Source organism: Phalacrocorax aristotelis, chromosome 19 (assembly GCF_949628215.1).
Source record: "Phalacrocorax aristotelis chromosome 19, bGulAri2.1, whole genome shotgun sequence".
In the NCBI taxonomy this organism is placed as follows: domain Eukaryota; kingdom Metazoa; phylum Chordata; class Aves; order Suliformes; family Phalacrocoracidae; genus Phalacrocorax; species Phalacrocorax aristotelis.
In genome coordinates this window covers 512,368-638,697 of record NC_134294.1, presented here as the reverse complement: position 1 = coordinate 638,697, position 126,330 = coordinate 512,368, and the positions used below count along the sequence as shown (strand labels likewise).

Genomic DNA, 126,330 nt, shown 5'->3' with positions numbered 1-126,330 from the left:
AGCCCAGATATTACCTCCTTTCCCAGAGAGAAGATTTGCTTTCCACTACTGAAGGTGGGGCCCAGGCAGTTTTCTGCCTGATATCAGCTGGGGTTAGTGATGCCTTTCTGCAGACTGGGCTGTTTGGGGTCTTGCAGAGCTCCTTGCTGGCTGCCTGCAGTGTTTCCCACCAATTCTCATTTTTGGACTCAGGAGTAAGCCTTCAACCAGCCAGCTTAAAAAAGAAAAGCTCTCGAGCTCTGCTACTGCAGGGCATCTTTGCCATTTGTTACCCTGCATCCAGCAGGACCCTCGGGCAGGATGGTGACTCACGTAGCTGGGCAGGTTGGCTGCTGGGGACTGCTCACCCAAACACAAGTCATAAAATACTCCACTGTTCCTTCATAAACACAGTGGCTGGCAGCAGCTTGTTGGCTACCAGGGCTCAGCCCATGTGGCAGGGGCAGACTCACAAAAATAGCTGACGATTCAGGGGCAGGATGCTTTGTCCCTCTGTCCATGATCCCGTGTTCCTGCCTCCATCCCCTAGTCAGGCCAGGAGAAGACAGAGAAGTCATTTCCAAGCAGTTTCTGGTCTCCGTTGTCTCCTGGCCTCTCCAAGAGGAACTCACTAAAGGGAGTCTCTCCTTGTTGGACCTTCCCATGTGGGCTGTTACAGCAGCCATGCCTTTCAGCCCTGGAGCCCTGCATGCCCTACAGGGTACACCCTGAAAAGCAGCATGTCCCTGTAGGGTGGACATCCTATGGGGTGCCTTGGTGGCTTTGTGGTATGCAATATTGTTCCTGGGATTGCAAAGTCACTGCTAACGGCACGTCCTCCTGCAAGAGAGGATCAGACTTGGGGGTCCTCTCCCTCTTCTGCTCCAGTGAGCTCCAGTACCACAGTCTCCTGAGAAAATAAAACCACCACTGATTTTTCCAGCTTTGGTGGCTGGGAGGAAGGAGGGCCTCCTCTGGCTTGGGGAATGCAGGTTTTTATGCCGCTATAGCCTCCAGCTATGGCATGGAGTCCTATGGCTTTTCCTCAGGTGCATGTGATATGTAGCCTATCCGTAAATGTGATGGAGCCCAGGGATCACAGCCCACAGCAATTCTGGCAAGACCCTTTATGTTTTCTCCTAAGTCACCTTCACTTTCAAGGAAATGCCAGGTTTCACTCCTGTTTCTCCATGACTATGCTACGTTCTGCTCTGCTGAAGCCCCTTAGATCTTAGGACTGGTTTGAGGACTCAGCCAGAGGCCAGTCCGCTGGTTTTGTCTGATCCAAGCACTTATCTCAGGAGAAAACGTGTGCCACCATTTTGATGCCTGGGATCACCAGAGACTTGAACCCATTCTTCCTACTGCGGAATTTGCCCTGTGCACTTCCTGCACCTCTTTCCTCCATCCCAGATCCCACCCTTGGATGACAGCAGATGTTTTCTTTTCTCTCTCTTACATTTCCACCTCCCTTTTGCTGACACATTTTGTGCCCCCAGAATGGATCAGTGAGCAAATCCCAATGCATCTGGCACAAGGTGACAGTTGATCTGGAAGCAGGATTTCCAAGCACACTGACCACCTAGCTGGTCCTGGTGTCTCCTCAGAAGGAGCTTCTATGCCATCTTCTGGATGACAGGGGAGGGCTAAGATGATGTGGAGCAGAAAGAAAGGAAACTTCTTCCAAAAGTGAGTTATGGACAAAAACATTCTTTCTTTTTGCCCCTTGCAACCCTTGGGACTGGATTTGCAGAGGCAGCCTGGCCTCTCTGGCAACCTTGTGCTGATCCTGCCAAGATGGACCAGGCACCTTTGAATGGCAAGTAGAGGAGAGAAACTTCTCTCCCAGCTCCAGCAGAACAGTCCAAGGTTGGGATTATAAAGGATACCCCACAATTTCTACTGAAAACTTTGCCACTTGTGGGAAAGAGTTGGGAATTTTGTTTTGCTGCTTCCTGCCTCCTTACTAGTGATGGGCTGTTAGACTGCACCTGCCTCCCTCCTCCATTTGCATTGTGGAAGAAGTGCCAGGAGGGGAAAAAGAGAACAGAGCAACATTTTGGTGGTCAGACCTCCAAATGTGCCTCCAAGGCTTTGCCAACTTTTCGGTACTGGCAGTACTTAGCCATCTCATGGCAGGAGTGCTCTCCCTGAAACCAATTTGAGATCTCAGGAAAATACCTTATTCTGAATTGGACTGACACAAGGACTTCATGAAATCTTTCACAGAAGGAAAGCTACTGAGAGGTTTCGTTCTGGAAACACCTGCAGTCCAAACAGTTTGCTATTTCTGAAAGCAAACTATTCACAACTTCCTTCAAACCTGGAAGCCACTGCTTCCTGCCAGCTGCTCTGGATGTGGCTGAGGAGCGCGCGAGGGCTGGGGCTTGTGTTTGCCTCAGAGCTGGGCGGGCAGACGAGCCAGGAGGGAAGCGGGCAGAGCTCAGAGGTACCAGCTTGGTCTCAGTCAAAAATCCACATATTGCACGTTCAGCAATCCTGGGTTATGCTGAACAATCCGCCACCAAGCTCCCAGCCTGTCGCAGTCCCGCTTCCCAGGATGCGTATCATTCAGCGCACTGCAGCAGAGAGGAAAAACAGCCAGAACGGGTAAGCGATGGGCAGTCAGGTGTGAAGGCTGAGCACATGGCTTCCATGCCACAGGACAAGGAATGCTCTTCTTCCCATGCAAATCTTGAAATAATGCTTTCGGGGCAATGCCACACAACCTGGACAGTACCTGGTACCTTTATATGGGAAGGTGACGGTGACACAGTCTGTGGCAGGGGCTGGTTCTCCTCCCACAGGGACGTTTTCCACTGACTGGCAGATGTGCCCCTTCTCACTATAAATATCATGACACTTCCAGTGGTCTCACACATTCCTGTGCATAGGTTTTCCTGCAGGAACCTGCAAAGGAGTGGCCTTGAAGAAGGCCAAGATAAGGACAAGCTAGGAAGATGCAAGGAAATATTTCAAACTCAGAGGGACAGAAAATGTCTCCTGATAGTGGCTTTCTGTCAAATGCCTCTTGGGTGAGTGTACCCTTTACTGGTAGATGCTTTTGTTTATCAGCACATTTCCTTCTTGGGACTTTTGTGTTTGCTGAATGACTCATACCCCCAGGACATGATCACTGATATGGCCAAGGGTAAGGTCCTTGCTTCCACCAGAACTGCAGGGCCTCAAACCACGGGCCATGTCTATCCGCGTCCTGGTGTTTATGACAGAGTTCAGTTAAACAAACAGCATAACAGTGATGCTGTTGGTCTGCTGGTAGCAAACAATGTGCAGTCACTTCCAAAAAACATCCCTGTTCATACCGTTCATGGCCACAGCATCTCTGCAGGCCTTCCCAAGAGATTGTCTCTCTCTGTGCACAAGTGTGGGGTTGAGATCAGATTTTACTGGTGGCACTAACTCCTAGAGAGGTCATGCTGCATTACAGAGGCCAGTCGGTAATTTAGGGAGGTTAGTGTTAGAGGTCTCATGCTAATGATGCTTAGCCCTTGATGAAAACGAAGTTGCTTCTGTGGAGTTTCCAACAAAAGGAGGTAACGAGAAGGCATGGTTTGGGAAATCCCATAAGGAGTTTGTGGTGTGTGGAGAGCACGTCACCCTCAAACCCGCATGTCTGTGGGGAAGCAGACTATTTTCTGGGGATTTGTAATGAAATTTTCATTCAGCATTGGAATTAAAATTCATTTTATTATGGGACCTTTAAATATTTCCAGAGCCTGACCTTTTCTGGAGGCTGTTGACTAATTAATGTCTGGTCTGGTATTCTTCAAACTTTCCACATAGTTCAACTTGTTGCCAGCTGCTTTCAAACACATTTTTCAATAAATTAGGTTGTAATTAAGTACAGTTATTAATGACTGTTTTTCCTGCCTTTCCCATTGGGTTTGCAACTTACTTTGCTCCATGTGGCAGAAAAGGTGGCCAATATTTCATGGGGTGAGTGAAGGAATGTCTAATATGATCTTTGACATGTTGATTTGACTCAGCTCCAACTCTGCAGTGCAAGGTGGTGACCACCAAACTGCACAGGAGAAACCTGGGTAGAAAAGGACAGCGTCAGGGTCAGGTCCCTGTAGGCAAGCTGACAGATGGGGCAGGGAGCTCCTTCACCCTTGGAGATCCAGTGCATGGCGTGAGCGGTTCATGCAGATGGGCTGATGCCTTGGTTGCTCTTTGTCTTGCCCCCCCAAAGGATGGAGAGGAGAAACTGCAGACCCACCAGAGTGAGGGAAATCACCCTCATGCTTAAAATTCAGGGCATGCTGATCTGGGAGCTCTGCAAATAATGTTAAGCCCATTTGTGTGAACAGTCCTCTCCTGTCTGGTCCTCTCTCCACCCAAGAGGGACTAACAGGGAGACCCGCGTGTGGAGAGAGCAGATGGAGCTGAGAGCAGCCAAGAAGGGAAGCGGCACTCCTACGCAGAGCCCAGAAAGGTTTTACATGCTCTCTGCTCTCCGGTGTCGCTGAGGTCACTCCTCTTTGTCAGGCACATGGCAGCAAATCCGGCTCTAAGCCCCAGATCTCAGAGGCATTATAATAATAAAAGCCTGGGCTGAAGTGTCTGAGCAAACACATCGGCTGAGCAAGTGTTTTTCCCCAGCCCCGGGACCAGGTTATTCTGGGAACTGGCAGCACTGAAACATCAAGGCGGCAACATCATCCGGCGAAATCTGCTGCCAGAGGGTCGGCAGGGTGCGGAGGGCGATGGGCAGGTGAGGGAGCCCACCCACGGGGTGGGGACAAGGGGGGTGCATAGCACCTATTTCATTTCCTGACTGGCCTTCAGCTGAGTCCTGGCAGCTCCGGGCAGCCAAGGCAGCGAGGGTGGAGGCAGACAGATGCTGACAAGTAACGCACATGTGCACAGACACGGGGGCGCAGACATGAGCGCCCCTTGCCAGAGGGCTGGGATTTCTCCAGGCGTTTTACACCCCTCTTTTTTCCAGGGTCTCACCCTTCTCCTTTTGCTTTCTCCCAGTGGTCCAGATGCCACCATTCCCAGTAGGGCAGAGGGCCCCTGCGGACCGGCACCACCTCGGCCATGGCGATGAGCGCGCCTGCAAGCACACACAGGCTCACACTCACACGCACGCTGCTTCTGGCACGTGTCCACACGGGTGTGCATGGCAGGTCCACAGGCACAGCGCGTCCCACAGCCAGGTGCACCCTCACATGCACTGGCTGATGGGCCAACACAGACACCGATGCTAGAGGTATCTTATGGCACAGAAATCCACCTGTGCTCTGCTCCCAGCCACAAAAGCCATACTCACAAGTGAACAAAGAAAACAAGCCCAGCAGCCACCTGCCTGGAGAGGTGCTGAAGGGCAGGTCAGCCCATAAAAACATCCCTTCTCCCCATGCAGCTCCAGCCACAGCTGGGACCTGTCTCCCCTTGTGTTTCATCAGATGTCCACACAACTCAGTCAGGCTGCGTGGCTGTTTATCAGCATCTACTGTCTGCCCTTCAGCACCTGTGACCTGGCTTTGGCTGATCTTTATGGGTGCAGCACTCGATGCCAGCCCAGGAAGCAGCTGGAGGAAGGAGTCAAGAGGGAGATGGGGAGAAGAGCCGCCGATGGAGATAAACCGAGAAAGGTGGGACTTGGCCTTGATCAGGACCCAGGGCAGCCTGTGGCTGTTCCCAGAACTGGAGCAAGGCTGGCTTCTCCGAAGGGATGAACAACAGGCCTGCTTCATCAGCTCAGCCGCTAGGAAGGACGGAGCAGAGCCAAAAATCCAGGAGAAAAATGTTATGCAAAATTGTTCATCTGTTACTGATTGGGAGGCTGAGAGCTCAATTCAAACCACCCAATAAAACCGGCTTGGACGAGAATTTCCTGAATCCCAGATTAAGTGAATAAAGATGTTTCAGGAGTTCAGGGCCGCAGTTGGGTGGTTTGCACACAATTTGCTGTTGGTTTCACCCTTTGTTGCTTAATGAAGAACAGAAGGAGGATCTCCCAACTCATTCGACCAAGGAAAAAAATTATTTCTTCTAAATTTAAATTAATTTCCTGTTGCAGGCACAGCTCTGTTTATCTGACCTACGCAGGGGCTCCATCTTGGATTGCAGCTCATTCTGCTCTGTGCAAGACACTCTTCCCTCGGGGACTGCAGCATCCCCAAGCTGGTGGCACTGAGATGGCATGGCAGGATTTTTGCAAGCTGAAGCTCAAGGACTAAAAGCTAATGGTACAAAGTGCTTTGAAAGCCAGATCTCAGTTATGAGTAAAAACCTGCAATTTTGCACACCCCATGTGTCCCCCCAACTCACTCAGGGAGCAGGTCCTTCCTCTCTATACACCTCACCAATGTCCTCCCAGTCATGCCGTGGAGGAAGGCCCCCCCGAGGGGTGGTGGGTGCTTGGCTCAGCTGTAAGGGCTGAGCAACAGCCAGGTTCAGCAAGGATCACATCCCATACGGCTCTCGCTGGGGACCAAGGGGATTCCCCACCCTTGCAGCATCCAACACTGGAGAGCTGCTCTACCGGGCCGGTTGCAGAACCCCGAAAATCACTTATTTTAATAAGCCTCTTATCCCCAGTGAGAGAAAGAAGCCAGGCTGTATGTGCTGAACTCTTCAGAAAGTTTCCAAGTCATGGCTACATCTCTTACTCCTAAAGGCATCAATCTATATATCCACCTATCTCGCTTTCTCTCCATCTGTCGTTCACCTTGCTAGTAAATGCTCAAGCCTCTTTACAAACTGCAAACCTTTAAGTCACCTGGAGCCTGAATCATTCCCCTAATTGGCTTCATGTGTCTTTCTGGGACTTCAAGCTCTAATTAGATGTGGAAAAGGGATGGAGATCCCTGGAGAAATCAGAGATCAAAATTTAAAGAAGGAAAACTAGATCAGAACAAAAGATAAAGAATCATCATGAGAAACTTCAGAAATATGGAACCAAGCTTTTTACTCAAGGATCCATCTCTCTAAACCCCATGCTTGATTTTACATTAAAACCTCTCCAGAATATTCCCCTTTGCAGAATGTCTGGGGAATCTGACTTCTTAGGAGGAGTCCAAAGGCTCCAAGGACAAAGCAAGCTATTTGCAGCCCTGGGTCTGGAATCATTACCACTGTGCTGTGAAATGTAGCTTGTCTAGATGGCAACCCAGAGAAAATATGACAGTAACTGTCAGCAGGAATGTGATGGGTACGAACACCAAGGAGAGACATGCTTTCAGAGGGTCCCATGGGAGGATCAGCAGGAGTAATGGGATGTATGTGAGCAACAGCATATTTAGGCAGAATATCAGGAAACGTTTCCATCTCAGCTATTAGTTTTATTAGGAAAAGTCTCCCGTGGGAAACTGGAAGCTGCATCACTTGACTCACTCCAAGCTAAGCACTAGATAACACGAAGCAGGGAACAGGCGTGTATTGGCAGGGGCAGATGGCCCAGATGACCTAATGGTCTTTTCCATCACTCCGATTACAATCTATCCCGGGTAGAGGCTCTTCGCTTGTCTCCATCTGACTCAGGGTAACGACAGGCTGGAGAATAACATCTGAACTTGCTCCAGTGTTATTTTCCACTTTCTTCATTTGAGGTCTCTGGGTAAAACATGGGCTGCAGAGTGACCTCAGCAGAAGTGACAATATTTCCCAGTCCTCTTGCCAGGTCCTCCTTCTCACAGGGCTTATGCGTGCTGGCGTGGGGGCTGCAGGGTGGCATGGGCCCTGAGGACCAGGCCCTGGTTCAGAAACTGGAGCTTAGCAAAGGAGTGGAGGAAACACAGATACAAAAGCCATCCTGAAAAGCTAGAAAAGCCTCTCACCAGCTTCTGCCATCTGAGACGCAGCTGCTCCAGAGTCAGTTACTGCCTTTTCTTGGCGGTCGCTGGTTTCCTGCGGAGGGACGGCAGCGGGAGATGCACAATATTTTGGTGCAGCCAAACAAGCAGCAGGGGCTGAGTGCATCTTCCTGGTGCTTGGGGAAAGTACAGCTCTGCTGAAATGGGGACAGGGGACATCCAGGGATTCATCTCATCCCCAAAGGGAACCGTCTGAGGAAGGCTGTTCCTCTGAAAACAAAGGTATTCTCAGCTCCTCAGAACTCTTGCCATGGTCCAGGCTGTCCGGAGGCGTGCAGACTGCCACCTGCTTGGCTGATACCCACGTGGGACCCATGCTGGGGTCCTCCTCTCACCTCTGGGGTGGAGGTCTGGGTCTGCTCTGGAGTGGGGACCTCCAAGCCCGTGCTAGTTCCCCATCCCATTACCCTTAATGTCTGGGAGCAATATTGCTTCTTCTCAGTTGACTTCACTCTCCCCCTCCTTTGAATCCCCTTTTTAAACTATTCCATCAGAAATCCTCTAGCGTCTGCCCTCCCAGCCTGCCCAGGCTGTCCCTCAGAGGACACAGTGCAGCAACACAGGGCACAGCATACCCTACATTGTTCAAAGCTGAGACGAAGCAAGCTGATGACCTACAAAATGGTCTGCACAGCCTCAGCCCACCCCTCTCCCTGCCACCTGCCAAGGGGGATGTGTGGGCAGACAGTGAGTGGCTCTGGGCTCACACTGGTGGCTCTGGAGACCATCCATCTCCCCTGCTGAAACCTCCCGGGTTGCCTTTGCCTTTGGGTTTGACACCGGCCCTTCAGCGACACAGCCCAAACAGGTACGATCAAGCTGACTTTTCCATGCTCCTCCCATTGCAAAGTACTTAACTGAAGTCCACCTTTTAACATCAGAGATATTTCTAAGTGACAAAAAGTGACAAAAGGAGGGCCAGGGAGAACCTCCCTCCTTTATTGGATGCGGAAGGTAAACTTGCCATGAAAGATGAGGAGAAGGCTGAGGTACTTAGTGCTTTCTTTGCCTCAGTCTTTAATAGTCAGACTGGTCATCCTCAGGGCTGTCAGGCCCCTGTGCTGGGAGGTGGAGATAGCATGCAGAATGAAGTCCTGGTTGTTGAAGAGGTGGCAGTCACCGACCTGCTCCTTCACCTCGATGCTCACAAGTCCATGGGGCTGGATGGGATCCACCTGAGGATACTGAGGGAGCTGGCAGAGGAGCTCGCCAAGACACTCTCCATCATTTTTCAGCAGTCCTGGTCAACCAGGGAGGTCCCAGATAACTGGAAACTAGCAAATGTGACGCCTCTCTACAAGAAGGGTCAGAAGGAGGATCCAGGGAACTACAGGCCTGTCAGCCTGACCTCAGTGCCGGGAAAGGTCACGGAGCAGATAATTTTGAATGCCATTATGCAGCACATGTGGGACACCCAGGGGATCGGGCTCAGCCAGCATGGGTTTATGAAAGGGAGGTCCTGCCTCACTAACCTGGTCTCCTTCTATGATAAGGTGACCTGCTTAGTGGATGGGGGGAAGGCTGTGGATGTTGTCTACTTGGACTTTAGTAAGGCCTTTGACACTGTCTCCCACAGCATTCTCCTGGAGAAGCTGGCTGCTCACGGCTTGGACAAGTGCACTCTGCGCTGGGTTAAACACTGGCTGGACGGCCGAGCCCAGAGAGTGGTGGTGAATGGAGTCACATCCAGTTGGCGGCCGGTCACGAGTGGTGGTCCCCAGGGCTCAGTGTTGGGGCCGGTCCTGTTCAATATCTTCACTGATGATCTGGAGGAGGTGATCGAGTGCACCCTCAGTGAGTTTGCAGACACCAAGCTGGGTGGGAGTGTCAATCTGCTGGAGGGCAGGAAGGTGCTGCAGAGGGACCTGGATGGGCTGGATCATTCGGCGAAGGCCAAGTGTATGCGATTCAACAAGGCCCAGTGCCGGGTCCTGCCCTTGGGTCACACCAACCCCAGGCAACGCTCCAGGCCCGGGGCAGAGGGGCTGGAAAGTGCCCGGCGGAGAAGGCCCTGGGGGTGCTGGCTGACAGCCGGCTGGGCATGAGCCAGCAGTGCCCAGGTGGCCAAGGAGGCCACCAGCCCCCGGGCTTGTGTCAGCACTGGTGTGGCCAGCAGGAGCCGGGCAGGGATGGGGCCCCTGTGCTCGGCCCTGGGGAGGCCCCACCTCGAATGCTGGGCTCAGGTTTGGGCCCCTCGGGACAAGAAGGGCCCTGGAGGGGCTGGAGCGTGTCCAGAGAAGGGTGGAGGGGCTGGAGCGTGTCCAGAGAAGGGCAGCGGGGCTGGGGCAGGGTCTGGAGCACAAGTGTGCTGGGGGGCGGCTGGGGGAGCTGGGGGGGTTTAGCCTGGAGAAGGGGAGGCTGAGGGGAGCCCTTCTCGCTCTCTGCAGCTGCCTGAGAGGGGCTGGAGTGAGGGGGGGGGTTGGTCTCTTCTCCCCAGTAACAAGTGACAGGATGAGAGGAAATGGCCTCAAGCTGCATCAGGGGAGGTTTAGGTTGGATATTAGGAAAAACTTCTTCACCGAAAGGGCTGTCAAACATTGGCACAGGCTGCCCAGGGAGGTGGTTGAGTCTTCATCCCTGGAGGTATCTAAAAGAAGGGTAGATGTGGTGCTTGAGGATATGGTTTAGTGGTGGACTTGGCAGTGATAGGTTAGCGGTTGGACTCGATGATCTTGAGGGTCTTTTCTAACCTTAACGATTCTATGATTCTATGATTCTATGATTCTATGATTCTATGATTCTATGATTCTATGATTAAGGGGCACCATAACCTCTTAAATACTTTGTTAACAGAGAGCCTTGACAGCTAGATGGGAAGCATCTCCTTGTGACGTGCAGTGAGTGCATCCAGAGGAGAGTGCGCAAACCCAGCATCTGCTGTGGGGAAAGAAGGGCAGCGCTCACCAGAGGCACCGTTGTGTTGCAGAGTGGGGGATGTACGGGGATGCTGCTGCCCTGGCTCCCATCCGTCCTGGGGGCGGGTGAGGAGGTCCATGAGGCACATGCATGAGTGCTGGAGCAAGGATTTTGGGGGATTTGGATGCTTCATTTCATTGACTTTTCTTGGGTATTTGAAAAATGGGACTTTAACTCTCATTGTCATTTGGCTTCGCCTCACTTTGCCGTCTAGTCAAGGACCTGTCTGGGATTCTCTGCAGCTGGAGAAGAAAGGTGGGTCCCTCCAGATGGCATGTCCTTTCGGTATTTCAGATGCCATTTTAGAGTGGGATGCACTGTCTCTGTCAACCCCATGACACCCTTCCCAGAATGCAAACTTGGGACTGCCTGTTATGCTTCCTGAAAAATGCTCATTTTAGAAATGCCTGACTTAATGCTATATAAATCAGCTGGAATGATCTGTACTGTGCAAAGTGATGGCAAAGATTCTCTTTCCCTGTTGGAAGCAACTGGTATGCTGCAAGCCCAAGAACTTCATGGGAAAAGCTTGTTTATGGGATTAATGACAGCACAGAATGGTTGCCTGGGATGGGATAAAATCTTATCTAAAGAAAAACATGGATACTTGGTGGCACAGGAAGAAATTAAGCTGGAAGGATGAGGGGTTCATAGGCACTAGAATATAGAAAAACAGGGACACTTCAGTCAATATTTAATGGTCGCTCGATATCAGATGTGCTGGCCACTTCTGCGATGATGGACCAGGGGGAGCAGTGACTCTAGAGATGGTTTAGGCTTCAGCTGAAACCCAGAAAACAGAAACTCTCACTGCTGCTGCAAGGCTGGATATGATCTTGATATATGCAAGCAGGGAATATCGTGGAGGTGGCATTGCTCCTGCTTGTGATTTTAGTGACATCATCACCAAAATGGCACATTCAGGTCTAGGGCTTATGCTTGAGAGTGACACTGAAAACTTGGAAAGGACTCAGGAAAGAACTAGAAGATTATCCCAGGGCTAGAAATCATTCTCAGTGAGAGACTAATGGAACACGATCTGTTTAGTTTATCTAGTTTTTAAGAGGTGATTTAATCATGGTCTGTGAGAACTGATGTGGGGGAATACTTGGAGTGCAAAGGGCTCTTTAAGAGGGCAGACAAAGACAGAAAAAGATCCAGGGATTGGAAAGCAAAGCTGGTGGTTGTCGAGCTAAAGATAAGGTAACTATTTCAAACAGTGGGAATAACTGACCATCAGAACAAGGAGTCCAGAGATGTAGTAAACTCTCCATCCCTTCAGGCCTGAAACACAGGCCAGCCACTCTTCTGTGAATATGTGAACTGAAACGCAAATATTGGTCTTGATGAAATTAGAAGTGTGAATTTTCAGCTAAGAAAACCTGAAATGACCCATGGCGGCATGAGAGATATACTCCATCTTCATCATATGCTGACATGGTGGTAGGGCCAGGCTTGGCTCCCACCTGCCTTGTTTGCAAAGGCAGAGGAACACAGCGCCGTGCTTGCTCCGCGTGAAGTCCTACCTGAGACTGCAAGACTTCTGCTCTTTGAACCTCCCTTTCCTGGTACATTCACCCACGTTGATTCTTTCTTTTCTTCTATCAGAGCAATGCTCCTGGGAGCTTGTTCTGTGCCTGGCAAATGTGAATGAATACCTTTTTGCATCTGACTGGTATTTCAAAAATGTAGTTTGAAAATACATTTTCATAACGAGAAAGCTCTTGGGATGTTGCCTAGAGGAAAACTTTCTGAAACAGGAGCGTTGCGGCTGGGTCTGTGGCAGTTCCGTTGCTCCTTCCCGCATTCAGCACAGCTCACAGCTTCTCTGTCACGAAATGGCGGTAGCACTGCTCAGCCCAACCTGACAAGGGCAGTATCTCATGCAGAATTGCATGAACGTGCAGATTGTCACTTTTGGTGAGGATCCCGGCTGGCGACCCTTGGAAGGGGGGTCTCCCTCTTTTCCTTGGCATGCAATAAACCTTGTTTACCCAGGCTACCCCTTGCACGTTGCTGGCAGGCATTTCCCAGGTCTCATTACTCCCAAACTCATTTTGTTGCCCCATTTGGAAGTTTCTGTAATTCCCTGATGAGGCGGATCTAGAACAACAGCAGAAATGGATTTTATTCTAAGAAAGCAAAAGGTTAAGTTTTTCAGGACAAAATTGGAAATAGAATTGCTAAAAGATAACATGAAATGAGGAAAACAAATGCCTGAACTTCTCCTGACAACGTCTGCTGAAGGGTCAGCAGAGGGGGTGTCGGATCCTGTAGATGCAGGTGCCAACGGGCAGCTCAGGTCTGCTTCCCTCCCAAACACACTTTGCTTAGCAACTCCCTCTTCCCAGTTGTATGGAGGGTTAGCAGATACACTCAGACTCATTTTGGGAGATCGCCCTCCTACCTCTAGGAAGGATCAGTATCATATAATATCTTTCATGGCTGTGGTGATGAAAACTATGCTGGGCTGCAGCTGGAGCAGCAGAAGAGTCCTTTATGGCCTGTTTTTGCCCAGGAGGAGTTAGCTGACTCGCCACTTCCCCAGGCATCTTCTGTGGTATCACAACAACACATAGTTTCTGAATTAGGGAGACTGTCACTCCTGGGCCATGTCACAGGGGCTCCCAGAGCACTGCTGGATTATATTACAACAATTATAGCATACAAATAACCCAGCTTTGCCCTGTGGGTAGGAGGCCCTCCTCCACATCTCATGAGTCTAAGGTCACAGCACTGCCAGGGTAACCTGTGTTCTGGTTGGGCAGATGAAGCTTTCTGTGGGTAGGTCTTTGCACCTTAAATGTCCTTTCTCTGATGTGAAAGGGCTCAGACAAGCCTCGTGTCAGGAAGATTGCATCTGATGTTGACGTGACTTAAACCGCAGGCTCCCCACATGGCAGCCAAGCTGGCCACCCCTCTGGTCGACTGCCCAGGAGGAAGGCTGATGCAAATAGCAACTGTGGATGCTGGCACCCGCTGGAGGACAGCACAAACACGCATCTGTCTGTCAGTTGCTATTCGGCACCCATCTTCTTTCTGTTTGTAAAGCTTCGGGTCCACCCAATCCATCAACAGAAGCCGTCGCATGTGGCCAAGAAGCCCAGCCAGGCATCAGGGCAAATGAACAATAAATAAGCAAAAAAATACTCTGAAAATAGTTTGAGGCTAAATATTGTTTGTCCAAGTTACTTGACCGAGGCTCCTGAATGAGGAAGTCACTGGCAGGAACTGAGATCACCCTGGGAAGGATTCGGAAGAGAGTGAAATTCACCCTCTCCTTTGTCTCGCTGGACAGTTGCAGCTTTCATCCTTGACCAGTTGCGTTTCAAAATGTGCCTCATGCTTGAAGCCAGAGTCAATGCTTCGGTCAAACTATTCAGCTTAAACTGTATCGCTCAGCTCATTGCCACAGACAAGGTTTATCCAAGCACGTTACCAAGGCTGGGAGGAGTCCTGGATCCTGACACACATGTGAAGAAACACAGCTGCATCCTTTTGCACCAGTTTATGGGCCCTGGGAAGGATTAAGGTCTTCTAAATTACTTCTCTGTGAAACTGGGAATATGTTGGGAAGTGAGAGATGGAGACAGAGCCACCTTCTTAACGCAGCCCAACCCATTTTACCCATCCCTAGTTGCTTCCTACATATCCTTCATAAGCACTTTGTTGTAATGGGGCAATTGCAGTAAGCTCTGTATTAGCTGCCAGGGAAGATGGTTCATTATTGTGAACCATCACACTGTGCCTCTTGTTCAGGTGGGTTTGATTTGTAAAGGATTCTCAGTAATTTAGGGGAAATATGTTGGAAAAAGCAGATGGGTTATCTACTTCTGCAAAGACCCTGAGGAGAAAGAACTACAGCTGAATGGCTTGCATGGGTCGCTGTACGGTATGTGGCACACAGCCTCTGCTGACGGGCGTACAGGATTTGCGTGACACTGGCAAGTTCCTGTTGGACCCATGCTGGGGCAGGATGTGTCTTCTTGCCCCTGGACCAGGACAGTTCTATCCACTGCCTGCGTTTTCTTTTTGAGGAGGTGCTTGTGGCCCACCCCTGGGCTGCATGTCCAGTGCACAGAGGCACAGCAAGACTGCTGGCTCCAGCATGAGCCACGGGCACACAGGGCCGGGCGGGTAAGAGCTAGCTGCTGAGGGTGTTACATGTAGCTGGATGTGGATGGTCTCAACGCCTGGACAAGGACACAGCACATACTTCCCTGTCTGTTTCCTGCCTATCAATAACAGCTTGCCCTCCCCATGGCAAGAGTTATCCTCATGGACACGTCCCTCAGTCCCATTTCTGAGACGCTCCATTAGCTGAGTGCAAACTGATGCAAAAGTCCTGCAGGAGAAAACTGGAACAGGAGAGGGAACATGAATACAAGAGGTGCCTTACTGGCTCAGAGCTATGGCCTGCCTAGTGTGCATCTAGCAGGGGCAATAGGAGATGCTGCTTCAGGTGAGCCTTCTGCAGCCTAAGCGCCTCATACTTTAGCATCCATAGTCACTGGGCTTGGGACCGCAGAAGGCACGTAACTGCCTGCTCCCTCTGATAACCCCTCATGGACCTGCTGTCCATCAGCTGGTCTAATCCCTTTCTGACCATGCCAACAGCATCTCCCTCCACAGCCTCTTGTGGCAGTAAATTCCTGAGGCTTTACTCACTGCATGAAGAAATCTCTCCTTTTCTCTGTTTCAGAAGGATATCCCACCAGTCCCACTGACTGCCCTAGTTCCTGTCCTTGGGATTTGATTTCATGCTCACCTGATTCACCACCTTGGGGATTTTGTAAACTTCAGTCACATCACTCTCCTCTCCAGAATGATGAATCCCAACCTTTTCAGTGCCTCCTCACAAGACAACTGCTCCAGCTCCTTGCCTGTTTTAATTTTTAATTGAATTGCCCTTCTTACAGTAAAGTTAAAGCCTCCAGGTTTGTATCTCTCCACTGTTCAGTTCTGGAGAAGATCTGGAGGATCTCTGAGGTGATGTGAAGATCACTGAGGTGAGTGAACACTCAGCTGCTTGGAAACATATCCTAAAAATATCAAATGCCTTGTGTGTGATGTTGGCTATAGTCCTTTTGGATTTATACTTGCTTTACAGCATATTGCTCTTGCTCTAGCAACCTGTATTGGTAGTTGAAAACATAAGTGACCTAGAGCTAAAGACAATCTCAGGATTGCTGTCTCAGCTCTGCAAAAAGAGAAGGCTCTTGTGGTTTAACCTCAGGCTGAGGAACAGCAAAATTGTGAAGACAACCTCAGATTGAGGTCAGAAATTTCACAGGCCGATATCCCTGGTGGCTTACCATAAACATGTATTTATTTAACACTGGGCTGCATGTGGTCCTGGAGCAGTCGCAGGAGAACGGTCAATGTGTCTCACCCTGCTTCCAGAGCTGCCTGGAGATCCCAAGTCTTGCTCTGCAGAAGCACAGCCGTACTTAAGAGTTTCTTCTCAAGGCTCACTGCAAAGGTTAAGCTGCGTCAAAGGAAGTTGTTTTTCCAGATTCAGGGTTGAAGGACAGGACTCTGGTACAGCACGCAGTTTGTGTGGTTGTGGTGGTCCATCAGGCTTTGGTCTGTCAGAAGGGCTTTGGGACAGAGAAGATGGACGTTTATTGGTAAAAATTCTGGTCTCCTGAACTGCTTACTGATGAGTGAATGAGTAAAATCTAACTCCCTGCCACGCTTCACCTTCTGCAAAAGCATATACCTCACGCACAGCAGAATGGGGTAAGTTAGCATCAGCCTAAGCATCTCCCCAACTTTATGTTCATCCCACAACTCCTGCTCCTTCCCGGCCCCACCCTTGTTTGTCCCCACCCTTGGAAAGGCCAGGTAGAGCTTGCACTTGGCTCCTGAGCCTGGTGTCCACAGTGGCAGCTTTCCAGTGAGGATCCTGGTGGCGGGACACAGCTGTCCATCAGGCTCCAGTCCGCTGCAAGCAGCACAGTGCGTGCAGGAAGCCATGGGGCAGGATGGGGCAGAAAACCAGGTGGGCAAGCAGCAGAGAGGAACCACTCCAGAAAGCAGGGACCACGGCACAGGGACTGCAGTGAAGGGACTCACCCGCTCAAGTGCTGCTTTCTCCTGCACGCCAAACCATGGCAGGCAAGCAGGCATTTGGGGGCTCTCTCCTCCCAGGGAAGGAGGTGTCCTGCTGACCAGGTTCATGACTCATGCAGAATCCCATTGCCATGGCCACAGATCCCAGGGAGCAGAGGGTGGTAGGCGAGGAGGTACCCTTCTGCCCTGCTCCGCTGCTCTGAGACCTCTGCATCTCCCTTGGGCAGATGCAGGCCTGCGCTCGGCTGTCCCCTCGCAGATCCTGTGCAGAACGAGCAGGACGCTGACCTCTCCCTGCACAAGGCTGGACACTTCGGCTTGTGCTTTGGGACCTGCTGACTCACACGCCTGACTCACCCCAAGGCTGAATTTCCATTGCCCCATGTTACTCCGTTTTGCTAACACTTACGTGCCCCCCAGCCCATGGGGCTCCCTCCCTGCGGCAGTGAGGCTCTCAGCCCTGCGGCAGGAGAGCAGCAGCTTTACTGAGTCAGCAAAGTGGCTGAGAAATGACAAATGGGTTCATGGTTTGGCTGCAGCATGTGCAGAACAGAGCCCTTGCACTTGCTACCTGCTCGCTGGAGCAGGGCAGGAGGGCCCAGGAGGCCGACTCCAGCCTCCAGTGTTAGCCTCCCGGAGGCTGCCTGGGACAAGAGCTGCCTGACTGTACCCATCTGCAGCCGCATGGCTCAGCCCAGGGCTCTAGCCCTGCAGCCACCCAAGGACCTGACCGATGTGAGCTCTGATCCTAGCTGGGCATGGGCATCACCTGTGGACCACCTGGCTACCGCTGCCCAGTGCTGCAGACTGGCCTTTCTGCTTTCCCCTCCAGAATGGGAGCAATTGCACGGAGCCATTTTCCTCCCTCCTTGGGGAGGGATGCAGAGCCTTGCCCAGGTGGTAAAAGGGGCTACGAGACGCAGAGCTCATGAGGAGAGGAGAGACCAGAACGAGTGTGTGCCAGGCCATGGGTTGCTCTGGCTGCCTGTGAGAGTGGCTCATCTTGCCTTATGATTTTCAGTGCAATCTATGCTTCAAAGCCCATCTCACCAGAGATCTCTCACTGCCAAAGACGCACAATCCTCCAGGCAGGTGTCCCTCTGACAGGTCCCTGTGCTGGCTGAGAGATGCAAGAATCAGCTCTTCCCTTTGGATGCAAAAAGAGGATCTGCCCCAGGAATGGGGTCTCCTCAGCCCAGCTTTGCTCCCAGCACGTGCTACAGCACCACTGGAGCAGCACTGAGTTGGGAAGGGAGGGCAGGCTGGCTCATACCTAGCTGCTTTGAGTTAAGTGGTGGGGATGTGTGGGATGCTTGCTGTCCCCAGAGCCTCCTCTGCCTGCCCCGGCACCTGCCTGCCTATGCTCCTTTGCAATTTATTGCTCAAAATCCCCCCGAGATCCCACTAGGATGCAGAAGCTCTGTGCTGTCCCTGGGGGCAGGCTGGGGGCTCTCCTGGGAGGATGACCAAACACTTACTGCCCATCTGCTCTGTTGTCCCACGCCTGTCCTCCCCCATAGGAGGTCAGCCTCAGGAAGAAATGTCCACAGACACCAGGTCAGAACAAACAGCAAAAGGTCTCTGAACTTCTACAGAGAGGAAGACTCCTGGTTCACAGCTCCCTGCCCAAGCGACCCAGATCAAAAAACATGGGTTCAGTTGCTTCTGCTAAACACTATGGTTACCTCTGTCCTATCTGCTCTATGTCCCAGCCAGGGAATCTTATCCACACAAACATTCAAGCAAGTGTTGCTACAGAGATGTCCAGCACTGCCTCCTGAGGGATTACATGACCCTCAGGGCCCAGCACCCTGGCAGGACCATGGTAGGACGTGCCTCTACCTCCAAATTGGAGCACTCATCTTCAGGGATGGGGAGTTTGGGTGGTGTGGTTGAATTGAATTTGAAACCATTTTTCATGATGGAACTACTTTCTTTCTCTGGAGGTTCCCCATCCCAGGAGATCAGGCTAGATTGAGGTCTTTGGTTTCCACCCAGATGTGTCCACCCAGTGACCCTCCACATGCAAGAGCAGCGTCCCAGCCCACCAGAACATGCCATTCTTCATCCTTTGCAGCTGGAGCGGAAGAATTCCTGAGGTTGATTCACAGGCCCGATTAGAAATGCTATCTCAGTCATATAACCCACCAACAAACTTTCTGGAGCTTTGCGAGGCCCTGGAAATGTTTTGCCACCCTACTTCTGAGTCTGCTCTCCATTTCCAGATGGTGCGGGTGCCTGGAGGCACAGAGGAGGTGCCGGTGGTGTTTTTCCCAGAGGGTGACTGTTGCTGGGTACCACACATCAGAACAGAATATACCACACAGCCAGTGCAGTGTTACTGCTGCCCTGGGCCAACTCTGGAGGGGTGGCTTTGCACAACCTGTCCCCAGTGTGTGGGGAGAGGGCTGAAACACTTCCCTTGCAAAGAGCTCTGTGGCAGACAGAACTTTTCTAGGTCTGTCCTGCCCAGAGACACCCCAAAATAAATATCCCCGAGGCACGGAGGCCCAGGAGAGAGGAGCAGGAGCAGGGAGCAGGGCCAGGCTGGTGCGCTCAGCCCCACGCACAGGGCAGCCACACAGATCTGTGCTGTTGACAGAGCCAAAAATAACTCCAGCATCTCTCTTTAACGCTATTTTGAAAAACCTCCCTCTCTGAAATGGTGAGCTTCCCCAAAGACAGGATCAATATTTATAAATGCCACGACTTCCGTGACCCAGTGATTTATACGGGAACCGGGCTGTCGGGCAGGGTTGCTGCAGCCCCAGCCGGGTCCACGTGCATTAATAGTGTCAGTCATTTTTGCTGTTCCCCAGGGGAGCAGGATGGGCTGGGGCAGATGGAGGAGGAGGTCTGGGCTGTGCAGGGAGGCTGCTGGGCAGGGGCAGCTCACACGGAGACTGAATTTTCCTCCCAAGTGAAAACAAAATGATTTTTTGAGGCAATTCGGTGCCAGTGCTGGCCCAGTCAGGTTGAAGTTGCTAAATAACGTTGGTCAGTGGTAAGCTGCTTTCCCACCTCAGAAAGGGCTGGGGGCTCCTCTGTGATGGCAGAGGGAGTGTGGGGCAGCCCCTGGACACAGGAGACTGCCCCATCCTCCCATGCCCAGGATTCAGGTCAGCCTTCCTCTGCCTGGGAGCCTGTCCTGCCCACAGGGAGAAGAGTCTGGAGGTTGGTGCCTCAGCTTTCACGGACATGACCAAAGTTTGAGCCAATAAGGAAAATTGCAAAGAAATAACCATTTTGGGTCAATGTGAACTGTGTTTTCTGGATTGCGATTTTCCAGGCCACAAATCAGCCAGCAAACACAGTACTTGCCCAACTCTGATCAGGATGGCTGTCTCTTCCTAGCAGACTGGCTGGCAGTCCGCTGGTCCCCTCCCACCACAGCCAGAGTAACACAGCAACTTTCTTGAGTGACAAAGATGATTTTAATGATTTCTCTCCTTCCTCTCATGCCTTGCCATCCCCTCCACTGTTCCTATCCAGCTGACTGTGGACTGCTGTAGAAAGCAATGGGGGATATATTTAACCCCCAAGTCATCTCTATGGCTAGAACTTTAGCACAAACAAATGTGTCAGCAGATGGCAGGAACTGTGGCGTCAGGATGGAGAGGTGATTACCAGCAACACCATAAACTGATTTTCCCTGATCAAAAAAAGCCTCCTCTGTAACACTGCTTCCCAAAAGGTCCTGCCTGGCATTTGGACCGGGATGTCCGAGGGATGGCATATGGGCTTCTGGTTGCTCTGCCTGCATCAGCTAAAGATAGGTCCCCCCTTGCTAGATGCCAGTTATCAGGGCCTCTCCTGCTTGGCCTTCACTGATCCCATGGGACAGGACCCTTTTGAAGTGACTGGGGTGTTACTCCTCAGTGCTGGAGGCCTGGGAGCAGGATGCTTCCCAGGCAGGTGCGCAGGGCACAGATCTACCTGCATGGCTGAGTGATGGAGATCAAGCCCTTCTCTGTTCTGCAGCTCAACCCTGCTGCCTGGAAAGGAGCTCGTGATCCAAACCATGGCACTACCTCGGCACCATCAGGGGACTGCAGAAGTCTCCATCCCCTGCTCCTCCAGCAGAGAAAGCAGAGCATGGTGGTGGGAAAGCCAAGCACAGTTTCCACTCCCAGCCAGCAGCAGGCACTGGCGTGCAGCAGCCAGCATCTGCTGAGGGCCAAAAAGGGGACTGGCAGGAGCCTCTGCCCCAGCAGGAACATGGTCTGTGCCCCAAATGGGTTGGGACATGCAGAGGAACATGTGCCACAGGTGGCAGTTCGGAGGAAGAGTGGCTAAGTCAGCAGGCGAGCGCATGGCTGGAGCCCTGCCAGCACCTGCCATCTCTGGAAATAGCTCTTACAGAGAACTGGGTTACAGGCATGGAGTCCCCTTCCTTTCCTTGTGTTGCTACGCAGCACGTGATACATGAAACATGTTGGCAGCGGTCAGTCTAGGGAGAGTTGCAGCAAGGGAGGGAGTGAGATTAATAGGAAGAAAAATCAGCACCTAGAAACGGAGCAAACGGACAACACGGAGGGACCCAGACCACCGGGGATGCTGGATCGCAAAGCTGTGCACATGCGTGGAAGGAAAAACAGGCTGTGTGCAGAGCGGGCCGCCAGGAGTAAAGACAGGAAAATGAAAGGAAAACCCTTTATTATCTAAATGGGGATACAATTTCTGGAAGAACAGACCCTTCAGCCCAGGAATGGTGTTTGAAGCACTACAACAGCTGAGAGAGGTGTTGGTGGGTGCTGTCACCAGAAAAATGAGAGTACAGAGATACTGTTTTTTACCTAAAGCCAAGATATGGTAGAAGAAATATACTGGATTCTGGGGCAGGGAGCCCTGCATCAGCATGGGCCTGCAGAGGTAGCAAAGCGGAACATGTAGGGGAGATGCTGAGAGCGGCAGACCTAACACAGAAGAAATGTCACAAGACTAACAGTTATGAGAAACGATTGATAACGAGTGGCAGCTGCCAGCATTTGAGACATGTTGGCTGACAGCAATGTACAATGGACACAAGGGAATAGAGTGGACAGAAAAATACATGGCTCTGAGCAGCAGTGGAGGAACTGCCCTGTGCTCAGTGCCCAGTGCAGTCTGCAGCTTGCAGGTGTAGGAGCAGGGACCCCACCAAGCCAGAAGCTTGCTGCTTTGCTAACAGAGCATCTACGGACAGGAAGGAGGTTGTGCTCAGACAGAAAAGAAGCTGCTGACTGTGGCCTCTGGAAGGGGATGAACCCACCAGCTCACTGCAGTGCATACACCGAGCAATCCCCAGTCACCATGAGGAAGCCCCTGCTGGGGAGCTTTGGAGATCAGCTCTGAGAAAAAAAAGAGTTCATGTAAGTTGAGCTAGGCTTACCTTGCACCGCACATTCAGATCGATCTGCAGTCTTAGCTTGTTACAGCACTGGCACGGCTGGAAGGAGAGGCTCAAGGGATGTTAACAAAGATGCCAACAGAAGTGGGTACCGAGACAGGACAATATTCGCACAGCAAGGTTGGTGAGATCACGGAAAACCAACATGACAGATACCCGCAGCTCCTACCAGCAGATGAGGGGTGAGTTCTGGGCCACATTGAGGGTGGGATTTTGCTTAAAAGAGGCCAGGCACTAATACCAGGGGACTGAAGAGCTGACATCATGGACAGATGCCTAGGCACGCTGAGTTGAGGATGAAGGCATGCCTGGAGTAGTGCCAGGGCTAGATATTGATACACAGCTGAAGACAAGTGCTGGGCCCCATCCTGAAAGGAATCTCTGCAGCCCCCTGAAACTCCAACCTGTCTGTGAAAAGGCTGGAAGAAACCTGGTCACATTTAGTAATGGATCACAGATACGCAATCGCTGCAACAGCAACCACAGAGCTCAGGAACTGGACTTTGAGGCCACTGAAGTCAGAATCTGATGGAGAAGGTGAAGATGCACTGAAGATGCACTTTGGAAAGCCTGATGGTCTCAACAGGTTCTGCTCAGACATGGGGACACCACACTCAGCAACAGAGCACAGCCCGGCTTCCTGTGGGAACCTGGACACAAGATATCTTTCCCCACATACTACGCAGAAAGGAGCAGGAATGCCAAATGCCAAGGAGATGGTTCCCCTTGGGAATCATTGCAAGAAAAAGCAATGAAGTCAGAAGCCAAGGAAGGTGGTGAACCCGAAACTACAAGAGGGCATTAGGAAGTCGGTCTGCGTGCCAGCAATCCACCTCTTAAGTGAAAATTCAGCTTGGCTGGAGAAACACAGCAGTGAAATACTCCAAACCCATTTACAGCCCCTGCTTCTTAATGTGAATACGCGAATGTCCCCTTCCCTAAAAGACCTCAGCAGACTCAGTTTCAGGGGCAGTTCAGCTGGAATAATGGGGCAATTTACAGCCTCTGAGTACAACCCTGGAATGTGCTGGCAAAGGCAAGAGGATGGGGCAACAGGGGGGACAGAGACTTTTCTGCCACGAAACAGCTGCTCCCCTGGGAGGAGAGGGAAGGACTGGGGTGGGAGGAAATCTGGAGTTTGGTACACGGAGAGTACACTTTGCTTGGTAACTCCCAGTGTTTCCTCTGGGACAGCTTGGAGGGGTTGTGCACGGTGTTCCGCTCCATTAGTAATTACTTTATGCCAGCACATGTAAATAATTATTCTGGCACAGCTTCCCAGCAGAGTGCTGTTTGCAGTCCTTCTGAGCCGTTGTAGCATTGACCCTGGAGCACAGCCTGCACTGCTGGCTCCCTTGGAGGCCAACACCAGGAGAGATGAGATTTGTGTTTGCACATGGACAGGCTGCAAGTCTTTGGACTCTCACTTTGGAAATTCATAGTATCTGTGCAGGTGGAATGTATTTCCATGTGATCCAACTCACTGCTTCCCCTCCAGAAGTGACTGTGCAGCCCACCCCTTTCCCGGAAACCAGACCCTCTAGAGAGAAGCTTTGGGGTTAAAAAGATGGAAGGGAGAAATGCTTACAGAAAAAGGAGGTTAAAAGAAGCCTCCCATCACTCGATAATTTCTGCAAAAGGTTTTGCCTGAGACGGGGCGTTCATGCCAGAGTTGGAGACCCCTGAGAACAGCAACGTTTCCAGTGGAGGCCAGAGTCCTTGCAAACTTGATGTGCCCCTGCATGGTATGACACGAAACAAATCTTTCACCCCAGTAATCTGCCTCTTTCCAAACTCCAACAGTGCCCTCAAGTGCTCAAAGGAGACGCCGCAAGCCAGGGACGGAGCTTGCTGCCACCCAGGCTGCGGTGCAGAGGAGAGATTATTAACGACGAGGGGAAAGATGTGGTTGTACGGCCTTGAGCCTGGCTCAGTGCTGTCCCTGCCTGTGCTAAGCCGCAATGGCTGCATCCGTCTTACTTCTGTTCCCCTGCGTGGGCAGATCTGCGCCACGTGACAGCCCAGCTGTCACCAAGAGATGCTCCAAGTGCATCCAAAGCAGATCGTGGTCTGTGTTGCCTGGAGAAGATGCACACATCAAAAGCTTGTGAAAACAGTGTGGTTCGGTTTGACCACTGGAGTGATCTCGCCCAGCCAGACCTCCTGGACCCATCCCTCCAGATGGGGCCTCCTCTGGACAGGAAAGGACTGAGTCTCAGTGTCCCAGCTTCAGGGGGGAGGTCGTGTTTCACCCCATCTGACTCCCTGCTGTGAGCTGTGCGGAGACAGTCGTCACACGGGAAGGCAGAGCAGTCCTTGCTCCTTCTGCGGGCTGCGTCTCAGCTAGAGGGGCTGTTTCAGGGAACAAGAGTTAAGGCCGGTTTGGATCTGTGGGACCTCTGCCTGCTCCCAGTGAGACAGTGGGAGCTGGAGACACTGTACATGCTCATCTGGGCTCCTTTGTGTGACACACAAGTGATCCCTGGTAGAATGGTGAACTCAAAAACAGCTCACCTCACTCAGCTCTTCCCCTGTGGGTTCCCTGGAGGGTCACCTGGTGGGGGTTTGTCCTACGGTCCTATATGTAGGAGAAAGAAAACACTCAGATGGGACACCTCCACTCACCAGTACTTGCTGTATGAGAATGAAGACATTTCCAAGGAACAGGGTGTTACTGTATGGGAATTGACAAACGTGTATTGGGACACTGTTCTTGTCCTGTTTCCTCACCCTTTTCCTGATTTGGGAAGGCTGCTCTTAGCCTGGATCATGGCATTGGTTTGATTTACACTGTGTGGCCCCAAAACCCATTAAGCAACAGAGGGGACAGAAACAGGCAGACGGGGAAGGGAACCTCTGAATCTGTTTTTGTCCCTGTAGCAGAGTACCGTGGGACTGTCCCCTCTGACCACCTTAACTTCAGCCCCTGAAGGAAAGCCTGCCTGGCTTCTTTGAGGTTAATGTTGGTTGTTCTCTTCCATCACTTCTCATCTTGCTGCTGTGCTGTTGCCTCCATACACCACTGTCCATCATCTCTAAGGCAGGAGATCATCACTGCTCTCTCACTGGCTGCCATCATCCCATCAGTCCACCTTGAATCACAGACACTGCCAAGCACAGTGAATTTGGCTCCAGGAATCACTCTGGAAACAGCTCCAGTTTCAGCAAAGAGCCACCCCTCTGTCACCTTTTGGTGCGCTGCCTTGATCTGGCAGTGATGGGCTTTCAGCTTTCTCTTCTTTCTAATCACAGGTGCCTGCTCCAGGTGCTCACTGGAAGCACCACAACGTAAGGCCAAAGCAGATGCTGCACAGGCAGGCTCACAGATGTGGAGCCAAAACCTCATGCCCCACTAGACCCCTTTTAGTGCCAGAGCTGCAAGTTTCTTCCCCAAAGACCAATTCTCAAGGTACCAGACATTAGGATTCTTCTCTGCCTTCCTAGACTTTGCATGAAAGGTTTTGCTGCTCTGGAGAAGGCACCAACTGTGATGCACAGCTCCTGCTCTTCTGTGGTTCATCACTGCCTCAGACAGCATGAGGCGACCCTGCCAGCAAGTGCAGGTCCGACAGGATGAGCATGGTCTCTCCAGTGCAGCAGGCAGCGCTTGCTGCCCTTCGTCTCACCGATGCTCCTTGGCAAGTGCCAGCCTCTCCCTGCGGCAGACGGGGAGCAGGTTTTTCATCTGACACAGCCTGGTCATCATCTTCCGGTCATCTGCTGTCAGCAGCCACAGAGCAACAGACACTAGCGACTTCTCAAGGCTTCAGCATCAACTGGCTTTGATCATCACTGGCGGGGATAAAAATAACCAGATATGGGTCCAGTGTTTTTTCACAGGGAACTCTTCAGCACATAAATAGGAGCACTTATGAGAAAACTGGCAGAGAGGGAATTAACAGCTATAACGGAGACAACTAGTTGCAGGAGACCAGCAAAGGACCATTGCCTGAGCAGGTCCCCCGGGAACCGCTCTCCACACCTCCGCAAGAAAACGGCCTGTCCTGCTTTTCTTCCATTCACCAAAAGTGACCTCGAAACCTGCTGCTGCGATGCCACTTCTATTCTAACGGCCAGAATAGCTGGCTGTGTCACGCATGGCTGAGGATCCCAGCCAAACGGCATTTCCCTGGCAGAATGCAGAGGCCCCAGGGCAGAGCAGGTCTCATCGTGACGTTGTGGGTTTCTAATTAATACCCATTTGTTTGCAAGCTGATCTCCCTGACCACATGCCAGCCCCAGTCTTTCTTCTGCATCCCCGCAGAGAGGGCTTGATGGTTGCCAGGACCCACAATCCCAGGCCCTGCTGTTGCCCTCTACCAGCTCTCACACAGCTACATAGTTAAGGATATTACTCTTCCCAGCTCCACGCACTTATGCCGAACTTAGCACTCGTTTATGCAAATGAGCCTGCTCATTAGGCCTCCCCCTCAATCCATCAATAGATGGCAGCAGATAGCCCACTTCCAGGCCTGGGAATACAAATGGCAATGCCTGAACCTGCTGCTCCCTCCACCGTCCAGGGACTTTTTCTTCTTTTTCCACGCAAAATGCAGCTAACATCTTTCTGCTTCCACAATGACACGAGCCAGGCAAAACTTTTCCCTGTGGGCAGAGGGAACAGCGGCTCTTAGGTGTGCGCTTTGGCACTGTGTGACTGTTCAGCTAAGAAAGAAGAAGACACCCACTGGATACTAACACATGGAAGAGGGATCACGTCTTCGCTGGCCAAGGTACAATCGCGATTTAGTGAGGCCAGCAGGGACACTTGGTGGCCTAGCTGTTTGATGACCGGGGCAATCCCACTTACTGGGGCCATCTGGAAGCTCTCAGAGCCCACTGAAATAAAACGAACCCAGAGGCCCTCTCTGAGCTACGGGCTGGGTCAGATTACTGACAGAAAGACAGGGAACATAAACACACCGAGGTCTCGGGGAGGAACAAGGATCACCTCTGCTATGCCAGCATGCGTCTGTACAGAGATACAAGTTGGGGTCTCGTAACTCCTGCCCCAAGAGCAGGTCGCCAGTGCGCAGACTCAGTGAGTTCCCAGCCCATGGCATACGCACGCAGGACCTTGAAAAGCACGGTGGCCTTCAGCATCTGGTGGCTCCTTTGCCCCTTGCATTTCCTGGGCCCAGCCGGACACCCTGGCTGTCTCTGCTGGGATTGCCTGTCACGCCCCCAGATCACCTTCCAGGCCTGGTGGCCCAGGTGGCCTTCCCAGCCTGTGGTTCAGGGCCTCCATGAGCTGGGCTGCAGGCTGGCTGGTGAGACCGCCCTTGGAGCTGCCAGGAGAGGTGTGAGGGACCACCACAGCACTGAGATGGCTGCCAGGAGGGAGCAGGCACCCATGCCAGCATTGTGCTCTGGTGCCAAGGGCTAGTGACCGGGTGAGCGGCTGATGGAGCAGAAGGAAGACTGGGACCCACTGCCAGGACTGTCCTTTTGCCCCACTCCCCTCCTGCAGCCAGCACCTCCAAAGTACACACATAAACCTGTCTCCAGGAGGCCCAACATGGCCCAAGCCTTCCCTTCCCTTCGCCCAGGGCAGATGATCCAGCAGAGGATGTTGGTCCTGCCTGGGTTCCCCCCCTCAGCCTGGCAGGCTGCTCACAGCCAGCTGCCCACCACCACCGGGCTGCCGCCACCACTGCCCTCCTCAGGATCGCAGAATCCCAGACTGGTGGGGGCTGGAAGGGACCTCTGGAGATCATCCTGTCCCACCCCCTGCTTGAGCAGGCACACCCAGAGCAGGGGCACAGGGCCGCGTCCAGGCGGGGTGTGAATGTCTCCAGGGAAGGGACCCCACAGCCTCTCTGGGCAGCCTGTGCCCCTGCTCTGGCACCCACACAGGGAAGGGGTTTGTCCTCATGTTCAGGTGGAACTTCCCGTGTTCCACCTTGTGCCCGTTGCCCCTTGGCCTGGCGTTGGGCACCACTGAAAAGAGGCCAGTCCCATCCTCCTGACACCCACCCTTCAGATATTTATAGGTATTGATGAGATCCCCCTCAGCCTTCTCTTCTCCAGGCTGAACAAGCTCAGGTCTCTCAGCCTTTCCTCACAAGGGAGATGCTCCAGGCCCCTGAGCATCTCTGTAGCTCTCCGCTGGACTTGCTCAAGCAGTTCCCTGTCCTTCTTGGACTGGGGGGCCCAGAACTGGACGCAGCACCCCAGATGCGGCCTCCCTAGGGCAGAGCAGAGGGGGGGATAACCTCCCTCGCCCTGCTAGCCACACTCCTTTTCATGCACCCCAGGACACCATTGGCCGCCTTGGCCCCAAGGGCCCGGTGCTGGCTCAGGGTCACCTCGCTGCCCCCCAGCATCGCCAGGGCCTTCTCAGCAGAGCCACCCACCAGACCAACACCCCAGCTATAGGAACAGAACCTCGGGAAGCAAGCCCAGACCCCGGCGCTACCACAGGAGAATGGTGCTTTATGAGCCGAGGGGGCTCCGGTGGCGCCTGAGGCGGCCGGGCACGGGTGAGCCCCGCCGGGACGTGCAGCCCCCACGACCGCCCGCTCCCTCAGCGGGGCTCTGCGTCGCGGAGGGCGTCAGAGCGAACTGCGCATGCCCAGCACCCACCGCCACCGCCTCCCCCCCGTCACGTGCGGCGGGAGCCGGCCCGTCTGCCGCTTCAAGATGGCGGCGCGCGGCACAGCGCCGCCGGGAGGGGAGGAGGGGCGGCCGCGGCTGTTGTTGAAGCTTTATTGTTCCCGCGACGGCGGCCGCTGCTGCCGCGCGCCGTGTCCGCCGCGCCGCTCCCAATAAAGGTAACCATGGCGACACTGGCGCCAGCCGGCCGGCCGGGCTGGGGCCGGGGGCTGCGCCGTGCTGCGGGGGTGGCCGGGCCGCCCCGCCCGGCCCCTCCGCTGCCCCGGGGGCTCGGCGGGCAGCACCCCCCCCCCCCCCCCGCTGCGCTGTGCCCCCCTCCGGCCTCCCCCGCTGGGCCCGGCCTCGCTCCCACCTCCGGGCCAAGCCCGCGGGCGCCCGGCTGGGCCCGCGCTCTGCCGCGCCGGGAAGGGGCCGTTCGCCTCGGCCGCCCTCGCCGGGCGAGAGCGGCCGCCGCGGAGCCTTTGTAGGCAGGCGGGGAGGCTGAAGGGAGCTTGTGGCCGCCGTTGCTTGCCGCCCGGCGGGGGTGGGTCCCCCACGGGAGGGCTGTGGCAGGTCAAGGTGTGCTTGACGGGCGCTCCGCGGGTGGCCCAAGGTTGAAGGCCTGCGGTGCCTCTCCTGTGAAGCGCTGCTCGTGTCCCTTCTGCTGAAGGGAGCTGGCCGATCGCCTCGCTGCGGTGGGAAGGACGGCGGGGGTCTTTCCCTTTGTAACCCTCACTTAAAAGCGAAGATGATTCCGCCAGAATTTTGGTTCTACCTTGAGCCACAGCCTGTCAGCTGGGTACCGCTAACCCCCCAGAGAGGTTTCTCATTAGATGCGCTTTAGGGGCTCTTTGAGCTGTGTCCCCTGCTTGGGCAGCATCTGTGAACCTCCCAGAAAGTATTTTAAAGGTACACAGGGAAGGGAATTACCGTGCTCCTCCATGCCTTTTGCTACAGATTTCTCTCCTTTGCTTTGGGCCACTAATCGTGTCTGTTCCTTGAAGTGATCAGTTAGAAGACTGACCTATCTAGAGACAAATAAATAGGTGTGTTTGGGGTTTTTTGTTTGCTTGTTTTTTTGCATTGAGCAAAGAAATCAGCAGTTTCTTGTGTGATCACCAGCTGGACAGAGCTGCTGCAGAGGAGCGGGGGAAGGGAGGAGCAGGGCTGCCCCTTTCTGTAGCAGCCTGTTCCCAGGTCAGGTCAGATGCGCTACAGAAATGTGCTGTGGTGGGTCCTGGTCAATAAAGCTCACCTCCTCCCCAGAGAGGGACAGGCCTGTAGGTGACTCTCGGGTAATTTCTTCTGTGGTGGAAAGGAAGGCTGGCACACTGGTTTTATTGGCCAAGATACAACATAAGGCAGCATGTTCTTCTTCTGGAGAAGAGAAGGCTGCGGGGAGACATTATTGTGGCCTTCCAGTGCTTAACGGGGGACTACAGGAAAGGTGGGGGTGACCTCTTTAGCAAGGCCTGTTGTGACAGGACAAGGGGTGATGGTTTTAAACTAAAGGAGGGTAGATTTAGACTGGATATAAGGAAAATATTTTTTTGCAATGGGGGTGGTGAAGCTCTGGCCCAGGTTGCCCAGAGAGGTGGTCGATGCCCCATCCCTGGAAACATCCAAGGTCAGGCTGGATGGGGCTCTGAGCAACCCAATCTAGTTGAAGATGTCCCTGCTCAGGGCAGGGGGTTGGACTGGATGGCCTCTAAAGGTCCCTTCCAACCCAACCCATTCTGTGATTCTACGATTCTGCAGGTTTTTGGTTAAGAGATACCAAGTGTCTTGCATTTGAGGAGGAATTTGGGTTTTCAAACCCTGCTCCAAGGACAGGGTGATGCAGGAACAGCCTGTTGGGGTATGGACCAGAATGGGGGTCCTCTCCCAGTTGACCACCCCAGCCTCCGTGCCCTGCTCCTTTGCTTTTGTTTCATCTCTCAAGTATATTTTGAGTTAACTGCCACGACATACTACTTGAAGGTGCTGAAAATTGCCCGTTGTCGCCGAGATGCAGCTCAGCAATTATAGCAATCTTCCAGGTGGTGGAGGAAGCGAGTTGGTGGATGCTGTTAGGCTGTTACATTGCTGCATCCTTCTCTGTCTGTGTTTTAAAGCAGCTGCCCTCACCTTTGCAGAGGTGTTGTCGGTCCTTTTGCCTTAATGGGGTCTTGGGCTGTGGAGGTGCCTCTCTGATGGCCTGAAGCCGGAGGTGACTGTGTTGGAAGTCCAGGTGCCTCCTGGCTTGCTGCCTTGATAGGTTCACCTCAAAGTAACTCCATGCTCTTTGCTAACAAGTCTGAGGGAACTGGTCCCTGTTTTGGGCTGACCATGCTTGAGAAGTGTAATTTTAAAGCTTTTTTTTTTTTGTTTGTTTTCCTATATGGTTAAAGAGGCCTTTGGATCAAGGCGCCTTATGGGTGCATTGTGCCCTGTCTGCTCTTGGGTACAGGGACAAATGTCTTCTGCACTTTTGCTGACAGCAAAGTGGATCGCAAAAGCTGGTCAAAGTACTGTGGTTCTTTTTTTTTTTTTTTTAATAAAAAAGCCACTAATAAATTACAACACGCGTTACAACATCTCCTCTGATGTAAACCCACCTGACAAGCAGGAGTTCAGTTGCCAGCCTTTGTTTTCTGAGGATGTTATGAGAACCTGCAAAATACAATTAGCACTTTCGGTGTTCTTGGGCACAGTGAGACATGGCTGAGCAGTGACTGGTGCAAACTTCTGCTGTTGCTTTGGGTTTCTGCTGGTTTTCCGCTGTGTGATTTCATTCTCCTGTTGGGGCAGCCCTATTCCAGGAGGGACAGGCAGCAGCCCTTGCTTTGAAGAGTAATGGAAAACTTGCTGTTAAGAGCTGGAGCATACCCATTCATTTTTCAATCTGTTATATTTTCACTCAGAGCATCAGTGCAGACAGATAGCCAAAGTGTTGTGTGTTTTTGAGCGGTATATTCCGCTGCCTTTAGAGACTGCAGAGTGTTGAATTTAGTCAAAGTGTTGCTTATTTTCCTGTGTTATCTGTCTGCACTGATGCTCTGAACTGAAATAAAATAGATTGAAAAACAAATTGGTGTGCCCTGGCTCCTCGTACTGGATTTTACATTATCCTCTGGGAGAGCTGCCTGCACTGGCCCTCTGGAGCGCCCCAGAGACAGGTAATGACCCTTCAACACTTCAAAGACTGAATTACTTTTCGTGGGAGAGCTAAGAAAATTGAATTGCAGTACATGATTTTCTGGCTTTCTAATAACCCTCTTTGTAAGGTCATCATCTTAGTAACAATCGAACAGGAAACTGGTAAACACACACAAAAAGTATTCGGAACCTGATTCAAGGCTGACACTGTCCTTAACTTCTCAGGGCTAAAAACAGAACGTGCCCATTGCTTGGAGGCTGCTGTCATACCTGAAGGACTGCAGGGCCAGGGAAAGCGAGAGAGTGCCTCTCCGCTTTCTGTCCTGCTGCATTTACATGAGTCTTGTGAATCTCATGTATCAGAAATCTCATGATTGACATGAGTCTTTTGAAACGAGCCTTCCAGTAAGTGCACAAGGAGTAGTGATGGGGTGAGCTCCTCGCACAGGGCCAGGGAGCCTTCCTGGGCTGAGACAAGGCTTGCTTCAATGATTGCTTCGGATTGGAGCTCCTGTGAGCAGAAAGCCAAGAGTGCGGGGAACGGGAGGCTCGTTGGGCTGCTCCTGTGAGACCCTCCGATCAGCATTAACACAAGTGGCATTGACTTAGGACAGAGAAGTTGCATTCTTCCATTTTGCTTATGTCTTTCTGTCCACTTTAGGTTTTTTCTGCCTGCTTTGTTTCAGCTTTTTAGAGCTTGTGTCAGATTTGGTTTCTTCTACTTTTGCACTTTTGCACTGAGTGTTCAGGTTGGTCTTGGTAAGCTCTGCTATGTCTGTGCATTGCGTTGCACTGCACTGTGCTGGCAGCAGAGGGAACACAAGGCTGTGGGTTTGTGCCTTTAAAAAGCAGTGTGATAGATTGCTTTATTTCTTGACAGTGCAGCAATAGGGTTTGTTGTTGTTGTAATCTTAAAAAAAAAAAAAAAAAAAAAAGCCTGCTCCATGTGTGTCCCAAGGAAGAATTTCAGGCATGGAATGCATCTTCAGGCTGGCCACTGAGATGCTACTAATCAATGCAGGAGGTAGCTTTTGGCATTACTTTATTAATGTCAGCAGCTGTAAAACCCCTTAATTATGGCAGAATCCTTTTGCTAAGGCTGGCTGGCGTATAAAATTATTTCTGTGTGTTGTGATGGACTTTCTGACGATGTGAGGTACTGCAGCAGCCTCATAACTGTGAGGGAGGAATGGTCTCACCGGTGCGTCTTTGGAGCACCTGTCTGTGTAGCATCTAATTGCTGAAGTGCTCAGTCCCAAATTTCAATTATCTTTTGATGAACCTAGTGATGTGGATGGCTTTTGAATCTGTTGAATCTGGATTGAAGTAATTATATGAATAATAAAGAGAAGTAATTTAATTTGGAAGCTCCTTTTCAGTAATGTAGATGGGTGTTCCTCCTTCCTCCTCTGTGAAGAGGCATTGTTGCTCTCAACATATCCTTTTCCTGTTCCAATGTAGCTTAAAGAAAAAGGCGTGATCCCCTTGAACTGTGGAGGTGTGTGAGAACAGAAATACCTGGGAAAAGGAAGAAAGAGCTGGAACTGGAGGGTGGAGGGTAATGTTTGGTGCACACCCGTTCTGGACCTCCTGTACTTGGGAGGTTCAGAAGAAGGGGCATCTTTGCTGAAGTGGGTGTCCTGAGAGCAGTCCCAGATGAAACCTGCTGTTTAAGGATAAACAGGAGGGCATTTATCAACATGTGGTCAAGTAGAGCCTTAAGAATATTAGGCACATTTGAAAATGTGACTCCAATTGATTGACTTTGCAGTCTTGCTGGAAGTCAGTGGAATGAAAACTCCTGAGGCACCTTGGTGTTCTCCCTGGGAAGCTGGCAGGATGAGGTTTAAGATGTCTCTTGATGTTCCTCAAGAGATTCATTGTTCTTTTCCAAACCCCACCTGGAGGGCAGCTAAGATGAGCAAATATCTCTGCCACCTCTGTCCCTGCTTCTGACTCAAATGAGCTGATGTTCTGGAGTCGGGCACTGCTCTTATGGTCTGATGTCAGACACCCCAGAAGCAGCCCATTTACCGTAGGTTTGAAATTCATAAAAAACCCCAGGGAGCCTGGCTCCAAAGAAGATGCAGAGAAGCAGCTTTAAGCTGAAAAAGTAACAGATAGCTTTTTCTTACCAGTGCTGCTGGCACAGGCAGATGGCTTGTGCTCTGTAAGCACTTGTCGCTGCTGAAGTATTAGTTACCTGTTCGCAGAGAGATTCCCAGTTCAGCCCAGTCCCCCAGCCAAATCTCCCAAAAGCCATCTAGAAAATGGCTGGGAAATGAAGCCAGACAAATTTGGGTAAGAAACAAATCACGTAATTTAACAGTTAGAATAACTATAGTAGTGGAGGGTTTTCACCCTAAAAAGCAGTTCTTATCATGACTGGGCACCTTGCTGGAAGATAAGCTTTAGCCAAACCCAGGTTACTGAGCCCAGAAATCTAGGAGGCAGTGACAGATGAGAAATCAGATTGCTGGTGGTGGTCCCTTCTGGCCATAAGCTTTGAATGAAAGCCTGAAGCGTGTTTGAGTAGGGGGCAGTTGCCTTGAGGATGGTCTTGGCCATCACCCCTTGTTAAAAAACGTCTGTTCTCTTTGGCAGTTCTAGGTCTTTGGGTCCCATAATTAAAGAAAATAAAATATATTTAAACAAATATGTCTGATCTAATTGCTCAGGACATATTTTCCAGTGTTCTGGGTTGCTGTAATGAAGAAGGGGAGGTGCTGCTAGGCTGCCTAGAGCTGCACTATTTTGAGCTGTCATGGGCAAATATATCTTCTATATTCTTGCCAGGAATAGAGGGAGCAGACGGTGCTGCTGCTTCTTCCAGCTTGCCACGGTGGAAGCGATAGGTTTTATGCAGAAGGCTATTCATGGCAAAGTGAGCAGACGCCTCTTTCAGGACATCGATGTTTCCTGCTTGTCCTTTTGTAGGAAAAGCCACAGCTATTATTATTTAACCATCAGACCCAATTTCATCTCAGATACTGGAAGTCCTTCAGCTCCAGGGAAGGAGTGGGTGGACTGAAAACTGCTGTTACATTGAGCCTGGCAAAAGAAACGGGTCTCTTTATTCTCCCACGACCAGCAGCAACTCCGCTGATGGCAGCTTGGTTACTGGTGCTTTACAGCAGCGTGGGAGGATGGCAGAGCCTGTGTGTTAGACGGGCTGGAAGTGCAGGTGGCCGGCCCTTTGCACGGGTGAGGGGGTGGATTCGGTACTTGCACAGTAGCAGAGATGAGCTGCAGAGCAGCCAGCCTTTGGTAGCGATGAGCCCCAAGAAGCTCTGGCTCCTGGGAAGCAGGAGGGTGGGGTATCAGCAACTACTTAGGTTTCCCTGTCTTCCAGAGAAGGACTCACCTACCCTGTGCTCACCTCAAAGGAGATGGAGAGCATGACACCTCTGCTTTGAGGTGATGTCAAAATCATCCATGATCTTATCCTGATAACTGAAAAGCAAGTTACATAGTGCTTCATCTTTAAAGCATGGGGGAGTATCTCATGCCTGGGTGGTACCCATCCACCAGTTGCTCAGCCGTCCCTAGCTTTGGTATGAAGGGACGTCTCTGGGGCAGGAGGTCCTGCTTCCCACCAAGTCCGATCTCCAGAGGGGTTGGTGCCTTGCGGGAGCAAGACGCCAGCTCAGCCTGAACACTGTGTCTGCTTGCAACTTGCAATTTGGTGCAAGCTGGGAGTTGCTCTGAGCCCGCTTTGGCATGAGGCAGCGCATCAAGGTGGTGTATGCGTTAAAGCTCATGCCCTGATGATAGACAGTATTACTCCTGTTCTGTACAAGAGAGTAGGAAGCTGGGTGCAAAGGTGTTAAGGAGTTGAAGGTCATGTAAATCGTGTCCATCCAGGTGCTCTTCCTCTAGTGCTCATGCTGTTTTGTTTCAGCATCATTGCCAGCACCAGTGCTAGGCATCCTAGTGCTTAGACAAGGCAGTAATATCTTTATTTTGTCTAGCTTAGATAAAAACTCTGTTGGTAGATGTCCCATCTCTTCTCCCTCCTGCAACGGGGCCAGGGAAAAAGTAAAAGGGAGGCTCTGGTAGATGGAATGAGGGCTGTGGACTTCTGTAAGAAATTACAGCTTGGGGGAAAAGACTGAGTTGATGAGTTATGACCACGATGTGCTGAGAAGGGAGGTGCTGAAGGCCCTGGGCCACAAGCAGACCTCCATCTGCTGTGCTTGTGTGCTCCTGCTGATCTTACAGTGATGTGGGGAGAAAGCTAACTGGTCCCAAAGCACTTAGGGCTTTGCAGATCAACACCAACACCTCAGACACTGTGTTTGGTAGGTGATCTGAACAGGTCTTCCTGCACTGCTTCCTCACCTGCCCTTTCAGAAACCAGCTGCTGAATTCAGCGTTAGTGCATGATCTGAAGAGCATTCACGCCTGCTTGAGCTCTATCGGGGCACATCAGGGAGTTTCTTCTCCCGTTTTATAACCCCGGGGACTCAGGACTCATTTCCAAGCTCTTTCTGAAGTATTTATATTTGAACATTATCTACTCTTCATCTCTAGTGGGGTAAGTTGCTGAATTTGGGGAGTACGAGTTCAGAAGGGGGCTCCTTCTTGCTGTAACCACTGAACTGTGGCACAGAAAGCTACCAGGAGGTGTAAACTGAAAAGTAAATTTTGCTTACTCTGTCTTGCTACTCTCTAAGCAAAGTGCTAACAGGATCCTTTGTGTTTTTCACCAGCTGGGCTTTGTGAAAGCGTCGCGCAGACAACTGTGAGAGGAGGTCAGGAGACACTGGTGCGATGGAGCTTCCCAGCTACAGCAGGCAGCTGCTGCAGCAGCTGTACACTCTCTTCAAAGAGCAGCAGTTCTGTGATTGCACCATCTTCATTGGGAACGTGCATTTTAGAGCACACAAGGTGGTTTTGGCTGCTGCCAGCCTGCTTTTTAAATCGTTATTGGACAGCACAGACACCATCTCTATTGATGCTTCTGTGGTAACCCCTGAGGAGTTTGCGCTCTTGCTGGAGATGATGTACAGTGGCAAACTCCCTCTGGGGAAGCACAATTTCACCAAAGTAATCTCCATGGCAGATAGCCTGCAGATGTTTGATGTGGCTGTTAGTTGCAAAAACCTCCTCAGGGACCTCATCAGCTGTTCGACTCAGGACCAGGTAGTGAGAGAAGTCTCTGGCCAGGCAGCAGACTCATCTGGAAACCACGCTGAAGCTAATAACCTGCCCCAGACTGAAAAACCTACTGAAGGAAAACCAGATATCCTCCTCCCTCAGAGAGTTTCCTCTTCTCCTGGCCCTGTAGTAGCAGAAATGGAAGCAGATGTTTCTCCTCCTGGCCAGGAACTTACCATGAATCACAACTGCGTGCACCAGAATGCAACACCAAGCGACTCCAGATCTCTCCAGGAGGATTCAGGCTCCCGTCCTGACCAGCCTGTCCGTGCCAAGCAGGGTGGCAGTGCAGAAGAGGAGCTTGCTGAGCCTTCACAGGAGAAAGGAGGGAGGGGTTTAGGTGAGACTTTACAGGTCTGGGCACAGCATTGCCTCTTCTTTGCAACTGCATTGACTCAAGTTTTCATCTTATGGGGGATCTTTTCCTGTGTTTCTTCTTTTTAGTTTGCCCTGGGTTGGGATCAGCACCAACATGTGTCCCCTTTGTGCAGGGACTTTCTTCCTTTGGCACTGTGCAATATTCTCCTTTGGCCTTTGCAGTTGCTTCGCTCTCACAGCTTTACTGGAGCCGTAGTGAGCAAAGCTTTTCTTACCCATGCATGTGATTGCATGTGACATACAGGGGGATCTGCGTTAGCACAGGACATGAGGTTGGTAAGGCAATCTGTATAACAGTAAGTGAACAGAGTTGCCTGCTAATGCTACCTTATCTTTTAAACTCCTGTTCAGCATGGGAGGAAAACAGAGGCTGTACTGGGTTTAAAATAAATGTTCCATTTATAACTGGTGTTAAATAAACTGTTGGTTTTCCCTCCAGGCTCCATGATATCTTTAGAAGGGATTTGTGAGTCACAGTTTCCCTATTATAGCGAATGTGCTGGTTACAAACCAATGCCTTTCAATCACATCATGCTTTATGTGAATCCCTTCAATTAGCAAATAACTTATGTTGTTTCTCTCACCCAGCAGCAGAGAGCAAAAGCTGTAAACTGGATTTCTTTCTTCGATATGAAAGTGTTTTCTCTGAGGCCCTTTCTGATGCCCGAGCTGTGCTGAAAAGACTAGAAGAGTGCAGAGAAATCGATGTCTCTCAGAAGGAGGTAGGTGTGTTTACTTGGGTAAATGATACAAGTTTTTTCTTCACCCTGCTGAGGGCTAGAATGGTTTGTGCCCTGCTCAGGAAATTGTTTCATGGGAAACAGGGGCTCTGGCGCCTGGTTGTTTGAGGGGCAACACATGCTCACCTGAGCAACACCCTGGAGAGAAGCGTCTGTAAGAGCGAGCTGCTCGTGCGCATATTTGTTGTGTTATAGGAGAGCTGCAGTGCTGATTTCACTCCTCCTGTTCATGGCATTTGCTTCGGGAACTGTATTGACTTGTGAACAGCTGACATAGGAGAGCCCAAAATAGAGTTCCCGAGCCCTCGGCGAGGGCTTGCTGCAGAGCATCTGCTCTGCCCTGCATACAGAAGGCTGCTCGTGGGGAGTGTTACGGGGCAGTTACAGGTGCCGCCCTGCGGCGCTTTCTCATGGCGATGTGCTGCTTTAAAAGCAGTCGTTGCTGATGAATGATGCTCATTACTGTTGGAGGGGATATTTGAGTCTGGTTCTTGGTTAATGCTGAAGGATACTCTGGGCTCTGAGCAATGGTAGCCAGGTACCAGCTCTTGTACCGGCTCAAAGCTGCCAAACAGCAGGTTATGTCTGTATTGGTGTAGCAGTGGTGCAGGAGGGCACGGAGCTTGGAAATGCTTGTGGCGGGTCCGGGAGGGCAGTTGAGCTGTCCGCACGCTGCTGTGTGATCTCAGGGTCTGCAAAATACGCTGTGGCCACTATGGAGTGTGCGTGGGACTGTACCTGCTCTCCTTACCCCGGCTGTTTCTTATAGAGTGTTTTTCATACCAGGCTGCATGAACTGCCCTGTGTTCCTTTTCTGTATGTGGAAAAATGAGAATGTCTGAAGCTGAGAAATGCTATTCCCTAGGTCAGGGGCTGTGATACGCTCTCGGTTCCTGTGTGCTTGCTGGCTGGGAAGCCGTCTGGATTCAAGTCACTTGGTCCCTCCAGTACCAGTATGACCATGGGACACAGGATACTTTGGCTGTGGCAGTGTCCTGCCTTTAGAAACCCAAGGGGACATATTTATTAGAAAAAGAAAGCAACCCATATGACAGCAGGTAGGAGAATTCCCTTGAGTTGGGGAGTGCAGGTTTCTTTTCTGACAGACCTTTAAATGTTCATGGAAGGAAGCCTGCGTTCCCTTAGCTGCTGACCCTCCTGATGGTGTTGAACTTGACGTCTCTGGGGCTTTAGGAAGGAGGTGTGGGTCCTAATTCGTATTCGTAGCAGTGAGCCTGAGCCTGGCCAGGCTGACAAGCACCTGTGTGTGCATTGCTCTCAGCATGCCTGGACGCCCCGAGAGGATTACATTTTTGTACGTTTGTTTGTCACCCTGGTCAGAAAGATATGTCAGGTTTAAGGTTTTGCCTATTCTGCACCTTGGCATTTGGAGCAGAGCTGGTGAGGGTGCTGTGTGATGTGGGTGGGCACCGCCAGAAGTGATTTGGCAGCTCGGTGCACCCATGCCAGCAGGCATCACCTGTGCTGGCGTGCCTTCCCTTGCCTGCTTGTGCTGCCTCCACGGTCACAGGGCAGAACAGCACTTGCAAAACGCCTAGGCAGGTGTGCTGCCTTGCTTCTGCTCTGCATAACACCCCTGTTTTCTATTCCTGTGCAGTAACTGTTTTATGTTTCTTCAGCACCTCCAAGACCCAGCGGGTGAGGTTCGCAGACCTGTGCTCGGCCCTTTGTGCTCCCAAATGAGCTGTTGCAGTAGGAGTCAAGTGAGAGGTGGTGGAGCTCAGAGACAGTTTGGGTGTCTGACCGCAAAACAGCAGCTGGACAATTTTTCTGCAGCTATAAATAAATGCTGAATAAATGAGAAATGGATTTTCTTTAAGCCTTCCTGAAAAATGACTTCTCAGCTGTGACAAGCATGAAAAGTGTCAGCCCCGGGGGAGGACAGGCTACAGCCTGTTGTAAGCAAGGGCTCAGCCAGATCTGTCCCTCTCTGAGCTCCCCTCTGGGACAAGCAGGACCTGTGGGCACCAGCACCGAGCCTGGGTTCTGTTTCCAACAGAGTGAGTAGCTTCTCCCCACAAGGGCCCGGTGTTTTCTCTGGGGGAAACGCAGTGGTGTGTAGGTTGTGCTTAAAGTGCAAGTTCACCTGCAAAGAGCCCAGCTCGGGATGCATAATTAGGGCTGAGATTGTGCCAGTGGTAGTTGTCAATGAATTTTTTTTTCTGACTCTCCTTTTTGGTTTTTTCCCCTCCCCTTTTTTTTGCATTATTTTGCCAGCCAGTTGCTTGGAGTCTCTTATTGCCTTGGGGCAAGTAAAAGTTGGTCTGGAAGCCAAGGAGATGCTGTTTCTTTGCACTAAGCAGTCTTGCTGGGTGTGCTTACCCTGCCACAGGGGAGATCTCCCATCCCTCGGGCACATCCTTCTGCTCAGGAGCCTTTTGTGGGTGGCTTATCTCTAGGCAAGCAGCAACATGTGTTGGACAGCAAAGCTTGGGCAGTGTGGGGACTTGCAAGTGTTCGCGAGGGTTTTGCAAGCCTGTCTGTTGGCACTGAGCCTGTCCTGGTGTTCAGGCTCCTCTGGTTTCAGTGGCATTTTGCCTTGGGTGTAACTTCTGTATTTCTGTTCCTCTGCTACTGAGCTCATCCCTACATGGGTGCCTTGTTCCCTGTGGTGTCGCTGCCTTCTCCCCTCTGGTGTTGCTGCCTTATTTCCTGCTACCTCCAGTGGAGATTTGTTATGCCATGGGGTTTTTCCCCAAGAAGTGTTGTGGTGCGGGGCTTGCTTTTGTGAGAATTGTTGCTTCTCTCTAAGTTCGATGTTGTGTTCTGCTCCCTGGGCTGAAAAATGAGGGTGCGTTGCTTTTCTGTGTAGGAAGTTGTGATTTTGGGGGTTGTTTTTGTTTTAGAGTCTCCCTGTGTATCTCACATAAACTATTCCTATCTAATTTAGTTCTGGCCTGGATGAAACCTGCTTGGAAATGAGAACAAGACTGAAATTGCAGTAATTTGGGGAAGTGTAGAAAAGCTTTACTGGTGTCAAGTCTTATCTTCCTGTGATCTCTTATAGAAACTCAATTCAAATTATTGCACAGCTCATTTGTTCCCTCTACTACTGGGTTCAGATGAAGTAGGGGAGCGTTGATTCTCCCACGTAGATTAAATGTCGTTGTGCTTGTGGATCATTTCCATTGCTTATGGGCCTGTCCAATTATTGTCATCCTTTGCAGCTGCAGGGATTGCTGGATGCAGCAGAAGAAATAAGTTTCCCATTATCTCTGCATCCTGATTAGGGGTGATAGGTTGTGAGGGTTTTATTTTGTGGTGGCAGAGCTGGAGAACTGCTTTTCCCCCTGTTCTGCTGTACTTGTGTGGAAGTTTGGGCTGAGCTTTTGCTCCTGTTGTGTGGAGCAAGCAGGGGTCAGCATTCTCCGCGGAGCTTTCCTGGTACTGGGGTCTCCCTCATCAGTCACGTACAAATGCAGGCTTGAAAAAAAACCACTTTGGATATCTGAACCAGAAATGGGAATCTAGTTTTTCTCTGATTATTGTATGCACAGTGACAGCTGGTAGACTTCATGGCACAGTCATAGCCTACGAGCTTCTCTGTGGCCCAGATATGTGGAGCCAGTCCCCGTGCTGTCCATGCCACCAGCCCTGTGAGCAGTGGCTGTGCAGGTTTCCAATGGCTTTTTTCGTATTTTCTTCACGTTATGCACATCAAAAATTAACCCGTGAAACAACCCCAAAGCAGCTTGCATTCACAGGGGACTGATGATTCAGTCTCTGGCAGTTCCCCTGCGGCACCCAGCCTCCTGCGGTCAGGGACTTTGCAGCTCTGCGGGGGGATGGAGGTGGCATTGAGGTGCAGGTGCAGGATTTACCACGATCGGCAGTGAGTCTTGTAACTGGATGTGCCTCGGCTTGTGAGGGGTCTGAAGGGAGCTAGCTTCTCCCGTCACCCTAAATCCCAGCTGCCTCTTGCAGACCCCTCTTCCCCACCACCCTGTGGGTGCTTGCATCTGCTCTAAAGCTGGTGATTGAGGAGATCACTCAGTCACTAAAGTGGCTTTTTGGTGTGACGTGCTCTCATGGTGGGAGCAGGCGCGTGGATAAGGCACGAAAAGCCGTAACCCTGCTTGCCCACCGGCAGGGAAGAGGCTAGTGGCCGCACTGATCTGCCCTCCCTCTCTCCCACATCCCTCTTTAGTCTCCGTTATTGGCCATTGCACTCTCAGGTGGGATGAACATTACCGACCTTCTGGCTGAGGCCCCCTCGTGTCCCAGGACACCCCTCAGGATGGCCCACCAGCTGAGTTCAACCAGCCCAGGCTCCGGGTCGCTCCTTGCAGGGCCAGCCACCAGCTGCTCTTCGAGCATCCCTGTCCCCATGCAGAAGAGCTTAATCTCACGATGGTGTTGGAGGGGGAGGGGGAGGTCCCAGAGGCACTGCCTTCCTGGGAGCGTTATGGATTGGTGTGAGGAGGGAGATTAGTGCCTGGCTGGGAGGACACAGCGCTAACTCAGCTCTCGCTAAGTAGGCGTGAACAGCCTCGTGCATCTCCCTTGCCAAAGCAGCAGGGGACAGTGGAAGGAGCAGAAGATAATAAAGAGCAATTGGGCAGAGCAGGAGGTCCTGTGGTGGGACAAAGGAACACAGCAGTGTAGGAGTGGATTGTGTTAGGAAAGAAATCTGGAAAAATATGGAAGTTGTGGAGGTGATATGGAGATAGGAGACCTACCTCCTGCAGTGTTACCTGCAGAGATTCCTGTTCAGAGCTTGCCGTGGGGCTGCCATGGACATGGGGAGGTTTGGGATGAACTGGGAGGGCTGTTCTGCGGTGTTTGACCATAGTGGTACAGAGCTGCTGAGTTAGTAGTGTTGTGGCCACCAGAACTGAGACCTTCAACTGGGACCCAACCTCACAGAGGACATCGAACCGATTTGGTGGCACAGTTTAAGCTTAAGCCAGATCTTGGTGAGCACGATTCCCTGCTCAGGGAGCTCATCTCTTCCTCCAGTCTGGAAGCTGGATGGGCGCTAATTAGCGCCAATTTGGCCATGAAGGGTTTTGCAGGTGTCCCAGGCACTGAAAGCCTAATGGATCAGGCTGTAATGTGTGGGCACATTATGACTAAGTGGAAGTTGGGATTCTGGCTAACATCAGTATTTCTCTGTTTTTTCCAGGATCTTTGGGAATTGTTAGTGCTTCAAAGTAAGTCTAAAATGTGCTGTGTGCTCTTTCAAAACAGTGCTAAAAGGCTGTTGTTCCCACTGAGCAAAGCGTCCAAGGAAAGGTCTACCAGAAAGAGACTAAAAATAGCAGAGTCTTTCAGTTTCTAAAAACTCATTTCCATTAACCAAAACCATGCACTGAGGAAGGGATGTTATCTGGAGCTCTGGGTAGCAATGCTGTGCTGATTTTAATTTAATTTTAAAAAATATTGCAACAATGCAAGTTACTTTTCATCCATATTAGTAAAAACATGTATTTGGCAGGGTGCTGAGTACCTTTATGTCAGTGAGAGCCAAGATATGTTGTGTTTTACAGGATCATTTTGATCTGGAAGGGGCCAGGCATGCAAACCTTGAGAACAAATATGATCTGGTTATCAAGTCTCATTACAAATTAATGTTTGCATTAAAAAAATACCTTTAAGCTTGTTCTTCAGCACGTCTGTGGCATTTCCTTTCTTCCTTTATAACAGAGCCCTTCATGTCCACGTCTCTCTGTTCGGCAGGAAAAATGCCGTTAGCGGGTAAGAGCTGGGACTCCTGCAGCTTCCCCTCTGTGGATACTCTTTGCAATAGGTCATTGCACTGTCACACTGCCCTAATATATGAGCATTTACACCTGCTAGGAAAAGCAGGTCCCCCATCCCCCTGGTGTGGCCCCAAGCAGTTGCATTCAGTCTTTTTATCATAGAAATGAAAATGACAATGACGGCAGAAAATGGCCGCTCTCTCTGGAGCTGGGCTAAGCTCTCCACTTCAAAGGTACTTTTATAGCATCCCTGGAGTCTCTAATAAAGGATGCCTGCTCTGAAAGGCTGGCATCTCTCCTGGAGAGCTGGGGAGCGTGTGTCTTTAGGGGCAATATTTACAGCATTAAAGGGCTCCGGGGAAATGGGAGCAAGAGTTACAGCTTATTTCTTTTGCTTTTATTTCCATAACTGTGGAGGCATGTCTGCCTCTGGTTGCTGTTTCGGGTTGCTGGAGTGGATTTTGGAGCCCTGGATGTGATTGCGAGGTGTGCTGAGAGCCCATGGCACTCAGAGTTTGCATGACTCCTCTCCAAAGCTTTCTCTAGGAGGCGCAACTCCATTGCGACTCGAGGATGGAGATTCCTGAAAGTCCCACTTGAAATACTCTCTGCTTTCTGCGCAAGTGACCTCTCCCTGTTCTGCAGTGAAATCTAGTATCCCCTGGCCTAGCCTTGGGCTTCCAAAGTAACGGTGTTCAAACCATGTTTTGTCAGGTCTCTTAGATTTATTGGCATTTGACTGTTGGGGGAAGAAATGGGAAGAAATTAAGAGATGTTTGGTGCTGGAACCAGCTCTGGTTTGTGGGACTCGCTGTAAAGATAAGAGCTGTCAGGCAGGGCTTGCTGCCCTCCTTCCCGGCGCTGGTGGCTGCAGGTTGGAGCTTGAGTTCACTGGTGTGTGTCTATGTGGGGTGTTTTTTTTTTGTTTTGTTTAATTTTTTGTCCCCTGAACAAAAACTCCCAGGATTCTGCTTTTTGTGTTGATTTATACAGGGCAGTTGACTCCGTTATTAAAACCTTCTGTGTTTGCCTGTTCTGCTGTAGGCTCTGGTTGCCTGTCTGGCAGAGGCAGGGGAACAGTCGGTGTTCAAGAAGCTGCTGAGCAAAGTGAAGGATGCTCAGACCCTAGATGCTCAGACCCTCCTGTCTTTACTGAAGCTGTTGCAAGAGGCGAATCCCAAGCTGAGAGCAGCTTTGCGTGAGAGGGAAGGCGGCAGCAGAGAAGCCCTGCAGCAAACAGGTACAGAAGTGGGTGCAGCCTCTGGCAAAGTGAGTGGGCAACCTTACAGGCAAAGCAGGTCTCCAGAAACCCCACATCCTTACGCAGGTGCAGGAGATTTGTCGTGTGCTGGCCAAGATCTTGGAGCTTTTCCATCCCGCAGCAGTGGGGTGTGGGCAGTGCAGGGCTCTCCCCATCACTGCCTGGGGGGCTGGATCAATGGCTGTGCAGCCAGCATGGGTCAGAGCACAGCTGAGCCTCCGGATTGAAAGCTCCTTTCGTACTTGAGTCTGTCACAAAGCACTGGCCTTGCAAACCTGGCGTTAACCTCCAGCTTGCTTTATGGCTTTGTGCTCTGTTAGATAAATGAGACGTTTTCCTTTCATAGAGTTTAAAGAGAATAGTAAAGTGGTTTTCCTCTGCTGCCTGTGCTTGGGATGAGCTTTGCTATTCACTTAGATCTTTCACAGAGTCTTACTCGCTTCAGGAGCCTGTCAGTTCCTTCAGACTGACTTGTTTCTTCTCATGTGTTTCTGAATCCTTTTCCCCCCAGAGAGCACAGACGAGGGAGAGACGCTGACCGCTCGCTTGCTGGGACACAGGGAGGAGCTGATCCAGAGCGTGACACAGCTGAGCCCCATTGTAGAGTTCCTGGAGGCAGCAGAAGAGGGATTCCTGACTGCCTCGGAGAAGCGGGTAAAAAAATCTGAAATAAGGAGAATTCTGTGGGTGAGGCGGGGTGTGTGTGTGTCTGCAAGGCAACATCTTACTGCGTGGTTTGCCAAGTGATGTGCTGGCCTTGCCTGGCAATTTCACCTCCCTTTTGCGCAGCACGGACTGCACGTGGGTGTTGTTTCAGGTCCTTCTGTGCTGAACTGTGGGAACAGTGAAAGCTCAGCCGCAAAGGCAACCTCAAGACTGGGATGGACACTGCATGGTGCAGTGTTAGACTGCCCCTGCAAGCAGAGCCTGGGGCAGAGGAGGTGCCTGGTACTCCTCCTAGGCCCTGAAAATGCCTTTCTGTGAGCCTGGAGAAGGCTCTGTAGTGGAGTTTCAGCAGAACCACTGTGCTGCCTGCTTGCCAGTTACATCCTTCTGTATGTGGTCATCAGCTTACCTTTCAGCTAATTTTCCCAGCTTTAACTCCTGTTATGCAGTTGCCTGCAAGAGTATCACATCCACTGTTTGGGTTTTTTGTTTTTGATGTGTTGAATGCAGCAGTTGATGGGGAGGAATGTTGCTTTCCTGTAAGCAATTGCATTATTTATGCTGGTTTACAGAAGCCAAAAAGGACAAAATATTTTGTATAACCTGCTTTCCTTTGTGTTTTGGGGGGAGCTGGCTATGCCCTGCCTGTGCAGCTGAAACTCGCAGGGTGTGCCCCAGCATGCGGCGCTCAGTACACAGCTTGCAGACCTCCTGTCCTAGTTTGTCACATCAGTTAGTTCCCCTGATGCAGGATTATAGCTAGTGGAAGCACTGTTGTGCTCAGTGGCATGAATGATGTCTGCTTTCTGTCTGAGTGAGCCTGACCAGAGCCATGACAGGTGGGCTGAGAACCTCTGCCCGTCTCAAAAGTCCCTCAGTCGTGTCTTCCCCACTTGCGCGCAGCCCCTGACCAAGCAGAGCACCCCTCGGTACGGGCGCAGCTCGGTGCAGGAGGGCCTGGGAAGGTGCTGCCAACAGACACCTTGTCCTCACGGGCTAGGGTGGGACTGGCGGCTGATGAATTCTCCCCTCCGAATGTGACGTGGCTGAGCCTGGAATGGGGATGTGAGCGGAGAGAGCGAGAAGTGAATGCAGCAAGGGACTCGGCATCTGCTGCGGGTGTTGTGGCTGTCAGCAAGGACCCGCACAGGGGTGCCTGGAGCTGAACTCCTAGCCGGGAGAGCTGCATCAGCAGTGGGGAGATTAGGATTTTTCATATATGCCTGTTCATGTTGCAGTGCGGCCTTTCTTTTGAAGGCTGCACTTTTTCCCTGCATTCTTCTTTTTGTCTTCATGAAGTGCAGCCATTTTTTATCTTCCTTCCTGTTGAAAAAACCCAAACAAATCAACCACAAACCAAAACCATTCTGCTGTCATAATCCTGCCCCTCGGGCACAGGATCCAGCCTTTAATTGCATCATCATATACTATGGGACTCCAGCCTTGTTTGGTGAAGGGGTAGTGTTATTTGGTATTTCTTGTTATCCTCTTCAGTCACTCTATACTCCGTTTGCTGCAGAGCCTCCAAACCCTGCTCTGAATACAAAATCCTTCCCTTCTCTATGGGATTCCTTTGTGCTTTTGTTTTAGCCCCCAGTTCCCAGAAAATAACAAATGTATTTGGGGAGCACTCTGGTGAGGCTGGGTGCATTGCTCCTTCCCTGCTGTGGCACAGGAAAATAAGGTGGAAATTGCCAAGTGTAGATGGACCTTGGGGGAGGCTTCCCTTTTTTCAGGCTTTTCAGGGTTGTTTTTCAGGCTTGGTTTATTTGTTAACTTTTTTTTTGCCTCCAGACAAGTGGAGAAGTGCTTCATTATTTCAGAAGTTAAATTGATTAAAATAGTGGCCCTGTGGCATATGTGCAGTTGAGATCTCTGGTATCTCAGGCGTAGTACTGGGAAAATGAACGTGGAATTAGCAGCCACCTCTGAAGGTTTCATCTCACCTGATTCATCCAGCATCGCACAAGAGCTCTGGGTTGGCAGAGGTAGGATCTAGTTCTCAGAGGGCTCATAAAGATGAGGCTTTCCTTTTTCTTCTCACAGTCACTGCCTCATTAGCTACACAAGCACGAGTTTTATGTGTAGCAGCCTTTTTTCTAGGTAACTGGATTCTTTCTGTGCCTGGTTCGAGCTATGCATGGAGCAAGTCTGGTTTTCTTTGCTCGAAAACCAGTACGTGATGTGTTGTGAAGCCTCTGTAAATCCCTGTGTTTCAGAGGAACTTTTTACCTAGTGTTTATATTTCTTTGAGGTTTATCAGTGTAATGTGGGGTGATAGGGTGGAGGTTCTGGGCGATGGCTTGGATGCAGATTATCACTTTAAAGAAATAAACTTGGTGGATACAAAGGAGGGCAGGTAACCTCTCACGTGTGGTGTCCCGTGGCTTAGGTCGTTGTGGAGCTCAGAGCGACCGGTCCACAGTACTCTGGAGCATCAGAGTAGCTGGTAGAAAACGTCTGTGCTTTCCTTCTGTCCAGGCTGTCTTGTAGAAGAGTCTTGGTTATTGTGAGCTATGTGCTTTCCCTTCCCTTCAGCTTCAGGGCCTACACAGCTTGATGCTCAAACGAAGCTGCTTCAGAGCTAGGACAGGTAGCAGCAGCCACACAGGCAAGGTTACTGGCCGTTGCAGGAGCGGTCTTATCTGGACAGGCTGGGGGATGGAGAAGTCCCACTGCAAGCGGAATGGGGGGATGTTTTCCGACTGTCTCACCCAGTGTTGTCAATATGAGTCTCAAAATGCCAGTGCTGCATCTCCCACTGCAGGGACATCACTTCTGCACCTGTCGACGCTTGCCTGGGAGCAGCGGTAGGTTACAGCTTGAGCTCCCCCAAAGGATGCTGCTCTTGTACCCCTTTCTGTGTTCTCTTAAAAGAGGACTTCAGACTGAGTGATCCAGAGTCAGCTCAGCGTGAATTAGATGGGAGGATATGTCAACAGGTTCACTAACAGAGTTTTGGCTATAAAAGGACAGATTTTTAGAAATGAAACTAGTTAATGAGATCAGCTGCTCCTAAGAGCGTGGGAGGAGCTGTTGGATTAGTTTCTTTTATGTTAAAGGTAGGAAAACTGTCTGAAGTTTGCATCCTGAATGAGAGAGAATTCGTATGACAGGTTACAGACCTGAGTGAATTAATAACTTGAGGAAGAGTATTAAGACCTGCAAGGAATGGCTGAAATGTCCGACAGGCAAAGCAAGGTACTTCAGAGGTATGAAGAGAGTCCTGTGGTACGTCAGGCTGCTGGGCATCACAGCCTATATTGAGGCAAGCAGCAAACGTTTGTCTGATCAAGTAAAGAAAAAGAATAATGAGAAGAGATGACCCTCAAACTCATGGCTGAGACTAGGGACAAGTCCAGGAGAGACGCGGAAACAGGAATTTCCTGCAGCTGAAGTGAAACCACAACTCAAAGGGCATCCCCCAGCAGACTGGAGGAGCTGACACATGTGGCTGTGAGAGTGACAGCAAGGTTTATTGCTGTATTTTTCAGGTTGAGAGTGTCCCTACAATTGCTGACCAGGACAGACATGCGGGAGAGGGAAGCAGTGATGCAGGAAGCCGTCTCTGAGTGCACAGGAATGTGTGTTGGGACAGGCTGGAGGGTGCACGTTGCTGAAGCACTGTCTGTAAGCAAAAAAAAGGGGATTAAAATGCAGCAAAGGGTGTTCAAGTAAATTGTTTCTGCCTGACCTGGAATCTTTATATGATGAGATAAAAATGGGTTTTTCTGCCTCGATCTAGACTTGAGCAAAGCATTTGAATTTCATGTGAGGAAACTGTTAAACTAGAGGAAGCAGTGATATTAAAAAAGGATGTATCTTATCGGGAGATGACTACAGATTGTGCTGAAGGCAGCACTGGTGGGTTGGAGCAAGGTTACCAGTGGGATTCTTGGCACTTGCTTAATATTAACACTAATGTTATTGACACAAAAATATCAAAGCATGCTTAGCAAAACTTGCTGATGAGCAAAACTGGGATCTTTTGTCCGCACAGAGGAGGATCTGCAAGAGGGAGAAGAACTACACGGCTGGAGAACTAAGTAGTGAGAATCGAATGACGTGGTAGTATAAAGCGAAGGGCATGCATTTAGATGCAGCAACGAGAACTAAGAGTTAAGACCTCGTCTGAAATTTCTCTGTGCAGTTCCAGTCTTGTTCAAAAAAGATGAATTTGTGTTGAAGCAGAGAGAGATCTGCAGTCATAGGATCAGGGGAGTGGGGAAGCTGTTTTACAAGAGGAGCTGCTTATTTAGACAGAGAAATGAAGACTGAGAGGGAATATGATCGTGCTCTTATAAAGAAATTGGAGAGAAAGGGTAGGGTAAACACCTCAGAGAGTTTAGAAGAGATTTTTAAGCTAAAAGATAACGTTGGCACATGCACAAATGGGTATACACTGGCCATGAATAAATTTAAGCAGAAAATTAGAAGAATCAACAGGGGAATGAGACTGTAGAAGAGCTTTCCAACCAGGGAAAGGGAGCAAAATCGTAACTAGTTTTAGGACAGACCTTAATAATTTTATTAATGGGACCGTGTAGTGGAGCGCTTATGACAGCGGGGACTGGGCTGGTGCCCTACGGAGTTTCTGCCAGTCCTACATTTCAAATGCTTAGGAATGCAGTGTTTGCAGAGAGAAGGCCAACCTCTATTTGTCATCTGGCTTTCCCTTGTAGGAGCCTTGTAGGTATTATACAGGCATACTAGAGCTTTTCCAAGCTACAGTGATTGCATCTCACATAAGGGATGTCTCATGTGGCCTCACCATAGAAATAATCATTCAATTAATAGGATGCTTATTTAAATAACAAGAGTATTTTTTTCCCCTCTCCATCCCTGTCTTTCAATGACAAGCAGAAAAATGGGGGAGACAAGGAGAAAGAGACTGGCAATTTAAAATGTATTTGCTAAAAATACTAAATGAAATATTCTCTTGAATCCTGTCTGTAAGCCTCTTTTGTTGTTGTTCTTGTTGTTTCCTTTGAAAAAAACCGGTTTTTTTTGCTTGTCAGCCACTTCCAAGAGCTAGACTTGGTGGAAGAACCCACCAGGGTAGTTTTCAAGGTGACACATCAGATATACCTGGGACGTGTTTAGCTGCTCCTGTAACTAGCACCCTGTAACATCTCCCAGTTAATCTAATTAGTGCAAGCAGTGAATATGGATTTATTGCAGTACTGTGCACTGTGATACTCTTACTGTTTCTCTGATCTCTCTTCCTATACAGGAGTCTGTAGGAGGCTCTTACAAACAGGTTCTTGGCTGTTTCTGTGTTGCAGGTGGTTTTGGATTGCTGTGAAAGCAGCTCTCAGAGAGAAGCCATGGACAATCTGCTCAGGAAGGTGGATGAAGAGAAAACCCTGAAAGCAGAAAGTTTGGTCAAACTTCTGGGGGCTGTGAAAGCATCATTCCCTGGTCTCCACCTTCTGCTAGACAACTTGATGACAACAGCAAATGTCTCTGATGGCAAAGGTATGGGTACACTAAACTTCAGAGCCTGGGGGCTCAGTCCAGGGAGTTCCACAAGTGCAAGGTCCTGCCCCTGGGGAGGAACAACACCCCGCACCAGCACAGGCTGGGGGGGACCTGCTGGAGAGCGGCTCTGCTGAGAAGGACCTGGCGATGCTGGGGGGCAGCGAGGTGACCCTGAGCCAGCACCGGGCCCTTGGGGCCAAGGGGGCCAGCGGTGTCCTGGGCTGCATGAAAAGGAATGTGGCCAGTAGATCAAGAGAGGTTATCCTCCCCCTCTGCTCTGCCCAGTGAGGCCACATCTGGGGTGCTGCGTCCAGTTCTGGGCCCCCCAGTTCAGGAAGGGCAGGGAACTGCTTGCGCAAGTCCAGCAGAGAGCTACGGAGATGCTCAGGGGCCTGGAGCATTTCCCTTGTGAGGAGAGGCTGAGAGACCTGGGCTTGTTCAGCCTGGAGAAGAGAAGGCTGAGGGGGGATCTCATCGATGCTTATAAATATCTGAAGGGTGGGTGTCAGGAGGATGGGACTGGCCTCTTTTCAGTGGTGCCCAACGCCAGGCCAAGGGGCAACGGGCACAAGGTGGAACACGGGAAGTTCCACCTGAACATGAGGACAAACCCCTTCCCTGTGCGGGTGCCAGAGCAGGGGCACAGGCTGCCCAGAGAGGCTGTGGGGTCCCTTCCCTGAAGACATTCACCCCCCGCCTGGATGCGGTCCTGTGCCCCTGCTCTGGGTGTGCCTGCTCCAGCAGGGGGTGGGACGGGATGATCTCCAGAGGTCCCTTCCAACCCCTAACATTCTGTGATTCTGTGAGTTGCCAGGAATTTTGGGTGCTTGTCTGGACTTCAGCGTGCTCTTACAATCTTACTTTCATGTAGAGGAATGGGATGGCCACTTCATACAAACAAAAATGGCCTGGGAGCACTAGGGTGGGAGGACGCTCCAGCAAGAAGGCCCCTTCTTTTCAATGAAATGAGCAGTGTTAGGCAGAAGCCTGTTGGGCTCCTTCCTTGACTTTGACACTGATAGGGTAGAAACTATGATGTCATATCTGGAAAAGAGGAGAACTGTTCCCTGCAGCGCCAAATTACTGCTTAGTTTTGAGTCACTTAAAAGCAGCAGCATGTGTCTCCATAATAAATAGAACGATTTTCACATAATAAATTTCATAGGTGAAGACGTCTTTAACAGCTGGTCTATAGGTGACTTGACTCGTGGTACTTGCTGGCTTTGAAAGCAAATACCTAGAACTTCCCCAAAGTCATAGATGTATGGACATTAAATACAGGCAACGTCTTACGTGGCTACTGTCTTTGTGAATTCCTTGTTATTGAGAGATTGTGGGAAAATTCGGTTGGTTTAGTTGATTTATCTCCTCTCCTAAATCCAGGTGGTGTTTCTGCACGTCATGGTCACGGACTTGTGGTCTCCTCTGTGGAGCATAGTGCACTGATGGGAGTCTCACACTTAGTGTCCCATTAGACATCCTTACTTTGGACAGCTAGTCCCCTCCTTTCTTCTGTTTTTGTGGGTTTTATTGTTTATTGCCTGCCTATCGTAGTTCAGGGACTTGTGAGCCCTTATCTTCCAACTGGTGGGACAGCCTTCCGAGTTTGAGGGGTTTAGGCACACCCCTCTGATTTGGATAGAGAGGCAAATTTCACCGGATCTGAAGTCACGTAAAAATTAAAAACTAAATTAACATGCAGTGAAATGTAAATGAATGTTTAATAGAAAGCAAAACTGAGCTCATAATGCTGATAATTTCCTCTGTAGCAAACATTCCCGACAGGCAGCTTGCTTTGTCATTTGTTAAGCATGATTGCTTTCTTGAAACACCAGACTCCCAACATGGTTAATTATCCAGTGGTAATACCCATTCCAAGGAGGAGCATTCCTTAATTACATAGAGCTGAATCTCCTCAAATTGCAGCTTGAACAAACAGAAGCACAAATATTTCTTATAGTGGAAATGAAGAGGGAGGGAATGATTTGAGCCACTGACGGCAGCCTTTGATGTCCCGCGCTGCCCTGCTAACAGACTGGAGAATGTCTTGTGCAGTGGTGCAGGGCACGCTCTGGTTATGGAGCTCACCTGGCAGCAGAACTGAGGGGGACATTCGTAGCTCACATGTATAATAAAATCAGAAATATTCCAATGGGAGAAAGGGGAAAATACTTTTATCTGTAAGCCATCCCCTGATCCATGTGAAGCACATCCAAGTTATACCTAAACCCCGCAGAGCTTGATGACGTTCCCTTAGCGTTGCTGGGGAGTAGACGCGTGTCTCCAAGAAGTCTTTGCCCAGGGAGTTTTTCATATTAGCTCAGAAATCTTCAACCGATTAATCCCACAGCCTGCCATTGCTGCCTCCATCATCCTGGAGAGCTTTCTCTTCTCACCCGCGCTGGGTGTCTTCTGGGTCCCAGAGGTGTATTTCCTTTTCACCAAGCTGTGTGTATTTAGCTGCTTTTCTCCCAGGTAGTGCTGTGCTAGATTGTTCTGTTTGGTACTGAATGAAAATGGTTAAAAGACCTAAGCATACAAACAAAAAACACGACAGATGTCTTGGATGAACCGTAGTTTTTGTTTTGGTTTCTCCTACAGAAGTATAACTCTTGATCTTCTCCAATTTAATAACACCAACAGTGAAAAAAGTCTTTTTTGGATTCATCTATTTGGCAATTTCCAGTTTTATTTGTCAACTCATCTGGCAGCAAGTACAGTCATATATTGCTTTCAGTACACAGTATATTTTGTCCAAGACTCTTCATTATCCTGAATAAACACTGATGCTCTTTCTTAAGTCCATTGTGTCCTGATACTGGGGTGTCTCTAAAGGGTTGTGGTGTTACTCCAGGGTCATCGTTTCTCAGATTCATCAGGGCGCACCTCAGCAGACCCAGCTCAGAATTAGATACAGGAGGAGGAAGGAATGAAGTTAAAGTTGCATTTGGTTTTTGCTCTAAGGGAGAGAAGAGGGTGTTACTACTGCATTGCAATCGCAAGTCTGGTTTGTGTTCCCTTAACCTTTTCACCAAAGACAACTCAGCCCGCTCAGTTCTTGATTTCCTTGGGCCATCTGGGTGTTTGTAAGATGTTAGTGTGTTTGGCAGTTATACACTGCTGAGACAGCGTGTTGCAGAGCTCCTTCGTGGTGGAGTGGATCAAAGACTCTCACTTACAGACCTCTTTCAATGAAACTACAGTTAGGAGTCAGGAATGGGGCCTCCTTGATTCCAGAAGAGGCTGCTGAACATCTCAAGGTGGTGTCTTCACAGACAAGGCCCCATGTTTACCTGCTGAATGTGGCTGAAAACTGAGACTTTCTTCTTCTGGGCTTAGACCAGGACTGGGGCTTAGGAGGCATTTGGGTGCCAGAGATCTGTTTCTGTAGGCACATATGAGCGGAGGGTGTTCTGTGTTGTCTTTGATTTGGAGAAGTTTTGATTTGTCATGTACATCCTCTGCTTGAAGGTGAATCCAAGTGTCCTGAGTGTTAGTGACCCAGTGAGAACTGGCTGCCTTGGCCTTTTCAGTCCCCCCTAGCTCTGAAGCCCTTTGGGAAAGTGCTGCAAGCTGAGCTGTTCTTATTTTCATTCACTTGCATTCAGCCAAATGGAGCCCAGAGGATTATGGAGCCAAACTGTTGAGACGATACCGAGAAGACTTAGTGGAGCTCCTCACAGACACCCAGACACTGCTGCAGGGCATCTCTGCTGCACAGAGCCTGGCTCCTGCTGAGAGAGAGGTAAGCCTGGCTCCTGCTGAGACAGACATGTGCAAGCAGATACTGAGCTTTAATCCCCATCTGGGATTCCTGTCAAGCCCTGAGGACTTGATTTACTACCTGTCCTGGCTTGGTTTGGGGCCGTCCTCCAGCAGTATTCGGTTTAATGATTCCTTAGCATTCCATAGTGGGAGTGAAGCAGGTAACGTGTATGAAGCTGAAGGCTGGCAAGTTAGAGTGGCTGATTTGGGCACTGGGAGATGCTGAGCTTCGGAGTGAGTCGAGCAAATGGCTCATGTTTAGGTGAAGGGCTGGGCTTCAAAGCAGTCACTGCTTGGGTTGCACCATGAGCCAGGTCTTCAGCAGGGTAGAAGTAGGGGAAGGCTGGGTCTGGGGCGAGCAATGGTCATGGCTAAGCATGATGCAGGGCAGATGTGACAGGGTCCCTTCTTAGTGCCTCACTGTGGGTCTTTCCAAGGCGATGGAGCAGGTTGTGAAGCGTGAGGCTGGCGGTTTCGCCTCCCTTGTGTCAGCGGCGCTGGAGGAGCAGTCTCTGTCGGTCTCTGCTGTTTGGCAGCTGCTGCTGGCTGTGCAGGAACCTGCACCACTAAACCTGCTCATGGAGGAGATCCGGAAACAGCCTGGAGCAGAGTTTTTCTTCCAAGCAGGTAACGGCCTTGTTGTTCCCCCATGCTCTCCCTGAGCTTCTCCCACTGCTGGCAGGAGCTGCTTTCTAACTCTTCGCCCTCTCCCCGGGCAAGAACCTCTTTTCCCCCAGTGAGTCTCAACACCCATGTTGTTGGTTAAACAGTGGATTGGTTAGAAAAGCACATCTGTCCACTAGTGTGGCTGCTTTGCTTGTGGCTCTGTGCCTTCAGGTTTTGTAACGAGCAAACCTTTTGAGAGCTGGTCATCATCCTGTGCTTATAACCAGCTGGAGGCCCTTTGGACTGAAAGCACAGGTTTCATTGGAGGTCTGTGTGCAGCCATCACCGTGTCCTCCCCAGAGCCTTGGCCTCTGGCTTTGAGTTCTTCTACTTCAAAACCTGAACTCTGCTTTTCCCCACAAAATCGTTGCCAAAATCTCATGCAAGCGCTCGGGTTGGTGGCCTTGTGGGGCAGGAGAGGTTGGCTGTACAGAGGCCAGCTCTGTGTGTTGGCCTTGTGGGTACAAAGCTGGGGTTCACCTGCCTGCAGTCAGATGCCTGTGGTGTAGCTGCCTCTATCCAAACTCCTCTTATCCATCCCCTCTGTGCTCAGCCTGGAGAAACCAGCACTTCTGGCACATGATGCATCCTGCTGCTTTTTATGTGGCTGTCCTTAGATGAGGCAAATTTTGCTTAGAAATGCCTGTTTCCCTGCAAGAGGCAGAATGGGATGTCTGTAGTTGGGGGAGAGAAGAAATCCTGTGTCTTGGGAGAATCATGCCTGCCTTTTGAGGTTGTCAGTGTCTCCTTCAGCAGTGTGCTTTGGACAACCTGATTTTCTCACCCAAAGTTGGACAAGCAGTGAGAAGTGAGGTCTGCTAGGGTTTTGTGCTGGATGTCAGTGCTGCAATTAGTATAACCACACCTTGCCTGCAGTTGTTCGCTGTCCTATGCCCTAAAGAAGTCACTCCTACTGTTAACAGCTCAGCTTCAGGAGTGGGCTGGACAAAGCTAAGCGAAGTTAAGGCCTTCGGATTCTCCTTAGGGTTTGTGTTTTAAATACCTTTATTTTTTATTTTCATCTTCAGTGGCCACCAGCAAGAGCACAGCCATTGAGATCATCCTGCGGCACAGCAAGCTGATCTCGGAGGCCATCCAGCAGAAAGCGGACCAGGAGGGCTTGGCTCCGGGGGAGGCAGGACTCACAGAAGCAGTAAAAGAGGTATGAGGGGATGCTGGATGCTCTCGGAGCCGGTATCGTTCGGGGCTCACAGGGTGGGCAGGCCCTAAGTGCACTGAAATCAAGGCATGTTACTTAGGTTGGGGAAGCCATCCAAAGGTGGAGGTGCTCCTCTCTGAAGTGAGAGTTTGGTGGGTGTTTTATATAAATTCTGCAGCAGTTTTTAGGTAAAAGAAATTACCGGTGAGATTCTCAGTGAAAATGTTGGTATTCAAACACAGCAAAACTGTTTCAGCTCTGCAAGGGTGCTGAAGGCATAGAGAAAGCAGAGCTGCCAGGGAGTGGTTTTACATTTGAATTGGCTGTTCCAGGACACATGAGAATGAAAGGCTCCCAGAAAATGCATTGAGGATGCCAGAACTGTCTAGTGTCCCAGGGTGCCTTGCCTGTTTTCCCTTTGACAAGGAAAATCAACTGTGTTAGTAACAAGCTGGCCTTTTCCACTAAGCAGGCTGTGGTTGCTCATTCCTGCTCTGGTTAGCTGCTGTTGGACATCTCAAAGGGTGGGGTATGTGTGGGCACGCAGAGATCCTCGCCTTGGTTCTCCTTGCAGTGGCTGGCTGAAGCAGGTTTGGGTTTGGAAGGGAGAGAAAAGCCTGGAGACAGTTCTGTATGAAACCCAGGTTTATGAGTTAGGTAAGCTTGTAATGCTGTAAGGCATTGAGGAACTGCTCTTTCAGTGGAAAGGTGGTTTTAAGTGAGCTCATACCAAAACAAAGTCTGAGAATTTAATTTAATTTGTTGTAACTTTTTTTTTAATCCTGAAATTCTCTCAGCTCATGCACATATATCAGTGGAGGGGCAAAGACATGGGAAAGGGATTTTTTTTTTTTTCCTGGTTTCTCAAAGCAGGTTCCCAGCAGTAGAGATGAAGCAAAGAGGATGTGCCCTCACTCCGAGACCGTCCCGACCTTTCACAGCCCAAAATTTCTGTGATGTGATGTTTTCTTCTTACCTCTCCAGCTACTGAGTATTTCTGCTCAGAAGGAAAGTTCAGAGGCCTCCTTGAAAGCAGCTCTGAGCACAGCCCAGGAGAAGTCTGTCGCAGCCATCAAGATCTGTCAGCTGCTGTGCAATGTCCATGAGTCCTTCCCGGGCCTGCAGCCAGTGATGCAGGAGCTGGGGCACGTGGGTAAGAAAAGCACAGGCTTTCATCCTTCTGTGATGTTTTACACACGGCTGTGGGAGTCTTTGGTGGTCTGGTAGTGGACCTCGGTGTCCGGGTGGCCTGAGGTCATTTCACAGAACTACCCCCGGCCAGATGTCGGGGTTGTACTTGCAGGAGGATTCGCAGGGGTGACCTCTGGATCCAGGCGCTGGAGTGTGCGTTTCTCCTGCTGGTAAAATGCACCGTATGAAAGTTTTGTCTGTTATGAGGGTTGTAGAGACTGTAACTGACCCCATGCTGGTATTCCTTAACTGTGTTTGCGTTTCTCCACCCCAGCCCTTGCTCTGGATGCATTTAAGCAGCTTAGTTATGCAATTTGTATCTAGATTCGCTTATTTTTTCAGAATTATTACCCTTAAGCTATGGGATTTCTTTGACTCTTCCTGTACTGTTGGATCTGTATGAATTTGGACTTATATTACAGTCCCTTGACTTTATACGTGTATGTGTGGATACTTCACAAGCTGACTGCAGGAAGGTCGCATCGCAGCGCATGTCTTGCGTGAAGATGACCGTCATGGCGCAGTTTGTAGTCCCAGACTACTCTCTGAGTTAATTTTCTTGTAGTGCCTTAATTTGGTCTTGCTATGTATATGCTTTACAGAGCAAATGATCCCCTGGGAAGGTTCCGCAGCAGTAGCGGAATGTTACATACGATACTAGCTTGGCAAAGGTATGAACAAAACATATGCAGATAGCAATTTGGTGAATTCCAGAAACAAATGCATAGCAATAACCATGTGTGTGTGAGACCCTGCCCTGAGCTGCGGGATGCTTCCCAGCTGAGCCGAATTGTATCTCTGCATCCGTCATTTGAAGGAATAATGCTTAACAGAATTTGGTGCTTTAATGAAAAAGATAACAGAGGGCCAGGAAGCTAACTGCAGGTTTGCATTCTCTTGAAAAGGATGCAAATGTGACTGACTTATTCTGTTTGCTCACGTACTTTTTTATAGCATCGTGTTTCCCAGTGCATCCAGATTCTTTGGGCTGCAGAGTCCACTGGGATGTACACAGTGTGATTTTTATCCAAGCACAGGTGCTGGTTCAGCTCAATCCATCCCTATTTACTGGTGGTGCCAGAGCTGCTTAGCTTAGATGCAGTGTGGAAATACTAGCATATTGCTAGGGGGTTAGAGTAAGCAGCTTGTTATCAACATCTTGTCTTTTTTTTAGGGGTAGAAGGTTTAATTGCTTTGTCTAAAAATTGGGTGAGGGCCATGATTGGTCTTTACGAATGAACACAAGCTCATGGCATTGGCACTTGCCATCGTTTCGTGTTTGACAGTGGGAGGCGAAGCCAGTGTTCCCCGCGTGCTGGGAAGGGGCAGAGAGTGGCATTGCCCCTTGTCACTCTGTACCCTGGGTTTGTTCTCGTGCAGCGAGGGAGTGTTGTTGGGGAGGCAGATGGGACTGGGTGACTGGGAGCGGTGCGTGTGTAGAAGCCGCCGAGGACCTGGATTACTGCTGTAGCCGTAGGGCTCAGAGGATGATCACACACGCTCTGTTCCTGCTTCCTGACTCAGTGGCCTTAGAGTCCTCGATTGTAGATCTGCTATTCATGCCCAGCTCAGATCTAGGTCCTCTCTTCTAACTCAGGCAAGATCTGCCACCAGTCCAGTTGGCTTTTTCACCTGGTCATGGCTCTGATGAGGGTTTCCAGAGAAAAGGTGATTCCTTCTTGTCTGCCATTCCTTCTCTGTCTCCTGACGCTGCGTGTACTCGCCCCACTCCCCTTGACCCTCTCTGACCGTGGGGTGTGCCAGGGCTGGTGCCCTGGTGGCTCTGGAAGAAGTGCGCCAACAAAAATTGCCTGTGCCTGTGAACGTGCAGCCCACCTTAGCTCCTGGACACCTCACAGCGCTTACCAGCGAAGGGACCTGGGGAGCCAGCTAGATTGCTCTGGCAGATGCCTGCTTCTCTGGCACCAATATCAGAGAGCAGACTGCTGTTACTAAGTGTCTTTGCAAGGCTTCAAGCCAAGCTCGAGACAAAATGAAGCAAGAAGCAACATCAAAAACAAGAGCCCTGGAAAAACGGTATTCACTTGGCAAAAACATATATTCTGTATAAAATGTTCAGAGGAGGATTGCCAGTTACCAGCTCCTTTGCGGCATTCTACAGATCTTTACACTGCACTTCCATATCTTAATTTCCAGGCCAGTCTCCTCAGCTCTGATATCACTGCTTACCAGCCCTGTATGTTGCAGGTGGCTTTATGGATCAATAACCATGTGGCTCTTGGCATGAGATGTGAGTGATAACTGCCGGCCTCATGTTTGAGGGATGTGAGCTTCCTCTTGAAACAGAGGAGATCTTACATTTCTGAACAACATATGTGCCGCATGGAGATGCGTACAGTTTGCATTTCCACTTGAAAGCAACAGTTTCTACATCTCTACTGGGGAAAAAAATATTCTGATACTTAATTTAGGTGAGCTGAAACACTTGGAAAGCACCAGGCATCCCTGTGGAGGAAACTGTCTGCGTCCATCCCCAACCACGCTCAGCATCATCAAAGTAATGGGTTGGTTTCTTTGCTGGAGATACAATGCGAAATCTGTTGGCTTCTCCTTGGGTCCCTTCTGTAGTCGGAGCACTTTCACTGTTGGCAGCTAGTGCTTGCAAGGATGAGGTTTGGCTCTTCCAGCCAGCTCCATAACCTCAGCTTTAGCCAGCTGCTTTCCAGGTCTCCGTACAGTCACTTCTTGGGAGATCATGTTTGTCAAGATATGCCTCACTTTCAGATCTCAGAAATATGTCAAGAGCTCCAGCAAAAAGGCTTTTCCTCTGCATAGTCTTGTGTTTAAAAAAGACAGATAACATCTAACTTAGGCCTGAGTCAGCCCCTGGAATTGTTAAACTGTAGGGTATGCAGGCAAAATGCCATTGTCCCCTGTGAAGATTCTGTATTAGAAACCACCATGTGTGTTAGCAACTATCGGAGTGACCTTCGAGATGCGAAGGGGTAGGTGGAATTCTCTTCCAGCTTAAGCTGAAGAAGTGAGAGGTGGGGGGGTCATAGACCAAGAGATCTTCTGCTTCCAGAGTCTAATATCTGTCATGAATTGCAGGGAGGGCAGAGCAGCCACCAGGATTACAGACTCTGCAGACCACTTACAAAAGAGAAAGAGAACTCTGTATGAAATACACTGTAACTACCAGCAGGGCTTTTCTTCCAGTGCCGAATGTCTTTGCCACCAGAGACTGGAAAGTGGTGCGAAGACCAGAGTCCCAGAGGACCCCGCAGTCAGGCGTTTATGTCTGGGCCTTTCTGGTGTATGTTTACCCTCAGGCTCTGTCGGCTCCCAGGAGGCTCAGCCAGGGGCACGGCTAAGGCATGCTAAGCTCCTACCCCTCAGACTTGATGTTCAATCACTTCTCCAGTCTGCTCGTTTCTCACGAGAGCACTCAGGTTCACCTCTAAGCTTCCTGCATCTCCTAGGGTGGAAGGTGTCTGGGTAACACCTGTTACTTGACACTGCTCTAATGAGGTATAAAACGTTGTCTTCACCCATAGGAGAGGTTCTGGGAGACACCCTGGCTGCCAAGCGAAAAGGAATTGCTGTCCTGCTGTAGCAGTGCCACGTGTCCCCTCTCCTCTTCAGGCAGCAGCCTGGAAGTTAAAGAAACCTGCAAGTTCAACAACCTGACACCTGATCTTACCGCCACATCAGCTTTGCATAGTGCAGTTTAGCATGTCTCCTGTTCTCCTGTCTCATGGTAGCCAGACTTTGAAAGCCTTTTGAGGGTGTATTCCATCATGAGGCAAGGTTTCTCCTGCCATCCAGGATGTATGTATTTCGCTGACACAGGACTGCAGGGTGTGGGTACCTAGCCATTGATTTCACGTGAGCTGCTTCAGCTTTGTTTCAAAACTGTTCTCTGGAGGTAGTAGCATCCCCCTGAGGATGGAGGGTTGTTCCTGGAGCCCCTTTATGCATTTCCTGCTGAAGGTGGACTGAAGTTGAGAGCTCCCCCTACCACTGCAGTCTTGTGCTGTTGTCTAGGATAAAGGTTTGTAATCCTGAACAGCATCTTCACAGGCATAAGAGCAGGAGGACTATGAGCCAGCTCTTGGTGCACTGGGGTCCGTGGCAAAACTCCTCTTGACTTCATCTGACTCAGCTTATACCCCTGCTGCCATGGCCCTTCTAGTCATTTCCAGTCCTGGTTTCCTTAGCGCTTACATCTTCATCCACATTCACCCTGCCCAGCAAGATGACTCTTTTTGACGTTCAATGTTTCTGGATACTTCTTCACTTGGGTCAGAAATTCTGACAGTGTTGGTTGTGGGGACATGGGAAGAGACCTTAAGAGGTGAAAGGTGTGTGGTGCCATCCTGACAGAGCAGGACAAACTGGAAACCAGTCTTCCAGTCCGTTTTTCTCCCTTGATGTGTTCACAGGTCCGTGGATCAGCACCTGACATCTCAAGATTTCCAGTTCTCTTGGAATATGTCATCTGCTTTCTAGGTGGCTGGAAATCCGGGGCAGTAGTGCTGTGCAGGGAAGACGCTTTGCTGAGCTCTTCCCATAGTGAGGAAGGCAGAAATGAAGTTTTGTGAGCACAGGCTGAATTTCCCGTGCATTGGCAAAAGGAGAAGTCTGCACTGGTTTCCATGGCCACTCAGTTGCATGGTTCTCATTATAGCAAAGAAGCCAAATATATCTGTTTGTATTCTGATTTCTTCCATACGTTCGTTCCCTGTGGGTCTCTTCTGTAGACTGAGATCCTAGGTGAATCTTCCAGCTTGTGCTTTTTGAGATGACGGTGTTACAGGGACTCAGAAGAGCATTAGACTTTGTAAGAAGTGAATGTAATGAGCACTTTAAAATACCTCAGGGCCCTAACCAGAAGACTCAAAAGTATCATAGCAATATTATCTGTTCCCTTTCAAAGAGCTTGTGTTTGGGAAGTGTTCCTGAGATTTCTTGTAATTAATGGCTGGATATCCACTCTCAGTGGCAGGGTTAGTATCATACCTGAGGCTCAGATCTTCAAGCATTTAAGTACAGCCCAAACTTCACCTGTCTGAGCAGGAGGCAGATGCTTGGAAGCAACAGTTGTTATTGTTTGAGGAGGAAGCTCTTTGGAAAATCTGGCCCTGGCTCTCGGCATCCTATCCAGACCCTGGTATGTGTGGGTGGGGAAACTCAGGGACCACTCTTTAATGCATTGTACCATGCATGGCCACGGCCGCTTTTCGGCAGAGCCATGTGCCACTGTTGGGATGGGCCAGCGTGTCCGATGTTTGTCTGTCCTTGCTGTGCAGGGACAACTGCCTGTTCAGGAGATGGGAGACCGAGGGGCTGGTGCCCGGTCCTGCTGGTCACCACCGAAGCAGGAATTGCTATTTCCACAGGTCTCTTGACTGAGGGAAGTGGGGAGAAGCCTGGGATCAGGAAGTGGAAGGTGAACAGTGAATCCCAAGTTGAAGCTCTGGACAAAGATGAGGACAAGGTGGGAGGTGTCAGTGCCAAGGAGCCGAAGGAACCCCAAGAAAAAGCTGCTACCAAGAAGAGTTTTGTCTGCAAAGCCTGCGACAAGACCTTCCACTTTTACTGCCGCCTGAAAGTGCACATGAAACGTTGTCGGGTGGCCAGAGGAAAGCAAATCCAGTGTAAGGAGTGCAGCGAGGTCAAATCAACGAAGAAGGAGCTGGAGAAGCATCAGCTGGAGGTCCATGGCATGGTGGGGACGGCCAAGAAGAAGAAGAAGAGGCTCCCTGTGGCATGCGACATCTGTGGCCGAGAGTTTGCTCATGCCTCAGGTAGGGATAGTGGGAGCAGGGGTGTTTGGACGGAAGTCTGGACAATATAATAAAGCATTAGTCTCAAATGTTCTCCTCCTCCTCCCTGGAGCTCTGTGAACGTTGTGTGTGGGAAACGTGGCTCAGCTCATTTCTCCTGCCCCACTGAGCACAACCGCTTTCTGATTAGTTCTTCCCTAATTGGTTTTCCACATGGCTCATCAAGGAAAAATGGGGCTACTGGCAAATTTAAAAGCTTCCAAAAATAATCAAGCTGTTCCAGTTCTGCGGCTGGTTTAGCAGGACAAATAAGAGGAGTTGAGTCTCTTTGCCTTCCCTGTGGCAGCTCACGATATCCTGGTGGACCCCCAGTGTTGCAGGTGGGCTGGTGGGCCTCTGGGCTGGTGGGCCTCTGGGCTGGGTGGAGCGGTGCCTCTGCAGCAGGGTTGGGCAGGGCTGGTACGGGGTACCACCAATGCCACCTCAGTGGCCTGCCTCCCCAGGGATGCAGTACCACAAGCTGACGGAGCATTTCGATGAGAAGCCCTTCTCCTGCGAGGAGTGCGGGGCCAAGTTTGCGGCCAACTCCACGCTGAAGAACCACCTGCGGCTGCACACGGGGGACCGGCCCTTCATGTGCAAGCACTGCCTGATGACCTTCATGCAGGCCTCAGCCCTCGCCTACCACACCAAGAAGAAGCACGCCGAGGGTGAGCCTTCCCTGCGGGAGCCTGGCTGTGGCCTTGGCTTGCTCCATCCACCCCTCCCTGCCCTGTTCCTCCATCTGCCTCCTGGCCTCTTCCCCATCCTTTGGGGGAGCCCTGAGCAGCAGGCGGTTCCCAGATCTCCTTCACCCACATGGATTTGTTTGCAGTTCCCCACTCAGCCTTCCCCCCATCCCCTTTTCCAGGTTCTCCTATTAGCTGCCCAGTTAGCAGTTTGCTGTCCATTACGGGGATCTTCCTTTTCCTCCGGCATCCTTGTTTTTCTCCTGAGTAGCTCTATCCCCTCACATCTGGACTCCTGCAGTGTGTCCTCCTCCCTCTGGTTAACCTGCTTTCTCCTGTACTTCCCTCTGGCTGAATTTCACATTGATTTTTATGCCAGTGCTGCTTCTGCTCCTGCACCCAGCCCCTTCCACTACCAGGGCATGAGTATGTCACAGACAGGCACTTAATTTTGAACACGACGCGCCAGCGTGTAGACCCTCCAGAAGTGTGTAGTACCTCCAGATACTTGAGGTCTTTAGTACTTTAATACTCCTTGTGCAGGTGTGGTTTTCTCCAGCACCTCTAGGACCTTTTTTAACCCTGTGCTGAGGTGCTCTGGCTACCCCAGGAAAGCCTGTCTACTCTACAGTCTCTTACATCTCCCTTTGAAACAAGGCATAGTCCAGAGAGAGCTCCTGTCCTGTCAGGTGCAGGCTCTCACCCTGGCTGTCACTGCAGGGAAGATGTACGCCTGCCAGTACTGCGATGCCGTGTTTGCCCAGTCCATCGAGCTGTCGCGCCATGTCCGGACTCACACGGGGGACAAGCCGTACGTCTGCCGGGAGTGTGGGAAGGGCTTTCGCCAGGCCAATGGGCTCTCCATCCACCTCCGGACCTTTCACAGTGAGTGTGGCCAGCTGCCTCCCCGACTTGGGCAGTCGAGCCTGCAAGACACAGCTTCTGCGGGGTCATGGCAGACCCATCCGTGCCAGCAGAGGCTTGCACAGGTGTTACTGGTGCCCGCAAGCTGCCTTGGTCTCATGGTGCGGTTTTTACCTCCCAAGAAAAGCAAGACTCTTCAGTGATTTGATGCTGTGGGTAGGGTTATCCCAAAGAAAATGGCAGGGCTGGCTTCCAGCAAACAGCAAGCTGCTGGGAACCTTCCGTCAGAAGCTGTAGGTGAGCAGGAGCAGCAACGTTGGTACTCAAAGCCAAAACTCCAGTGCTAGTTTTTTCTAGGAAATAACATGCTTTTATTTTCCTTTTCTTTCCTCCCTCTGTGAATTCTCCTCTTAATTGTTTTCTTTTTTTCCTTGATTTCTTTGTCCCCTGTGGTTCTTGTTGCATTTCTGGGCCGCAGACATCGAAGATCCCTATGACTGCAAGAAGTGCCGGATGAGCTTTGCTACCCTGCAGGAGCACCGCAAGCATGTCCATGAAGCCCACTCCCGGGAGTACCACCCCTGCCCTACCTGCTCTAAAGTCTTCAGCGCCCCGTCGCTCCTGGAACGCCACATGGTGACCCACGTCGGAGGAAAGCCCTTCAGCTGTGACATCTGTGACAAAGCTTACCAGGTGAGCTGCTGCAGCAAAGGTTCAGTCTCGTGCGCTGGAGGTTGCCCTTTAACCACTGTTTGGTCCTTATCATTGCAGCAGTTGTCAGGGTTATGGTATCACAACCGGACCCACCACCCTGATGTCTTTGCAGCTCAGAATCACCGCTCCTCCAAGTTCTCCTCCCTGCAGTGCAGCTCCTGTGACAAAACCTTCTCCAGCACTGCTGCTCACCGAAAGCACGTCAAGGCAGAGCACACAGGTAACAGCCCATTTGTTAGCAAACAAAAACATGGGGTGGCTGCTGGGAGAGGCGTACTAATAACTGATAGGATGGGGTTGTGCACCCCGTTTACCTGCAAATCGTGGTAGATTCTTTGTATCCTGTAGCAGTCTCTTCTGGCAAGTCTCCACTCAGCATCTTGCAGCTCACTGGCTCTTGGCCTCTCCTTTTCCTGCCTTATCTCCCAGAAGCTCCTCATGTCTGTATGTGTGTGGTGTTGCTGAAATATTAACAGAGCTCTGGTCCAGAAGGTCTCTTGTAGAAGACCTTGGGCGCTCACTTTTCTGTTCTTGGCTTGGTTTGCAGATGTGAAGTTCCACGAGTGCGAGACGTGCAAGGAGCTCTTCCCCACGCCGGCGCTGCTGCAGGTCCACGTGAAGTGCAGGCACTCAGGTCTGTTACATTTACTGCTGTTGACGTTAACCTTGTGAGCAATGACTGCTCCTCTGTGAGTGATGTCTAAGCTGTAGGTGGGAGAGTGAAGATGGATGTGGTAAGGAAGCAGAGTGTGAGGAAACAGAAAATACGGATGAACTGGAAAGACACTGGTTTTGTTCAGGCTGGGACATGTTTGTTAAGCTACTGGAGCCAAGGAGGGATCTGGATTTGCTTGTTACAGCAGAGAAGAGTGCTAAGTGAAGGTGAGGAGATGTGAGCACAGAGAAATGAGGAACTGAACCCCAAACGTTGGGGTTTGTGGAGGATAGAATTAGTGGGAGACTGAAGAAAAAGGGAGTTTAGCACCAGAAAAATCAGAGAGGGACCTGGGCTTGGGGAGACCACATCAGGGCCCTTTGGCAAGTGTGCAGGCCGAAGCAAGGCTGTGAGGGCAGAGTGAACTGGCAGACCAGACTACTACGAAAGGTGGGTCCCCAGGGCTGTGCATGGCATAGCAGGAGAGGAGATGGATCAGGAGATGTTGGAGCGGGCAGCCAACAGCAGCCTGAAGAGTGAGGAAGGAGATCTGGACATATCTCTGAGGGGAGAGAGCCCCTGGGGTGGATAATGGGTTTGCAGTAGCTGAATCAGGAGGTGCGAGGCAGGCCAACAAGGAGCAGTGCCGGATGGTGCAAGGGATCAGGGAGAAGGGATGTTTGTGAGAAGGGGCAGATGCAGCTACAGTCATACACCAACCTGGTTTCTGAACGCTGGTGCTGCAGGGAGCTAGAGCCGAAACAATTGTGAACAGGCGCAAACTGACAGACAGTGGTGTAGCCGGGAGAAGGGACACTGGCACGTGCTGTGCCCTGAGTCCCTGGTGGGTTTCAGCCCTGCACGTCCTGGCCATTTGCAGCTCCCTGTGCCCTTGGGCTGGCCCTGGCCGTCGCAGCCCAGGCTCAGGGCAGTACTTCTCCCCTCAGGCTCTCAGCCATTTCGCTGCCTGTACTGCTCAGCATCCTTCCGCTTCCCAGGGGCCCTGCAGAACCATGTCACCACCGAACACTTCAATCAGACAGAGAACACCTTCACCTGTGAGCTCTGTGGGGAGCTCTTCCCTTCCCAGGGTGAGCTGGAGGGTCACTACAGTGCTGAGCATCCCAAGGTGGTCTTCTCCCAAGCCACCACGGCCCAGATTGTGCAGGTAAACACTGCTCTGTGATACAGCCCCGTGATTGTTCATCCATCCTTCTGCTCCAACCCTCTTATTCTTCCCAAATCCACCCTGTGGCTCCTGTCACCCCTTCTGCTCCCTGATTCCTCCTTCTTAGAGGGGTCCAGGATGCAAGCCCCCAGCCCACAGTGCTCTGGGGTTTCTGTGCTAGTGCAAGGTGGGTTTGCTGGAGGGGAAGCAGCTCAGTCCTGGTTTTCAGGAGCCAAGGAGGAGGGACTGACAGTGGGTGCACAGGTGTCTGGTTCCTCAGAGGCTATTAAAACCCAGATGACATACCCCATGAGATTATAGCTGTTTTGTTGGAGGCCAAATGCTAGGCTTGAACCCAGACTCTTTCTCTTCAGTATCTCAGCCATCAGTGGAGAGCAGCTCCTTAGATGAGGGAGCCCAGTGTGCAGGATTCCATGGGCTGGCATTCCTCCAGTGGATAATCACAGTGTGTTTATTGTCTACGACTGCTTGTGGAGATAAATTACAGCAATTTTGTGGAAAGAAATATTTAAATTACTCTCCTGTCTTCTCTTTTACATCACTGGTGTGCATGGTAACTGCAGACCTCTGGCATGAAGCTAAACGTTATTACCAGAGCTGAGGCTGGGAAAGATGTGGGTAGCAAAGTGATTGTAGGGAAGGTGGTGCTGTAAGTGTCTGATTCTCAGGTCATCTTCCACGCAGGTGATTCAGACATCAGAGCAAGGAGGAGCAGAGCACATCATCTCTTTTGATGAGGCCCAACTCGCTGGCTCCCAAGTTTTTGTTACATTGCCCGAATCCCAGGTGAGCCAAGCTGGCTCCGAGCTGGTGGCAGTGACCATGGAGGACTTGTTTGACGACAAAGTCACTCTGATTTGTGAAGAAACCAAGTGAGAGGGAGCAGCAGCCCACACGTGGCACCTGATATCCGCTGGACTGACTCAGGAGCTGTACCTCATCGTGCTGCTCTAGCAGGGAGATTCAGGCTTTTGTTGGGAAAGCAACCCAGGTATGTCATGCTGCAAAAGAAATGGCATGCAGCAAGCACGGCGTGGCCAAGGACAGGAGAGGTTTGTAGGTGTTCACAAGGGCCTGGGAAGTTTCCCTGCAGTCAGCAGCTGCCAGCTCGGGTGAGCTGGACCACCCATCCCTGCTGGCTCAAGAGAAATAAAGACGCAGAGGAAAAGATGGGAATTGGGTATGTTCATGTGTGTTCATCCTCTGCTGTGAACAGTGGGAGGGGTTGGAGACTAGTGCAGGGCAGAGCTGGGGTGGTATGGGTGTGTGAAACCAAAGGAAAAGCTGTCCTGAGAATCTGGGGTGGAGATTTTTATGGCTGAATTACTGATGTGCTTGCAGATATCTGCTACTCTGCAGGGTGAGTAAGGGCTGCTTTGTTTCTTCTCTTGCTCTCCCCCGTGCCATTGTGCTGCCTGGTGTGCCAGCTAGAAAAGTCCTCCAGCGCAGAGCTGACATTTGAGCGTCTCTGCTTGAGCAGAGGCTTCTTGGGAGTTGTGCTAAATGGCTTTGGAGCTGTTTAGGTAATACCTTGTGTAGCATGGGTCTGTTCCCATCCATGGTTTTGCTGTGGCTGTCCACTACGAAGAAGAGTCACAGGCAGTTCTGGGCATCCCCATCCTCTCGATGAGCAAAGAGCCGTGAGATCTCCCACCCCACCCCTAATTCACCGAGGACATGCTGAAGCTGCTGCCTCTGAGAAAGGAGAAGGAGCTGTGCCTGCGTGCCAGGGCCCCTTGGTACTGGTATCGGTGGATTGGCACGAACGCAGGTATTTCTGTCTGAGCGTGCAGTTGCTGCTGTGACTGCACGAAGCCGTTCCCGTGGCACACGGGGCACTGCTTTGTACACTGCCTTCAGATACCTGACTTAAAATTTGCTTCTCCGGTACCAGCACGACGCAACAGCTTCATTGCAGCACACTGGCCCCTTTAAGGCTAAATTTCGTAAAGCTTTTTTATCTGTGGTTTCCTAAAATATAATCTGATAATTAATGGTTTGCTGAATCCATTATGAAGTGCAGTTAGATAGATGCAGGGTTCCTGTGGCTCCGAGGGGACTGGTAGCATTTATCTTCCTTTCCCTCATGCCAAAGGGTTGAACTCTGCCGCTGCGATATTTACATGCGGAGCGGTGATCCCCGACGCATCTCGCAGCCTGAGACCCTGCGGTGAGCAGTGCCTGCTTTATCATGCTGCCCAGAGCCACGGGAGTGCAGGAGATGGAACAGATGGGAGTTTTCCAGCAGCATCTTGTGCTGGCTGCTCGCAGCCACCAGGCAGAGGTGGTTGCACAGGACGTGCCAGGGTGGTTGTGCCAGTGAGATAGTTCATCATTCCTGACACAACCTGGAGAGAAGAAGGGAACAGCAATGGGTGCCCCCAGGAGAGGGGCTTCGTGGAGCTAATGTTCTGCATGGCATTTCTTGTGTGTGTGTGGCAGCAAGTGTGTGATCCTGTTGAGGTGTCGCACGTACTGAAGTGCTCCCAGCTTCCTCTTCCTTGGTTGCATGCAGTTTGTCCCCCCAGGCTTTGTGGTGACGGTGAATGGAGGAAGCATGAGGTTAAGTTGGCACTGAATCCAGGAATGACCAGGAGATGGTGCTCAAGATCTTGAGGATCAGAGCTAATGGCCAGGTGCCTCTGCAGCTTTGCTGAAGCTCCTCTTAGCCTTCCCAGGTTTTGCTTCTGGGCTGGCAAGCGTGGAGAGCCCTTGAGCCGCTGCCAAACTGAAGGACAATTCCAAGCCCTGGACAGGACACCTCCAAACCCTGGATATCGCCGCTTAAAGAAGAGCCTGAAACTGGGCTGTGGCCACCTGTGGAGAGAGTAAAGTACATCTGTTACTGAGGTGGAGCAGCAAAAAAGCCTGGGATCCCTCGCGGCCAGGAGGAGGGCAGAGGGGGAACTGCTGGAGACAATCCTGCGCCTGCCTGGACACAGAGGAGCGGTGCATGGTGCTTAGGCTGAGTGCAGGGATAGTGACAGAACAAGCAAGTACATCTTGATGGTCTCAGAGCAGATGTGTTGGGAAGTAAGCGGTGGATTTGGTCCCACAGGCTGGTGGAGATGGAACCTGTTCCCCCTTTTCTGGCTTTGGGGGGGCTGGGAGCTGTGGAAATCCTGCTCAGGCTGTGTGAGCACTCTGGAGTAGGGGATGAATTGTCCAGGCGGTGCTTTGCAGATGTCCTAGCCTTCATTTGGGAGCCAATATCTGCAGGAGCCCTAGATGAAGCTGATCTCCCTTTGTTCCTGAAGAACTCGTGAGACAGAGTAAAGGTTTAGCAGGATCTGGGGAGAAGTTGCCTATTTATAACCCTCTCATAAGGCAGAGGGAGCTTAGCTAGGGAAGAGCATGCAAATGATGCATTTCGGCTCTGATCCATTTGGTCCCTGTTGACCAAGTGTTGTCACAGCTGAAGGGGGATGGTGTAGATCACACATCAGGAGCTGTTCAGGCTCACGTCTCCTGTTTAGGGCCATCTCTCCTGCCTTTGTGCCCTGCAAGAGCCTGCATGGAGGTATCCTCGGCAGAGTCCTGCCAGCGGTATACACCCAGTGAGAGCTCTGCATCTGTACACAGCCTGTCAAGCATCTCCCGTACCATTATGAGGAGGTAATAACTCAGATCCCCCCGTTCCTGTTCCTTCTTGATGGGTGAAATGTGCACGTCAGAGGGAATTGCCGTGTTAGCAGCACCTATGTCCTACCCGGAAGGAAGATGCATTTCCCGGGCATATCCTGGTCTGGCGTGCACAGCGCTGAAGGAGCTGATCACTAGTGATTTCTTGTTACGCTGCATATTTTTTTTTTTTCCCTCTGTAAAAATAAAACATTGAAAATGAAAGATGTAGCTGCATATTGTCGTGTAAAGCAATTGATTTGAAGGGAAAAAACCCTTAATTCTGAAAACGTGATTTTTGCAGGTCTGTTCCCCGGTGCGGGATACGCACTGGGTTGTGTGGGGTCCTGTGCCCCTCTTCCCCTCAGCGCCATCCTCTGCAAGGGAGCGGAGGGGCTATTGCAGATCGGGCTGGAGCACGGGACCGCCCTCCCCTTCACGGGGTCCTGTTGCAGGTGCCAGAGGCTTTTGGAAAAAGGGCAGAGTGCCTGTAAGGCAAGCCTGGGGAATAATGTCCCACGGAGGAATGTATATCTCCATGCATTAACTGATCTATAAATCATTAATGGGTGCATTTAGGGTGCAGGGCTAAACCTGGCCTGTTCACTGAAGGATCCTTTGGAAAAAGGCGGGGTGCCGCTGGTTACAGCAAGAGCTATGAGGAGCCCTCGCTCGGCACTTCCCAATGCAAAGTGTAATTTTGCAGCCCCAAGGTGTTAATTTGACATAGTATACACAAATTCTGTGATGTGGGCTTTGGTTTTGGGGAATGGTTGGTTGGGTTTTTTTGGTTTTGGGGGTTTTTTTGTGTGTGTGGTTTGTTTTGGGCGGTTTGTTTTTGTTTTGTTTGTTTGTTTTTTCCCGTTTTGTTTTTTGTTTTCTTTTTTAATCCAGCCCGTGTGTGGTTAGGTGCAAAGATGATGCTGCCTTGCCCAGGAGCGAGGGGTGAATGTGGTGAGGGCTCAGGCATTGTTTGAAGCCTCTCCAGGAGGAGAGGAGGAGGAGAGAAGGTACTAGCAGTCTGAAAACCCTCTGTGCGAGTCAGGCAAACCCCGGCAGCCCCAGCGCCCCGGCTGATGCTGATGTCTTGGCAGATTTTGTTATCGGTCTGGCAGGCTGCGGGCACGGCCCCAGTACATTCAAGCACTGGAAAAAGGAAGCGACGTTTTCAACGGCCTCCAGCTCAGCAAAGGCTGGACGAGCAGCGTTTTGCAGGGCAGAGACGAGATGCTTCAGCAGCCAGAGGGAATTGCCTCTCCCGAATATTGGTGGCGTGCTGCAGACGGTGAGAGCTGAGGTGCTTCCCTGAGAGGTGGGCTCAATAACCTTTTGTAATGGGGAGGAGCAGGCTGCCTGATGGAGGGGGCTTGGCTGCCTCTCCGGCATCGGTTAATGCGTCTGATCCCCCAGAACAGTCAGCCGTATGGCGCCTCGTTGCAGTAAGTCACCACGGTTCCTAATTTCCTGCATTAAAACAGTAATTCCTTTTATCGTGTTTCCAGCCGGCCTTTCACATACGATAAGAGCGCAAGCAGAAGCTCTCGCTTTGCCTTCCCTGCACCATTTATGATCGCTCAAGGCAGGAAATCTGCCCAGGTTTCTAATCACATTTAAGCAAACCTGATAAAGTGAAGCTCTTAGTCCATTTAATACGAGACACGTGGTTGCCATGTGGCACCTGCTGTTAACTTGCTATATATAGCGCTCATCTACAGCCGGGAGTGGGGCTGGGAAGCACCCATGGGTCAGACCGTAGCACCTGTTTCTGTGACCTGCAAGGAAGCAGAAGGCCCTTGCCAGCAAAACACGCAGGTGAGACAGAGGCTGGAGGAGCAATAAGGAGCAGCGGGGATCCAAATTGCCTGGCCTGCAGGCGCGGTCGAGCGGTGCGCGTCTTAGCGTCGCGAAATGTCAGGCTGCATACCTGGAAGAGGCGATGCTGGCTGGGCAGAGAGAGGAGGGGGCTGCGGTCAGGCTGAGCATCCTGCGGTCTGCTGGCCATAACTGGAGGTGCGCGGAGCCGCGAGCGATGTTTGGGGGCTTTAGTAGCTACTTTGGCAGGAGTTGGGAGGTGTTTACTGCTGCCCTCTGCTCTGAGCATTGATGTGACTAGATGTCATTCCCGTACAGCTGCTCACACAGCAGCGTGTGACAAGTAAGTGACAAACTGAAGGCTGTGCAGGCAACAACTACCGGCACAAGTCAAGGGCTGGAAAATCTGCCTTATTGCACGAGAGTGCAGGAGCTCTAATTGCCCGGCGTGGCGGAGGAATGACCTGGTGGCAGCCTTCACCCCCCTATGCCAGCGGACTCTGTTTGCTCCCGTCTCCGTACATTTTGCAAAGGCAAAATGCTGAAGGTCATCAATGCTAGCAAGAGTCCATCTGTAGAGAGCACAAATGCTTGGATTTGCCTTATTTCCCTTCCCTGCTTGGACACCCTTGAGATGCCCAGCATTGAGGGCAGGCCAGACAGCGACCTTTTCACTTCTAACGGGAGCAGTCGATCCCTGTCTTGTTCCTGGGGAGCTCAAGGTCAAGTTTTCTGGCTGATATTTCCTTCATCAGGGATACTTAGAGCCCTGCAGCATATGGGAAGCCTGGTCTGGGCAGGCTGTCTGCTTGCGTTCTCTGCTTCCCAGACCTTCTCCCACTGCCCCAGAGCCGCTTGCAGATGGGGAGAGCTGGCCCGGAGGGGTCTGTTGTGCACATCTTCGCTTGGAGCACAAGCTAGCTGCCAACAAATGGGTCTGTCCAGATAGATTAGATCGAGGTTGGTGCCGTGCAAAATTTTCTCAGCCCACAGGTCGTCTAGCCACTAGAGGCTTCCTGCTGGAGATGGAGTTTGCTCTCCTGCTCTTGGCTGTGCTAAGGTGAGCAGAGCCCTGCCTCAGGTTTCAGACTGCCTGTGGAGATAATCCGTGCCCCTCCAGCTGTGCTGAACCTGCTAATGGGCATGATGATGGCTTTCCCTGGCATGCAAATCTGACTTTCTCTGCCCAAGGAGGCCAAGGCCATATGTCACCTACTCCATGGTGCTGGCTTTCTGGGCCAGCACTTCAGTAGGGAAGGGTTGAGCTCCAGTCATTGCCATCCACCCTCATCCCTCCACTCTGCTGTCCCTCGCCTGGACAAGGTTTCCCTGCGGGTCCACCCCACCCCAGCCCTCCACCCACCTTCCCCTGGGCTTTGTCATCACCCAGAACATCTTCCCCGAAGCTCATGCCATGGAGATGGTGCATCTCGACGTACACTTGCTGTGAGCTGAGCCACATGCAGGGCGTTGCTGTCTGTAGAGACTACATGTGGATGCACTGCTGAAAAGTCTCCAGCTGCTGGTAAATAACTCCTGTTCTGGCCTTCGGCAGGAGTTGCAGGGAGGGCTCTGTGCTGGGTGGAAGGCGGGTGGGAGGGCTGCAAGGACCACTTGGCAATTACAAACATGGGTGGTTCCCTTTATCCAACTTGTGTTGCTTTCACTTGTTACAGCCCGGAGGCTACAATTGAGACAGCGTTTAGAGCAGGGTCACCCTGTCAGGTGATACTTAATGCCATAATAATATTATATTTGTTTAGCCCATTGCACTTCAAGCCTTAAGTTGTTTCTTTTGCCTCTGAGCATTTAATAGCTGCTGTTACTGAGCTGTCCGGTGACACACAGGGCTTTTTCCAGCGTGGTTACAGATGACAGTGAATTTGGCGATATGCTGGAGTAGGTCAGATGATCCCTATGGCGTGTGTGAACTTCCATTTATCAACACTACGTTTCCCTTGCAGCGAAACTGGTCTCTGTTAGCAGTGAATTCCCTCTGCAGCTCCCTACAGCCTCTCTCATCGACTAACCCAGATAATCCTCTGCTATCTGCCACATCTCAGTAGATCTATTAAACACACAAAAGTTCTGGTGTCCTTGTGCGTAACCAGGGTAGGTTGCAAGATTTTAAATCCCCCAGCACAGGAGACTGTCAAAGTTTTATTGAAAGTCTAAATAAATAAACTTCTATTCATCCATTTCTCAGTGGTAGGAGAGGGCTTTCCTTTTTCTGAGGCGAGGCATTGCTGTTCCTGTGACGTGCCAGCTCGGGTTATTGCTGGTACAGCTGACCTGGAGCTGATGCAGCTGGTGGGGCCCTGGGGTGGGTGATGGGATCCCAGGAGCTTTGCACGGTTGGGTTTGGGTCTGCCTGCAGCTCTAGTGGAGGACGAGGACAGGTAGGACTCGCTTTGGGGGTTCTCAGTGGCTTACTTCCACGCTGAAAAAACCAAACCACGAGCCCTGCTGTGTGTCCAAACTCCCCTGCCTGTGTCCGTCTGGGATACGCACAGGTGACTGCCAAGCTTTGGCAGGCTCTGCCCTCCTCCACTGAGTCTTAGGAGGGCCAGCAGAGCAGGTAGCACGGAGAGAGTCTTACTGCCGATACTTCTTGTTGCTTGTGGTCGGTACCTGCCCCCCGCTTCCCGTTTCTCACTGTAAAAGGCTCTACCACTCTTGCATACCTAATGCAAACATTGCAGAAGGATGATTCAGCACTTGGCGGAGAATTGCAAACGCCTGAGAGATTATTTTGAGCATCTAGGGGTGGCTCTGGGAGCAACGGGGTGACCAGGGTCCCTGCACTCGTCCGTGTGCCAGCCACGTCCCCGTGCAGCTGCGTGCCCTCGGATGCAGCCCTGGGACCGCCTGGCGGCTGCCGACGGCCACATCCCTGCCTCTGCAGCCTGGCTGCTTCCCCCTGCCAAAGCTCCGGAGCCCCGGCAGCAACCCCGAGCTCCCCTTTCCCTTCTGGGGAGCTGGGAGCTCACCTTGCCAAAGTGATCGAACACAATTCCCTTTTTCTGTGTCACAAGCCCGTTCTTGGCTGTGCTCGTGGCAGGTACTCACAGGGAGAGGTCTCCTGTCAGGAGCAACCCCCTTCCCTGGGCTGGGGGGAGATTACTCAGACCTGTAATTTGAGGGGGGACTAATTGGTGTTGGTTTAAACGTGAAAGCAGTCAGGTTGTCTCCCATGATGGAAAGCCGAAAGAGTCTGAAGGCATCTGGGATCAGTGGCTGCAGGTTAGGGCGATGTACAGAGCCCTTAGCTGGTGTTGGGCTCCAGCAGGGGCTGTAGGACCTGCCTGACCCTTGGGGATGCTGGCTGGGCCCTTAAGGCTCAGATATTGGCATCTCCAGAGCTCCCTGATCCCCCCGAGCACGTCTGCTGGCTCGGTCCTTCACCCTCCCTGAGCCCACCGCACCATGCTGCGGGGCTGGCGGGTGGTGTGCTGGGGGAAAACCACACTGCTGGTGCTCTGGAGACCCCAAACAAGCCCTTGGGGCTGGAGCCTGGCAGTTTAACCTGCAGAAGCTGTTTGGCTTGAGGTCCCTGTGATGAGGGCCAGGGGGGTCTCCCTACCTGCACTGCAGGGAGCCATCCCCATCCTCTGGTCTCGTTTGTGTGGGGCAGGTGTCTTGCTCATCGGTGGGTTGCCCGCCATGCCGTGTCCCTCCCTGCCTTCGGGGAGCTCTTTGCGGGTCTTCCTCCACGCTCTGTACGCAGGGCTGCGTGGGCTGGGCAGACCTCGACCAGGTTTCCCCACCAGGCCCTGTGCAAGTGTGGCCAAAAGAATTGTCTGCTGGGACCGAGCGCCTCCTTCCTCGTCTGGCATCGCTGGAGCCCCGTTGGTGCTGGGCGTGGGGGAACCAGCCTGGAAACTCCCCTGGAGGCAGCAGGGGGGTAGTGGGGGGGTCAGAGTCCTCCAGCTGCCTGCCCACGGGATGGTCTAGAAGGGCCCCCCACTGCAGGCACAGGTGCCCTGGTCCACCCACCCGCTCTGCTCTAGATGGCTCCAGTGAGGATCGGCACGGCGGGAACGGGGTGCTCGCACGAGGCTGCATCAGCACCTCGTCTCGGAGGAGGAGCAGTGGCTGTTGCTGGGCAGGATGATGGAACAAGAGGATTATGACAAACAGTATTACCAGGGAGTTCTTTACCCCCGCTATTTTTTTTTTTTTAAGCTCAGATAATGCAGAACACATCCATGGAGATTTTGTCTCAGTTTTCCCAGAAAAACCCTTTTGTCTGTGATGAAGCCTGAGCCATCTCCAGCACAAAGAATTCCTTTTCTTTTTTTTTTTTTTAAAGTTGTTAATGCCTGAAAAGAGGAGTTTAGGAGAGAACGACCTTCAGTTCTCAGTTATAATCTCACTGCACGAGTCTCTAATATCCCTTGCTCACATGAATACCTACACCCAGCTTCCTCCAGAGCATCCTTCAAGAAAATCGATGAGGAAACGGGATTTGCCACGCTGGTGCAGCTCGCTCAGGATCCTCTTTGCAGAGGCGACTGGTCTCCTGCTCCAAAGGTGAAAATCCTCTGCCACCCACACAAACACTTCTGCAGCAGCCCGAAGGGGAAAGGAATCCCTTCGGAGCACTGCAGCCCCCTCAGCTTTTAAGTAAATGCTTTGGTCATCCATGTTGCCGTGGATGTGTGTGTGTATCGGCCAAACCCTGGAGCAGTGCTGCAAAGCCTGTGAGCATTGTCCAGGTTGAAAGGAATTTAGGGGCCGGTTGGCAGGACTTGCTCCAGGCCCCTGATGTCCAGGGGACCAGTTCTGGTCATATCTACTCCAGGATATGCCACCTGTGAAATCACGACTTCAGAGACAGCGAAATAGAAGTCGTGTCTGATGGGCACTGTTGATGGTCATCCATAGAAGGATGCTGGCTGAGCATCTTCCTGTGCCCCTGCGTGCTGTTAAACCCTGCAGCGTGAACCATCTGCACTGACATGGCATCTCCAAGTGCTTTGTGATGTTGGGAGGAAAAAGGCACAGAACAGATTTGAGCTGGGGGGGCGGGTTGAACTAGATGATCTCCATGGATCCTGCCTAACCTCAACTACTCTGCGATTCTGCGATGGCATTTTTTTTTTTGCAGATCTTGCCAATTTTTCTGCCAAGGATTGAGTCTGTGGCTTTGGCTGGGCTTCCCTACTGCAGCACAGAGCAGCATCAGGCTTCAAACTTCAAACACAGGAGTGCTGTATCCATTTTCCTGCTAGAGAAAAAAAATGGATGAAACCCAAGAGACCTTTGGTGTGGGCTTCAGTGCAATCCTAGTGCCAAGACAGGATGGAGCCGGACAACTTGCCTCACAACTTGAGGTGGACGATCTGTCTCACTTGGCTCCTGGGGGAAGAATATCTGACTCCCAGTTACGCTGTGGATCCAGAAAGATTGGTGCGGGTACTTTGATCTGCTTTTTCCAGAGCCAGGGAGGTTTCCTGTGGTTCAGGTGACCATTTGGCAGCTTGGTGCCCACAGCCCCATGACAGCACTGTTACAACTCTTCCTACCTGTGTGAAGAAATGAAGGGGAAGTTGCTGACCTTTTCTACTTCCCATAGGTCCCACCAGCTGTATATTGCTGTGAATGTGGTTTGGACCCACCTCTGGAGGTGCCAAAATGTTGGGTCCCTGGACTACACGGCTCTCTCGTCCCAGTGATGCTGGTGTGACCTTGCAGTTCCCATGCGTACCTGGACATCTGCCTGGATGGCGGCTCCGTCCTGCCGGTGTGGGAGTTTTGGGGCCTTGGCCTTGTTGTCAAAGTGAAAGACACCACAATGTAGGTCCAAAGAGCAGTGGGACCACACAAGTGAGCATCATGGTGAACACCCAAAGGGGTCAGGCAGAGATATCAGCACCTCTCTCTTTGTGTCCAGCCTCCGTGCTGGCCGTGGCTGTTTGCCAGCCTGATGCTGTCCTTCCAGGGGTTTCCTTTCTTTACAGAAGCTGATCTTATTCAGTAATGCTTGATGCTTGTCCCCCTTTCAGGGGGGCAGGGCTGACCACCCTCCCCCCGGCGCCGCTGCTGCGGCTCCGCGCCACATGCTCCATCTGTGCCGGGGACACAGCGGCTCTTGCTGCCTGCAGGCACGTCCCAGCATTTGCAGAGTTGTTTTAACTTTGCCCTTCTCCCTTCTGTTCACCATCTTCCAGATCTGACCTTTCTGGTTTTCTCCACGCTGCTGTCCCCAGGGTCTCTCCAGCTCTAGGATGGTGTCTGCCCTCGTATGCAGGACGTTCCCGCTCTGCGCTAGCTCCAGTCCACCCTCAGAGAGGCTGCAGAAAGCTCTCGTGGTACCAAGGCAAGCAACCTGGTAGCGTTCACTTTGAAAACCCCTTGCTCGTCCAAGCTGTAATGCGCTCAGGTCACCGTTATTCCTGCCCAGGAGCCATGCAGCGGGTTATAGCCTGACTTTATTTCTTTTAGCCATCACACTGCTTACAGAGAAGTACCACAAAGGATGCTGACTCACTGCCGAGCACAAAATAACTGCAAAAACTAGCCCTTCATGTCCCACCGCTGCTGCGGTACTCCTGGCTGCACCTCCAGTGGGTAAATCCAGTCCACTTACAAGATTTCCTCTCCTGCTGGGCACACAGAGGCATGCGGATCTTTTAATGACAGCTGAGATTTGTGAGTATTGACTTCATTATTCAGTGATTAAAATATTCCAGCTTCATTGCGACACAGGGGTGCATTAATGATTTATAGTGTTGCATTTTGATTTAGTACCTTAGCAAACTTTAAAAGCGGCTCATGCCATGGATTCTGCTGAAATCTGGAAATTAAATCTGGAAATTAAATCTGAAAATTTAGTATTTCATTGGCTTGAAAGACAGGAAAATGGGCTAAATGCACTGTGAAGAAGAAAATCTTCAAAAGTCTTTGAAAAGTGACCATAACACAGTCATGGAAGCACCTGTTGCTCGAGGCGGCGGCGCTGGCCCTTGGGGGATGGCATCCATCTCCACACATGACAGGAGGCTGGCACGTGGCTTGTCCCCCCATCCATCTCCACACATGACAGGAGGCTGGCGTGTGGCTTGGCTGCTCTGACCCTCTGTCATTCTTCTCCAGGCGGCTTTTGCAGAGTTTTAAGTCTCTTCTAATGTGATAGGTCCTGGGATCAGGGGGCTTGCAGGAGCATTTCTGGGCCGGGGGGACTCCCAGCACAGCACGCCTCTCCATGCCACTGTCCCACCTCCCTGTTGGACACTGCCCTATGACCCTCTGGCCCAGCAGACCGTCCCAAACCTTTCTCTTGCTCCTCTGGTGTAGGAGGCTGGGAGTGAGACGCAGTCGTGTCTTTGCTGTCCCTGCAGGGAATCAAGCATCACCGAGCAGCCGTCTCCATCCTCTGCCTCACCTGCTATTATCAGCAAACACTTTGAAACCTGTTTGTCTGAATCTCTTGTACACGGTGGGGTTCCCCATCGATTGCTTTATTTCTTACCTCTGCTCTTAGGAGACCCCTGTGGCTGTGCCTTTTCCTCCTGCCCGCATCCTGAGCCAAGCGGGAGGGACAGCGAGGGCGGGATCGCGACCTGCCCCACATTCAGGCTGTTCCAGAGGTACGAGGGAGAGGAGGGATGTTTCACTTCAGACGTTCCTGTCATAGGATCTGCCCCTTGAACTGATGGCTGTGGCAGCCTCAGCCGCTGGGGACCCCCAGGACCCCTTTGGGTGTGCCATCCCCATCCCCTTTCATCCCCACTCCCTTCACAGCCCAATTAGCTGTTTGCTTAGGGTGCTGCAAACCTCACTTGGTAAGTTTACCTAATTGCTTCACTTAAGTTAATTACTTCTTGGATGAACAGGAAAGCAACATAATTGATGTCAAGGCGTATTTGTCACTTCAATTAATGTCCCGGGATCAGGGAGCTTGGCACTACCCCCCTGCACCCTTCCTTCCTCCCGGCTGCGGCCACGGCTGTTACAGGAGAGCGGAGGCGGGCGCTGCACCTCCGGAGCCCTGCCGTGCACGCGTGTCCTCCTGGGGCAGGCTGCGGAGCACTGGAGGTGCTGCCTCCTGCCCCACCTCTTGCTGGACCCTGGGAGCAGGCAGCAGCTTCCAGGCTCTGGTGATAAATCCCGTTGTATGGCACTGCCTGCCTGATGTACGGGCAGGGGAGGTGAAGGCAGGAGGCTGCCCGGCGCATCGGTGATGAGAACAATTACCCGTGGTGTGGACAGCAAGCACCTTTTGCATTAACCTACTGATGGAGAAAGAGATGACCCTCCTGACTCCAGCCTGCCCTGCATGGTGAGCAGCTTCAAGGGAACAGCCAGTAGCCAGATCCAGACCGTACCCTGTGCAAGACTAAATGCAGGCCAAGCTCTGGCTGCATACAGGCTGGGGTTTGGGTCAGGACACAGCCTCAGGTGACTTCTTTGAGTCGTGGCTGTTTGCTGGGGTAGCAGGGGGGATGCTGGGCTGAGGTCTCTCCTGCTAAATGAGGCTGGCAGCAATTGTCAGGGAGTTTACACCCGCTTCTTTCTTTCGAAGGCTTTTTTTTTTTCTCTTTCCTTTGCATCTGAAAGGGTTCGAGGCAGTAGGTTAGCTCATCAAAAGATTTCCCTGGGAGCGGCTGCCTGCTGGACCTGGGGTGAATGCCCCGGAGAAAGCGCCTCCCACTCCAGCGAAATCTTCCTCCCGTGACCTGCACCGGGAGGTGAACTTTTGTGCGAGAGAAAGATAATCCCCTTTGCTCACCGGGACTGAAAGCTCTGTGATAAAAGCTTTATTCAAGATCAAAGACATATGCTGCTTTTTTTTTTCTAAAAAAACCCCACAACCTACTACTTTAAACAAAAAGTTTGGTTTATGCCAGATTGAAGCTCCGGAGCTCATCTTCCCGGCTGGTGCCGGCGGGAGCGGGACGGTCTGGGGATGTAGGGCACCATGACCCTTATCCCAGCACAAAGAGGGTTTGGGGGCTCAGCTCCGTCCCCGTTGCACAAAACCACTCAGGGTTCAGGTTCCCTTTCAGTCGGGGGATTATCTGGGCAGCTGGAGGAGGCGGGGGGGAGCCTGGGGAATGGTTTATGTTTGATCTTGCTCAGCAGCTTCATCTGCACTAGTGTCCGCGGGGGCTTTGCTCAGGGGTCCGAGAAACCTCCTGTGATGGAGGTGACACAAAGGGCTGGGGGCTTTTCTCAGCAGTGAGCTGGTCAGTGGAGGGGGGGCTGTGCCAGTTTGCACTTCAAAAGCCAGGAGATGGGCTTCCAAAACTGTGAGCTCAGCTACAGATTGCAGGCTTGTTTCTTCATTATCGGAGCCCCAGCGCTGCGACCTTTTTGTTGCTTTCTTCCCAGCTGTAGACTTTTCCCTTTTGACTTCACCAGCCAGGCTGGTCCCTAGCAAAAATCAAGCCAAAGTGCCTCTTCTCAGGGTGCTGGGTGTCCTGTACCAACACCTGCATCCTCAGGACATACCACGCTGTGGGGTACCCTGTATCTGAGGACACCTTGTGGTGGTGGGTATATCACAGGGCACCCAGCTGCAGGGCTCCCCACATCAGCACACGTACCCTGTGACTCTGGACACCCTTCAGTGTAAGACACCCCATACCCCATCCTGCAGTACAGAAGGGCAGCTATAACATGAGAAGCTCTATTGCCAGGACCACACATTTCAGGCAGTGAAAGAAGTCCCACGTAACCCTTCTTCCACCAACAGTACCAATTTTTACATCACAGCCAAGTCCTCCCGTGTGTAAAATGGCAGAGGGTCTCTCACCTCCACAGCCACTGCACCTTTCACCTCTCACCTATCCACATTTAGCCCTTTGTAAAATGAGGGATCACAGGTCGAACTGTGTGCTCACGATAACTCCTCTGAAGCTAATGGACTTTTTATGGTCCCTCATTTCAGAGCTAAGCTCAGCAAACCTGGGCTCAGTGGAAAAAAAAAAATCTCTCCAGGAATGAAATTCACTCTGTCGAGTGCAACACGTTTTGCATGGAGATAAACCTCTCTCCTCTGTGTGGCTTCTGCGTGGACTGCTCTCCCAGCTGCCCTCAGCTCTCCAGGGCAGCCCACAAGCCCAGTCCCGGCTCTGCTGCACCCAGACCCAGAGCAAAGCTGTGGGTCCTGCTGTGCTGGGCAAGGGACGTTGGATGATGTTTGCCAGCTTGTTCTGCTGAAAATCTCTCGGTCCACAGGCTAGGGCATTGGGAAAGACCAACTTGCCTTACACTGTTAGAGAAGTAAAACTGTTTAGAGAATCAGGGTTGACCCTGGTGTATCTGCTCTCCAACATCTGTCCAGCTGGCTCAGGCGCTACCGCCTCACCAGATCAGCATTAGGCTGGGAGAAGATCTTCCCTGGCAGGACCAAGGAGCTGGGAGGGGTGGACAAGCAGCTGTATGGCTGTAGGATGTCACCACCTGCAATCTGAAGCCTCCTTTACCTGCTGCTCTTGCTACGCAACCTTCCCCTGCACCCACAAGCAGATGCCAGCTCGGATGTGTCACTGAGACGATGGCTACTGAGGCTGAAATGAGGGGAGGAGGAAGCCCAGGGGACTGGCTGAGTTTGGGATCTCACGGGCCAAGCAGGGAGAAGGGGTTAGCCCACACAGATTTAGGAAAGGGAGATAACTTTCCCTGTGCAACCCGTGAAGGCCGTGGCCATATCATAGGCTGCTGCCAACAAATGGGTTTGGATAGGGGTTTGGATAGGGGTTGCTCCTGATCCCTGGTGGGCACAGGTTAGCAAACCCTTCACTGAGACTCACCATGGAGAGGAGTGGAAAATCAGCACAATGTCCTTGCACATCTCTCCAGAGCCAGGGGTGATACAGACACTTGGTCCCAGTGAAGCGGGCTCTACCTTGCAGCTTGAGGGCTGTCTTTAAAGGGTGGCAACTGAGCTGGGATAGTTCCCAGAGCTTAGGGAGGATTTTCCTTCCCTGGGAAGAAGATGCAGGAAGTTTGTAATGTGAGGAAGAGCTTTCCCTGAGGACTGAGCCAACACGGAGCTCTTCTGCTCTGTCTTCTGTGGTGGAGCAATGTCCCGCTCGGTGCTGCACAGCAGCTCGTACCAGCGTGGCTGCCAAGGACATGGCCACGAGCCATGCCGAGCTGCCCGAGAGCAGGCAGGGAAGATCTGGGCAGAGGAGGGGGCACAGCCCAGACCTCTTCCAAGGGAAATCGTCCTTTTCTTTAGAGAAAGGACACTGTTGCAGGGGTCGTTCTGGACCAGGGGAACCAGCAGCACAGCAGCTGCTGGAAGTGCACTCTCACTGGGTAATCTAAGAGCTCTAATGATCTGCCTTTGATCTCCTATTCAACAGGGAGATTTATTACAGCTTTCATTTCAAGTCAGAACTGATGAATTTCAGTGGACCTGTCGAGTGGCTACAATCTGGAGGTATTTATCTTTCAGGAGGAAGAGACAGTCTCCTCTCTTTGTCTCTTTGAAATGATGGGGGGAGACATGGTACCCAGCTAGTAAGAGTCAAATGATACCTGCAAGGTCCTCCTTATTCAGGGCAGGCTCCCTGCTCCAGCTGCGGCACAGCAGCTGCTTCAGTGGCCTTGCTACTCTGGCACAACGTTAATCTGCTTAATACATGTTGCTCTCCCTGTTCCCAGCTTTTGCAGACAGCCCAGAGGGGCTGAGATTCAGCAGCATGGGACAGGGCTCCCAGGGCTCTTTTCCCTGGAGCCAAGCGCAGATCTGGATCTGGAAGATGCCTCTACTTCTCTAGCAGAAGGTGTCCTGGGAACCTGGTGTTCAAAACCATCTCTTCTGCCTTGGGTTGCGCGAGGGACCTCTGTTGCATTTAAACTGTTTTCTGCAATTGCACCAGAATCAACACATTTTCCTTCTGACTGCTCAGGGATGCTGGGGAGGAGCCTGTTTCAGACTTTTCCATGTAAGTGCAGTTTAGGTGTCCCATCTAACATGATACCTCTCCACTGAAGCAGGTCTGCAGCAACAGATCCCTTATATGAACACTGGGGTGGCCTGTGCCATCCTGCAGCACATGGAAAACCTGGGAGTCTTTGCTAAATAATAATAATTTTGTCATTGCTAAGAGCAACAGACGAGCTCTCAGGCATTATTTGCAGCCTCTATCAGGTTGAAGGCTGCACCTTGGCAGGGTCTGCCTTGGGCACCTCTTTGTGCTGTTGCTGCTGCTCCCTGCCTGCACCCAGCAGCAGCAACGGCAGGAGGGTATTTTTTGTCACATATTAGTGCTGGTTTGGGATTTGACTTGGACCAGACATGCGGTTCAACATTTAAACTTCTCCCAGTCTCCAATGCTGGTCCCGTTGCTTTGGTTCACCCTCTATCCCATCTTGTCCCCATCTCTCCCACCGAGGAAGAGGCTTTCACTTGGTTGGAGACTGCACCCTCCCGATGTTCTGTCTCAGTGATGCAACGTTTGTCCTGGGAGCGCTGCACCAGTGAAAACAGCACCCTTGCCAGCTCCCACCGCTGTCCTGACCATACTGGTCATCTTGGCCGTGCACCACTGTGCCGATGTAGCCCCACTGTGCAGCCCTGCACTGTGCCCTGGCAAGCTCTGCTCTGGCAGTGGCACCTCCTTGGGGCTGTCATGCTCCCTGCCATCAGCAGACAACAAAGAGGCTCTGATGCGCTTCTGCTCCTGAGCAGGGACGGGCTCTCCTGGGACAGGCTTGGCTGCCTTCCCTGGCTTGTCTCCACTTCAGGAGCAGTTGTTAGAGTACGCTGCCAGCCCTGTGGGCTCTCTGTTAAGCCCTTGATTCTTTGCTCCAGCGGGACCTGTGGTGGCAGCGGGGCCTCTCTCCTTTCTTCCCTGGTCCCTTTGAGGACCCACAGGGCCCCCAGGAGCAGGGCAGCAGTAGGATTTCTGGGCTGCTTGGGCTCCGCTTGGCCATGTGTGGCCCCTCGGGACCCTGCTGCTGGCCCTGGTCACACACCCTAGGGAGGACCCATGTCCCTGGACAGCACAGCTCATGCAGGGGTTTTGGGTGGGGATGAGCTGGGTACCAAGCACTGGCACAGCCAGGGGCAGGAGAGATTCATGTGGTCCATGCAGACAAACAGCGAGTGCTGTGGAAAGATGGCACCATCCCAAAGGGCATTTTGAGGAACCAGGGTGCAGCCAGAGTGCTGGAGTTACCCAAATCCATTGTGCAATGGGATGGACATGGGACTTTCTGGGAGCAATGCCTGGCCCAGCTGGCTGCATCTCTGTAGCTTTGGTTTGTTATAAGGGGTTTGCTGGTTTGGGCTCTGCAGCAAGACAGGTTAAGCCAATTTAAAGGAGGTAAAATCTTTTCTTGCTCCTCACCATGAAGCCTGCTTCCTGGTGTTCGTCTGCCTCCCGCTGACATGGGACTGCACACATCTTTCATGGATGGATGCTGTTGTTTCATCATGCCGTGAACCCTCTGCCATGTGCCCAGGGCTGCTCTGCTGGCCCAGCACAGCTGCAGCTGTGGGTTGTCCCACTGTGCTGTGCAGTGTCCAGGGAGTACACGGTGCCCCGTGGCGCCTCAGGGTCAGGCGGGCTCTGTGAAAACCAGTGCTGTCCTCCAGCACATCCCCAAGCCGCACCCGTGTGGGCGTAGGGCTGCCTGAATGGGACGTGTGACCTGGTCCCTGTGCCTCATCCCCATCTATTTCCAGGCTGCCCTGCTGTGGGCGTGCAGCACAGCTGCAATTTGTATGTGCGGGTGGCAGTGGCGGGGGAAGAGCCACCCGTTGTCTGTCTGTCCCCTAATCCATCCTGCAGACGAGTGGCTGCCTGCCTGCCTGGCAGATAGCGCTGGGAGGGCTGTTGCTCCCTGCCAGGGATTGCTAAAGTGCAGCCACTGTATTGATTGGCCCTGTCACCGCTTGAGGGATGTATTCTTGTGAACAGCCTGCGGCATTAGCAGTCTGCTCGCATGTTGGCTGCATCAGGGGCCACCAAGGTCTCCATCCCCGGCAGGTGCAGCAGGGACAGGGCTAGGGCTCAGCAGCTCCTGCCCCAGAAAGCCAGGCCACGAGGATGGCTGAGGTAACCCTCAGCGGTGCAGGAGGGGGAAGGAGGAGACAAGATGGTGTTGTGTCCAGGGGTTCAGGAAATGAGGAGATGCTTGGTGAGCACCTCTGGTGAGCTCACCATGGGCACGCAGCAGAGGTGTGGATCCTTCCAGCTCGTGCTTTGTGCCTGCTGATTTCAATAAGCTCCAACATCTTCAGTGGGACCAAGGATGCAGGAGGATGACTGAGGCTGGACAGTGATATTTTTTGACACACACCCCCCTCCCCCCCGAAAATGCTGATTTGCTAATCTCAAAGACATTAGTATGAAATGGCTGTCTTGGGCAACAATACCTCTTTAGAAAAAATAGGATTCAGGAGTCTCCAGACCCTTTGGATGCCATCAGATTGGAGAAGCTCAGGATCTCTTCGTTCAGAGCTGGTCTGTGCTTTGACAAGTAAATGATGATTCCTACTTTCCTGGTTGAAGAAGCAAAACTCCTTCACAGTCCTTCATGTGCTTGTGGGGACTGGGGCATGTTTGCTGGGCCCGTGCTGTCTGCAGAGCTTATTTCTGCTTCTGGGAGGAAAACAATAACCCAGTGCCTGCGAGAGGAGTTGTGATGTGCCGCACCAGCCTGCCTATATGGCGTCAGGCTCTGCACCAGCCTTTCCAAACTCTGCTCACTCATGTTAGTGGGTTGTTTATTTATCTCTTGAATGGGCAAATAAGATCTATGTCGTTTTCTTTTTCGTCTGCCCCCCTCGTTAACATGACACTGAGCAGGAGAGCAGATCTGAGTGGTGCTGTTAGACTTCATTACAGGGGTCCAGCCCAAAGAGGCACATAGCCCTGGGAGCTTACTGCAAGGCCATCCATCAAGCCAGACCCACCTGTCCCTATGCAGACAAAATGTCAGGCCCCCAGCAGAGAGAGGCGAGCACGTGATTCCCTCTGCCCAGCACAGACCGAGCTACTCTTGCCATTAATCCTTCCAGAGAACGTGTCTCTGTTCTTGGGTAGCGTCAAAGAGACCTTTGTTTTCTAGTTACATTTCTGCATTCATGGTGCAGTCACCCAGTTTCAGCCTCTCAAGCTGCCCCAGTGGACCCTGGGTTATCCACCACCAGACACCAAGGCTGGTGCCAAACCCAAATGGATGATAAAGCTTTTAATGAACACTACAAAACTATGTTTGCCTCGCTGGCAAATCCTTTCTTTGAGCAAGATGTTGAAGGGATGCTCTTTCTAAGTTGTGCGTGTTGGTTTGAAGGTTCCCCTGGAGCAGCAGATGGTAAATCCTCACAAGCCTGCGAAAATTTGGACTAGTTCTTCCTCCCCCACAGGGCACAGACTAGACCCCCAGCTGTAAAGAGCTCATGGCCTGGTCTTCTCCCTCCATACCTGTTCTGCAAAACCAGCCTTTCTACCCTGCCCTGGGGAACAGCCTGCAGCAGAGGAGGTTAGCTGAAAGACCTCCAAAAGGAAGGCTGTGTCCACAGACATGCAGAACGAGGGCACAAAGAAGCAGACAAAGAAACACAAAGGAAGAAATGGGCAGCAACCTGGCCCATGATCTGCAACAGCTGAAGTAAGCAAGATCCTGAGGGGAGACATCACCCTGTAACCACCGTTGCCTCCCAAAGGGACTTAGAGCCAGTTTGTTATCGCTAGTGCTGGAGACAGGATCATTGGCTGACATCCCGTGTCCCCTCTGCCATGAACACGTGATCCTGGGCAGATGACTGGGACACTCATGTGGGTGCTGGGCGTGAGTGGATGAGGATATCTTGGCAAAGGCATTAAGTAAAATCCCCTTCCCATTCATGCAGTCTCCCACTGAGGTTTTTACATCAATTTCCTGCATTTTTGAGCTTATCAATGGGATCTTTTCTGGTAAAACCAAGCATGTTTAAATGGAGAAGTCTCAAGATCACTTCCTGATGAGTGGGATGTTGTGGCCATCACACTGGTCCCTGGACTGACACCATGTCCATGCCTGGGAAGCACAGTCCCTGCTCCTTCCTACAGCCCACTTCTTGATGTCCTGTGATCCCACAGGGAAATGTTCCCATCTTTCTCACAAGGTTGACACATCACTGAGGAAATCTCTGGAAAAGGGACTCCCACGATACGTGAGGGTCTCTGGGCTCAGTGAGAGGGGGTATCTGGCAAGCTGACACCCTGGCTGGTGGCAGCCTGCCGTTCTTGCAAACCCCACGTGCCAGGCCTGATCTGGAAACCTCCCCAGGCTTGCGACTGCAATGCAAGGACTGCTCAGCACATGGCTGCCTCTTAGGTCATTAAAGCAGAAAATGGTGACATTTAAAGCCTTTTTCGCTAAGAGGAAGTGGCAGATGCAATGAAAAGTTAATGACGGTGGCTGTGCTTTGCCGAGCCTGGGCTCTCCCCTTCCCTGCCGTCCTCTCCACTCTCCAATTAACACCCTGGCTGGATGGCCGGACCAGGCTGCGTCTGCCAAGGCAGGAGGCGGTGGGGCAGGGATGGATGGGAGGAGGCACCACCTGCTCCTCTCATTGCACAGAGCAGATGAAAGGAGCAATCCTCCGTGTGTTTGATAGGGGAACAGAGGCCCCTGCACTGCCTCCTCCTCCCCCGTTGCAGCCGGTGTCTCGGGAGCTGAGCGTTGCAATGGCAGCAATAAGGCGCATGGCAGTTATTGTTTTTGATGCCCAGTGGTTTTGGTGAGTGGGGTGAGTGATGGAGATGTCTGTCCCCATGGGACAAGATGCTGCTGCTGTCGGCCCAGGGCACGCACCTGCTGGCACTGCTGGTGCCTGCAGAAGGACAGTGAGCTGCCGCAGGAAAAGCAAAGCAATCGGAGCCTACAGCATCCCATCCTCTGGCATCATCTTAGAGACAGAGTGATTAACAGCCCAGAGCTGCAAGAAATTTGTTTCTGGCATGGTTTTCTGGCCGTTCTACTGCTTTCCTGTCTAGGCTGCTAGCAGCCAAAGTGACAGAGGTTTGGGGGGAATGCAAGGCGACAAGGAGAGACACCAAAAACCAGGTGTGGAGGTTTGAACCTCCAGCTCAGGCAGTGCCTTGCCCAAGGTGATCAGGATGGGATACCACCAGCTGCAGACCAGCTGGCCACCAGCTTGCCAAAAGCAACAGTGGTGAGATGTGCCCAGTGATCCCTGGACACTGCTTTTCCTTCCAAGTCAGAGGCTCATGACCCTTGTCAAACTGCAGTTGCTGCTTCAAGCCCTCCTCCTGCCCGGTGGATTTTGAGTTGCACAGCAGAAACACATGCTCATAACCCTGGCACCAGCTTCCCTGCTTGCTACTCTCCCCTGGGAAACTGGGGTGGTGGGCTATAAACACCACAACCTGCATGACCCCAGAAAGTCCCTGCCTTACCCAGACACTTTGGTGCTGGACCCAACCAAGGCTGGGAAATGCAGCCAAACACCAAGCATTAACCAAGAGAGCGGAGAAAAACCTTCTCACTATGAACCCGGATAGTGTAGTTGTTTGTGTGTTGTCTGTGCCTCCTTGTGCTCCTTTGGCAGAAATCCAGGGCAAATCCACAATAAATAGCTAACAATTTGGAGGAGTCGTTCAGCCCTGGACTGCAGCGATCTTTCTAACAAAACCTGCCGCGAAAGCCGCTGCTCAAAATGCCGCGTGTGCTTGCGATGGCAGGAGCTCATGGCTCTGTCTGTGTTGGTGCAATTTGCGTTAGCCCAGGAAAACGTCACAGGTTACATCCTCTGGGGCAAGTTCTGCTCCGTCTTCTCCTGCAGGTCAGGGGGGAATTGGCCACGCTTCCTGTTTCTGACCCGCTCCCAACCCTCTCAGAGCTGTGTGAAATCTGCAGCTGATAGCTCTTGGCTTGAAGACATTACATGTAAAGACGCAGGAGTGTAGCTAGTGCCACTCAAAATCCCATCACATCAGCTTGGTAATGAAAGAAACAGCTCTATCCAAAAGCAGCTGACATCTCAAGGTTTCAGGCTGACAGGGAAGCCTCTGCTTAGAGATTCAGGGCAGCCCAGGATGCCCTGGGCTAGCAGGGCTGGGCAAAAAGCCAGCAGTGGCTGGTGCCTCCTGGGTAGGCAGCAATGCTGTGCTCAGCCTCTCGGGAGAGGGGAGGAGGGTGTGATGAGAGAAGAGGGTTGGTACTCATCCTAAGGGCCTTTTTTTATGGACAAATGTCTGGGTTGGACTGGACAGGAGCTAGATATTAAGAAATTGGAAATCTGAGATATTTGTCCCTGTTGAGAAATATTCATTAATAGGAGATGCTACAGCTGTTCTCAGGGCCACTAGTTTCCAGTGTCCTGGTGCACTTCCTGTAGTCCCACTACACTCATGAGGACCTTGGGGGCTGTGAATCTCTGCGTTCATCCCTGAAGGCACCCAGCTTGGAGATGCAAGGCACATGGGGTTCATGTTAGGAGGAGCCACTACTGGGAATGGCCCTCTTTTCCAAACTGGTGCCAGCCGATGAAAGAGAGGTGGTCTGTCCTGGGCTCCTGCTGGCTCTGCTGCAGCTTCCCAGGGATGGTCTGGGGGTCTCCAGGGCCCCTCCATGGGACTCAGCTACCTCTGGGGCAGCGGGATGCTAACTCTAGTCTGTCCAGAAGGTGTTGGAAGAAAGCACAGCATGGTAAAAAGCAAACATTCAGGGTACCGGACCTGCTCTCATGGGAGTGATCCTGGCTCTGCATCCTCCCCAGCAGGCTGTGATGTGATGAGCGGCACATCACATCAACTCAGGGAACCACCGGTCCCTGGATTGGGGCTGGAGAGGGCCCCTCTCCCCTGTCCCCAAGCTGGCTCTGCTAACGAGGCAGCTCCTCATTTGCATGGGCTTGTGATGCTGCAGCTGGGAGGTTGGCTCCAAGGGCACGAATGCGGGGACAGCACTGACCTGTCTTTGCCATCTTCTCTCCGAGTGCCAGCCCGTCCCCCTTAATGGGGAGCTTTGAAATGACTCATTCATTTATCCTAATGCAATAAGAGCCCGGTTTGAGTGCAGGCTTTGTGCAGGAGCAAACTGTCTCTGCTCCCTGGAAAGGAAGTATTATGCTGTCTCTCGCACTCCAATATGCTAATACACCAACTCCCTGCAATTTCATTTTCAACAGGGACTAATTTAAAAGAAATGACCAGCCTGCCAGTGGACTTCAAAGATATCTTTTGATGAGTTTTAGCAGCTTCAGCAAAACTCTAATTTGAATTTCAGTGGCTGCTGTGTGATTTTCTCGGTGACAGTTAAGAGAGATGATAGCGCCAGCTCCATCTGTCATTGGAGCCTCTTCTCTTTCCTCTTTTCACTGATTTGTTACAGAGGGGGGAAAGGAAAGAGGGGAAAAGTTGAAAGAGAGGGTGGCTAAATTCTGGTGCCCTTATGCAGAGGTGCACAAAGGGGAAAATGCGGAGCTGGGAGGTGGGAGGAGGTAGCGGGGGCTGCAGCATCCCTGCCAGCGCAGGCAGCACACTTGGCAGCTCCCAGCTCCCGGGTTTCAACAAAATGGTGTAATGGCTCAGGCAATCCAGGTTAAACTGATAACGGCACAGAAAACGCTTTCACAGGGAAATTAGCAAGTGTTTTCTGTCCAAGCTTGCTGCCCAGGCCAGCAGCCCAGGGAAGATGAGCTCTTGCAACAGAGAAAAATGGCAGGAGGTTTTGAGCTTGCCTGTCCACAACCGCCCCTGCCACAGTCCAGCACCCTGGGTGCCGTGATCCCCTCCGTGGTTCAGTGCATTTCATTTGGGGCAGCAGCAGTAGATGGCCAACTCTAGAGGCTGGAGCCTGCAAACTGCAGCATGGCCAGGACTGGAGCAACATGTCACCTGGTGCCGGAGAAGGACCGGGGACAGAGCATCACCAGGCAACAGTGCCTCCGTCCCATACGTTGGTCCTGCCCCACCACTGCACGCACCGCTCGCTACAAAGGTGGCAGAGCCTCCTGGGTGGATGCAGCGCAGCTCCTGCTCCCCCTCTCAAGTCTGGAGCTGCCCCGTTATGGTTGTCACCCGTGATTTCATGCTCCCTCTTACATCTTTAGTTTCTCTTGTCAGAGACAGCTTCATCACTGCCTCCCCTGCGCCTTGGGGAGTCCTCTCATGCTGAGCTGGCAGCTTTGGGGGCAGAGGCGCTGCAGCCTTTTGTTCCCGGAGATCCAGATTTACATCTTCCGTCTGATGTCCATGGACAGAGCCATGGCTGGGTGCATTTATGCTCCAGTTCCAGCATCAGAGCTTGCCCTCCTCTCACAGTGAAGCCCTGGCCCAGATGACAGGAGCCACTCGGGGCTGCTCTGGCTGGCCGGGACATCTGGGCAGCGTGGGAGCGGCTGTCAATCCCACGGTAAACCCCAGGCAAGCTGATCAGGACCTGTTCAGCTCATGTAAAATCTGGGATTAGAGACTGGTTTGAGTGCCCCCTGTTCCCAGTTACAGCTGCTCCCAGAGACCTAGGCCAGGAGTCACACTGGCAAGACCTTGTTTCATCCATGCTCTGTGGTACCTTGCATTGCTAGCTCATCCCTGGGAGTGGGATGCTCCCTGTTCAGGATTTTTAGTGGTGAGCATCCTGCTAGTGCTCCACCCTACGTTGACGCCAGGCTGGGCCCCTGCCCTGCCAGAAGAGCCTGGAGAAGGAAAGTACGTGCCCCATGCACACACACGTGTCCCAGCAAAGCGCTGCCTGTGCAGCCCGGAGCTGTGCTCTCCCAAACCTCTGGGAGCCCAGCACTGCAGGGGTCAGAGTCAGGAGGTGCACGTGTGGGGCATGCCATGCTGCCAGAGCGGGCAGCAGTACCCCGAGAGCTGGAGGTGGTACCTGTCTGCATGACCTGGATACAGAATTCCTGGGGATAGGATGGGGAACATCCTTGGCATGAATGGGCTGCACGGATGTCCTGCCAGCTTTGCAGGGGTCTTTGCACCGTGTAAGAAGATGACACGGCAAGGAATTGCACAGAAGCAGTGAGGAAACCCTGAAAAAAAGACCTGGATTGCAGGCAGGTGAGAGCATCCTGGAAGGCAGCTGTGAGGCAAGGAATGGCTATACCCTGTGCCTGCTGAGCCCAGGAGCTGCTGGGGCCAGGGCTGCCAGTACTGATGGTAGAGACAATGGCACTGCCCCAGGTTTCCAAGCATGCCCCTCTTCACAGGTTAGCAAAGCTGATCCTACTACTAAGGACAGCTAATGAATATAGCACTTGCCCATCCCGCGCCTCAGGAGATACCCCAGGAGCTCGTGTGGGCTGGCTACTCCCTGCAAAGCATTCCTGCTGCTTCCATTGTCTCCTGCAGCAAAAAGCCGGGGTCAGTTGCCGTCTAAGCCCATCTGACAGTCTGACAGTGCCGCTGAGGCTCCGTGGCGGAGACCACAGCTCCCGGAGTCAGCCTGCCGCTCTGAGATCCACCGTGAAATCGCTCCGACATTAGGCACTTCCTAATAAAGCTGTCACAGACACCCCCATTATCTCTCGGCTCAGCCCCCTGCCCTCTGTTTAACCAGATAATCTGCTTTTTAAAAATACATTTTCCTCTGGCTCAGTGGAAGCTCAGGTCTGTCCCAGTTCCTTGTCACCGAGGCTCGCTGAGGAATTATCAGCATGCAGGCCTTTTTTATTTTTCTTTGTCATTGTGTGATACTGAAAAGTCTATTTTGTGGCTAATTATGTTGGCATCTGTGTGCCTCCCTCGGCGTGCATTTGAGTTTGTTCCTGCTGCTGTGGAACAGCCTGCATGGAGGGGCATCTCTTTCCATTAGACATGCAGAGATCAGACCTGAAATTTGCCCCAGCCCTATGCACAATGCTGATGTTCAGGATCCTCATCATCCTTTTGTCCTCAACCCTGGGAAAGTCCCATTTCTCTGCCATAGCCTGGGGGATGAGCGGGTTTTCTCTCCAGCAGCAAGGTCTGCCACCAGATGGTGGCCATGGGATGTGTCAGGATTTGAGAAGGTTCCTGGGATCAGTCTGCAAGTGTTGCACACGGGACCGTGGTCATCCCTTCCTTTTCCCCAGCCCAGGCACATCTTGCTCTGCTCCTGCCAGGAGCCAGTGCCTGGGCGGCCATGGGTATGTGGGTGAGCCAGCGCGGCCCCATGCTGGTCCCCTGCCCACGGCCCCGAGCAGGGTGGCCAAGCGGGGCAACGCTACTGCAGATCTCGCTGCCCCTTACACTCACCCCAAGAACCATGGTGTGAATCTGTTCACCTTCTCTACTGCGCACAGCTCGGGCACTTGCCCGTGAGGCTCGTAGGCTTAGACACGGAGGAACTGGTAGGCACAAACAGCGCAGCTGTCTAGATTGTTTCCACCATGTGGAGAAGTGGGGTGCGCATGAGGCTCACTAATCACCTGTGAAGTGCCATGAGGTCCCCGCTGTAAGGTCTGCCCTGAGCCCAGCGAGTGTTCGGGCAGAGCAGCATCTCCCTGGACTTCCCTCAAGGCTGTCACTTTCTGCTTTGGTCAGCTAGTGGTGGCCCTCTTGTTACCTGGCCTCGCTCTGTGGGGAAAAGTTAATCACGGAATCACAGAATGCCAGACTGGCAGGGGATGGAAGGGGCCTCTGGAGATCACCCCATCCCACTCCCTGCTGGAGCAGGCACCCCCAGAGCAGGAGGCACAGGGCTGCGTCCAGGCGGGGGGTGAATGTCTCCAGGGAAGGGACCCCACAGGCTCTCTGGGCAGCCTGTGCCCCTGCTCTGGCACCCGCACAGGGAAGGGGTTTGTCCTCATGTTCAGGTGGAACTTCCCATGTTCCAGCTTGTGCCCGTTGCCCCTTGGCCTGGCGTTGGGCACCACCGAAAAGAGCCCGGCCCCATCCTCCTGACACCCACCCTTTAGATATTTAGATATTTATAATCCTGTGCTTTCATTCTTCAATCTTGCTGAGAGGTAAGGGGGTGGGTGGGGGGAGTCACTCTGACCCCCACCATTTCTAGGATCTGCTGGTGGTGCTGGTCAGGCTTGGTGTGACACGTGGCCCTGAGCTGGAGCCCACACTCAGCAATCATTTGGCCACAGACTGGAAGACCCCCACGACCAGCTGCACATGCTAACGCTTTGGTTGGCCACAGGGGAACCGAGGTGTAAAGCATTGCACCATGCTCTGGGGGGTCATGTGAAAAAGGTGACATAACAGCCTAGAGAAGAGGCTGATTTATATTCCAGGACTGAGCTACCATCTCATGGGAGGATGATGTATCTAATCCCACTAACCTTGCTGAGACAGAGCACCTGTAACACCTACAGGCCTCACAGAGCTGGAGGCAGCTCCGGATATAATTACCCAAGTTCACACCAACATGTCCAGGGTTAAATTACTGCTTTGGAGAACTACTGGAGCAACACTGCGGATTTGTGTCAGATAAGGCGTGTGACATTGTTTTGCAGAATAAAAAAGAGCCTTATCTGGAATGTGCCAGCCTGAGTGTTTGTTCAGCTCTGCAAGCAGCTGAGTCTGCGAGCGGTCAGGCTGGCCGTGGCCGGGGATGGGAGAGATGCTGCCCTGCAGGGAGACGGGGCCCAACACTGCTCTGTTGAGTGTGATGGAGAGGGTGACCTACGTGGCGTGAGCCTGGCGTGAAGGAAGTGCTGTTAGCATGATGCTGGCTGAGATTCGACCACACCATGCATGAGGAAATGCCTCAGAGCTGCTGCTCTGAGCCTTCATATCCAGGAGCAAATTAACGGGGAACCATGGAGAGACACGTGGCGCATCTTCTTATTCTGGCATGAGAGGGTGAAAAGAAGGAAATTAAAGAGGGCAATGCAACAGCTAAGAAGAGGATCGTCTGAAACTGGAAACAAGACTCTCACAATGTGTTTCCAATGCCCCGGCATCGACACGGGGCCTGGGAACCGCAGCAATGAGCTCTCACCAGGGGATGGTATTGCCATGAAAAGGGAGGAAATGAGTTTTTCCACATGCATTAAGACAAGACATGCCAGCGTGAAGGAAGATGTTCCACGTGCCTAGAAATGCATGGGGAACCACTACGTCCCAGTGTCTTATCACAGAGGATACGGCAGAAAGTGAAATCATGAAAATGATGATGGGTGGGGAATGATTTCCACATGAGAAGAGAGAAGAAAGGAGCTATTTAGTTTGAGAGGGGATGAATGAGAGAGAACACAGTGAGATGGAGATGATAATGAATGGGACAGGGAAGATGCATCCACCAGTCATCCTCGATAAAGCAAGAGGTGCCTGGGGAACTGAAGGGCCCTTCTTGCAAATGGATGCAAGAAAGTGCTTTCTGGCAGAGTTCACGTGACCTGTCCATGGGATCCAGGGCAGCAGGAAGCAGAGGGCAAAGTACCAGCTCATTTCTGCTGGTGCCGCCTGCATCTGCCTCCATCTCCCTGCACCTTCCTGCCAGCATCGAGCAAGGAAGAATCTCTGATCTACTCTGTTTGCTCCCTGAAATGGCAGTGATCCCCAGCAGCGCACTAGTGTGGTGTTTCCCTCTGGTGTCATGCCAAGCAGGGTGCGGCTGTGGCTGCTCGTGGACGCAAAGGCTCTAACACATCGCAGATGAGTCAGCCAGGTATGAAACGCCTGGATTCCCTCTGGCAACAGCTCTCAGACAGTGTGGGACATCAAATGCCTCCCAAAATGACTGCATGCCCAAGTCACGGTAGACACAGCCACAGGGACTGGAGTGCCCCCACCCCAGCTGCACGTTCCCACTTCACTGTGTTGCACCGCAAAGCAGTGAATGCAAGTTGGGGTGAGTTCAAAGGCAGTTCACTGCTGAGTCCTGACCACTCAGTGCATGTGTGACTGGGCAAGGGTCTCTGGAAATTGGAAAGTACTGCCTAAGACATTGCTGGGTACTCCAAATTAAAGGTGGTGGGTGATGGGCAGTTGTCTGTAGGGGAGCTGCACTGCCCAGAGGCTCAGGGGAGGGCATGATATGGGCATCACTGTCCAGAGGATCCCTGTAGGATAGAGGAGTGGCCAGAAGGGAGTTACCCACCCCGAGGGAATGGGGAAGGAAAGCAGTGCTAGTAACAGCTTTTTACATGTCCCTTCTGTCACCTCTCCCCAGTCTCAGGAAGCTCTGCCCTGTCTTCGGAGAGGGGAGCTACCGGTCTCTGCACCCTCTCCCTTGGGCGCTGCGCCACTGGGACACTGGAAGCCGGTATCAGGCTGCTGGAGGAGCCGACCCACAGCCCCGTACCCCTGAACACGCGCAGTGACAGTAGCAGTGGGTGGTGACGCTGCGGACGGTGCCGCGGTGCGTGATGTGCGTTGCTCCTGCAGAGCTTCATTAGGATCGTTTTGAGGTTTTTTTTTTCCTGGGGCTGCTGGCGTGACACTCCAAAAGGCTCTGCCGCCACAGGGAGGTGCTTTGCGGAGCATTTCCATCCCAATTCATGTCCCCTGCTGGGGACCACCTGTGCCCTGGCCTCGCCATACCCCTTTGGGCCAGACGGAGCAGGTGGGGGCGGAAAGGACCTGAGGGCTGCTCCTCCTCGCTGCATCCCCAGGGTATCCCTTACGGTTTTCCTAGCCATGCTCCACTAAACAACACCGCCTTGTTGTCTCACCTCACTGCAAAGCCTCTTCCCTGCCCCATGGCCCAGCTGGGGCACAGGCAGCAGGGCTGGGCGGCTGCAGACGATTGCAGGGGCATGTTGCCACCAGCAGCCCATCAGCACCGAGGACTGATGCTCGCAGAGTTCAGGCTGAGCTGCGGGGAAGCCTCACTGGGTGCTGCTGCCTTCAAAGCTGCGACTCCCCAGGATGGGGCAGGTGGATCAGAGTTCAGCTTTTCTGCTGGGTCTGAAAACAGTGCTTTTAAATTAACACCTGGAACAATCCAGAATAATACTGGCTTCTTTTTTTCTTCTTTTTATTTTTTTGTTTCTCCCCTCAGGCATTTCCCACAAATCAAAAAGCCAAAAAGAAACTCATTTTGGGGTGGAGTGATTTTTGAGCTTCAGCATCATTTAAGTCTCTGGGCCTACTGGAAAAAAGGATACATGAGCAGAGAACTGGGGTTGAGTTTTAAAGACTATGGACTTTGCAGATGCCCTGCCAGGGGGAAGGAGAGCACGCATCCCCACAAAGTTTCATGCAGCAGGTGATGAGAGGGGATGCAGTCCATTTGCTTGCCAGCCACAGCCTGCTGCACAGCATCTCTTTAACTAAGGAGACCTGCACCGGTGCTCCTCTGGTGAATCCCAAGTGCTTTTCTGGATCCACCACCAGGCTGGGGCTGGGCCAGGACATGGCTCAGAGGGCTCTTGCTGGCCTCTCATACATACCGACTGGGAGGGCAGGACTCTGCAGTCCAGCACATCCCCGTGCTTTCCAGCTGGGAGCGCCTCCACGTCCGGACACTGACGGGGTAATTGCAATATTGTCATGACATGTAGAAGATCAAAGGCTGGGTGCAGGGGAGGTGGCAGTGGTGGTAAGAATGACATGCAGTTTGCATTTAGAAAGCACTTAAGAAGCAATTATCCAGTGCTGGGAGCCCTGGCCAGAGAGTGTGGCTCATGTATTTTAATGTGTATTTCAAAGAGATGAAGATTGGTGCCCAGCGGGAGGCCTGGCAGTCGTGGAGCAGCTGTGTGCAGCTTGCTCTGGGCCAGGCTGCACTGCAGTGGCCTCACGCGAGGCTGCGGGCTGCCTGCACATGGGCAGGCTCTCAGTCAGCTTGCCCTCATCCCCTGCCCCTCACTGCTCAGCTGCATCAAGCTGTCTCTCCTTGTCCCTGCAACGCCATCCTGCGTCTGGGTGGGTGAGGCATGAGGAGAAGGGGGTCTAGCATTGCTCCCAAGCATCACCACTCCAGGGCGGCTCCTTGTTCCTGGAGGGGGAGATAGGTGCTGTTTCAGATGGGATGCTGGGCTCTGCTCTGGTCGCAGCACCCAGCTGCAGCGACGCCAGCTTTGCCGTGCTGGCCTGGGGACTCAGGATCATCCTGGCATGCTTGTACCAGCCGCTGAGCACGACGGGCCTGTCTCAGCATCTCCTGTTTGCAAACCCCAATGCAGCTACGCATCCCACTGTGATGAAATTCGGTACCCTCTGGCACAGCAGACAGTGCTTCAGCCCTGCTGATGGCTTCGTCAGCCAGACCCCCCCTCCCTCCCCAGCTCATCAGAACTGCATCGCTGGGCTGTGGGAGGGCCGTGGTCCTGCCGGCTCCCTTTCTGCTTAGCAGTGGGTATTGCTAATGGAAAAGACTCTGTAGGGAAAGAGACCACCTAGGAGAGGCAGCCTGGTCCGTGTTTTCTAATTAGAAGCAGGCTTAGACAGACTAAACGGGTTAACCAATAATGAATAAATTATCACTTGTAATTATCTTCTCCTGTGCTGGGTGGAGAAGCAAAGAGCACGAGGCATAACACCCTCACCTGGGCTGCAGGCCTTTATCTTTAAGGAAGCATCCCATGGAGACCTCCCAGCTCCTGGGCTGCCCCAGGGTGGGCAACCAGCAATGCTCTGGGGCAAAGACGTTGGTGGGTTGATAATGAGCTGGACCTTGAGCATCTGCGTGTGAGGTGGTGAAGGACAGCAAGTGGGCAAGCAGGTGCAGCTGGCATCACACCACGGAAGGGGTTGGGAGCCTCCCAGGTGCCCAGCACCCCTGCGCAGGGCACCCCATTCCCTCTGTGGGACCAAATGGAGCTTGCCTTGTAGTGAGTACAGACATGTCTGGATGGGGCTGCTGGCATTGCCCCCAGCCCATGCTCCAGCTTGTTGAGATGCTGACAGTGCCAGGCAGGCACTCCCTGGCCATGGGGCCGGCAAGGGCAGGCTCACAGCCCCAGCACAGTGCTGGCACACATCCCAGGAGGTCTGCCCCCCACATCCACCCCGGAATCTGTCTGTCAGGCCACCTCTGGGAGACTTCGCCGCCCCAACCTGCTGCCAGAGCCTGCTGCCTTTGACAAGTCTCTCCAGTGGAGGTCTGACAGTCTGTTTCGGGGGAAGGGGTCACGGGGGGGCCACGGCATCTCACTGTGGTGCTTGAAATGCTTGTCTGCATCCAGCTTGTGTCCCTGACCCCCTGCCTTGCTGGGTGCGTGGGGATGCTGTGAGCTGAGATCAGCACCCATGGCATGACTCAGTGGACCCTGCCTGGTGTGCTGTTTCCTCCTCCCATCATCACCTCTGCTCACCAGGAACCTTGGCTTTTTGGAAACGCTGTGCTTTGAGCTGTGGGGGTGCTACTCTGCTTTCCTGAGAGCTCAGAAAAGCTGGTGGGATGTCTCCCAAAAGCCCTAGCAGCCCCTGTCCTTGCTCCCCTCCTCGTGTTGGAGCAGGGAATGCCTTTGTAGGAAGGTCAACAGAGTTGTGCCATAGTGGGACAGGCTGGAGATAATCCCAGAGCTACAGGGATATTCATACTGATCCCAAATTGCAGTTCCGACTTCAGTCTAAAGTTGTTTGCTTTCTCTTGTTGTTGCCATGCACAGTAACAGCCGCTGAAGCGCCTTCATGCTGACCCAGGATGAGAACGGGGGGGATATTGGCATCAGCTCTGCTGGAGGGAAGGAGATGCGAACAGATGAGATCAGGCCCATGCAGATCGTTCCTGGCCCAGTCCTTGACTTCACCGATTGATTTCTGAGCCTTTTCCCTGATGATGGGTACCTCTTATTCACATTCACTAAATGATCTAGACAGGAGAAATGTTCCTGCTGTACATTTAGGACCTGTCTCCTGTCGGCCATTCAGGAGGCTGTCCCCTGCATGGGAGACCCTGTGCCAGGCTGGAGCCCAGGCTTTAGGACATCTGCCACCCCTGGATGTGGTCTGTCCTCAGCTCCTCTCTTCTGCTGCATGTAAAGTACTTGTAAAGTCTTTGGGAGCATATAAAATGAATTTCCAATGCCATGGGTCAGGCCTTGCTGAAAGGGTCGACAGGGGCCTGTGCATGTGGAAGAACTTGAGAGATGCTAGCCTGGGCAGGACACCTGCCTGGGTGGGCTTTTAGGCAAGACAAGACTTGGGGTGTAAAACTGCAAGCAAAGGAGGGAACGGGACCCAGGTCTCCATCTGCTGTGCAAAGGCAGTCGTGTCGTCTCTGTCCTGTTCCCTCCTCTTTGGTGCACTTAGATCTTCAAACACTATTTTTAATATTCTGGACCAGCAGCATTTTCTTCTGGGTAGATGTGGTGTGTCGGCCCTGGTTGGGCGCTAGGTGCCCACCAAAGCCATTCTACCACTCGCCCTCCTCAGCTGGGCAGGGGAGAGAAAGTACAACGAAAGGCTCATGAGTCGAGAAGGACAGGGAAATCACTCAGCAATTACCGTCACAGGCAAAACAGACTCAACTTGGGGAAAATTAATTTAATTTATTACCAATCAAATTGGAGTGGGATAATAAGAAATAAAACCTAAATCTTAAAACACCTTCCCCCCCACCCTGCCCTTCTTCCTGGGCTTAACTTCACTGCTGATTTCTCTACCTCCTCCCCGCCAGTGGCGCAGGGGGATGGGTGTTCTGGTCAGTTCATCACACGTTGTCTCTGCCTTTCTTTCCTTCCCAGGAGGAGGGCTCCTCACACTCTTCCCCTGCTCCAGTGTGGGGTCCCTCCCATGGGAAACAGTCCTCCACGAACTCCTCCAACGTGAGTCCTTTCCACGGGCTGCAGCTCTTCACCAACGGCTCCAGCGTGGGTCCCTCCCAGGGGGTGCAGCCTTTCAGGAGCAGGCTGCTCCAGCATGGGTCCCCCACAGGGTCACAAGTCCTGCCAGCGAACCTGCTCCAGTGTGGGCTTCCCGTGGGGTCACAGCCTCCTTAGGGGATCCACCTGCTCTGGTGTGGGGTCCTCCACAGGCTGCAGGGGGATACCTGCTCCACCACTAACCTGCATGGGCTGCAGGGGCACAGCTTGCCTCACCATGGTCTTCACCATGGGCTGCAGGGGAATCTGTGCTCTGGAACCCGGCGCACCTCCTCCCCTCCTTCGCTGACCCTGGTTGTTCCTCTCACATGTTCTCACTCCTCTCTCCAGCTGCAGTTGCTGTTGTGTGGTTTATTCCCCGCTTCTTAAACACATTATCCCAGAGGTGGGCGCTACCACCATTGCTGATGGGCTCGGCCTTGGCCAGCAGTGGGTCCGTCTTGGAGCCGGCTGGCGTTGACTCTGTTGGACACAGGGGAAGCGTCTAGCAGCTCTCACAGAAGCCACCCCTATAGCCCCTTGATAAAAAAAAAAAATTTGCCAAGCAAATCCAATACAGTAGAGGAGAAAAATGGTCTGGAAATCCCCAGACTGGATCATCGTATAAGGATCTCTGTCATTAAAGACTGAACATCCCAAATAAGCAGGGAGATATGATTTTTACTAGGCTGGTTAGACCCTGTTACGCTTCACTTCAAAGCACTTCAGCCATGTAGGCAATGTCTTAGTGGGGTTTTGGGCACCACAATACCAGCTTGGTCGTGCAATCCACCCTCCCACCTGATATAACGCTGAGAGAGACTGGAGGCTTCTGGAACTTGGGAAAAGCTGGGGGGTCAAAATTTCCACCCTCTTTAAGGTTGGGGCACACCTCTCAATTGTGATCCCAACTCCAGAGCCATCTTTTGAACTTGGTCTCCATGCCTGACCTCTCAAGGATCTCACTAGGACAAAATCTGTCTTTCCAAGCCCTGTGGGAGGTTGTTCTGCTACAGGAGGCTCTGTACTGAGAGCCCACATCTGTGTGTGGAAGCACTGACCAAGGGGTGCCCACCCATACACCCTGGGAGAAACATCTCTTGCCAAAGGTTGGGGCACAATCTGGAGAGTCAAAAAGTGGGGGTTTAATCCTCTTGGGAAGAGGGAGTGTGGTGCTTCTGTCCCACCCCACAGGTGAGTCTGTTGGTTGCTTGCACTGCTGTGTAACAGGAGCGTTCCTCCTCCTGCCCTGCTCCTACAGCTGCTTGGGCACAGACTGGTCCATGGGAAGATGCTGGATCATGGTGAAGGAACTTCAAGCAGCTTTTCTCACTGCCACTGTAAGCAATAGGTTGCAGTAAAAAGAAAGGCATCAAGGCAGCGGCCTTATTTTTGACACTGGCTAGTTTTGAAGCATTTGATTTCTCTGGTAGCTTTCAGCTGACTCAGGCCAAGGAAGCTAATTACGGAAGTGTGGCACAGAAATCCAAGGCATGTGGGAACACTGTGGAAAAAAATGGAACATATAAAAGACATGGTTTAATCAGAGAGGTTTGAAAGAAAGTGAAATCTCAGAAGAGGTAGTGACTGATCTGCAGCGGAGAACAGGCAACTGAGAGAGAGACAGAGGCAGTGAGAGAGGTCTGGCTGCAGAGCTAACTCCAGGGGCTGCAATTAGAATTTGCCAGGCAGCAGAAGTCACCCTTTCCAGAGTGACAACTTTGAAGGGTGAGTAGCACGTAGCCTTCACAGACACGGTTGAAAACACTTGACACCACCAGAGTGACCCGCGGCAGAGATGAGAGCAGATCTGAAAGCAGGAATGAAGCCAGCACAGCACCTGGCTGCTGCATGTGCTGTGATAAGCAGTGAGAGCAGAGCGCCCTGCCTATTGGGGAGAGGCAGCAAATGCAGGAGCCTGCAAGCACCAGCAGATGCACGGGAAGGATAAAGAAGAAGGTGATCATGCTATTAGCCCAGATGATTTCTTCAAAGGAGTGAAGGACAGTGCTGCAGCAGAAGGCAAATCGAATCTAAATCTTCAGGCCAAGGCAACTTGCTTTACTTTGAATACATATATTTAAGAGCAAGCCAGAAAGTATCTTTACAAAAGGGCAGTGGTGAAGAGACTTCTCTCTGCTACTTGTGGACACCACCTGAGTGGGCCACTGACCAGATAAGAACCTGTTTCTGCTAGCACCCTCACCCAGTCAAGTCAGCCGAGACCCGAGTGCTGCCACTGGAGGACCAAAGGAGTGGAAGGTGCTGGCGGGTGTCCTCCTGTGTGGCCAGGTGAGAGGAAAAAGGGGCATGGAGTCTACCGCAAAGCTTTCAGTGGCTAGACTGGGATGAGACACTCAGGGCATGACGGCACGGTCAGAACAAGTGCAACCGGCAGCAGAGCTGCCTTCAAAGGGGGCCTATTGCCTAAATACTCTCTCAGGGCACCTCAAGACCCCGGCCACACTGTTATGAAGGACAACTAGCAATATTCCTAAAGATAGTTTGGAAAGAAGATATGGTCCTAGGGATGGTGCCTTGGTGGGCTGAGATGCCCAAGCAGGAGACAGTGTCTTGACTTGCAGGCAGACCAAGGCCTTGAATGGTCCCTTGCCAGTGCCTGGTGCCCCAGGGGACCTCAGACAACACACCAAGGCCCGTGCAGGGACTGCCAGCAAGGGGTGAGGGACTTTGCTGCAATGCCCTGGGGTACTGGAGAGAACAACCCATAGGGAAGCTGGAGCATGGGGCTCTTTTCACTTTGCCTCATGGAGAGACTGTTCCCAAAGACAAAATGGGAAAGACTATATGTATTTAAAAATTAGAGAGAGCTTGCTGTCAGCTGGAGCAAGGGGAAGATGACCATTGGGCTGCTGTCCTGCCAATTCCTGGGCGCTTGTCTCAGGCCCTGTAGAATGTAGGGTTTGATGACGCTCCCTTCTGAAGCTGCTTAACTTCAATTTAGCCCAAATTCCCCAAACCAGAGGGCAAGTAAACATCACCCGTGCTGGGGGCTAGGTAAATCTCATGATGTTTGAAAATGTGGCATGAGGAAAAGTGATGCCAGAATCTGGCAACGTGACCTTTTGCTCCTGCCTGCTGATGCCACTGTCTTCAGATGAGCAGGCAGCAGCATAACACATTTTGGTCAAGCCCTTGAAGACTATCCAGAGGCAAAGCAGATATCTAAACCAGGAGCTGTGAGTTCATATAGCAACACTGTGGCTGGTTGAGCTGTAAAGAGGCTGCGGGTTGGCAGCCAGAGCCACCCGGTGATGCCGTATGCTACCAGCCGTGGCTTCTCTAAAGCACAGTGACTGCGTGAAAAGGCTCCTTGCTTGCGCTGACCTTTGGGAGCAGCAAACAGCCTCCTGATGACCCTGAGCGCATGAGGCTCTGGAAGAGAGATGTGGCTTCTCCGCTGCCTCTGGCTGCAGCGGCAGCGTGGTCACGTGTGGCCCTTCCTGCAGTGATGCCTCAGCTCCTGGCCGAAGGCTGGGTTTTGTCTACATCTGATTCCCAGATCTGAGTCCTTCTTTCCATGTGAAACACATAACGTGTCCTCCCTGACCCTTCGCCACCTACCCTTGAAACATAGATTATATTCCTGACAATTTCCAAGTGAATCTGTTAATTAGTTCCTGAAACAATATCAATTAAAAACACGCTCTTTACAAAATTTCAATTTGTTTGTTCATCTTCTGCCGACCCTTGAACTAATTAAGGGCTTTTCACTGACCCCTCACACCCCACAGGGAGTTAAATCTCAGTGAAATAAGGTGAAGAGGCAGATGTTTGAAGAAATTAGGCTGCAATTCTACAAGGTTACCCAAGGTAACCAATTTATTTATAACTGTATAATAGCCAGGGCTGGGTGGGTAGCTCCAGTTCTTCCTAAATGGTTCTATATCCAACATCCCACACGAAAGAACAGAGCTCCTGGGCAGGAGGCAGGCTCCAAACTGCATACACAGAGACCTACACTGGTTAATCAGTAGTCCCAGCTGGTGGCAAGGTCCCTGATACAGCTGGACTTCATCGTCAGAGAGAGTAAATATTAAACCTGAAACTGCAGCTGAGGATCCTGGGATGTGCAATCCAAACTGGAGGAGATCTTGGCTTGGGACCACCCTTTGCCATTGCCAGACCAACCTTTAGACGCTGGTGGCCTGTTCCCAAATTTCCTAAGATGGTAAATGAAAGAGGCAGAGCCCAGGTCTGTGAAAGCGTAGCTGAGGAAGCAGGATGCACGTCCTGCTGGCAGGGAGCCGATATGCCGGCATCTTGAGCCCAACCAGTGCCCCTCTCTGCAAAGGGGCAACCCTGGCTGAGCTCTGAAGTGGCTGCGGGTGTTCCCATTTGTTTCACTATTGTTCCCTGATCACTCACCCCATTTTAAATGGAGCTTTGTTTGGTTATTTTTGCAGCGTCAAAATTAATTTTGGAGAGCGTCTCATTGTAAGCTTTCAAAAGGATTATGCCTGTGTCTGCCCAGCTCTATAATTAAGTCTCTTTGAGATTTCCACTTCTAGCAGAAACAAAGCTCTTGAAATAAAGCCGGCGGTTCAGGCAGCTATCAGTGCATTTTGTCGGCAGCGCAAAGGTTGCCTGAGATGGGGCTGTAGGGCTTTTCTGCCCATCTTGTGGCTATGCCAACAGCACCAGGGTTTGGGGCCAAGCAGAGATCTTTTGCATGGGATGGCAGAGGCTGGGGTTGCCAGAGGGTGTTAAGACTTGCTGTAACTTGCTTCCAAGGGATGCTGCAGCACCAGGAGGTGGCTGGTGTGGGTTGTTCTGCTTTGCTTTCGATCTCATTGACAGTGTCCAGAGACAGGCTTGACTTTTGGAACCCCCAGAAGAAACAACCTTGGAAGTGCCCCCTTTGAGCATGTGGAGGATTTGTATCCCGTGGCACAACTAACAGGGTTTTTTTGGGTGCCTTGGACAGCACTCGATTCATTGCTACTGGAGAACCCTGATGGTGCTGGCAGGGTAAAGATGAAGTTGGTGTCAGGGAGAAAAGTGGTGACCGGCTGTGCAAACAGAGGAGGTGGCAGTGGGTGGCAGGGGATTGGGACTGAGGTGCCACTGCCATCTGGCAGACACAAAGCAGTTCATCTGTCCATGAGGGATAAAGCCCTGGAGACAGGAGAGACCAAGCCATGCACAAGAAAGGAAAGATCACGGACAGAGGGGAGCGAAGAAAAAAAATGTGGAATAAATCGGAAGGAAAGCAGAAGCTGGGTTCAAGAAGTGCAAGGGATGCCCCAGAGCAGGATGATGCCAGGGTCCCATGCAGTGGAGGGGTAGTGGACTGGGTTGCAGGCTCAGCTGTTCTGCATGGACTCTGTGTTTTCCTGAAGTCTAAGCGTTTCAAACCACCTGCTTAGCCCACAAAGCCATTCCCTCTGGCAATATCAGAGCTGCTGTGCTCAGGAGACTGGGATTAAATACACGCAGTGCTGCCTGGGCTAGTGGCAGTCCCTGTTTTATTAGCTCCAGCTAATTTCTGTTTGTTTGTACCAGCCTTTCCCATGAGGGCACCAGGACTGTCCCCACGTCCCGTTCTTTTCCAAATGCATGTGCACTGGGTGGGGAGAGAGGACTTCAGCTGGCGGGTCTGCTGCTTTCCTCTATGGTTGCTGACTCTCACAATACCATGGGTAGGCTTGTGTTATTTTCATATGCTTTCAAGCCCAAGTTCCTGGAGGCATACGATTATAACAGCAAAGCCTTTGGCCTCTGACTGTGCAGAACGGAGCCATGTGCATGCCAAGATTAGAAACTGGAAGGCAAAGGAGAGACATTAAGAACACCGAGGTATATTTGTGGGTGTATTGCAGTGATTTCACTTGGGCTAAACTTCTGACTGCCCATCCCCTCTTCTTCTCAGGACCAGGCTGCCCTGTCAAGGCATGAGCTTGTATCTCATTGGGCAGCATGGCCATGGCGCGGCTTGGAGATGCTGGTACCAAAAAAAAAATGTTCCCTGAGTGGCCCCTGCTTTGCATCTCTATACAACCCTGGTCCCTAACAGCTTTGTAGCAACCGTGCACCCAACTTAGGGAGCAGGGACTTAGTTCCACTTCAGCAAGACAGAAAATAGGCAAGAAGGCAAGCACAACCCTGGTGCTCTTGGATAAAAGAACATTAATGCCGCTAATATCCAGCAATCAGAATTTCTTAGAGCGAGAACAGTGCTGCATCCCCTTCTCTCCTGCTCATCCCCTGCTTGTTTAATGAAAATCAGAGACAGCCATTAAAGAGCTGCTTAGCATTTCAATACGTTTAATATCCTCACTGATAAGGGAACGATGGATATTACCAAAAGGCCTTTCTTAAACTCTCCCCTTCTGTAGCCGGTGCTCCTGGCTTGTGTTTGTCTCAATTCCAATTCCAAACCATCTCCTTCAATGAGGAAAAATTATGATAAGGTTATTTTTTTTAATATAAAGGATATTAATACACAGCATTTCTGATAATGACAAGGAAGAAAGGCATGCCAGGCCTCCCCAGCTTTGACCTGAATTAATCGGGTGCTGATTGCTCAGCTGGCCAAGGGCCTCCCACAGTCATACCCCGTCACGACTGATGCCAAGGGCTGATCCTCGCTGCTGGTGTTAATGGAAGAAACCGGGCAGCCACTTGCGGTAACGGGGAGGGAAGCGGCACCTCCTGCCTGGCTGTGGGGAGGGGCCGGGTGGGATGCTCGGCTGTGGCACCTCGGGAAAGATGCTGGCTCAACAGCCAACTAACGATGGGGATATTGGTGAGCCGCGGGGCGTGTTGGGGCAAGCAGGGACGGCACCGCTCCGCCTGCTCCTCAGGGCAGGCACCTTGCCGAAAAAGAGGCCAACACATTAGGAAAGGGAAAACCCCAGGCCACTGGGGAGGGAAAAGAGCCTGGTGCAGGCTGCCCCATCAGTCAGGGAGGAGGTGAGACACAGTCCCTGTGCTGCTCGACCTTGCAGCCAAGCAATCTGACCCAGCCCTGGTACAGCACGAGGACTTACAGCGACGCTGATGTAGCATGGGTGTTGCTCCAGATGAATTGTTAGATGGATGTAGGTAACATGTCAGCATGTTTATAGAGTAGATGCTAGTTTAAAGGTCTTCCCACATGCACCGTTGTGTGTGGTATGCTGAAGTTCACTGGGAGTTACTGGTAACAGCTCAGGCAGGAGCACCAAATGCAAGTTGTCCTGGTGGATGCCACAGCCACGTGAAAGTGCAGAGGCGGGATATACCACCTGCATGGCTTCAGCACCACCCTCCTGTCCCGCTGCCCCCGGGGCTTTGCTGGGGAGGCCAGGGCAAAGGGGTCACGGCAGGGGGGAAAGTACAACTCTGACTTGTTTAGCCAGTCCCAGTTTTAAAAGATTCAGGTTTTGTTGCCTGAGGAGGAGAGGTAGGGGGTGTTGTGCATGGCCGTTTGTGTGGGGAAAGCCACCCAGGACTACTGTACCCGCACCCACAGGGCCACACACCTTTGCCAGGAGGCTCCCAGATATCTGGACAGTATTGCTGTGCTTGGGAACCCGCTCAGCTCATCCTCATCCTCCTCCTGCAGACACCTTGTGAGCAGGACAGGGATGCACTCTGGTCTTGGGAGAGGGCACCCATGCCCCATCATGTCCCAGCACTCCTCCTTCTGGGAGAGGGATGTACTCTAGGGGACAGACAGATGGACAGGCATCAGAGGGTTACTGAGACCAGCAGCATGGCTCTGCTCCGTGCCCTGAGCAACCCCTTCTCTGCAGAGGTGGGACGGGGGTCCTGGTTCTGCTGGTTGTCCAACATACAGCGGCACTGGTCCTGGAGTTGGTGCCATTCCCTTAATGACTCTGCCACCACGCTGCCTGCACCAACCCTGACCCAGAGGTGCCTGGCCCTGCAACTGCTACAGGAGAGCGGAAGTGCCTGCCCGATGCTTTCCTGACCCGGAGGACCAGGGACACTGGAGGCAGGCAAAGCTGCCCTCCTTTAGCCCAGACACAGATTTGCTCTTGCAATCCCTGGATGCAAAGCTGGGTGAAAAGGACATCAGCCACTCAGGTCTGAGCTGTTTAATTAGCAAGGAGGCTGTGGTCTCCCTGGTAAATGCACAATAACCTGGGCCATGCTAAGACGGGGTATAGCCAGGCTTGGCTCCCCTCCCTCACTGATCCTCCCTGTCTGAGCTGCGCTTTCCTCTCTCCGCAGCATCTATAAATATCCTCCCCATCTCCGTGACAGCCAGGTGCGGGACCACGTCTTAGGAACGTGGCAATGGCAAGAGACTCGCCGAGGAGCAAAGGCAGCAGCATGCAGTGAGATGGGGAAGGCAGCCAGCGGGTGGGTGTCATGGCCCATCCAGCTCAGGCTGTGGAGAGGTGACTGGGAGCCTGGGGAGGGGTGCAGGTTGGGAGAAGAGCTGGAGATCCTGGTGTGATGCCTTCCAGGTGTCTGGCTCCTGGGCTGTTTGGGGTTCCTGGGATGCCTTGTGACTGTGTCCACGGCTGCATGTGGGTCCTGGTTTGAGAAGGGTCTGCATTTCCAGACAGGAGCGTCCCAGGCTCTTGACACATGTGTTTGCATCCTGTACCAGCTCTCAAATGCCTGACGGTGCCCAGCCCCCAGGCACGTGCACTACTTACGCATACAAGGCACATCCTGACCTGAAAACCAACTGTCCAGTGCAACCAGGATGTCTGCCCCTACCCCCACACCCTTTCTGTGCTCCGTGTGCATGCACAGTGTTACAGTACGCATTTCACACTGAGCAGCACAGTCCCCCACCAAGGCTCAGCACCCTGCTGCACCCACCACTGCAGGCAGGCACTCCAGTACACGTCATCCTCTCTCCCCAAAGCTGACAGTGTATCGTAGAGCCCTCCCACTCCCTGGGAGGGATTTGGGGCACAATACTCTGGAGTCACAGTGTTGTGGCTACTTCAAAGCTCTCTGTAACAGTGCCCAACCACCACAGCTTCTCTAGGATCTTGGACCACGGCAAAGCTAAAAGCTGTAGGGAGGTGCCATATCTGGTAGCCCTGGGGATCTCTGCAAGACCTAGAGGACCCGCATTCCTGTGTCAAGTGGAGCTGGGATGGCACCAGGGGACTGGAGAGCACACGTGGGTGCCTGGCTGGTGTTGGAGGTCTGCAAGGTTAACTCCCTGTGTTAGAGCATCACTCTGGGAGGGCGCATCATTCAGTACTGCAAGTCCACAGCTGGCTTTTGCTTCCCCAGAGGTTCATTTCCAGAGCTTGGCACTGAGATGGTGGCAGTGTGGATGGTGTCCCTCTGGCATGTCTGGCTCTGCTTGGGCACTGGGTGACAAAGAGTTGAGGGTTCCAGCACTGAGCTGTGGCAAGACCTTTCAGCACAAGGAGATTGCTGGGTCGGAGTAGCAATGTGATAGCTGGCAGAAAATCAGCTTTCCCACCAGCTGCAGGGGTGCAACCATCACAGCATCGGTGCTGCTCTGGGGCTTCCTGGTGGCTCAGTGCTGCTCAGGAAATCATCAGCCCTGACCTCTTCCTTCCAAGGCTCATTGCAAAGGCTGCTGCTCAGCTGCACCCCCGGCCTGGTAGCACTGCTCAACCTCTGCCAGCTGCCTTGGGAACTGCTGGAATCCTCCCCAAGCCATGGCCGTATCCCTGCCTGAGCCGCTCTGCAAGCCCATCCCACAATACTGCCGATGACAGGATCTCTCCAGCACTGTCTGCGGATGGACGGCTTCCCAGGCAGGCAGAGCAAAAAACCTGGAGGGACATGACACCCTGGGCTGTTCCCAGGTCCTGGTGATGAGTGGTGCAGACGCGTCACTGCAGGAACAATCCTCATCCGCTCTGAATGGGGAATTGTTGCCTCTATGTGCTTGAGACAGGCAGAGGGGCCCTCTTGTCCCAGCACGTAGGAAGCTGCTGGCAGTGCCATGGGGTGCCACAGCATGCGGTCCAGCATCTCCAGGGAACACACTGGGATCCAGGGTGTGCTGGAGGGCACGCAACATTCCCCGCCACTGCCCCAAGCCCACTGAGCAAGTCTGGGGTGAGCTTTATCCAAGGGATATCCTGACAGTCAAGAGAGAGATGCCCGTCCTCCCTCCTGTGCCTTCTCCTGGGTTGAGTTGCTGGGGGCAGGGGAGCGCGGCAGTCACACATTGGTCCTCTAACCATGAGTGTGTGGAAGAGCGAATAACCCCACTGCACGTGGCATAGGTAGGAGTCAGCCTCTGTGGTTACCATGGGCAGGTGTTAGTGATCGTTCAGCGTTTAGATAGGGAAAGAGTCGCAGCCGCTGTAGGGGGTCTGTTGACAGATGCCAAGTGTTTAATGCTGAGCAAGATACTCACCCAGCTTGACAATTTTGACTGCTCCAAGTGGGAGGGATGCAGAGGCTTCCTCGGCAGGGCTGTGGGGAGGAAGCTCGGTGCTCCCAAGGCAGCCCAGACCCCTGTCGCAGGGCCCCCTTGCACAGCGCCTGGCCTTGCCCACCCTGGGACGGCTGCTGCACCCTCCCAAACACTGCTTTTGAAGGGTTTGGCCCTGTCTCAGGTGGCCAACGTGGCTGTAAACAGGCTGGGTGTTGAAAGACCTGGCCGTGTTGTTCCCTGCTCCAGCTGCCCAGCTCAAGGGCAAGTGGAAAGTCTCTATCCCAGGACGATTTGTCATGAAAATTGTTGGGGGGGGGAGGGGGCGGGTTCTGCCTGTCTTCCCCAGACATGCAAGGGGAGCATGTGCAAGGGGTTTTCCTCTCTGCGCACACCAGGACTGAAGGGCAACCCTGTCGCCTTCACACCTGACCCTGGCTGAGCACAGAGCTCCCCGCTCGACCACAGCTTGGGCTGCAAGTTTGGCTCTCACAGCAGCCGGAGGGGAGCAGCGAACACGGACGGGGAGCACAAGAAGCGGCGGGGCCTGCTCAAGCATCAGGAGGGAGGGCGGGGGGACGGATGGCAGGGGGGAGCGGGAGCCCGCTGTCCGGATGCTTGGGCTGGGTACGGCGTGTGCGTGTGGTGCGGGAAGGGGGGCTCGCTGCAGAGCCCACCCACCCCATTGGCTTGTGAGCGGTGACAGGCAGGCTGCTCCCTCCCTGCCGAGCCGCTCGCCTGTGTGGATGCGAGCAATGTGCGCAAAGTGCCTTTGCATTAGCCGGCGTGTGCCGTAGCTCAGCACTCACTCGCAGAGGTGCTGGGACAACCGAGGCGGTCCTGTCCCACGCCTGGTGGCCCTGCCGGACCATGGCATGGGCACAGGGAGATCTGACATCCTCGCTCTCCATCGTCATCGCTTTGGCTGCCTGCCTCTCTGCCACCACCAGTGAAGGTAGGAACCGGGGTGGCCCTAGCGTGGCAGGGCAGCGTTGGGGGGACCTGCAGCATTGCTGTGGCTGTTTGGATCCATCTGCATGGGCTTGCTTGGTCTGCCAGGCTTAGCTTCTCCCTCCTCCCAGGGGAGCGCGGCTCCGGGTTCCTGCCTGCCTGAGTTTGCTGATCCTGGAGCTTTTGCACCAGAGGCTAAACTTCAGAGCTGGGCAAGAGGACTTGATTTCTGCAGCAATACCTGCCAGCTCTGCCTGGCCTCCCCTGCAAGGGCTCTGTTACAGCGTACAGGATGGCTGCAGAGGGGACAGGGATGCAGGCACCAGCTCAGCCATGGTGATCCCCATCACCAGAGCTCGCGGCAGCGTGGGGCCGCACTGGCTGGCCAGGTGGCATGGGCTGTGATGGAGGGAGCGGGCGGGCACGGGAAGGCATGGAGAGGATGTGGGGAGCTGGCCAGGCACTCGTGGGAAACTTGTCGCGAGGGAAAGGGCTGGAAACTTCTGAAGTGGAAAGCAGGGATGCAGCTGGGGACCCTCTCCTGACATCTCGGTGTCAGCCACGTTAGGCCTGCTCCCTCCGCCTGGCCACTCTACCCTGCTGCCGGCTGCACTCATCCCCGGCCCTCGGTGGCAATTCAGCCCTGCTCCGGCATCTCGGGTCCCTCTCGGCTTTGGCAGCAGTGCTCCCGCTGCCTGCCACCCACTCGCTCGTCTGCCTCCGTCTGCACTGGCAGCGGTGGCACGGCTGCTTCCCAGGTCTGCTGATCTTCATCACCCAGAGATCTGCTGTTCCCACTCCCGAGCGTGTCCTTGGCACAGGCAGCAGCATCTTTCCTCCCTTCTGCTACGCCTGAGAGCCGCGGCCAGCACGGTGCAGCCCTCTGCAGTGAGCCCTGGTGCTGATGTCCCTACCCGGTGGTGGCAGTGGCAGCCCTCCCTTCTCCCACCCTGCATCCCTGCCACCCTTCCAGCATGCCGAGGCCCATAGGATGGCACGGTGAAGCCTCACGCACTTTGTGGCACGCTGCTGAGCCGGGTCCTTGTGCCTAGTGCCATCTTCCAATACCCACCCGCACCTCCCCTCCCACCCAGCCTGTCTTCCTTACCTGTATTACCCATTTCTAGCTGTTTGCTGGTCCTAACTGTCTTTTCTGCCGCTTCCTGGCACTCCTCCTGCTCCTTTCCCCACCGGCTTTCCTGCCCTTGCAGGGGGATTCATTGGGCTTTCCCTGCTGAGGATGGGCTGTGTGGGTGCAGGATGGGAGCCCAGCACCGCGACACGCCCAGCCTTTGCTCGCCAGCAACATGGCCCAGCAGCAGCTGCCCCATGCCCCAGGCCCTGGGCAGAGTGCATTGTAGGATGCTGCCTGCGCTGCCCAGGGCTCTCGTCGCTGCAGCCCTGCCTGAACTTGGCCAACCCTGGGCATGGGCTGGGGCCTCTTTGCTTTCCTCTGCGGAGGAGACCACTGGCTGCTGGGGTGGGGTTTATGGCATCTCTACAGACAGGCAGGCCCCGGACTGCTGTCTGCTTGTCCCTGGCTGGGAAAGACCTGGGTTTCCCGCAACACTCTTTGGAAACGAAAGCTCGTCTTAATAACAGCCTTGGTCAGGGGGATGTGCGCAGCTGGGGATAAGCCAGGCTCTGGGGAAGACCAAGAGGGATGGATCAGAGTTAGATCAGGCAGATGGCACTGGGTGGCATCAGGACAAAGTGAGGGGCCTTGCAGAAAGCTGGTGGTGCTCCATCCACTGCCCCCAAGGATGCTTGTGCCTCCACGGATACTGCTGTGCGGTGGCATGGGGCAGCTCAGCACCAGCCAGGCCCTGCGATACGGGCAGTGGAGCTGGGGATGTGGCTGCTGGCTCTGCCAGCACTCGGCAGCTCAGGGTGCTGGGACGGGCTGGTGTCAGCATCCATGCCAGGGCAGTTGCGGTGCCGGTCGCCGAGCGCCCCGGCATGAGTATGGGTCTAGAAACGTGGAGAGATGCCGCAAAGTGCAGCACAGCTCTGGTGTCTCCTGCACTCTGGTTGTGCTGCCCTTTGCTACACCATTTCTACAGCATGTGGCATGTGCGGGCACGGTGTGAGGGTGTAGCCGTGGTGCAAAACGGTGCCCGCTGCTGCTGACTGTGACCTCTGCCTGCTGCCACAGCCACAGTCTGCTTCTTGCTGTGCATCTTTGCCCATGCTGCCCTGAAAACCCAACACTTGTTTAAGAGCTGCAGGGTAGAAAATTGCAGCCGCAAAGCAAATTTAAGGCTGGCGTGTGCTGCACTCTGTGTGTGCGTATTGGGAGGCAATTGGTATATAAAGATGTGTATTAACTGGGAGAAACGGCTTCAGTCTCATTTTCTTCCCCTTCAAAGAGCTCCCAGTGCCTTTCTCTTTCCTGAAAGATTTGTTCCAAGAAGTTTTGAGCATATATTTTTTATTCCTTTCAGTCTTGTGTGCAATGGGTGCCCTTGAAATGGGAGGAAAAGGGAACCGCTTTTCTATGGGAAGTCCCCACATTTCAGCCCGGCAGCCATTGCAAAATGCATAGAAAGCCAAAACTCAGATTTTAATTTTTCTAGATGGGTGAAAATTCTCAGGAAGTAGAAGATTTTGATTTGGAGCACTAAAAAAATTTGTCTGAAACTCTTAAATTGCTTTAGAGTAGGGAGGTAGGAAAGCTATTTTCAATAACTTGAAGATAGTGTGATATACTAAAATATTTACACTATTACACCCGAGTTGCATAAGAAAAAATATTAAAGCGGATATTTTATACGACACCATGAATTGAAATTAAATAATAAAATATGAAATATCTTTGTTGTATTGAAAGAAAATCAGATGAACAGAAATTACCACATTCGGGGCTTGGGCAGAGGGTGATAAAATTGTATTTTCTGCCAGAAAATGGTACTTCAAATGCTGCTGCTGGGGTCTGCTCCCTCCCAGGTGATGCCTTTGGCTCAGCTCTGCCCTCTGTCCATGAGGTGGGCGACCTTCCTCCCCATCACAGCACGGAGCCCATGGCCCGCGGGTGAGCTTGGGTGGTACCTTGGTGGGGAGAGGGTGCAGCAGGGAAGGGGGACCCGGGGGTATCTCCCCCAGCATTTCAGGGCACAGAGGGATGGCCGAGGCAAACAGCAGGTGACGGGGATAGGGTGATGTACGGGGAGCGTGCTGGGGAGGATGCAGAGCTGATGACACAGGGATGCTCCCCTTTTCTCCGCACCACAGGGTTGGTGATGGAGACATTTTGTTCCTCCCCGGAACAGGGATGGGGCGAGGGCGAGCACCGGGGTCCTCAGGAAAACCCAGCCGCTTGCTGTGCTGCCGAAACGGGGGCCGAGGAAGGGTTTGTGGCAATCTCCCCCGCTAATCTCTCGATGTAATCTCATTAATTGCCCCTCTGCTCAAACAGAAAAAGAAGTAAAAACTCATCTGTGCATTTATTCAGCGCTACTTTTCTACCCCTTCTGCAGCAATGCCAAAGTCAGGGCTGCAGGAGAAGCAAAGCCCTGAAAGGGAGAGGAAATAGCTTTTTCTGTTGTACAAAGGCTGCGAGGATGCCGTGTGCCGCTGTAAGAATAGGAAACGAGATTTTTAGGTGTACAGACTTTTGGTGATGGGGGTGTGGAGACGTATTAGTTTAAAACAGGGAGTTGATTTGGGCTGTTTCTGAAAAAAAAAAAAATTTTGGGTGTGTGTGATTTTTTTTATTGCTCCCAAAATAAAGCAAATACTTGCATGATTTTAGGTAGGGTCATGGGGTTATGTTTCTGGTCTCATCTTCATTTCCACCCTTCTTGTACTAATAGCTTGTAAAACTTCTGGAAAAATCAACCCCCCAGATTTGCAGAAAAATAACACCAGGACACAGAAAACGCACCTACTCTATGAGCTTTTTATCTTGCTCTTTGATTTCTTGTTTCCTGAAATTGTGAGGGGTTTATTTACAGTGAAAATAAATGGGCAGATCTGATGAATCTAAATTTAAATACAAGTGAAAACCAGTGAATTACTACAGAGACGAAGGAATTCCCTATTTTTTCAATTGCTGAGAAACAATTAGAAAAATATTTCACTCAAAAGAAAAAAAAAAACAAAACAAACCATCCAAACCCCAAAACAATGAACCCCAGCCCCAAGAGATGGTCAGCCAGGGAGGGAGGGAGAGCGGCTTGTCCCATGCATCCCGCTGGATGCACACGGTCCCGGCGGGCAGGACTTCGGGGAGCGCCGGTTTCATCAAGACATCCTGACACCTCCGCTCTTTGTTTCGGTCAGGTCCTGTGTTTGGTATGTCCCTGCTCGCCTCCTCGCTGGCAGCCTTCAGTCCTGCCTTTATCTCCGGGGGCAAATCCATTCATATGATAACTCTATTCATACCCTGACAGTTTTTGATAGTTCATTCTCCCAACCCCAGTGTGTTTGCATGACCAACACTCAAAATTGTTCTTCTGTCACAGAGAAACGATTAACCCCTTCGGCCCTGGTAGTTCAAAAGTGACCGGTGGGATCTCGCAGTTGTTTTCCCTTCATCAAGAAACACCCCCCGCCATGTCCTGCCCGCGTAGATGTGCGGTACTTTGAGTCATAAATAACTACATAAAGGATGTAACTCCTTTATGGATCAGGTCCTGCCACACAAATGAAGCCTAATGAACTGCGTTTGGCTCAGGGATACTGTCCAGAAAGGTGTTCAATGTTTCTCTGAACGCACTGGCAAAGGCAGATCCATCCCTGCCTTTAATAGTTTGTTCCAATGGCTCATCAACCTCAGCCTTAAACAATTGGACCCCTCTTTTCCCTAATATAAATTTGCCTGGCTTCACCTTCCAGCCATTTGTTCTTGTTAGGCTTTTCTTGCTAGATTAAAGAGCCCGTATTTTTCTGCTGTGAAAGTACACTGAGCGCAACCGGGTGCCTTGCACCCCTCGTGGGCATGAGCAGATTGGGCTCCACAGGTTCCCCTTTCTCATATTTTTTTCTTCCTCCGGCCCTGGTATCGTGGTTGCACCTGTGGTATCTTCTGCACTGTCTCCACTTTCTCATATTTAAAATGCCTTAACCATGTAAGTGAGCGGCAGCAGCACTGGCTGCAGCCGGAGAGACCGGCTCCATCCCAGCACCAAGGGTGCGCACGAGTCACCGGATCCTTCCTTGGATGAAATTCCTTTTGTGTTATGTACCTCCTGTACAATTTTTAAGGAATCTCATGATGTTTCATTACTGGTGGCATGAGATATTCAGCCTGTCCCCTCAAACGTTTTTAGTATTGGTATTTTTGTCTGTGAAAATGTTCCGTTTTAGAAAGCTATTTTTAAGAGAGCAAAGTAATTGCCTTTAAAAGAAATTAACTTGCTTTAAAAATGTCACTGGTGTACAAACAGTGAAGCATAATTTAGGATGGCCAACTGGTGTGAGAGCAAAAGACATCCTCAGAGAAATTAGGGAAGAAGCATCTGACAGCCTGAAAAACTGCCATTCAAAGCCCGTTCAGATAATCCAGATAAGCGAGCACATTTGCAAAAATCCACATTTCTCTAGTGAATCTTCCAGAGACGATAAAACTCAAATCTTTGCCAGGACTGCTGGGATGCAGGAGTCAGCGGGAAGGGCAGGGTGTCTTTTTCTTGGTGCCACAGGGTTTGTCCTGCTGATGGGCTCATGGGCCCTGCTACGAGCACAGGTCTCCGGTGCCAGGCCTAACTGAGTCGCTGTGGGTGGCATGGGAAGTGGCTGGGAGCGACACCAGGGACTCCCAAGTTTGGGTGAGAAATCTGCAAAATCCCAAACAGGTAGGAGATAACTGAGTGGGCATGCGGCGTACAGGTGGGGAGTGGAAGCACCGAAATGCTCTGGGATAACAACCAGGATGGCATTACCGTCTTGCCTGGCATGAGCTTTGACTCCCCAAAACTACAGCAGAAGTCAGAAAGTTCAGTGGCTAAAGCTGAAAACACATTTGTGTCTATTTTGCTCTACCTAACAAAAGGTGAGAAAAGAGAAGAGGGAGTCAGGACTGCTGTGAGGGCAGTGGCACAAACCCCTCTGGAGAGGGCTCCCATTTCCCTGAGTCTGTACCACACAGATTCTGCTTACTGCAAGCAGCAGAGGTGTATTTTGTGTTGGAAAACTCTCCTGTATAATTTTGAAAGACTGTCACAATATTGCATTACCTGTCCTTTGAGCTTCTGGGTTTGGAGACACTGGTCAGGGATGCAAGAAGCTGTCCTTTGACAGTGTTGGACGGATTAGCTCTCACAGGGCTTTAGCCAAATGAGACGCCGAGGGGTGGCTGAGCAAGGCGCGGGCTCTTCTCTGCTAATGGACAGGTCCGTGTTGTCTTGCTGTCCCTTAGTCTGGGGACAATGTGATGGAAAGGATGCTCATGACTCCCAGATGGCCACACACAGACCTGGGGACACCAGCTCTGCAGAGGCCTCCTCTGGGGCTGCAGGGACCCTTCAGCTGCCCTCTGTGGTCCCCAGTGCCTGCTCCCTCCCCAGCCTTGCCATGGTCCTGCTCCTTCCCCTGCTTGCATCAGATGTTTCCATGGAATTTCTTGCCTCCCTGACCTTTCTCACCGCCCCCCCATCCCCAGAGCCTTCCCACCTCCTCCTCTGGCTTCTGCCCTGAATTACAACGAGCTCAGCTGCCCCGAGCCCAAAATAGCTTCTTCCCCACCAGCACAAACTCCTGGGCCAGGGACACGGAAACACGTGCTCACCCCTCGCTCTGAGCTTCAGGTCTGTCCCCCTACATCCCGTCCTTGAGACCTGGGACAGCCGTGTGTTTTAACATTTCTGGTCAGTTACTTATGTCCAGCTGCCCATGCACTGTTTGCACCGAAACCCGCGTGTGCCACGATGCTGGGATGCACACCGGGACTATAACCCCCCGCCTGGCGGTGGGTAGTGTGTGCGCTTTAATTTGGGCCACCTGAGCCAGTGAGCCCAATTTGCCCCTGTTGTCCCACCACACACAAACATCAGCATTCGCAAACTGAGTAGGAAACACGAAAATATTACATCTGTATTTTCTCACCTAGATTTCTGAGAGGGAACTATTTTACTTTTTGTTATGTGGCTTTTGATGTGTTTTTTCTTTTTCCTGGGGAAAAAAAAATGCTGCCCTGTAATTTCAGGGTTTTTAGCCTTGGAAATACTTTATTCTGGGTGTTTTGTTTTGTTTTGTTTCATTTTTACATTATTTCATGACATCTCAGTCCTACCACAGGTTATGCTCTTGAGCTGCACGTTATCTTACATGATCTCATGTGGGGTCTGGAAGGATCAGGTTGATAATTTTATTTTTAAAACCTGAACTGTGGCTTTTTGTTAGCACTGATTGAACAAACAAGCTTTCTTCCTACATCAAAGTGTCTTCAGCTCCTGGCATACTGAAAAGGGGTGACCCTCTGGGCAGTCCTTATGGACATTACTGCTCCCGATGCATTACAAAACGTTACAAAATTAAATACAGAAAGTTCACAGCAACAATACGGAGGTCTGAGAAGATATCCTGAAATGGGAATTAGGGCATGTCCAAAAAGCAGCACTGCTTTTTCACGGCAATTGTTTGAAAACGTTTCTTTTTTTTTCAATCTAATTCTGGCATATCCAGAAATGTAGAAATCCCATGTTCCTGCTGGATTTGGTGACATCTTTTATACCTACCCGCAATGCTTTCCTAAATTTCCTCTCTGGGCAGCCGAGGCCAGCGGGTGCCGATGCAAGCACCATCCCCACTGTGTCCTTAGTACGCGCAGCCCTGGGGACGGGCAGCTGCTCAACAAAGCCTGCCTGGATCTGGCGGATTGTGCAGCAGAGCACTGGTGTGCGGCACCCCACTGCCGCGGTGCCGACCCGGGTCCATGGGGCACATCCCCTGCTCACAGCTCCCAGATGGGAAGAGCTGACCTCCACCCCAGGCTTGCTGCTTTTACCTCAAAGCCCCAACAGTTGGTGAATAAATTACTATTTTTCTTTCTTTAAAGATAAATATTGTCCTGGGGAGGGGGGAGCTGAAAGCGAAGCATCCCATCCTGTCCCCCTGTGATCCTCTGAGGCCAGTAAGACACATGTCTCTTGCTCAGCTTTGCCTCCCAAGTTGGAAAGGTCACGGCTGGCTATTCAGCATGCCCCTGTATTAAATGGTGGGACACAAATAGCTGACCTACCCTGGCCCCACCTGCCCCTTCAAAGTCCTGCCTGAGATTATGGGAAATTAATGCTGCTGGCTCTTGTCCCCTTCCTCTCAGGAAGCCTCTCCCTGCCCCTTTCCCATAGCCCGATGCTCTCTTCCCTCTGCTGATAAACGTCTTCATGTTGTTCCCCCACCAAATGGGGCTGAGGCTGTGGGGCTGGCATGGGGTGTTCAGACCAGTGTGGGCCTGTGGGGCTGCGCCTGCCAGTCTTTGGAGAGCAGGAGTGCCTAATCGGGATGATAAGAGTTTAATTATCAATGCAAAAGGCGTTGTTGCATGGAGGGGGAGCCTTGCTGTGAATCTTGGGAGGCCTTTGAAGTTGTGATGGAGAGGAACTGAAGCCCAAGGGAACAGAACTGCTCCCACTGACCCTTCCTCCCCACGCCTGCGCTACAAAGCCCCTGCCTGGGAGGGAGACAACAGAGTAATTAGAGTGAGGACCGCAGTGGGTTAACAATTAGTGAGGGAGCTCACAGCCCTCTTTGGTCCCCCACTGCTCTTCTAGAGGCTGGGTCTCAGCGCATCCCCCACCTTGTCACCCCCATGATTGTCCCGCCACCCTACCATGCACCCCTGTGTGAGCTGAGGGTCCACAGCCTCCCCTGGGCTGGGCAGCCATGGCTCCCATGGCACCATTCCCGAGCCCAGGATGCTTGGATGTGGGACCCCAAGGCACCTGTGCCTCTGTTTGTAGGGGTGTAATAGATCCCTGAAGGAGCCACGGTCACCAGCACAAGTATTGGGAAGGGTTTCTGAGTGCTCAGTCTTTATGCAACACAAGAGGTACATGGACCCAGGCAAAATGTACATCCCTTAAACGTTAGTCCCTACCTCAGCTTCCTCACTTATCTCAAGCAGTGTTTAGTGTACGAGTACAGATATAGATATAGATATAAAAATCAAGATGTATAAACTATACATATACATACACATACATCTAGTGTTCAACTCCTGAATAATCTGTGTATATGAGATTGCAACGTGCACTATTCATGCAACTTTACATGGTGCAACTTTACAAAGGAGCAAGTAGGTCTGCCTTGCGTGAGACTCTGGCTCAAGACCCCAGTTGGCGCTGGGGAAGCGACCTGCTCCCTCCTAGGTGCTTCCGTTTGAACGGGCAATCAGGCTTGACAGCTTTTCCACCAGTGCAAGAATTTCCCCTGACACCTCCTGGTGTTTTGGCTCAATACGCCGAGTCAAGGCCAAGACACAGAATAGGGAAAATACAAAATGGTGCTCAGGAAAACAAAATGGAGCTCGCAGTTTGAGACTGATATGTGCAGACAGTCCATAACATCAAACAGAATTGCCCAGCTGTAGGAGAGAGGTCCCCCAAACCGACAGGTTTCCTGAGAAAAGTTTCGGCTGAAAGGGGTCCTTTGTGGCTGTTTCGCTCACATCAAGGGTGGGATCTTTCTGAGCATCGTCCCTGGAGAAGCGATGCAGCTGGGCGTTCACCTGCAAGGGGCTAGTGGGGCACTTTTCGCATGCGGTGTGGTGGGTTCCCCTCGGCGTTGGTCTGTGTCCTTTCCCTGCAATGGACGACTGGGTTTCACACGAGTATTGGCCTCCCCATATCTGAGCACAGCATGTAATAGTGCTGCTAGATGGATGCTCAGATCCATAGACGTGTGTGCTATACCACGAGTTAACGCAAGAGCTCTTGGACACACAACGCCTTTATATTTGTGCAATGCTCACTGCAGTGGGCTTAACGCATAGGACTCCTATGCACTTCGCTGAAATGCTTGTTAAGGAATAAAAGAAATAACTTAGCCCTCTTCCTGCAAAGAGGCACGAGCAATCTGCTCCGCGGGCGTGTTGCAGAGAATGCAAGCTTGTCTAGTTATTTGCGCACCGAAGCACCAGCAAGGAGATGGCTTCTTCATCTACATGAGGCTGGGTGACAACCACATTGTTCACCTGGCGGGATGGGGTGTAGCAGGCTGGCCTCAGGTCCCCTGAAGCACTGTGCAGACAAGACCGGGGAGTGTCCCACCGTGGGACCACCTGCTCCGATCTCAGCATCCTTCCCCATGGCGCGATACTCCAGCTGGACCCCAGTCCATGCGGGCTCCTCGTGGTGCCTGGAAAGCAGTGAGAGGCAGCCACGTCCATTGCTGGGCATCTCAGCGTGGGAAAGAGGGTGCAGAGATCACAGAAGGCAGGAGAGAGGGTCTGTGAAAGCGGTCCCCTCCCTGCAGCCTGCCTGCTGAGAGTCACTGGGACCGTGCTCCCGCACTGTAAGAAGGGAAACTCCTGAGCCTGGGCTCCTGCTGGGCGAATTACCCAGGGAAAATAGGCAGAAAATCTTCAGATTAACAATAACAAATAAAAATGGATTTGAGATCTCCGAGGTAATTACTCCGTGCTGAGGGCAAGGGGCCTCTTTAGCAGTGGGAGCAGCGCCGTGCGGGGAGTGAAGGGGCTGGGCCTGCTGTTGGGCCAATGAAGTCACACAAGAAACCCTGGAAATTCTTTCAAATTGTTCTGCTAACATTAATAATTGCCTCAAAAGCTCCTAATCTGCTTTGCCAGGAGCATGACGTCCGGGCGTTTCACAGCCAGCTCACGTCTCTGCTCCTCTCTCCACCCCCGATCCTTCCCTGCCTGGTAACAGTAAATGAAAGTGGCACCCGTCCCTCCGGCTGCTGGGACCAGCATCACGCTGAGCCCAGCCTCTGCTGGGGCTGGAGCCACTGTCCCGACAAGCCCTGTATCTGCCGCAACAAGCCGGTGCCTTGTGCTGAGACCTCCATCGTTCCAGGGATCAGCTGGGACCTGGTGCTGCAACAGGGATGCTGCACCAAGTTGCCTCAAGGTCCAGTCTGATGCTGCTCGAGGGTGAGGAAAAGCAGCCAGCATGTACACAGCATCCAGCGTGGGCTTGACCTTACTGGGTGGCTACAGGACAAGGAGCGCCGGGGAAAGCTGGAGCCGCTGGAGGTCCCTCAGACAGCCTGGTGCTGATGAGAGGCAATGAGATGTGGGTGTGCTGGTGTGGGTGCCTGCCACACTCACTCCCAAGGGTCAGGGCACCTTGCTGGCACCCTCTCCAAAGCCTCCATCCCTCTGGATCTGTGCCCTGGAGCTGGGGCTTGGGGTCCTTCCCCAGGTGCTGAGGAAGTCAGGGGGTTAGCAGGCAGCAGCAAGGCTCTCGTCTGCGTGATGCTGCAGGATCTGGGTGTGGGGGTGACGAGCAGCTGATGACGCTCTGGGGCAGCTCACCCTGTGCATGCAGCAATGCAGCAATGCAGCTCAGGGAAGCTCCTGAGCACATTCCAAGGCGCCCTCGCCTCTCCCTCTAGAGAAGCTACTCCCTGTTCTTTGCAGATTTGCCCATGTCTCCTCATTAAGCCGGGCTCCTGGTGGCAGCAGGGCTTTTGAAGGGTTGGCTTTGATGGGCCTCCTCATGCAGCCTGTCCCCTACAGTCTGGCCTCTCCAGTGGGGTGTCATCCAGGACTATGGGGGGTCATTTTGTGCTGGAGCAGGGCACTGCGGTGCATAATTACAGTGGCTGCTGGAGTGCAGACTTCAAACTGGTGATGCTGGGAGGGACGCGAGCCTAAAGGGCTCGGCAGAGCCTCTGTAGGAGAAGTGTCCAAGCAAGGAAAGATGCTCTGGTTGCATTGGCCTAGGGTGGGACTGGTGGGCAACCTGATGCTTGGAGTTTGTTTCCCCAGGTCCCCCTTGCTTTGCATCTCCTCCGACCTGCTGTTTGCAGCCCCCTCTCCTCC

The 126,330-nt window shown here is 52.2% G+C and overlaps 1 protein-coding gene and 1 long non-coding RNA gene across 9 annotated transcripts; one reads left to right on the top strand and one right to left on the bottom strand.

Moving 5' to 3' along the window:
- The first annotated feature begins 28,831 nt into the window (after positions 1 to 28,831).
- Positions 28,832 to 71,871, top strand: ZBTB40 (zinc finger and BTB domain containing 40). 7 transcript variants are annotated; one of them, XR_012663737.1, is made up of 19 exons: positions 28,832 to 28,976; positions 36,648 to 37,435; positions 38,062 to 38,195; positions 44,981 to 45,176; positions 45,709 to 45,851; positions 51,149 to 51,341; positions 54,953 to 55,089; positions 55,547 to 55,736; positions 56,804 to 56,937; positions 57,919 to 58,087; positions 63,489 to 63,896; positions 64,379 to 64,585; positions 65,324 to 65,488; positions 65,946 to 66,160; positions 66,239 to 66,401; positions 66,729 to 66,815; positions 67,784 to 68,004; positions 68,710 to 69,016; positions 71,502 to 71,871. XR_012663737.1 is itself a non-coding variant. In XM_075114090.1 (18 exons), exons 2-18 carry the CDS (start codon positions 36,709 to 36,711, stop codon positions 68,899 to 68,901), a joined length of 3,678 nt encoding a protein of 1,225 aa, XP_074970191.1. In that variant the 5' UTR covers positions 28,832 to 28,976; positions 36,648 to 36,708; the 3' UTR covers positions 68,902 to 71,871. The 7 variants fall into 7 exon arrangements, 5 of the variants coding, with proteins under 5 accessions (XP_074970191.1, XP_074970192.1, XP_074970190.1 ...); XM_075114090.1 differs by having other exon boundaries at positions 38,065 to 38,195; positions 68,710 to 71,871; XM_075114091.1 differs by having other exon boundaries at positions 66,242 to 66,401; positions 68,710 to 71,871.
- A 36,539-nt stretch (positions 71,872 to 108,410) lies between these two features.
- On the bottom strand, positions 108,411 to 110,352 carry LOC142066370 (uncharacterized). 2 transcript variants are annotated; one of them, XR_012663693.1, is made up of 4 exons: positions 110,089 to 110,352; positions 109,654 to 109,911; positions 109,401 to 109,483; positions 108,411 to 108,860 (listed from the first exon to the last, which is right to left on the bottom strand). It is a non-coding gene; the product is annotated as an uncharacterized LOC142066370 (long non-coding RNA). The 2 variants fall into 2 exon arrangements; XR_012663692.1 differs by lacking the exon at positions 108,411 to 108,860 and having other exon boundaries at positions 109,347 to 109,483; positions 110,089 to 110,346.
- Positions 110,353 to 126,330: the final 15,978 nt, after the last annotated feature.

What these genes read in the sequence shown, in the direction of transcription:
- ZBTB40 (XM_075114089.1), top strand. Translation starts at nt 36,709, where the DNA reads ATGGAGCTTCCCAGCTACAGCAGGCAGCTGCTGCAGCAGCTGTACACT. An exon ending in AGAAGCCCTGCAGCAAACAG is followed by an intron (nt 45,177 to 45,708) that starts GTACAGAAGTGG and finishes TTTTCCCCCCAG; the next exon opens with AGAGCACAGACGAGGGAGAG. An exon ending in TGGCTCCTGCTGAGAGAGAG is followed by an intron (nt 55,090 to 55,546) that starts GTAAGCCTGGCT and finishes GGTCTTTCCAAG; the next exon opens with GCGATGGAGCAGGTTGTGAA.